The sequence below is a fragment of the Vigna unguiculata genome, chromosome 11, assembly GCF_004118075.2.
Source record: "Vigna unguiculata cultivar IT97K-499-35 chromosome 11, ASM411807v1, whole genome shotgun sequence".
In the NCBI taxonomy this organism is placed as follows: domain Eukaryota; kingdom Viridiplantae; phylum Streptophyta; class Magnoliopsida; order Fabales; family Fabaceae; genus Vigna; species Vigna unguiculata.
The window spans coordinates 38,822,984-38,944,879 of record NC_040289.1 but is presented as its reverse complement, the minus strand read 5'-3'; the positions used below and the strand labels follow the sequence as shown (position 1 = coordinate 38,944,879).

The following is a 121,896-nucleotide window of genomic DNA, read 5'->3' as shown; positions in this document are numbered from 1 at the left end:
TACAAAATAAAATTTTAAAATATAATATCATATTGACGGAATCAATATCTAAAAATAATGCATATTTTTATATGCTTTTTACATTTAAAATACACAAACAAATAAAATCAATTATATAAAGATGTTTTTGCATAAGTTTAAAAAAAAATGTTTTCCTTATAACAATAACTTTGTTCAAATTAATAATAAGAAATACACAAATTTTAGACACTAAAAAATCTAAAAAAAAAAGGACTTATTTTCTTCACACACTAAATTTCATTAAAAGCATAATGGTTTTTCTGCAGTGTGCTAAACTACTATTGAGAAAATGTGTTCTGATTTTATATTTTTTATACATAACAAAAGTGTGAGAATAAAAAATGTAGAAGAAGAAGCTTAACCTCTCAAAAGGATGACACAGAGCAGATAGATGAGAGTCATAGTTTTGGTTCCAATCTGCAAAGTTATTGAAACATTTCACAATTCAGTGGAAAAATGATTGCTTTCATTCAAAGCTGTTAAATGAAACATTTGACGCAAATATCCACTTGTTTGGTGTGATTTAATTCATATTTTAAATAGGTTAAACTTCTCCTCTTCAGCATGATCCTGTAAAATTTTTCTTTTATCTATATTTTTACAATTTTTTAAAATCAATTTTTCAATTTATTTATATAAATTTAAAAAATTAGAAAATCCAAATTTTTTATCTAAATTATAATTAGATCTAAACAAATCATTAATAGAAAAATTCATATTTCTTACCAATTTTATTTTAATTTTTCTTTTGTAGGAAATACTTATACATTTTGTTATAAAAAAAATTTGCAGGAATTTGCTACCAATTTTTTTACAAAATATTTAGTATAAAAACATTTTTCACAATAAATTTTGTAGAAAATACTTGTGAATTTTATACGAATTTTATAAAAAATAATTATCAATAAAAAATTATTTATCAATTAAAATTTTTTAAAAAAATAGTAAAAAAAGGTATTTTCTTACAAATTTTTTTAACAAATTTACAAAAAAATTTGTCATTTAATATAAGAATTTTTAATAATAAACTTTGTTAAACAACTTAAGAGTATGATAGGCTTAAATGGTTTTTTGACATCAGTGTCAACAATCTAAATTAAATAAAGTAATTGCTATACAATCTTGAGAATAAAAATTTCGTGAAGCAATTGCTCTTAAAATTAAAATTTCAGAACAGTAACTTAATATATCTCTACGATTATTGAGATCTTATTATGACTATAGTCATATATTATCCTTATTGATAACTTTTTATTTTATTTTATTTTATTTAGAAAATATATTCTTAGTCTGAATGTAATATTATTATCTTAACTTTTGTAATATTATTTTAATTTGTATAACAATAACAATATATTACAACGTGTAATTATTTTGATAATTTCATAAATAAAGAATCATAAACTTTTATTTATTTATACTGATAATTGATGAATAAAATTTGAATTTTTGTTGTTGTACAACTTATCAATCTCAAAATTAAAGTTATAAAGGATGCGTGAACATTTTCAAAATGTTTGTAATAAGTTATTAGTTTATTTTATATAAAAAAAAAAGTTATAAACTAAAGTTATTCTCTTATATTATTTAGTTAGTTTAGCAACACTTATATAATAAGACTAAGTAAGTCTCTTTTCCTAATATCTCAATAATTATTCCTAATTCTTTTAGTGAACTTCTTTCTTGTGTCGTATAAAAATATTTTTTTTTTATACAAGTTCAAAACTTTTAATATGAGGAAATATAACAAAGTAGTAGAATACAATTTTGGCTCATTCGCTATATTAATAGTTCAAAATTTTTAAAATATAGAAAACTATTAAAACTTAAGAACACAACTTATTATTAACTCAATTGTATTAAATTTTTTGATCTGTAAAATAAGTTTTTCATAAAATATTAATTTTAAAATATGTTAAACGTATAAACAATTTAAATATTAATATAAAACGAGTTAGACACTCAAAATTTTAGTGTAGTCTAGTTAAAAAGACTATACATATTTTATTTTTAAGTTTAGAAACATAAATATATTAAAATTTTAGATATAAACAAATTTAATTTCATGTCAAATAGACTAAAAACAAAATTAACCTTAGAATTATATCTATAAAATTTTTTTTATGTTATTTTTCTTTTTTATGCATGGTCTTTAATATTTGTATTTTAACTAGTTTCTTCTCATCAAGTATGACTTAAGTCTTACCATAAAACTTTTACCATAATTATAATCATTTAATAATTTTTTTTAAAAGAAAAATTTGTTTTAAGGTTACACATAATTACAAAATTATTTCATAAAAATTAAAATTAAAATATACTATAATTGTTCGACAAATTAGAAATATATTTTAGTAGATAATAAATGGTTGAAATATATTAACCGTTTTAATATTATTCTTTAAAAAATTAAAATCCTGATTTTATTGTCATAGTGTGTTTGATGTAGAATGTGCCAGGTTGTCAGGGTTTTATTTAATGGGCCATTTGGGATTTCTTAATCTAGGTTGGGCCTTGGGTCTGTTTCTGAATTATTTCAGCCCTGATAAAATAGAAAGAAAATAAAATAGTAAATAATGATTTTATTTTAAGCGTGATGTTACACGTGCATGCCACGTAAGAGAGACAAGGAAGCTTCCTTTTGGACACCAAATAATGTAATGTATGTAATCTAAGATTTTTCTCATTAAATTATTGGACCAAGTTTATAAGCTTGATTAGATTTTTTAATCCATTTCTACTGTTTCAACATTTTTATTGGAATTTTAAATACTCCAAGAGTTTAAAAAACAATGTTTAATTATCATTAAAAGCAGCTAAAACACTGCTATCTTAAGTTAAATTGCATGAATTAACTTTAACTAATTCCTTATTAAATGTTAACTCGCCATGTTAATATCTAATTACCCAATGATGATTAGAGCATATAATATTGATACCATATGATTAGAGCATAATAGTTATTTCCTACTAATCACTTTGATAGTTTTATATCACCATTATTAATCTTACATGTATCATTACTTGTCATGATATTAACCATGCTTATTCATTGTTACAATCGTAAATACTCACTCTCACAACTCATGATATTTTACATTTTTCACTATATATATTATTTATCATTATTTTTATTTATTTTAAATGGTATTACTTAAATTTATAGCCTGAATATTTGTAATAATGATGACAACACATGAGAGTTTAAATACACTTGTTTTTAATGTAAAATATCCTAGATTTTATCATTTGTGCCGAGTGACGTGTATATCTTTAAATTCTCTAATTTTCATAAACTAATAGCAAAAAACAAATATAATGTTACAAAAAATTTAAGGTGAAAGAGACACGTTTTATTCTATTACATTCCAAAATAATAATAATAATAATAATAATAATAATAATAATAATGACGTAAAAAATGAAGATAGTGGAAGTGTTTTACTTTCATTAGATAATTATCCATTATTATCAGCAACGGATAAAGGACAAGAATATCACAACGAATCCTTCCAATCGCAGCCAATGACAGAAGAGTGAAAAAATCCCACTTTCTCAATCCGTGTAGCGTGTGAATGGAATCAGCCACGTCATCACTGGTGATGTAAGCGCGTCAGAGAGATAGAGTAGAACCAATATTTATCCGACACGTTGCATCTCGGATTAGACGTAAATATCACATCGCACGGACCAGCAGCGGGCGCATGTAAGGGCTAGTTTCTCGCGAAGCACGGGATTACTCTGCCCGGAAACTTCTGCTTAGTCAAGGACTCACTCACTCTCGATATTATTATTATTAATTAAAATTAAAGGGTCTCGCGACTTTGAAAGAGTGTTCAGCGACGCCGCGTTAAGCAAGCTTGCTCCTCTGAAAACAGAACCAACGCAACGCAGCGTTTCATCAATTTTGATCTCTCTTGTTCTCGGGGTGTGTCGTTTCTTCTTCTAGGGTGTATCGTTACGTTGAAGTGATCGGAGAGAATGACAGAGATGGGGGTTTCGGATAATTGCAAGGGGTTGATACTGGCGATGAGTTCCAGTGCATTCATCGGTTCAAGCTTCATCTTGAAGAAGAAAGGTCTCAAGCGTGCTGCTGCACGCGGTACTCGTGCAGGTCAATTTATCCTTTTTCACTGTCAATCGCTCGGCTCCGTTTAACAAGTTACTGTTTTGTGATTTTCTTCCGTGTGTAATCAAGCATCGACATTATGTAGTATATGGGGTTTTAGATCAGATCCATGTATGTTTGTTGGCTCGTGATCCAGGTTTTGATGTTTTGATTTTTGAAAATTTCAGGAGTTGGTGGTTATACTTATCTGCTAGAGCCGCTTTGGTGGGCTGGCATGGTAACGAGTAAGTGTGGCAACTTTATTTATTGCTCTGAGGTTGTACTCAGGTTATCTACTGTTTTGAAATGAATTTTGATTGGATCTTGAACTATGTGCTTGCAGTGATTATTGGGGAAATTGCTAATTTTGTGGCTTATATCTATGCTCCGGCAGTTCTGGTGACTCCCCTTGGTGCACTTAGTATTATAGTTAGGTACTCTTGGCTTTAAATGCAATTTTGATAGTTCTGGTGAATTTTGTATTAGTATGGTGGAACTAACATATGAAGTGTCGGTCGCTAGCGCTGTTTTGTCGCACTTCTTGTTGAAGGAGCGGCTTCCTAAGATGGGCGTGATGGGATGTGTGTCCTGCATTGTGGGCTCAATTGTTATTGTCATCCATGCACCACAGGAGCAGACTCCAAGTTCTGTCCAAGAAATATGGGATCTGGCTACTCAACCAGGTTGGATTTTATCCTGTTTTAATTTCTCTTTGTTACATACCTATATTCTTGTATCATATCCTAACAGATGTTCTCTGTCCCCAATTTTCTTTCCTGCAGCATTTCTGATTTACGTGATGGCAACAGTTTCAGTAGTTTTGGTCTTGATCATACACTTTGAACCTCGCTATGGACAGAATAATATGCTGGTTTACCTGGGAATTTGTTCATTAGTTGGCTCACTTACGGTAATTATGTCTCTGTGACGAAGTTTCAATATTGCAATGGTTAGCTGACTGTTTGCTACTTTGTACGTTAATTTTATTACATTTTCAGGTTGTGAGCATAAAAGCCATTGGGATTGCAATAAAGCTTACACTTGATGGAATCAGTCAAATAGCTTACCCTCAGACTTGGTTTTTTCTTAGCGTGGCAACAATCTGTGTTATTACACAGTTGAATTACCTTAATAGGGTGAGTGATGAAACTTATGACCAAGATTATAAGCTCTATTTTGCATATATGGAAGGGAAAATTTTCTTCTCTGGCCTGCATTTGATGCATGATTTATGGTCTTATTTTAATGCTGTTCCCTGGGGGCAAAGCCTCTTGGCCTGCATTTGATGCATAATTTATGGTTTCTTACTAAGGAAAACCAATTAAAAGGCTGATCTTCTAGTTTTGGTAATTAGAGCAAAAGTGGGGAGTTTTTTGAATTAGATTAAAGATATATTTAGATTAACTTCTCCATGAGCACTCTTAAAAAATGTAAATTAGAAGAAAAAATGACATGAGTTTTTCTGCATGCTAAACTTAGTTTATGCGCAAATTAAAAATCTTTGTCTAAAGATGCTGATACGATAGAACTTCTGAAAAGTAATTTATGCATAAAATAATTTCAGTTCATGGAAGAGTTTATCAATTTCTTTTCTTAGTTTCTATTTTCATAAGTACTGTCTATAACTCACACTGTCTATAAGGCGACGGCTTGCAAGTGACAACCCTTCTTTCATGCATACCATAATCAGCTGGTCATGTAGAAAGCAAAACAAGGCCCTACTTCATGTCTTGATGCATTTCAGCTATTTGTGATGTGAAGTAATTCATATTGCTAAATGATGCTTTGCAATTGTTAGGAGTCCAGGAAAGAATTGATTTAGTTGGTTTTTGGTCAAGCATTCTGAAATTCAACTTTTAGGTATGAACTGGGAAAAACTTGAAGTTTGAACTGGATACAGATCGATCTTGAAATAAGACCCACTGAAATTTTTACATATAGGTATAAAACACAATGTTGTTAACAGTTCTATCCTCTATATATGTAATTACACTTAGTCTCGCGAGCTTTTCTTTCCACATCCTGATTCAAACATTCTTTTTATGCTGACTTGCAACAGAATTCCATTAATCTTTTCTCCATGGATACGGTTTTTTAGGTTCCCATTGATATAAACTTTTCTTATCATCAATGTATGATATATCTATATAAGTATAGCGCAAATGCTTTTATCAAATCTCGAGCTTATTTCACTATTAAACCATTTCAGGCTCTGGACACATTCAATGCTACAATTGTTTCTCCTGTATATTATGTAATGTTCACAACTCTTACAATAATTGCCAGTGCAATAATGTTTAAGGTATGAGAATCGATTCATTTTTCTTTGATTCCTTTGGTTATACCTCAACTTTTCTCTTTTGTTGAACAATAGGATGTGATAAGCTTGATTATTTACTTTCAGGATTGGTCTGGTCAGGATGTCAGCAGCATAACCTCTGAGATATGCGGATTCATCACCGTTCTTTCAGGAACAATCATATTGCACATGACTAGAGAACAGGAAGATTCTAATATGCAAAGTACAAACATAATAACATATTCCTTTCATTCTTTTTCATGCCAGTTTCCATTTGTTTGTTGATGCATTGATAACTCATAGGAATTTGGCTATTGCAATTAAACTCAAGTGATGGTATGTTCTCTATTTGATGCAGAGACCTCCAGATTGTTCACTCGTGAGGATTCGATGAAGGGTGTGGAGGATGAACACCTCATTTTTGTACACGATTCAGACTATCTCGAACGTTGAGTTTTCCTACGATGTTATGTTGAAGGGGCCTATACAATGACTAGAGCTTCCCATGGCTAAATGGTGTGGTGCTTCTGCAGTGTGGATAGCTTATCCTGGAGTTTAATGGATTCAAGCATCCATGGTGCTATAGTTCTATGAACATTGCTTTCCATGCTATTGACTGGAGCCACTCACAACTTGCGACATACTATAATCGAGATTCAAGTGCTGAACCATTTCTAACTGAAATGGGTTGCTGTCTCATTACAACGAAATTTTGGAGCGATCATATGCCATTGTTCTTTGCTGCGTCTTAGCCAGTGTAATGTAATTGTTCTTCACACACACACATTGATATGTTACTAGGAAGTCAGCAATTGTTTATATAGTTCCGTCTATATTTTCTCATTTAATTAATTATTATACTTATCGTTTTATTTCTTGAATTAGGCAAAGGACAGATCTATTGGTTTGTTAATGGTGAAGATATTTATTCTTCCGAACTTCTGAAGCACAAGTTGATTATTTTCTTTTATTCTGATTTTCTTTCTCAATACTTGAGGGCTCTATCAAATATAGAAGATTCTGAATACAGTTATTCGCATCAAAGCATCTGCTACTGGTTGAGAGTTTGGGGTGCTTTTATTGCTTGGCATCTATCTTCGAAAAACTTCGTTCTATCCCCATTTCTCACTTATTGCGGGTTAGATATAATGATTCGTTAAATTGTTGCTTCAATTCGACGCCAACTTGGTGTTAATCTTAATGTTGATGATCAACTTACACCTTTTCTCCAATTTTTTTTTCTTTATTTTTTTAGAATTTCCACTTTTAATGAAATTTTGGTGAAAGAGGTGGTGCTTGAAGTAAACAGATAAGCTAGAAAAATATGCTTTCTTATAAAACACAAACTTGTGGACAAGTCTACGAATCGGAGAAAATTGGTGAGTTTTAAACAAATTATGTAAATCGACAAGCTGGATGACTTTTAGACGTAAAAGTCTTATTTTATTAGTATGACTTATTTTTTTAAACAAAAAGCAAAAGTCATGTTATAAAATATTATTTCATCGGAACCACTTTTTAAAATTACGTAGAGAAAAAAAATGTTAGAATCAACAATTTAGTTAGTTACAATATTACATAATAATAGTTAAAAAATAATAGAGCACTGCATTGGATGCAAAACTTTAGTTCATTGTGTTAAAAAAATTAGTGTAATTTTCTCACTGCCATTAAACACAATACCCATATTACACACACACACACACATGTAACTCTTTACAAATATCTCTCACCATTTAATCAAGTTTTCAATCATTTTCCTTGTTGGTAAATATGGACTATGATTGACAATTTTTTTCACATCTCCAAATTCAGTGAGTTTCTTACAGTTACGAGAGTTTTTTTGGGTAATCAAATGATAGATAGATCACGAAACCACGATCAGCATAAATGAATTATTATGGTTTAATAATAATAGTAGATGAAGATAAGGACTATTGATACCACTAAACAACACACAAAATGTATGTTACAATTTTCCATATGATAAATTTTCATACTTTTTATTATCATACTTTTTTCTTATTTCGTTTTATTTTCTATTTACCAAAAATGTATTCAAGATATTTAAATTTTAAAATGTTTATTTTACAAAAAATAAAAAAAATTAAAGAAAACTAATCACAGTTCAATAATTTTAATAAACATTTAATTTAAAAAATATGATTGTAAGCAAATACGTGATGAAAACATTTCTTTATTTTTAAATAAATCTTAAAAGATTTAGTAAATAACAAAAAGTAAATTGCATCAAAATAATAAACACTCTCGATATTATTGCGTCAATTTTCAATAATTAAATGATTTAATATCAACAAATTAGAGATTAACAATAATGCTAAAGTATATTATAAAGAAACAAAATAGTCAGAGAAAAAATAAAATAATCATTGTATAACTTACTATCAAGAAAAACTATTATCCTTATCTAATCTTAATGAAACACATGTTTTATGCATATGTATACCTTTTGTTTATTGTAAGTATTAATTGAAAAAATAGTTAAATTTTTAAATAAACTATAATTTAAAAGATGAAATAATTATTTGAATTTAAAAATTAATTAATTAAATAATTAAATTAATAATATTTATGTACTATACATGATAAATACAAAAAAGATAAAATTAGTTATTTAATTTAATAATCATGTTAAATCTGTCCAGATAGATTTAACAAATAATAGTAAAATCTTATAAAAAATCATAACGACCGAAAAAAGATAAAAAAAAAAGTTATCATATATAACATAATAACGGGATAAAGATAAAAAAAAAAAGAAATTTTGTATTATCAAATTTAATTTTAATTTGTTCAAACGTTTAAAACTACAAAGAAAAATTATTCTTATTTTCATACTTATATTTTGATCTAAATAACTCCAAATGTTTTCAAATACAACTTACCTTGTTCATGCTATTTCATAATATACTCGTTTCCGCAAATAACAAAAAGTAAATTATATTGAAATTATGAAAAAACTGAACTATTATGATAGGAATTTGCAATAATGAGAAGATTTAACTTCAACAAAATTAGAGATAATAATAGTAATAAAATATCTTACTGAAAAATAAAACAGTAAAAAGATATTAAAAAATTATCATTGTATAACATACTAAATAAAAAAGATAAACAACAATCATTATATATCATAATGAATAAATAAAAAGATAAGACTTTTTTATTTAACTTATTTACCATATTAAAGTTATCTCACTTAATAGATATAACAAATATTAGTGAAATATCTTATAAACAAAAAATATCATTATATGAGAGTAGTAAGGAAAATAATTTGGTTTGTGGATAGAGTGATGATAATACATGCACATTCAATATTTTATTCCGTACTTATTTAACATAAAAAAAACCATATTTTTATTTTAAAATATAAAATAATTCAAGAAAAACTTAATAAGAAATATAAAAAATAATATTTATTAGATAAAAAAATTAAGAGATATACATAATAGTTAGTTTTGATTAAAAGATAATAATGATATTATGAAAAGAATAAGGTAAGGAGCATGGTTTGGCGATGGTGGAGTGTGGCTATATAAATGTCCACCGTGTTACAGTGGGTGGCTGAAGAAAAACGCAAGGTGCTCACACAGAGAACAAAGAAAAGAGAGAGAAAAAAAGAAACGAAAGAAAGTGCGGTGGTGAAGCATATCAGAGAATGGCGGCTACTGTGTCTGCGTGGTCAAAGCCCGGCGCGTGGGCCATCGATTCCGAGGAACACGAGGCTGAACTCCTTCAACAGAACCCAATCCAAGAGACCACCAAACCTCTCGCCGACTTCCCCTCCCTCGCCGTCGCCGCCGCCACAAAGCCCAAGAAGAAGAAGGCCCAGACCTACTCCCTCGCAGAGTTCACTGCCAAGCCCGACACCTCCTTCGCCGACCAAGATCCCGTCGTCCTCCCCACCGGCCCGCGCCAGCGCACCGCCGAGGAGCTCGACCGCACCCGTCTAGGTGGAGGCTTCCGGTCCTACGGTGACCGCCCTAACAGGAATTCCTCGGGAGACGACTCGTCGAATTCGCGTTGGGGTTCATCTAGGGTTTCTGACGAGCCCAGGAGAAACGGTTCCTTTGGGGCTAGGGATTCCAATCGCGAGCTTCCCCCTTCTCGCGCTGACGAGACTGATAATTGGGCGGCGGCAAAGAAACCCTCGGGAGGGTTTGAGAGGAGGGAGAGGGATAAGGGAGGGTTCTTCGATTCGCAGTCGCGCGCTGACGAATCGGACAGCTGGGTTTCGAATAAGAGCTTTGTGCCGTCGGAGCGGCGATTCGGCTCCAACGGTGGAGGGTTTGAGAGAGAGAGGAGGGTTGTTGGGTTTGGCTCCAGCGGCGGCGCTGATTCAAATGACTGGAACAAGAAGAAGGGCGAAACAAACGTTGGTAGCGAGAGTGTCGGTGTCGGTGCCGGTGCTGGTGCTGGTGCTGGTGCTGGTGGAGGCAGACCAAGGCTTGTTCTGCAACCTCGGTCTCTGTCGGTGAGCAATGAAGGACAGGATGCGAATGTGGGGAAGCCAAAAGGGGTTAATCCGTTCGGAGAAGCAAGGCCAAGGGAGCAGGTTTTGGCGGAGAAAGGGCAAGATTGGAAAAAGATTGATGAACAGCTTGAGAGCATGAAGATTAAGGAGACAGGTGCAGGTGATTCCTTTGTGAAAAGGGGTTTTGGGTCTCCCAATGGTGGAGGACGAGCTGCTTTGCCTGAAAGTCGCACTGAGAGGAGTTGGAGGAAGCCCGCATCTGATGATGAACGTCCTAAAAGGTTTGTCACTGATACTGTTTCTTCTTAGTTTCTTTGTTTTTATGCTTGAGATTGTGCTGTGTCTTTTATAATATTGGTTGTTTCTTGCTGGTATTAGCTTCTTTGGATACTGATTGATTCAATGTGTGAAAAAGTAAATGAACCAAGGGCTCAGAATTTTAATTTGCCTGGTTAAGATGTGCTTAGGGATCTTAATTTGCGCTTTCAAATCTGTTCCATGAGTTTATTTTTGTGTGTATTGTGTTGTGGTACTCTGTCTAATGCGGTTGAGATGCTTGTAGCCTTCACATGTCTACTAATGCCATGTACTATTTTTTTTTTTTTTTTGTCTTTTCAAGTAAATCTTTAGTACTATCTTTTGAGTCCGTTTTAAACAGTTTTTTAATGACTCATCCTGTATCATACCTCTTAGGTAACGCTTTTTGATGCGGACTTTTCTGTATTCTCCATGCCAATATGATTTTGAAGCATATAGTGATGCTGTGTCTTCTGGATTACATGAATGCTATTAGGCTTTGAGTCATTTAGCTGGCTTAATTCTTGATTGTTGGAAGATATGCAAGCAGAAATTGTTTCATGTTCTTAACTGTTGGAATCTGTACTCATCATCTAAGCATTATTTTTATTAAAAAGATGATAAACTGGTGGTCCTCATCAGTAATAAATCAAGCTTGAAATTTCATAATATGAATGGAACTGAGATCATAATCCTGTTTAGTGCTTAGAGCATGCCAAAATTTATATTTTCTCCTATGCAGATCGTGGAGTGTGTTTGTTACATGTATATTATATTGTTCTATCTATATACTGCTACTGCTGTTGAGCTTGTTTGTTGTTGAACGCAGTGCTGAAAAAGTTGAAGATAAAGCCGTTGAAGAAAATTGAAGATCTATCAAATACTTTTGGTCTCTCCAGCAGATTGATCGACAAGAGAGTTGGATATCAAAAACTTATTTTTTTGTTTCCCATTGAAGTTTTGTCCGTCCTCCTATCTTATGTTTTATTGTGAAATTAATACTGAAACAGTGAAGTGACATTTTTGGTAGAAGTGTTGGTAGCTTAGGCAGTGTTTTTATGAAATATGTTTGCCAGAAAATGTTGCCGTAATATTCCCTCTATATCATTCGTAATCTATATAAGCTTGGTGGTGAATTTCGGTTTATGCATTGCTTTCAAACGTTTTATCAAATGATGTTATTGTTGAACTCAATTTAATATATATATATATATATATATATATATATATATATATATATATATATATATATATATATATATATATAAACGTATGCGACTTGGATATTAGAGAGGCCTTGTGTTAATTGTTACAGATGGCACCGCTCTCTGCCTGCACGTTACCTAGATTTTTATTCAACACAACAAATTCCAATAAGTTTTAACGTTTTATTCTCTGTGGAAATATCGGTGATTTTATTAGCAGCAGGGTATAGAAAGAGTGTTTTAAACGTAACATTGTAGCTTAAATCAGTGGACGAACGTACCATGGGCTATACTGTGACACTACAATTATCCTTGAACCACCTTGATTGACAAAGGGTTGTTTTCTTGCATCCCATCAACTTGGGGTGCAGGAAGAAATTTGATGAACACCAATTTACAATTATAAAAGGTAAAGTAGAAGTCGCTATTTGTCAACGTGTTTTAAAGTTCTACACATAACTTATCCATAATTTAGTTTAAGGAGGTCAACATGTTTACCAAAGTGCATCCTCGCATGATATACTTTATTAATAAATTGTAACCCTAATGATGAGCGCTAATCCAATTTCAACAAGTTTAATTGTTTTGGATAAAACTTTTAAGATGTAGTGGATTAAGCCGAATCGAATACATGAACTTTAGATTTAAAATTTTCCATGAAATTGAAATTTAGAAATATAGATTTTCGCATGCTTTAAATAAAGCATAATTATTTTGTAACTTAATTTGTGTATCTCATAATAATATATAGTAACATCATAGTTTATTTGAAGACTGAAATGGATAGTTACAAAATTGGTGCAATTCACCATAACTCAGTGATGGTCTTCAAACTTAGTTTTGATTTTAAATAATCGGACATGGATATACGATCCAAATTAAAATATTAATGTATCGTAAAGCATCCACCTAATAGTCATTCTTATTGTCAATATTTTCTTTAAAATTATAACCATTTGATAACATTTATTACCACTCTTAAAATTTCAAAACTTTAAATATATCATTTATCTAACTGATTGCTTAACGGGTTCATTTATTCACTAAACGAGTTAGTCTTGAAGGTATACTCACTCAACGACTTAAGTCTTAGAACGTGAAAAATTGCTCAATGAGGTTAAGCTCATTCACTAACCAAACCTTCTTTGTCTCTATATCTTTTTCGAAATTTACTTTGGTTCAACAACTCATTCACTCTTTCAACGACTTTGGCTCTGGGAGTTTATTTTAATCAAGCTCTCCCAACAAAATCTTGTAGAGCTCTCAATAATTCTATTTTTAACTCTCGCTCGACAGATGTTTGACTCGTCTAATGAGTTTACACAAAATCATAAATAAAATACATATCAATTTGTATAATTGGCTCTAATGGGTTATTGTATCCCTTATCTAAGTCACAATCAATACCAAATCAAATTAGAATGGATCATTAGAAGCCAGTTATACAAAATGATATACTCACTCCCAATATTCCACAAGTCAAATATCAATTTAACTCATCCTCTATATTTTTCAACACTTCATAATCAATTTCATTCAATAATGTTCAACACAATTTGAACTAAATCAAGCAATTTAAAATCAAATAATCAAATAATTTCATCAAATATAAAAAACTTGCATGTTAGCAAGTTTAATCAAATGTAAAAATATTACTAGCTTCCCTTACATGGTATAAATGACTCTTAACTCTAAGAACTTTATTTCTCACAAGAAGGTCTAATTATATAAAGAAAATTTCAATTAAAAATCTAAGTGCATTTCTATGACTATAAATAAACAAATATCCACTTTAACCTATTTTGTGTCATATGTGTTGAACCATAAGTCACATGCAACTCAAAATACTAATTAGCCTAAAAAAGAAACAGATAATTAATTTACTTTGTCTTTAACTTTGATTCAATGGATATGTAAAATTCTTTGTGAAAACCACTTCTACAATTTCCAGTCTTCCAAACAATAAAAATTGAAAGAATAGGAAAGTTTTAGAAAGAATTTATAGAAGAAAATATTTTATAAAATGATCTCGATTAATAGAGATTATATATAGTCTAATATTTTAAATAATAAAATAATTGAGTGTCATATTTAAAAAAAGAAAAACACTTTTACTTTTAAATTTTCTTTAAGTCTTCCCAGTAATATATTATTTTAATTATATTAGTGAATGTAAGATATTTTTCAAACTTTCCCCACATTGAGATGAGGTTGCATATATGTGTCAATGACATCTTTGACATACTTTTCTCACACCAAAACTGTACGTGTTAAAGCATACAGTTTGTGCTAATTTGTAGTTGCGGTGAGATAACGTGTGACTTCATAGATAACAAAGCAATCATTAAAATATCTTAAAAGTTGGATCTAAACCTAAGTTACCATCTTAAAATTGAAGTTTAACTTTAATTCAACAACAAAAATTTGTTCGTAAAATAACTCTTGTATATATATATATATATATATATATATATATATATATATATATATATATATATATATATACACTATTTTAATGTCGTTAATGATAAATATGCAACTACGGATACCTTTGAACTTGTTTAAATTAATAACGTGTAAATGTCATATTAATATGTATTTTTGCACAGGCCAATATTCAGGATGGTTTCAGATGCGGTTAATGTGGTAGATGTGATAGTTGGGTTCGACCCAAATGATATACTTGGTAGTGGGCTTCAAAGAGAAGGGCCCAAGGAAAAATAGTTAGGTAATGCGACGCCAAGAATCCATTTTTTAACATTTTTAAATTGGATAGTTTGTTCCTGCACCCTATCAAATTTCTTTCTACACTCTTTCATTCTGGATTTCATTTTTCTAAACGCACTAAATCAATTTCGAAAATATTTTTCTGGAAAACACTCACCATACACTCAATACTTTTATTTCGGACAAAATTGACCAAAACTAGTTTAGTTCGTTTCAGAAAATAAAATAAAAATAATGGGGTGCAGGGAGAAACTTGATAGGTGCAGAAACGGCCTTTAAATTGTTATATTGGATCCAAAGCCATTCCCATCTTTGAGGCCCATCTTTGAACCTTACCTCCACTTCGTCTCTTATTTACGTCACTTCACATTGGCCAATTATACAACAAATTTATTCATTAAAAAGAGGTAAGTAATGAATTGCGTAACCTACGTTTATTCTTTCTTTCAATGAACTTTGTTTTCGGGTCAAACACGTTTCTTAGTTGAAATTTGCCCTATACCCCAATTTATTTTTTGGATTCCTTATTAGTTACAGCTATAACCTGTTTATTAGTTTACTTTTAATAATTTTCTATTGATGCAATTACGTCCTCAAGTATCACTTCTACATGAATTAGTTTCTAGACATTCTCATCGAATCAAATGTAAAAAAGTTTCAAGCAATTTATCTGTGTACTAAACAAGTTTATGACGCATTAAAATTACTAAGTAACAATTGGATCGCATACCATCGCCATTATCAGCTACAGTGTCACCCTCGTTCATTATCAACCGCTCTTTCTTTAAAATAAATCTTCAATGTTATTAAATTTGTTCATTATCACTATATTATATATAGGTGTAGTTAATTGTCATCGTCTTCGTGTGCTTTTTCTGTACTCACACAGTGGCACCATCGCCGTATATTAACATATGTAGTTGGTTAACTTAAGAACATAAATATAATTATAAAATAAACCCATCCATTTCATTCCAAGTTTTAGCCAAAATGTTTTCTTTTTCTACCCAACGAATACAATATCGTGCCATTCCACTATCCTGGGTTGTCTGTATTTGAAGTACCCATGGCTTTTTTATTTATTTTTTCGAATCAAATAAAACCCATTTGCTAAATGTGCGTGCCTGGTCTCTGGAAACGACAGTGTATAAATGTCTATACTTTGTGTCGTTTAACCTGAAAAATTCCAAAGGCTATAACAATAGAGAGGGAAAGGTGTTTTGATAAAGCTTCGCAGGGGATTGAAATTTCACATCGACATGTTTCACAAATCCCATGCCATATGTGGAGTTGATGAGTAAAATTAAAAGGGTACAACTTACTTTTTCCCCAAAGTGCTATCACTACATGAGCTTTATTAATCAAGATTTGCATGCTATGCTACATGAATATTTAGAAAATAATAAAATTAAAACATTACCTGACTTGGCCTCTGCCCCTGCCCATGTTTAGTTTGCTTGAATATACTTAAATGGTGGAAAAGTGAGCAGTTCAAAAATCAATGGAGTTGCCCTTTGTCGTCTAGGGCTTTTTGCTGTCCAACTTGTCATGTAGTTCTTGTATCACAGTTTTCAAAGTTTCAACTATTTTGCAGCAAGAACAGCCACAAAAGGCCGAGAAAAAAAAATGGCCCAACACAATCAATAATTCATGAAAATAGAAACATAGCTAAAGCATTATATCATGGAAGGGGCAAAAAGGTATGACCTCTTTCGGAACTTGGTTGGCAGAGTCCCAATGACACTATCTAATAATTTAAATAGCAGTTATGTTGATTTAGATGGATGATAGACACGTACTTGAAAAGGTACTGCAACGGGGCAAAGACCAACAAGAAAAATTTAAATGAATAGCACCGAGAGCACAAACTGCTATCTGCTATTAGAGTATGGAGAAACCGGAAAGTACAAGTGACTAACATTCTAAGAAAGAAATAAGAGAAGAATTTACAAGGCATCAAGTATATCCGCAGAAGACAAGAATAAAAATGATGTAATTCTTGGAGTTCAGCAGCATAATTTAACAAAAACACCGAAAGAGAATAGCTAAGGAAGAAAAGTACTATATGATTAAATAAGACAAACTTGAGTATGAAAAAACATAGCGAAATTCAGTATCACTCATTTCATGAAAGATGCCAACTTGAAGTCATTCCCTGTTACCATGCAGGTGTTGCAGCTGAAGTAAGCTAACACTATCATCGTTAATACTGTCCATACTGCAATTGTTGAGGATAACCAACTAGCTTCTTTACGAGAGGGATGAGAGCAACCAAAGCAATTTGAAGCTGTTCTGAACTGTTTAATCGAATACTTATTTGTCCTGCCCCTCGATTGTTCAAATTTGCCCGGGCAACTAGGTTCGTATGTCGTCCAACTGGGATTTGAGATTGCACATTGCACCCAACAGCAAGATCTCCATGCCAATCCATAACAGAGAGCCCGAGAGTAGATAAGAAACGACCCAAAGGATAATCTTTATCTCTCAACTGGGCCTCCAAACTGCCACCATAAGCAATGTCGTTGCGCCCTGCCATTGCACCACCACTGATAACCACCTTGAACCGCTTACTGGCAACCAATTTGTCTTCAATCTTAACTCCGCCTGATAAGGCATCACCAAGCAAAGTAAATGAGAGACCAGCGGTTGCCTTATTTCTTCTAAAATTAGTAAATCTTGTCTCACTGCGTAATGTATAAGCCAAGTCCTTGCCCACGGTCTGCATGTCAAAACCTAATGAAGTTGCTTTCCCTTCCCCGTGCTTAACTGAGCCGGCTACTTCCATCTGAACATTAGCATCCTTTTTATCTTTAGTAACCTGACCCGTGAAAGACAAAGGTATCCTGTCCTTGACAACGAACAATCTTTCTACATTCAGGCCTTCATAACCCACATCATGATCCCATCCATGAGTTTCTAGAACAGGTCTAACAAGCCACTGGTTTGACGAATCGAGATAACGATATCTGTGAGTGGGGTTATCAGAATCAAAAGATGCAGGAAGGGCCAAATCTGGCATCGGAACAGGAACAGAAGCTGCACCACCACCTTCTTCCTCCGCATTTTCACTGTAATCACTAGGTAGATCTTTTGCTGCTTCTGCCATTTTCTTCATCAATTTCCGTCGCTTTTTTTCTTCCTTCAATTGTTTCTTCATTAAAAGCTTCTCCCTGTACTCTAACTCATCAAAATATGCGTTTCTATGAGCTTTAGACAGCTTTTCCACCTGGGCCTTTGTTAAAGGTTTAAACGGCGGCAGGTCATCATGTTCATTCTCATCATCAGACTCTGATGCCTCATCAAGGTCATCATCAAGACTGTCCTCATCACCAAACTGCTCCTCTGGCAACTTTAACTGTGGTCGTGATTGGAGAAGGGTTGACAAAAGAAAAGGTAATGGAGGCGCTCGTGATCGAGCTATATAAGGCTTCCCAGGTGGACTATCTTGTAACTTAAGAAGAGCATTTGCTTCGGCCAGAATTTTAGAGGCAAAAGATAGAAGTAACAAATGAGGCTTCCAAACCTGGCCATTTGGCAATACTCTCTGGCCAGCCCTGTTTGTTCGGCAAGCAGAATGGTTCTCTACCAAGGATACAGGATTCATGAGACGCATGTCACCAGCTGCTTGGCGAATGGCTTGCTGCACAACATGAGAACGCTGAGTAACAAACATGTCATAACTGGAAGCAGTGCCATTGGGGCCTTCAGGAGGGGCAGATGCTGCATGAGTCAGAACCACAATGGCATTGAACCAAATGGATGGCCCAAAAATTTCCGTAATTGTGCGTAAGAGTGGCATGTCACTAAAATCCCTGCTTTGCATATCTAACCTATCAAGATACAACACAATATCAGGAGGAGTTTTCTTAATGAAGTTCTTAACAGAGAGGAGGATCTTCTCGTTGCTTCGCTGGTCTGACCAGGAAGGTAGAAGTCCTGGTGTATCAATGACCCGTACCTTAATACCCTGTACTGTTCCCACGACATCCTGAACCTTCTTGGTTCCCATACTAAAAGCACTGGTATTAAACTTAACCTCGTCAAAAATAGAATTGATGGTAGCACTTTTACCAACTCCAGTCTTTCCAAGGACCATTATTGTACAAGAGAAATCAAGTGGCTCCTGACCTGCAGCTTCAAGCTGCTCAGCCATTGCACTTGCACGGTCAAAGCTAAAAGCACCAACGCGGCCCCCATTCCTTCCTCTTAGTTGCTCAGCGAGTCCTAATCTATATAAAACTTGAGCTACAACAACATTATGGGGAGTTTGCCCAAGCCTATGAGCCAACCGTAAAAACTTCACCCTGATCATCTGAAGTTTCTCACGTGTCTCGTCATACTCCTCAGCCTCCCCACTCGAGGAATCCTCCATTTGCTGGGCTTGAGCGTTAGACACAGTACCATTAGCACGAGGCTGCTGCACCACCCGAGATGCAGGTTCCAGCAATGGAGCTGCACGACCAAGGCCGGCTGGACGGACAGGAGTGGGCCCAGCACCAGCAGAATTTTCAGGTGAAGGACGAAGAGGAGGAGGCCCAGGATCAGCCGAAGAAATATCTGCGGAAGGTTGATCAGGTTGCTCTCCAGTCTCCTCTGTGGTTCCTGTCTCTTTAATAATCTTCTCCTGTATCCTTTCAGGTTCTTCAACAACATAAGAGTTCTCATCATCTCTATGATTTTCATCTGAAATCTGAGCTTGATCATCTTTATAAGTTCCTTCTTTTGGATCAGTTGCACTACCCCCCTGAATAGGCAATGTCTCCTTAGTTGAGGGATCATGCTTATTACTTCCTTCGTTCGGATCAGCTGCACTACCCCCCTGTATAGGCAATGTCTCCTTAGTTGAGGGATCATGCTTATTACTTCCTTCGTTCGGATCAGCTGCACTACCCTCCTGTATAGGCAATGTCTCCTTAGTTGAGGGATTTTCCAAAGAGGATGAGCTTTCATCTTCGGCATCACCATTTCCATAACCAGTTAATTCAGCATTCTGAATGCTAGGGGCACTGGTTTCTTCGCCATTTCTATCCTCATGGCTCATATCAGTGCCCAGAGTAGCATCCTTCACATCCCTAGTAACTTCATCCTGTTGTGCTGAAGTCGTGTGAGCTGAAGTGGCATGTACTTCTTCACATGTATCATCTTGAATCTCACCAGAAGAATCCGCTGAACCATTTAACTTTACCTCTGTATTGCCATCTCCCAGTTCAGGATCTGCGTCCTTCAAATCCCCATCATCAGTACCTTCAGCTGGAATCACCGCATCGGATTCAGATTTGGTAATAACTTCAGTATCCAAACCGTCCTCCTTGTCAATGCTTATATCCTCCAATGTTATACCACCATTTTCTCTAGGAGTCATGAAATCAGAATCATCAAATTCAGCCTTATCACTCGTCAAACCAGAGTTTTCATCCACCACAACACCATTTTCCTTATCTGACACCTCTACGTCAGAATTTAACCCAGACTCTTCCTTTCCACCAATCCCATCATTACGCTCCAAATTATCATCCCCCACACCATTAGAACCATAAAAAAAATCTTCATCTCTAGACACTCCAGAATCAACAACATCCGGATGAACACTATCAGTTCCCGGCCCATCCCTTTCCAAATCCTGATTAGCAATTACATCAGTTCCACCCAGCTTCCCAGACTCAGAATCATCCCCAACGGCCTCCTTAGAGGAATCAGGCTCCTGAACGACATCTGGACTTTTTTCATCCACCAAAGCTGAAGCCAATGAACTACCAACGTTGGCATCATCCTGTTTATCAACTACAGCCTCCTCCGGATGGAGTTCGGATCCTTGATCATGAACCTGCTCCCGCGGCTCCATTGCCTCCTGAAAATCCTCCTCTACATCTAAACTCTTCAAACTATCGGACCCCACCACAATCTCCTCAGAAACGCCTTCACCCACTCTCTTGCTCTCTCCCTCGCCATTGGCACCAAAACCATCAGCCTCATAATCCATTACAAATCCTCCGCGTCACTCGGAAACCCTAGATTCATCAAAAAAACGGGGGAATCAGAAAGCCACATATAGAGGCGGCGGGGGAACCAACCAAGCACGAACAGACGCACCCACGCACGCACCGAAACATTAACATTTCTAATTCAAGTTACAATTTACAGGTTTCATCAACAATAATAACGAATTAAAAGTAAAACGTTAGAATAAAAAAAAAGAAGAATGCGGAGAATGGAGAGTGATGGAATAAGAGATCAAATGAAGTAATGAGAAGCATTGGATTAGGGTTTAAAATAAAATAACAAAGCAAAGAGATGAAACAGCGAATAGAAAAAGGAGAAACGCTAACCTGCGTGTGAGGGGTGGATTAGAGAAAGAGGGAGAGAGTGAGTGAGTTTGCGACGAGTTGGGGTAAAACGAAACGGAGAGAAGAAAGTGTTGAGTGTTTCATAAAAATGAGATGAGAGCGTTGTGTTGCGTTGTGTTGCGTTGTTTAGTTTTGGGTTAGCGATGTAGCAATTGCAATTGCAATAGTAGTAAAGAGGTGGAGTGAAATGTAGAGATAAGGATAGATGAACGGTGGGAGATTGGAGTGAGGGATATGGATCGAAGGGTGGAGAAGGACGCATAGGAATCGTCGTCAAATACGAAAATCACGGTGACGTGGATGAAAAGTGGAATAAGGGTTTCCTGTTATAGATTTGATTTGATCATGTGGCTTGCGTTTCACGTGGGTGACCGCGGACCTTTACCGTCCCTCGATGTCGACGCTCGCAACTTTGATTTTGGACACTCAACATCCCAACGCACAATTATTATTATTATTTAATCATTTCGATTAATCTCTTATTTTTAACTACTACTAGTGTGTTTTTTTTCTCACTAAGTTCAATATATTTTATATAATAATACTTATTAAATATACTTACTAATAATGTAATTAGAGTAGGCATTGTTTGCAATTATCATGTACAATAACTTTTCGATAAATGTACCCATTGAAGGTCACTGAAGTTTTTCTATTTTTAGTGGTAAAAATGTATAATTATTTTCGTTATTAAATTTTTCACTGATATACATATTGTGATTTGGATTAAATGAGGTTATTACACACTCATTCTACAAGAAAAGGTGATTAAATTATTTTAAGTTGTATAACGAAAGTAAATGGTATGATTGACATTTATATGGAGTTAAAGTAAACTAGTTGGTGGATCAATACAGTATGCGATTTTTTTTAATAATTTTAAAAATGAATAATGATATTCTAGTTATTTTTTTATCTATTTTTAACCAATCACTTCTATTATCATTAGATTTAAAAATTGTTTAATCATGATGACGAATTATAAAATAAATTATTTTTAATAAATATTTGATTGAGCTGATTTTACATGTATATACATTTGAAAACTTCTATGTAGATCTATCTTGTGTATTTATATGAATATATATATATATATATATATATATATAAAAATTCGATGCATGTGTTTTTATGCATTTGTTTGGAAGGTATAAAAGAAAGTGAGAGGATACCAAATGGGAAAAAAATTACTAAAACACATGTATTGGTTGGATTAAGGGAGATAAAGTGAGAAAAAAAGTTAATTATTGTGTTGTTTATATTTTATCGGCTATTTATAAGTATATTTGTTATTTTTTAATTGTTTATTATTGTTATAGTTGTTAAAACTGGTTTAGTTGTTAAAGATATTAATTGTTAAAATGAGACGAAGAATGAATATTTTATTATTTAAGTTAAAAATGATAAACAGAAAAAAAAATGAATTATTTAAACATTATTCCATAAAAAATATTATCTCTTTAAGATATTTATCTTTTTGTGTTTCTCTGAGTTAATTAATTTTCCTTTTTAATATTTAAATTAGTCTTAGTGAAGTTAATCAAGCGGAGAATAAAAAATATTGATTGAAATGTTGTTTAATTATTTTTTTTAGTTTCATGAAAGATAATTTGCATGTTTGAATTATGTGTTCGATCGTATGCATAATTGAATAGGAAAAGATTCGTATGCATAATTGAATAGGAAAAGATTCGTATGCATAATTGAATAGGAAAAGATTAATTTGTATTTGTTTAAAGTTGTAATATTACCTTTAGTTTGGTGAAGTTTTTTTATGTTTGAACTTCGTGTTAAGATAAGATTCTTTAAGTTCTGTGGCATAGCTAGATTTATATGAAAGTTATCCTTGTTAACCTTTTCAATTTATTTGTTTGTTTTTTTCCGGACAGGAAAAGATGGCAAGGAAAAGAATGCTCTAAAAGTGTGAGAAATTAAAAAATATTAAAATACAAAAAACCATAATATTTTCACCCTTTGAACTTTTCTTCGGGTGATAAGAGACTTAAAGGGAAAGTATTGTTAAAAAAAATAAATTTAGTTACGAAGATTTTAAATTATAAATATTTATAGATGGATCACAGTTAAGTATTTAAGTTGATGTATATACTAATATATTAGAGGAGATATTAGAGGGCAAAGAAGAAAAAATAAAAGTTTATTTCACATTTACAACATCAGGAGTTTAATATTTTAAACCTACTTTCAAATCCTATGTAGTTCAAGTATAATCAAACAGTAAATGAGTTATTCTTTTGACAACAGATTCTAGATACAAATATCTAAAAAGGTGTTAATAAATATTTATTGACGAATATCCTTGATATTATAAATAACTTTTGGTTTACTAAACTTACAACAAATTTATTGTTCTGATGAATCTTGACGAACTTGTTTTATTATGATAAATTCAGTTAAAACTACATAAAATTAATTTAATGACATATATTTTATAAATAAAAAATAAATAATCATTACATAACTAAGTTAACATTATTTTATAAATAAAACATTATTAACATATGAAATAATTGTCACTCTTAATAAAAAAATATAATTAATTTATAAATTGGAGTTTAAATTGATTTTTAATAAATTTATATTATTAATCATAGATTAATTGAAAACCAATTAACAACAAGTAGTTACGTTGATAAGCAATAACAAAAACAATAAGTTATAGTTAAAATATTAATAATTAATTTTAAAGAATAATTTAGAATTTGATTCACAGATTAATTATAATTCTTTTATTAATAATAAAGATTATTTTAAGTATTAACAAATTTTATCTTGTAAATAATGTCTAACTTAGACAATGGCTAATTATACTTTTGTCTTTAAATTAGTTTTTATTTAATATTTTATTTTTTGTAAATTTTATTATTTATTGTTCATGTTTTACATAGTGCAAGGGTTATACTGTGATAATACATATTTAATTACGAATTTAAACAATACTTCAGAATATCCTATCAATATAATTATTTCCGACCTTTAATACTAGATATTTAATAATATATATGTATATTTGTATTAGCCATTTCCTTGTCAACACTGTGAGGTGTAAAATTTTGAAAAAAAAATAAAAATAAACATATTACATAACATTTTCATTATTTTTTGTTACAATATGTCAATGATTAATTTCATTGAAGATCTTGACAAACAATCTTTATTGATATTTTTTTTTCAGCCATGTTTTTCCATTTATAAGATTTAATCTAAAATCTTACATAAGGAGGCTCATTTCAATACAAGTTTTATTACTTTCACCCTCTTCTGCCACTAATAATTGTCATATCTTAATATAATACTTGAACAGTTTAATTAAATTGAATACATTAGTGATGTAAATGAAGTTATGTATGGAAATTTGGTAGGGAAAATAAATTTTAGATCGTTGCTCACTTATATTTAATAAAGGTATAATTATTGTAAAATCTCATTTAGTAGTTTTTTACTACTAAATAAAATATTATATCATGATAACCCAAAACAGAGAGTAGGAAAATAGTAGGAAGGAGACTGATATATATATATATATATATATATATATATATATATATATATATATATATATATATATATATATTACCCATACAGTCATCCAAATAACTATAAATGAACTGGTTATATTTACCGCCGATGCTAGAAAGGGTTAACAAAAACACTCAAGGTTTAAACGAAACATGAAATAGAAACTACTACTAGATATCCACTGTCACATTTCAACTCCTATCGAGTAGGGGAGTATCTTCGTCTGTACTTGTATCTGCTCACACCAAAATAGGCGATTATTGCAAAAAGAGGAAAACACACAGAGGAAACAAACATAGACAAGAAGGGTAAGCTAACTTAATTAAGAAAAATCATACAATTCGATAATAAGTATAAATCAGAACTTATCACATCCGTCATAATTAATCAAGCTCCCATAACACAGTATAATACACATGATTATAAACTCAATATCCAGATCATGTAAGGAACATTGGAGCTCTTGGTGGCTTGCACTTGTGACGGTTCCCAAACTTTGCAGAGTTTTGACACATGGGGTTATCACCCGACCGCTCACAGGGTAAGTCCCCTTCACGTCTAAGATTTGATCAAGTCCAAAAACTAAGACCTCCTGTTACTCCTCACGACATAATCCATTATGCTCTACCTAAGCGTGAATGATCATTGGAGTTTCAGGATACCAACCAAATTAGGAGTCCTCATGTCCTTACACGTACACTAACTTATTCTCTAGAATTTCCCTTGAAATTCTAGCGCAACCACACCTTCTGATGATCTGATTTCATACAATCCTACCACATGTACTACCAGTCGCGATAATTCATGCATAGTATAAACAAACATCACATTATATCATTTATTATAGCTTCCAATAATTAAAACAGAGGAATAATCAACAATTCTGCAGAGAAACTCGCTCAAGCTAGAAGGTCTTGCCTGGGCGAGAAGGTCACTCTCGCCTGAGCGAGACTCAAATAGTGGGCAACTCTAAAACTGAGCGAATTCTCGCTCAGGCTAAGTTGTTTCGCTTAGACGAGAGCGTCTCTCGCTCAGGCGAAACCAGCTCGCCTAGGCGAGACCTCATGCAGTTTCAGGGATGAGTTCCTGGTGTTTTCACTCAGGCGATAGCTACTCGCTTGGGCGAAAATACCAGGTTCCTAATCTGTTTCAACATGCAACAACACAAAGATTTTGCACAATCCACTCATACAGTGGCGGATCTTGACCAATAATTATGGGGGAACCAAATTAATATATTTATAATTTTGAAGTTATATTTAATATGAACATCATTTTAGATATGAACACTATTTTAGATGCGCTATCCTAAATTCATCCTTTTTACTTATTGAATATTCTCATATTTGAATATGTTTTCCTGTATAATATTGTTCCAAAGAATTAATATCAAATTCATCATCACCTATAATTTTTTTAACCTTAAAAAATGACTCCTCCAATTGAACAATTGGATTATAAGTACTCAATGGATCACAAAAATTTATCACGACTCAATTAAAATTCTCAGGTTTATCAAGAACCTAAAACATAATTAAACAAAAAAAAATACATAATTTAATTTTTAATAATTTTTAATATATACATTTAATTTAAAATTTTATAAAAATATTAAAAAATTCAATATAAAAAAAATGGGAGGTTTGTGGCCCTTGCATGTCCTATAAAAGCTCCACCACTGCACTCATACATTCAATCACACCATTCAAGCCCTCATACAACACTCAATCATGAACTTTAAAACCATTAGAAAGACTTCTATGCAAAAATTAAAGAAAATTGGCTAGCTTCCCTTACCTTTTAAATCACCAAGAAGCAAAAATGTTTTCAGCAAAGGAACCCCTCAAATGCACAACCTATATGAACTTAAAGTGAGAATAGGGCTCCGGTTAGGTTTTAAATAAGGAGATGCTCCAACATTCGAATTTGCAGAGAAAAGATAAAGAATTAAAGTGGACTTACGAGGATGGGAAGGAAGAACAACTTGAGGGAGAAGTTCTGTTCTAATTTTAGTGTTGCTGGTTGCAACAAGAAGAGAGGGTGGATCAGAACGAGAAATTCATTTTTCTGGTTGGAGAGGAGTGGAAATTAAGAAGGTGGATGCAGAGTGTGAGTATTTAGGAGAGTGTGGTTCCTGTGTGTGGGCAGTGGAGAGAAGAATGGGAAATAAATGGGTTTCACAATTATCATTAATATTAATTACTAAATTTAAACATTAATGTAACTGTTAATTATAATTCATGTAAATTCAAATTATAAAAATGTCGAATAAATAAATTAAAATATAATATCGATAAATTCAAAGTAAAAAACAATCCTTAAAATCGAAAACATTTTTAATCAATATTTATTAATTTTAATCGAATGTACCTTTATATTTACTTCAACGATAAATGAGAACATTAAACTAGAACCATAAAAGAAATAATTTTTTTTACTAATATAAATATTATTTTTTAAATATCTATATATTTTTATTTTATTTTATGAATATATATATATATATATATATATATATATATATATATATATTGTTCTCAACCTATTTTAAAAATACGTGTTTCACCTTTATTGCGAAGTGTTTTTCATGTAATAAATAAAATTCTACATTTTGCTACAATGGAGAATGTTTTATATATATACATAACATATGTATATATTGGATTTATAAATGAAACACAATTGTTTATAATACCTTAAGGATGAAAAAAAAATTATTTTGTTTATATGTAATATTTTATCATATCATATTTTTAATGTTTTCTTATATATATATATATATATTACTTTTGTTCATATACACACACATTTTGTCAAATTTAAATAATAGTTTTACTTTCTATAATAATATACAAGAGTTATATCAAATTGCAAACATTGCATCTTGATATGATTCTGTTCTCAATATTCTATTTAAGTTAAGTTTTGGAATTCTTAATCATAAGAATATATTTATGAAAGTTATTTGTGATTATTTATTATAAATATTTGTCAACATGTATTTTAAAAAACAAGGAATGCTAAAATGGGTAAATAAATCTTACTTTTTTTTTATTTCAAGTATTTATATTTTTTGTTTAATTTATATTTTAGTTTTTTATATTTTATTTGTGGTTAAGTTTTTGAATTATCAATCACAACAATGTATTTATTAAACATATTTTGGATTATTTGCTAAATAATTTTTTAGATTTGTTTATATTGTTAAATTGTTCTTTAATAAATTATGATATATTAGAAGAATATTAATATTGAACAACGATAGACATTTTAAAATATTTATATTCTGTGATCACTAATTAAATTTATTAACGTAATCAATGCCATATATAATAAAAAAAACACTTCTCTAAATTTACATTTTTAATTAAGCCATTTATTCACACTTTAAAATTTGACATTTTTGAAAATTAATTTATTTTATTTTTAATCTGAAAATAACTTTTAAGTTTCAAATATAACAATATATTTATGAAAACGTTTAATTTACACCCAAATATTTAAAAATAATAAATAAAGTGATAATTGTGTGATTAAATGAGAAAAAGCGAAAATCAAAGTAGAAAGTGTTAATACGGTTTTGTTAAAACAGGGTTCGGGCCAATGTGCTGCTGAGCCACATTGGTTTGGACAAGATCCGCCGTCCATGGTGGCCGGAGCTAGTTCAACGAATCCACCATCGAAGTCTTCCTCAAATCTCTTCTCATATTTCCATTCATCGTCGTTGACATAGATGATGAAGTTGTTCAACTCAAACTTTCACCCTTCAAATTCACATGGTCTTTCTCTACAATGCCAATGCCAATGCCATCTCCTTCGTTCCCAACCCGCAAATCCCCCCACAACCTCTGCATCGTTAAACCCCTTAACTCCAACTCTTCCCTCTCCGACGCCGTTTCTTCTCTCGACCTATTGCGCCTCAAGGGCATTCGCTTACCCTCGCACATTCTCGCCACCCTCTTGCGCCGCTGCTCCAAAACCAGGTCTTTCCGAGAGGGCAAGTTGATTCACCTCCACTTGAAGCTCACCGGTTTCAAACGCCCCCCAACGCTTCTAGCAAACCACTTGATCACTATGTACTTCAGCTGCGGCGATTTCGTTCAGGCACGCCAGGTGTTCGACAAAATGGACGATAGAAATTTGTTTACTTGGAACAATATGCTTTCTGGGTATGCTAAATTGGGTATGATGAAGCAGGCTAGGAGCTTCTTCTACCGAATGCCTCACAAGGATTATGTGTCCTGGAATTCAATGGTGTCTGGGTATGCGAATCGTGGCAGATTTGACGAGGCTTTGAGATTTTATCGACGGTTTAGAAGATTGGCTGTGGGGTATAACGAGTTTAGTTTTGCCAGTGTCTTGATTGTTTCTGTAAAGTTGAAGGAATTTGAACTTTGCAGGCAGATCCATGGGCAGGTTTCGGTTGTTGGGTTTTTGTCCAATGTGGTTATATCCAGCTTGATTATTGATGCTTATGCAAAATGTGGAAAGATGGAAGATGCAAGGAGATTATTTGATGATATGCCTGTGAGGGATGTTCGTGCGTGGACAACACTAGTTTCGGCTTATGCCGCATGGGGCGACATGGAATCAAGCGCTGAGTTGTTTAGTCAGATGCCTAAAAGCAATTCCTGTTCGTGGACATCTTTGATTAGAGGTTACTCTAGGAAGTGTATGGGTCATGAAGCACTTGGAGTGTTTAGAGAGATGATCAAGCATCGAGTTAGACCTGATCAATTTACGTTCAGTACTTGCCTATTAGCTTGTGCCACTATTGCTTCACTGAAGCATGGTAAGCAAATACATGCGTTTTTGGTGCGAAATAGCATCAAACCTAATACTGTTGTAATCAGTGCTATTGTTGACATGTATTTGAAGTGTGGAAGGTTGGAAACTGCCAGACGAGTCTTTAATTTCGCTGGAAATAAGCAGGATGTAGAGTTGTGGAACACGATTTTATCAACACTGGCTCACCATGGCTATTTCACAGAAGCAATTACGATGCTTTATAATATGCTAAGATCAGGAGTGAAGCCAAATAGGACCACTTTTGCCGTCATTTTGAATGCTTCTAGTCATTCAGGTCTTGTACAGGAAGGGCTTCAGTTATTCAAGTCCATGCCTAGTGAGCATGGTATCGTCCCTGACCAACAGCACTACGCGGGCTTAACTAATCTTTTTGATGAAGCTGGGTGTTTAAATGACTCCGGGAAGGATCTGCAGATGATGGATTCTAAGCCAGATGACCATGTTGTATGTCGAATGCGTGGGAATATAGATCATGGGAGAGAAGTAGCTGTACTCCTTATCAAATTGCAGCCACAATCCTCTGCTGCCTATGAATTACTTTCAAGTATTTATGCTGCACTTGGGAAATGGGAACTGGTTGAGAAAACAAGACATATTTTGGATGAGAGACAGGGGAGAAAAGAGCAAGCCATTAGTTGAATTGACATTGATAATTAGGCTCACACTTCACTGTATTGGATGTGTCACACCCTCTGAACGAATCAATGTGCTCACCTTTGTGGCACTTAATTAAGTAACAACATTGGAAGACCATGTCCCAGTGCCTAACTTTAGAATGTGAAAGTTAGGGATTTTTGCCGGTGGATCAATTTTTGTAGAGACCAGGAATATATATTCCATTGACTAAGTCACTATTCTTTTTTCATTTTCACTTTCTTTCTTGATGACACCGGATTTTGCCGAGTTGAACTTCCACGGTGTTATACTTCCATAAATGCGGAGGAGGAATGAGAACACTGGTAAGAAATTTTTATGAAATTCACCCATTGTTTTATTTGTATTTTACCCCCAGCTGAATAAAACAAGAAAACAAAATTACCCCGTCATTGAAGTTCCTTACTTATGCAATGCTCAGGGAAATTATGTGGATAGATTTACAAGATGAGAATTTTATATCCATAGGAATAGAAGCTTAACAAGCATCACTGCTAATGTTCTACAAAAGAAAGATTGGATCGTATCTTGTCAATAATATGCACGATTTTAAATACATAGTGTGTTTTACAGTTGCATTTATTTTATTTTGTGTTATAAACTTTCAATTTGATTAATGTAGGTAGACGACTGAAGACTATTTGCTTTATGTGTAACTAATGGAAATATGTGTGTTCACTTTCTTTTTAATATAGTAAATCTTTTATTAAACTATAAGATAATTTTTAATTATTAAATTATAAAATATTGCTAAATTATAAAATATTTTTTATAAAACAAATAATTAAAGGAATAAATATTTTTATAATTTAATATATATGATTTTTTTATTGTAAATAATTATTTAAATTAAAAATATTATTAAAAGGGTAAAATTATTTTTTTATTGTGAATGATTATTTGAATTCAGAAAAGTAAAAATCAAAAACAAAATTATATACAAAAAAAATAAAATAGTCATGAAACTCGGAGAAATTAAGTACACAAAAAAGGTGAATATCTTTGTTAATAATATAAAATATATTTTCTTATGAAACATAGGAAACATGAGAGGAGACAAGCATAAGCAGAAAACAAAACTTAGCAACTAGACTGTTGGATTTCATGACAAGTTTCATCATCACAGCAAAACCAGGGAGAAAAGTTCAACAATGAATTTCTGGCTCTGATCGAGGTAGTGAATTACGAGCAAAACTGGAAGAGATTATCATTCTCTTCTCTATAGCCTATTACTACTACCCATGAGAGCCTGGTTATAAAAAAAGTCTGAATCATTTGTTTATCAATGGCTGATCAAGAATTAAAATTGGTCATTCTTCTTTTCTACTCGTGATCGTTTGTTCCCTATTAGAATCGGTCGTACCAAGCGAATAAAAATGCTTCTTCTAAATAAATAATAAAGCAAATACTTATTAGTCAGAGAAGCTTCATCAGCCACCCAAGTGGACCCACCCACAGGTCCAGAACACATCTCGATCATAACTCCTTACCAATAATTAGAGCGAAGGTTCCCACCACGTTAAACACAACAACAGGCCAATACTAATAGAGGAGTCCTTCCTAATCCAAAGCCAAATTTCTTCGAGATAACCAAAAACAATAGAGTGAAGAAAGCACAAAAGAATCATTTCATATTTCTCAACCTTTGTCCAATTCAGCAACTACATTCACATTGATTAAAAAAACAATCCACTCCAACGCCAGCATGCCTTATTATATTAAATTCCACTACCACCAACAAAGTCATAACCTGCAACAGCAACAGCTGACTCCAGCAACAGCAAAAGAAACAGGAACAACAATCTTTGATGTTGTCGTCGTTGTTGTTGTTGTCCCTCTCCTAATCTTTGATGGGTTCCCAGGTCTCCAAACAGATTGAGAAAAGAAAAGCAATCAAAAGAGAGGGAAAAACTCTGTCTGATCTCAGAAACTCTGGGGAAGATTACCCTGGCTCAGATTACCATCCATCAGACAGAAAAAATTGGATGTCGGAACTCAACCCAGAGAATCTTGCGATAAAACAAATTGTTTGGCCTGGAACACATGATTCTGCAACGAACAAGATCGGCATCCCTTGCATCACTCGCCCTTTTGCTCAATGCCAATCCTTGTCCATCTACCATCAGCTTTTGATGGGGACAAGGGTCGTTGACATTCGGGTGCAAGAGGATCGCAAAGTCTGCCACGGAATCCTCCTTACATACAGCATCGACGTTGTCATCAAAGATGTCAAGAAGTTCTTATCAGAAACACAATCCGAAATCATCATCCTTGAGGTTAGAACCGAAATCATATATGTATTATAATTTATATACATCATACACGTTGACGTTGTATCTGACATGCATGTCGTGTCTTTGCGTAGGTTAGAACCGAGTATGGGCACGAGGATCCTCCCGAATTCGACAAGTACCTTGAGGAACAACTGGGGGATTACCTAGTTCCTCAGGACGATAATGTTTTTGAAAAGACCATAGCCGAGGTTTTACCAAAGAGAGTTATCTGCGTTTGGAAGCCAAGAAAATCGCCACAGCCTCCAGCAGGAAGTTCTCTGTGGAGTGAAGGGTATCTGAGGGATAACTGGATCAACACTGATTTGCCATCAACGAAGTTCGAGAGCAACATGAAGCATCTCAGCGAACAGCAATCTGTGACGTTCAGAAAATACTTCTACAGAGTGGAGAACACCGTCACTCCTGTGGCGGATAACCCCGTCGTGTGTGTGAGGCCTGTCACGGAACGCATTCATGGCTTTGCAAGACTCTTCATTAGTCAGTGCTTTTCCAAAGGGTATGCAGATAGATTGCAGGTATTTTCCACGGATTTCATCGACCATGATTTCGTTGATGCATGCGTTGGACTCACTAATGCGAGGGTGGAGGGGAAAACATGAAAAGATGAAATTATCAACCTCGTTGTTATAACTCGATTTGCTGTTTCCTTTTCTTGTTCATGGTTTGATGGGGTCGCGTAAAGTTCGAATTTTTTTGCTTTTCTTGAAGTGGGTGTTTGATGGAAATTTCTGATATGGAAAGAAGCATTGGCTTGGGCTGTGGTGTCATGTGCTGCAAACCGAATTGTTTTGAATCTGTACCTCGTTTTCTGTGGTTCTACAAACCGAAACCGAAACTGAGGTAACAGTGAAGGCAATTACAATGAAATTACAAGATCAAAAGTTTGTTCCATTGGATTTTGTCCTTCAAAAAATTCTAGACGTGCACTCAAATCCTTTGCGACCTCTGTCTCTTGTTTCGTTCGTTTTGGTCCACGAATGCAATGCCTTGTTCCACAAGGCAAATTAAGCTGCGACAAATCAAGAAGTTACATAAAATTTAGGAATAATTATCAATAGTTGTTTTTTTTTTGGGTGAAATTATATGAATTGTTTCTGATTCACTTTTATATGTTTTTGTTTGCATTGAGGAAAAAAATTTAGAAATGATAGAAATTAAGAAAAATAATATATATATATATATATATATATATATATATATATATATATATATATATATATGGATGTATGTATCAATATTGTTAGAATTAAGAAAAATGATGGTTTTTAAATAATAAATAGATGTTAATGTGTCATTGCTCTAAAAACAAATGTTCAATGATGATGTTTTTCCTTGACGACTGATTAAAAACTCTGCCAGTAATATAAATAACAACAGAACTTATGAAATAAAAAGATCACATATTAGAACGATACCATAGAATTATGAGTGCAATAATTCGACGGTAATGAATCTTGAATGATTTATTTTTTGCGCGAGAAGAAACATCGATATAAAATATTCTCATAATATTTTTGAAACGAATATCCAATAATTAATAAAACGGATAATAAAATGAATATTTGCTGCGATGGATCACAGAAAAACCCAACAAAAGCAAGTATTGGGCTACCTTTGTAATGGGCCAACAGTTAAATAAATAGTTGGTAAGTGATTATTTTTACAATAATTTGATTCAACAAAAACAAAGTTAACAGAGTTGCTAAAATTTATGCTGTTAACATTGAGTTAGTCCAGTAGATTTTTTAAGTGTTGTGTTACCTTTTTATTCTCTATTTTATTATTTTCATTTTTATATTTGAATAAATTTGTACATGTAAATGAATTAAAAATTATATATCAATAATAAAATAATTAACATTATCTTAAAATTTTAAATATTTCGACAGTTTAAAAAGAGACAGTAATTAATAAAGAAAATATGAAGAGTAGCATGCTAAAGGGATAAGGATAAACGTTGATTTGCTGACTCGTTCAATTACAAAAAAACATGGAATTAAACCTAATGGATGAGTCCAGGAATGTGTTTCAAGATTCACTTCCTCAAAAGTGAAGTTATAATTATTGTGATGAGTTGATGACATAAGCAATAAGTTAACAAATTAATCGATTTAAATATATATAGAGAGATAGAAAGGATTACAAAGACAAATTCAATAAACAAATTATGTTACAAACAATTAATTAAATGATAAGTTGTATTCAACATGATATAAGGGAAACATATGGCTGTATTTTATATTAATAATGGTTTACTTCATCTGGATTCATTTTTAGCTTTACTATGACTTTCATGGAATAATTCTGTTACCTAATTCAACTAAAAAGGACCAAAATATTATTACTTTATTTTTATTCGGTCAAATATTATCAATTCAGTATCTTAAAGTTAATCGGAGTTTTATATCTAGCTAAATAAATTTTACTATCTATTCATATGTAAATTCCTTGCTACTATACACACAGTGATGCAAGAAAGACAATTTAATAATAGACAGGTATACTGAAAAATGATGCATGTTAGTTCTACAAGATAGGAATCCTTAATCCTTATTAAGGACATGATTAAGCTAAAGACACATGAAAATAGTCTAATTAAATAAAAGACGAAGAAATATATAAACTCTTTGAGAACATTAATATAAATATGTTAGTATAAATATGACACACATATATTATTTTTTTTCTAATAATAATAATAGTGTGATTTTAGAAAAATAGTTGTGATGATGGATTTTGTGGTGTGGGAATCTTTTAATTTTCTGTTAAATCATTATCTCTGTTTGTCCGTTACTGTGACCCATTTAAATGCAGCAATGTAGCATAAGTGTCATCTGACTGTTCTCTCGGGAGACGAAAATAATGATGCATCAATTTGACCATCTAGTAAATATAAACTACATAATTCTTATCTTTATCTGCTATATTATTTTTTATATACAAATTAAAACATATATTTTTTTATTTTTATATTTAATAGACACGTGTTATCCTCAGTTTACGTGTCATCCTCAACTTATGAATCTGTATATGGAACTAATTAAAAGTTGGGATGATATTAGGCAGATTAAAGAAATTGGGGTTGGCAACATTGATTCTAGGTTTTGGTCCGGATTCAAGAACAGCATAAATAATGCAGAGAGGAACACGGCAGAAAACGTGAATCAAAAGATATTTTTCATTTTTTCTGATTTTGACGTGAAATTTGAATGAATGCGAAGCGAATACGTTACTGTTTGTTTCTTATATGTATTTATTTTCTCTTATTGTTGTTATTACTCATTAAAAAAACAGATAAAGTTTATTACTACTTAAAATTAAACTAAAAATGAAAATGTCCCACATACTTTATGAATTTTTATGTCAAATTAAGTTATTTCAAATTTTCAATCAATACCAGCCATAATAATTTATAAATTACACTGAACACAAACACAAATCCTAATTACGCAATGGGTTGAAAAGGAAAATAAGCGCACGTTTTAATAATTTTTGGACTGAAATTTGAAGGTGATGTCACTGGTTTTGTAAGGCGTTCATCATAATATATAAATATATAAACAGGTAACAAATTCTAAATTAAAATTATACTGTATTTATTATAATATTAATTTATTTAAGTATTAATCGACTTTATCGAATAAACACGATCAAATATTGATTTAAACATCGAAACCTAAAACCTTATTAACATGTATCAAACAAATAAGCCATGTGAAAATTTAAAAACCATACAAATTATTTTAAGGAGACGTTCAATAATAAAATAATAACTTTTTAATCAAGTGATATAAGATTTAAAATCTTATGGTGACGGTTTGAACCCGAAAACAATCTATATTAAAAAGTTAAATTCGACAACCTCTTTAGACAGTGTAGCTGAAAATTATGTATGTGTATATCTATATTTGAGATACTTAAGTTTATCCATAACATTGAATGTCATTGAAGACTTACCATCTCCATTCTCCACTAAATGTTTAACAAATATACACCACTTTTTCCCTCTATAGGTTCCAATGGCTTTCCTCACTTTGGTATCAAGGCAAGTTTGAAGCCTAGTGTGACCTCATCAACTGCAAATATTCAACACCAAGTTAAAAACAATGTAAAATCAATCGCATATAGTTAGGACCACATAACAAAAGGGTAAGTTTATCCCTTTGAACAGTTTGATGAGTCAGCAGAGAACAGGATCCGAGGTATAAACAATCTTTTCACAACATTGACTCCTACAACCTCGTTCACAGGTATACATAACATACGTACACTCTTGTTATCACATAAATTTTCCTTTTTCATTTGGATACAAAAACTGCTGCTCTTTATGTGTTCTATATAAGCACACTCACCATATCAGTCTTCTTAACTCAACCCTTAACTCGCTTCTATCTTTTTCCTACCCAACAGTTCCACATTTTTTCTGTCGAAACCTTAATCCAGCCCCTGTTTTTGTCCACTCGTATCTGATCCTCCAAAAGTGAAAGTTCCAATTTTTGTTGCTGAAAACAGAGGACCCTGTTCTTGTGGTGCAAAAATGGCTTCCCTCTATGATGTGCTTGGAATTTCAATTGGCGCAAGCTGCGTGGAGATAAAAGCTGCTTACAGAAAGCTTGCTAGAACTTACCATCCTGATGTTGTGGCCATGAATCAGAAGGAAAGTTCAGCTCACCAATTCATGGTAATCCAATCAGCTTATTCAACTTTGTCTGATCCAGAAAAGAGAGCTCAATATGACAGAGATAACAGATACAGAAGATCATTAACTATGGCTTCCATGGCAGGAAGAAATCACACATTTTCATGTGCTGCAGGAAGTGGAAGGAAATGGGAAACCGATCAATGTTGGTAGTCTTGTAAAATTTATTATTGAACATTCTCTTCTTCTTCTTCTTCTTCTTTAAGCAGTAACATTTCCTTTTCTGCAGAGTTAGATGATCTTGTACTCTGTTAGTTCATCCATTTGTTTATAATAGTTTGTTTTCGTCTATGAAATATGTAACTTTTTGTTAGCACATTATAAGGAAAAAAAAAATTGTAAAAAGAAGTGTCTGTGTCTGGTCTAATCAACTCATTCTTATGAAAAGATAAGAAGCAACAACATCTTTTCCAGCTGTCACAAAGAGATATGAAAAGATATGCTTTATTTGCAAGTGTTAATATTTGGTATTTTTAAATATAAATATTTAAAAAATACATGTCCAATAAATATTATAGTTCTATACCTGTATGACCTGCAAATTTTTAAGTCAAAATGAAAATGATCTTGCTGTGTTCAAACAAAAACACTTGCTGCTATGATCTTGCCTAAGAAAACAGAGGAATTGGAATTTGTGAAAGGTGAGAATTGAAGCAAAGTTTTGAATTATAAAATGATAACGACACACACAGTGGTACAATTTTCTTTTTGAGTGAGTGGGACATGATCATCATCATCATCATGCACTGTTTTCTGAAAAACTAAAATTAAGGTGAGACTCTCCACCAAAAAGAAGACAAAAACATGAACAGTTTTGTAGGCCAAGCTAAAACTGTTGTGGCAAGTGTTCGTTTCATATAACACTTCCTCACGTAACTCGTACATACTTTTTATATCATCACCATCATTTTTTTTTATTCTCTCTTTGTTTTTATATGTTTTCTAGGAATGGTTTATTTGATACTTGTTTATTCCTCAGTGGTATAGTTATCTTAGTCGTACATATAAGTAGGGTTGCTCTTAATTGCATTAGGCAAAGCTGAAATCATTATCGTTGGGACAAAAATTGCACATACTTTAAGTACAATTGTCGTTGTTTTCAATTAAATTTGAAGTTTTACTTTTGCAATTTCATGTTTAGGGTTAAGAATTTGTAATTAAACTTGTGATCCTTACTATGGATAGATGATGTTTGGAGTCATTAGTTATGGGATGGAATTATTGGATGGGTTTTCCATCACGGGCCCAAATGTACAAGGCCCACTTAGAAGGATTTATGCTTCACACATTTCAAAATAATTATGCAGTTGGTTGGAGAAGGCTTCCTTTCAGTATTAAATGTCTTATATCAAATAAATTAAAAAAATAAAAAACATTAACACATTAATTTTGAATAGGTTATTTTCTATCAATTGGTTTTATAAATCTTTATTTGTAAATTGTCATTCAACAATATTTAAATGGGTCATTTTTACTTTGTTTGAAATTTTGTAAATGTTATGTATTGTATTTTTATTTCAATTTATGGTTAAAAATTGTTATTAAATATTATGATAACTTAAGACAAAAATCAAAGTTTTGATATCGTAAAATGACATCAAGAAAGTACTGATTTTTTATGCTCTTTTCATTTTTTCTGAAGATGGAGAAAACTTGTATTTCTCATAAAAAAGGTGTAAACTTTGAAACACTTGTTGGTATTTTAGAACACTTTGAAGCATAAAAAATTGAATTCCACCTTATAGTAACATCTATACACAAATCACTTGAATCATCAATACTCCTTATTTGCTCAATACATTGCCTAAATTTCATTATTCTACACTCGTATCCTCTAACAGACTTATGCTCTTCCTAATTTGATCTACACCGTCACAGATTACCTTCAACCATTATTGCACAATTAAGTTTAAAATGTGTGCAAAATAAGGTACATGGAAGAACTCACCATCTCAGAGTAACAGATTTTGCAAAGCAAGATTCAAAGATTTTTACCAAAACATCGTTACTATAAGCATTATTTAAAGTGATAGAAAATATTTTTTTTCAAGCCCCCAGTCTATAAAAATCTACTTATCTTCTTATACAACTCAAATCTATTATGAGGAGGAGGCAAATGGAAAAAGTTTAGATTTTTGCTACACAACATCCAATGACAATCAACATAATGGGTTGTCAAACATATATAATTCTTTATAGTACATGAAGTCGTATGTGAATTGAACAACTTGGGATAAAAAGTTGTAATTCTCATTGACAACTTCCTATATAAATCGTAATTTTGGTATACGACTCTTTTGGAATGAAGTCTATACATTAAATATTTTATCTTTTTTAATTTTTAGTTGAAATAATAGATTTAAAAATAATATCATCATTTATAATATATTTTATCATTTTTGCTAATAATATTTCTTTTCTTTCTCTCTAATAATATGTTTTCCTTATTTCTTCAATTTTAATAATACATCTTCCATTATTTATTTTGTTATTTTAATACAACTTATTAAATATAAAACTAAATTTATTGTTTCAACTAAAAAATAAAAAATAAAAATGTAGATTTCACTCCAAAGGAGTTGTACACGACAATCATAATTTATATAAGAAGTTGTTAATGAGAATTAAAAATTCTTGTCCCAAGTTATCAAACTCACGTACAATTTTGTTTCTTTAATAAAAAATTAAAATATTACACTTTATTAATATTAATATCACACTAAAATCGTATTTATTTTATACTGCTTAAAAAAAATCGTACTAATAACATAAAACTTACTCAAGTGAAATTGAATAATTGTAAACAAGTGCCCATTTTAATAATTTTAAAAAATTATCCATTTCAGTAATTATCAAATATAAATTACAATAATAATAAAAGAACCCACATATAATATAAAATGCTATGATTAAGATAATATTTAATACTGTTGTTATTTTATTTATTAGTAAAGTTTTCACCATTTTGAAAATAGTATATACATTTAATAAACCGATTTGAAATAATTATTTTTTCCAATTTTAATTTATGTTTTTTGTAAAAACTGGTTGTAAGATCCTAAAAAATGGTGTTTTAAAAGTGATAGTGGTTTAAAAATAGTGAAACTCGATTATTTTAATGTTAAAAGGTTTTGGTATAATAGAATTGTTATAAATGAGTTTCATTATTTTAAAACGCATCATCTCTCTAGAAACCACTTTTTTAGAGTTCTCTAACTTCTCTCTAGAGGTTCTGCCTCTCTGGTCGTCTAATTGAAGAACCGAGACCGTAGGATTGATCATCTCGGCGAGCTCTTCAAATTGGACCGATCAGTTTCTCCGTTCACGTAAGTTGAGTTTCCGTTCTTTTTTTTAGTCTTTTTCTGTTTTTTGTTGCATGCAAGCCCTCTTCCGCTTGCATGTGACGTTTTAATCACCAGGATGAGTCTCTGCTGATCAATGATCTTAACGGTATGTCCTGATCGTTCTTGTGATGTTTCTATGTGTAGATAGAGCATCATGTGGAGTTAGAGGTGTTAACGTTTTTAATGCGTTGACATTTATAAAGTTGTTTAAACATGATAACAGGTAAGGGAAGCTAACTGTTTTACTTGAATTTCATCTAGAAATCATTTTGATGACTTTGAATTGCATGATTGATTGTTGTATGAGTGCTTGAATTGCGTAATTGAGTGTATGCTTGGATTGTGCTAGATTTCTTTAATGTTGCATGTGAGAACAGATTGAGAATCTGGTATTTTTGCCTAAGCGAGCAGCTCTCGCCTGAGCGAAAACACCAGAAACTCATCCCCTGTTTCTGCGCGAGATCTCGCCTAGGCGAGCCAGTCTCGCTTGAGCGAGAGTCACTCTCGTCTAAGCGAGAAAGCTTAGCCTGAGCGAGAATTCGCCCAGAGTTTGGGTTGTTCTCTATTTTGAGCCTCGTTCAGGAGAGAATGACTCGCCTAAGCGAGAGAGCCTTTTTGCCTAGACGAGACCTTCTAGCTTGGGCGAGAACCCCTACAATTGAGTGTTATTTCTTTGTTTCTAATGGATGAAACTATGTTTGAATGTTAAAATATGAACTTAGTTATGATATGCATGAATTGTTATGACTGATAATATGTGTGGTGAAATTGCATGAAGTTGGAATATGAGAAGAAGTGGTTGAACTAGGATTTCAAGGAAAATTCTAAGAGGAATGTTTTAGTGTATGTAAAGACATAAGGACTCAGTTTTGGTTGGTATCCTGACGCTCCTAGTAACCATTAAGACTCATGTAGAGTATGATGGATTACGTCGGGGGGAGTAGCAGGAGGTCCTGGTCTATGGACCCGATCCGTCATAGAGGTGATGGGACTTACCTTGGGAGTGGTTGGGTGATAACCCCTTGTGTCCAAACTCTGCAAAGTTTGGGAACCGCCACAGGTGTAAGTCACCAAGAGATCTGATGTCGCTTAGATAATCCGGATATTGAGTCTAAAGTCATGTAAATGTATTATGGTGGTCTATATGATTCTGGTGATAATGAGAAAGATTGCATGGTTTCTATTTATAATTGAACTGCATGATTCCTTAATCAGATTCGTTTACCCTTGCTTTTTGTGTTCTTGTCTTGTGTTGTATGTTTCCTTTTGCGATGATCACCTATTCGGTGGGAGCATATATGGTTGCAGTGTCAAAGGCACTTTTGGAGGATGAAGAGCCATCGTGTTAGTGTTAAAAAGGAGGTTTCCAGTGGGAGCTTTAGCAGTGGTCAGTAGTACAGAGTTTATTAGTTTAGTTTAAGTGTATAAATGATATATGTTTATAGTCATACCTTTTGTAAGACTGTATTAATATATTGGGTACACTCGATTATCTGTTTTGGAACTATGATGAAACTCCCTATTTTTATTAGTTTTAAACAGCTGAAATTAGGATATTACACGAGTTATTTAAAAAACATAATTGTTACTTTCATCATCTAAAATATTTAAAACCAATTTCAGTTCTCAAAAGAAATATAACACATAGCAACCTAACCTATTAATAGAGAAGATGGTAATTTGCACCCTCTTACTCTCAGCTAAATATAAATTTATCTTTTACAAGAAACAAAATTTTAGGCAATTTCCTCATTATCATTAGGATATAATAAGAAATTACAAAAGTAAATTAAATATAAAAAATTGATACATTCAATTATAAAAAGATAATTTTTCTATGGATTCACTGGTTAAAGGCTACTTGTAGTTAATCTAAAAAATAGTCTTATGAATGCCAATTAAAACAACTTTAACTGATATATAGGAAATTTAGATCTACATTTTGATTGAAGTTACTCAAAATTTGGTTGGATAACAAACTAAAATAATATTTATTAATGTCAGTAAAAAATTATGTTTAACTTTATTTAAAACGTATTATTTAATGTCAAAATAAATCATAAAAAAACATAATGATAATATAAAATATTACGATAAAGAAACTTTTATTGACATAATTTGGAAAAAAAAAATTATATTGGATGAATGATATCTCAACATATTATTAAAAATTGAATTAAAAACATTATAGATAAAAGATGAATTTAGAGGATAAAATATATGTTTTTTTTTTTTAATTTATGTAATTGAATTACTTTTATAAATTATCATCATTTATATTTATTTCAAAAAACTTAATCATAAAGCAACTCAAAATACATAGAAAAAAATTGTGTAACATCTCATTTGAATAAAATAATACTACTAAAATTAGAATCACAAAATTAATAATAAAAATAAGATAATTCAACATCTAAAGAAAAAAATAATACTGTTATCCCAAGTATAATTATAATATCAAAATCATAAATAAAATGTTCTTTACAACTCATAGAGTTGTTTCAAGTTAACTTAAATAAAATGAGATCATCAAAGTTTGTCAAAAAAGTTATATGCAACCAAACCTAAGAGTTATATGCAATCAAACCTAACACGTGAAAAAGAGATTCATATATAATGAAAAAAAATTAATATTACATATTACTCATTCATAAAAACAAACATACCACATACCAAAACTTAATTATCTAGACAGATACATTTATATCAAATTATACTTTGCAGCATAATTTGGAAAAAAAAAATTATATTAGATGAATGATATCTCAACATATTACTAAAAATTGAATTAAAAACAATATAGATAAAAGATGAATTTAGAGGATAAAATATATGTATTTTTTTTGTAATTTATGTAATTGAATTACTTTTATAAATTATCATCATTTATATTTATTTCAAAAAACTTAATCATAAAGCAACTCAAAATGCATAGAAAAAATTTGTGTAACATCTCATTTTAATAAAATAATACTACTAAAATAAGGATCACAAAATTAATAATAAAAATCAGGCAATTCAACATCTAAACAAAAAATAATATTGTTATCTCAAGTACAATTATAATATCAAAATCATAAATAAAATGTTCTTTACAACTCATAGTTGTTTCAACTTAACTTAAATAAAATGAGATCATCAAAGTTTGTCAAAAGAGTTATATGCAACCAAACCTAACGTGAAGAAGAGATTCATATATAATGGAAAAAAATTAATACTACATATTACTCATTCATAAAAACAAACATACCACATACCAAAACTTAATTATCTAGACATATGCATTTATATCAAATTATACTTTGCAGAGTCATTATCAATGAGTTTCAACTTATCACACACAAAGTTAATCAATTATCATCTTTGACCAAGGTAAAACCCTTATGCTAGTATCTTTTGCTTCTATCACGTTATACTCCATGTTTTTACACAAGATTGAATGGTTATTAGTATGTTTTGATGACTTCTAATACTAAACCCTTATACCAATGCATACATAATGTCACTCAATCCAAATCTTCCTTTGGATCAGTACTAACCATATTCATATAAATCACATACACAAATAATTCTCTTAACCAGATATTAATTTACATTAAACACCTAAAACAGTAAACACGTGACATAGTTACAAACTCTGATAATTTCGTCCAACGAGAGCATCCACTCGCTTAACGAGTAGTGTTTGAAGGCCCACTTTTCCAACAACTAGGTGTCTCGCCCAACAACAATAACACTGGAACTCACAAAGCTTAAATCACCTATAATTCACCCAACAAGGACTTGTAGTGCGAGTGACAACTGAGTCAGTGAACTCTCTGACTTTAGAATCATTCAGCAAGAATATCCTCGTCCCAACAACTACAAGTTAGTGGCTTCCTTGTCTTTGGAGTTATAAAGCGACACAACCCTTTGTCTATCGAGTCTGCATAATTGCAAAAAGCAAAATTATGCTATTATGCGATTCAAACATAATATCAACATACCATTTCAACATTTAGCATTTGAGCTCTATCCAAACCATTACATTTGCAGTATCAACCCTAATTTTTCTTAAAAAAACAATCATAATTCAAAATCATGCAATTTTAGAAACTTTACTCCAATTCCACATGTCATACTCATCATGCATTTCAACAAATCATGCGGTCATAGCACAATCACTCAAATCAATAATCAATAATTTAAACATATTTAACTCAGTAACCTAGAGACGATGAAATTAATATCTCTTACCTTTGACTTACTATGGATAAAATTATTATTATGATTATTTTTAATTTTATAATTATGAATTAAATATAAATAAGTTTTATAAATTTATTGCAAATAATTTTTATTTATTTTATAAGTAGTTTTATTACTAAAAAACAGCTTAGAAAATATCAAACTTAAAAGATTCAATTAAATTTAGGAAAATGACCAAATTGATAAAATAATTATTTTGATTTTAAATAAATTATTTAAAGCATGATTTTTGAAAGTAAACGTGAACAAAACAATCCATTACAATTAAATTTAAAGAGAGAAGGATAGATATTAAGTTGGATGGTTAAAGTCATTTAAGATTTTTTTATTGATTTTATATATTTATTAGAATAAAAACAAAATAATCTTATTTAATTTTTTTATTTTTATAGTTAAAATTTTTATTTATTTTATCAAATATTATTATAAAAATAATAATAAATAAAATAAATATTTAAACTTCATTCAACAACAATAAAGTGTTTACAAAAATTAAATTGTCAACCTGTAGCAGAAAAACAAAAAACTGATTAAAAAACCAATAGATGGTTAATATTTGTGGCTTATTTATCAATCCATTTACCTTCCATCTGATCCAAATTCACTTATTCTCTAAGGCTCTGTTCATATCAAATGATTGATTTAATACGCTGATTCACGACGATGGATTATAAAAAAAAGTTGTGTGCGTTTTAGAGGATTTGCACAGATGGATGAAGATGAATTTGTGGGATTCCATTCAAAATACATCCTTCGGTTTAGTGAAGATTTGAGAAAACGAGGAATAAATTTACTTTTATATCCTCACCTCTTAACAGCTAAATATGATTCTTTTATATATATATATATATATATATATAATTAATAATAATTTTAAATAATAGTAGTTATTATAAAAATAATAATAATAATTTAATATATATTTTTTAAAATTTAATATTTTTAACTAATTTATTATTTCATATATTTTTATCATCAAGGTATTTTAGTAATTTTCAAATTTTATCTATTATAACTTTTTATTTTATCTTTCACATCACTCAAATCACTCATTAACTTTCACAAAATTCATCTTCAAATCCATTCATTTCACCCTCTAAATCCATTCAAAGAAACACACATATTCATCCACAAAAATCAACACAAATTCATTTTCACACTTTCCTCCAAATTCATCTCCTCAAGTGAACAGAGCCTAAATTAAGTGGATCCAATTCAATTGATCATGTTAAAAAAAATAAATTCTTTTTTAGCCCATCCATCGAACCGTTTCAACTTACATATTAAAACTCATTTTAACGTCTTTAACAAAAATTAATTAATTATTAATTAATTGTTAAATAACACCGGTGATATTTCCAAAGAATAATACAGCAAAAAAACAATTATAGTCAAGCATGAGAGAAATTACATTAAAAAAGAATTTATTATTTTTCAGAAGTCTTAAAGGGCATTTATTATTTTATGAAAGAATTAAAAAATTAATTAATTAGTTTCAATTTGTTGTAACTATTACTATAAGTATATGTTTTGAATACCCTAATGAGGTCTGTTTTTTATCATTACCCAATACAATGATTTTAGTTGAACTTTTATACATCTATAATTTATAGATTCCTCTTTTTATATTTGTTTTTAAATTTTAATTTTTAAATTAAGATAATTATATTATCAATATTATGTTTTAAGTAATTATTAATTTAAATTTGAATTTTTAATTTAACAACTTTTAAATTAAATTATTTTTTAATTAAAAAATTGCATACAAAATAAGTAAATATTATATACAATAAGATTATAAAATTTTACATTTAATTTTATAATTATAATAATAATAATTTTTTTATCATAAAAAATGAACAAATATGCATAAATATTTTCACTGATTTTAATAACAACAATTAAATTAACATCTTTTCATATATCATTTCTATTGATATACTTCTTCCCCTGTATAAAAATCACAACTTAAAATGATTACATATTTTTTAAAAATATTAATAAATATAGTATTTTTATGGAGACAATTTATGAAAAGAGTGACATTTTTTCTACAAAAGCATTATTTTGGATGAGAAAAACGAATAATTGAAAGACACATAGGAAAGAAGAAAGCTAATGTTTGATAAAAAAAAAAAGTATTCAAATTTTAAAATAAACTTGTAACGGTAACAATTACAGAATAGAGAAAGTTTAATGGGAAGTAAATGAAGGGTTTTTGAGTTTTAAGAATTGATTTGACTGACCAGTAAAATGGACACTCCATTCTCATTTTCAAGAATTTTGCACTGGTCAGTGTAACGGCATGGAAGATATTTTAGGGAAAGGTGAAAAAAAAAAGGAGAGACCAATAAATGAATAAAAATAAAAAAATAGTCATACAAAATGAAAGAGAGAAAAGATGTTGACCAGTCCACTTACAGTGAAGGGTGATCCAACGGTGGATAGTGAGAATAAGGAAAGGCAGCGTCCCCCAACCACACGATGAGCAGAAATTGTAATTGTGAGAGTTATTGTGTTTGGTCAATGGAATTGTAATAGTGAGTCTGAAATAATTAAAAGGGTAGAAAAGGCGTGGCCCACAATGAGAAAAGCCCAATAAAAAAGTAATTATATAAGGGACTCTTTCCCTGAAGTGAAACCCTGAATAGAGTGTGTTTGTGTGCTGAGGGTTTGTGACGACGGAACACAAGATGAGTGGAAAAGTGAGTGGAAAGGTGAAATGGTTCAACGATCAGAAGGGGTTTGGGTTCATAACCCCCGATGATGGCTCTGAGGATCTTTTCGTTCATCAATCGCAGATCAAATCTGACGGATTCCGAAGCCTAGCTGAGGGAGAATCCGTTGAGTTTGCTATTGAATCTGACGCTGATGGACGCGCCAAGGCTGTTGATGTCACCGGTCCTGACGGTGCCAGTGTCCAGGGAACCCGTCGTGGCGGTGATGGTGGTCGCGGATATGGCGGTGGACGTGGTGGCGGCGGCGGTGGATATGGTGGTGGTGGTGGATATGGTGGAGGCGGTGGATACGGCGGTGGTGGACGTGGTGGAGGCGGTGGTGGCGGTGCATGCTACAACTGCGGCGAATCTGGACACCTGGCTAGGGATTGCTTCCAGGGAGGCGGTGGTGGAGACAGGTACGGAGGAGGCGGTGGTGGTGGCAGGTACGGTGGAGGAGGAGGTGGTGGTGGAAGGTATGGAGGAGGTGGCGGCGGCGGTGGCGGCGGTGGAAGCTGCTACAACTGTGGAGAGTCAGGGCACTTTGCCAGAGAATGCCCAACTAATGCTCGTTGAAGTTTGTTTTAGGGTTTTATGTTTATGATTTGCTTTTAAGTTTACTCGAAGATGTTTAGGGTTTCAGTGGCATGTGTCAAACTATGAGTTTTCATTAGTAGAATAGGTGTGTGGGGTTTTGTTTCTCTTTTGGCAATCAGATGTTCATGATGTTCATGTGGTCTTATTACAAATCTGCAAGCAAGATCAGATCTGGCTGGGTTTACATTTTGTTATGGAATTAAATTTTGTTGTGTTGCATGTTGAATTATTGCTGGTTTTATATGATTCTTTTCAGAGTCTTATGAAGATTGAATGATTGTATATTTGTTTGCATGTATGTTTGCAACAGTTTTATGTTTTTTATTGTGATAGACCATGTTTTTATGGTAGAGTGTTTAATGATTTTGGATGAACATTTAATGTTCATCTTATTTAACAAGAAAAACACAACTATGAATCCTGACAATATGACTGATTTCTCTTTGGAAATGTTTGTAGCAGTGGTAATGGTCTGATATATTAATCTTTTTAGCTTTTTAGTTTTCTTAAACATTTTTTTTTATTCTTTATTGAGAGTCATGTACAATAAATAATCAAGTAACTGTTTTGCGGCAAATGTTGTGTAGCAGGTTTTATATTGTTCTGTTCAAAGCATAATTTAAGTGAACTTTATGAAATGTTGTGTAGCAGGTCTTATATTGTTATGTTCAAAGCATAATTTAGGTGAACTTTAATGAAATTGGGGTAATCAAAATTCCCAAATCCTTCTTTTCAAATGCTAATTGTGGCTTGGACCATTGTAATGATGGAATAACAAATTAAGTGTTATTCTTTGCTAACCTAAGTTATGAATGGTAGTATAATATTTGAAAAATGTTGTGATGATGGGATAACAAATTGAGTGTTATTTATTATGAATGAAATTATAATATTTGAAAAATGTTGTTATCCTGTTATTTATCTGTTCTGTTTTTTTGTTTTATTTTACAGTGAAAAATCAGCTCTCAAATATTTCATTAAACATCTTCTGTGCATTACCTATGATTAGTCTTTACTTGAGTTATTCGAACATGCATTCATACTTCTGTTGGTTGTGATCCAAATAAACATCTTTTGAATACTAGGAAAATGTAAAGAGTTCAAAAGTAGTTGAGGTCAGGGCTACGAATGAAAAGGTGGGAGAATCAGAAAAGCTTTGATTTTTTTATCATATTATTTATTTATTTTCTCAAATTTGGTTTCTTTATCATCTTAGGGTATAATCAAATATCTTAAAATTTTAAATGCTGACATTTTAAGGATTCATTTAAGTTCTTTTAAAATGTATAGTTATGATTTGTTTTTTGTTAAGATTACTGTAGTCAGTCAGTTTTTTAAATTGTCCCCTTTCTTATACAGAAACTTTTAATATTTATTTACTAACAATTTTTCTTAAAATTGGACAAAACTTTATCATATTTGAAGGTTTTTAAATGTTGAGAATCTTAATATGTTAAAATTCAAAGAAATATTGAAGATTTAAGTACAAAGTATTGTGTGATTACTTCATGTTTGTGCAGATCTTAATTTATTTAATTTTGTTTCTGTTATTCCATATAATTTTTAGTATCTTATATCTAACTTAATTAAATGATATTTTGAAACTGGGACATAAAATTTTATATTTATATTTTAATACAAATATGTTTTTGTAGAGACATGTTATTTTTTATTTTTTTTACTTTTGTAATTTAGCATTTTAAATTTAAATGTTTTTTATACCACACTATTATATCTCAAGTGGGCCTAATTCAAAATTGAAAATAAAAAATGAACTTTTTACTGCCACAAATCTCAAAACTATTATATTGTGAAATCTGGACCATTAATTAAATATTACTGTGCTAATTAATAAAGACACAGACACAGTATTATGATTAGTGGTTGAAATATGTTCTGCCAAGAAAACTAGTGGAGAGCTTGCAGACCTAGACAAATTTATCTTGGGAGGCGAAATGCATACAGTTGAATAATGATATTATATGTGTATTACATTAAATTATTATACTATAATAAATAAAATTTATTTATATAATTATGATAGTAAAATTATACTATACTAATTAGTTAAAAAATAAAAATAATTATATAAAAAATATCAAAATATCAAATGAAAATAATTTGATAATAAAAAATAAATGTATATTTCAAATATCATCTTAGTCGAACTGAGAAATAACAAAAATTGTTTTAACAATAAAAGAATTATTTAAATGAAACAAAAAATAATAATAATAAAATAAAAAGTAAATTTTTTATATTACCTAATAAATGAACGGTTTATCTATTAAACATTTAAATTGATATGTTTAACATTCTTATGTGAAAAAAAACATACAATAAATAAAATAAAAAAGTAAAAATATTCAAATATAAAATATAAAAAAATATTTAATTGAAGTACACCACTTAATCATAATTAAACAAAGATTGTGATAAAAATAATATATCTTAGATATGTGAGGACTTGTTTCACATTTGAGATTATTTTGAAGATGCGAACAGTCCGACCTAACTCGTATTTGGCATATCAGTGATGAGTCGGACTAAAACAGGTTAGAGAAACTTATTTTGCCATCTACAAGGGAGCGAAAGTGAGGGGTGAAGGAAGTAGATGAGTTGTCAAGGAGAAATTGCAGTGCAAAGTGAGGGATAAAGGTAAAAAATAGGGTTTTTACCTTAGTCAATCTCAATGAATAATTTTTTCATTTTAAAGAATTTAGGGATGCGGAAAGAAAACAATGAGTTGCATAAAGAAATCAATTAAGAAATAAGGTGGATACTGAAGACTTACACATGGGCCATTTGTACTCCATGGTTAGAGCATTTCTGTCTCCACCCCATGTTTTCTTTCTCCATCCACAAATCTTTATTGAAATGATCTCGTTATCTTTGATGAAAAAAATTTATTAAAAAGAATCTGAAATCACTTCATCGTCCACTTCTTATTGTGTTCCTCTACACAACACCATTGCACCACTATCAATGGTGATATATCTACAATTTGGTGTAATAAGATAATTTTGTGTTACCGAACATAATTTATAATTTATATTTGATTGTATTTCATATCCAAAATGCGTAAAATTAATATTTTTGAATTTTGAATTTTTCATCCGAATATTAACGAATTTTCCGGTGCAAAACTATAATTAAAATACTAAAAGAATCTTCCACCAATTTTTTTCATTAATTTTAATAGGGGTACAATTAGAATTTTAGAAAGTATGGGGTGCAGGAAACAAACATGGCGGTGAAGGAAGAAATCCCCCGTATTACAGTGCTTCAAAGTTGGGTGTGACTTTGTGAGCCCACTTTGATGGCCCACTTGATTTATCCATCAAGCCAATTTTCTCGAGTTACAATGGTTTTAAATAAAAAATTAAGAAAGTGAAAATAAGGTAATGTGCTAAAAAATAAAATAAAGTAACAAAGGAGAAAAAAAGGTGGTAATAGTGATTAATCATTAATTCTAAAGAAAATAACTGACGAAAAATATATAAGTACGTCACCCATGTATTGAATTCGTTTGGACATATGAAGTTTCAACATTTCAGTGTTTTTAAAAGAAAAAATAAAGTTTATTTGTACTTCAATTGAAATTTCTCAACTTTTTTGAAAAATAATTTTCATGAATTTTAAAATTTGTACTTTATGATTATCTTTTGTAAAATATCTTTTCTTACCCATCAACCATTCCAAAAACCACTTGTCAAGAGTAATAAAATTATTACAAGGAAGTGAAAAAAAAAAAAGAATCAAGAAAAAAACATTGAATATAAGGTAGTGGAAAAATTGATAAAGTGTATAGTCACATTTATTATCATAATCCAGAAACAATCCAATTCCAAATCTCAGAAAAAAGCATGTCGAAGCAATGCAGTTTACAATTATTTTTTTAATAATTAACCCAACATCAATTTCTTTTCATCTTTGTGTTTATCATCTAGTTATCATAAAAATATTATTATTTTCACAAATTTTTAATATATAAATATTAAAAATAATGAACAAGCAAAATTCAAGAAGATTTTGTTTAACCAATAGCAAATGATTTTTTGACTAACAAATTTTGATAACTTTTTTTTATAATCTTAGTTGTCATTTTTTGAGTGATTTTTTATTTTATCTTTTTCTCATTTTCGATATTCAAAAATCATTTAGAATATAACATCTCATATTATAAAAAAAGTTGTCAAAGTTTACTAGTGAAAATATTATTATACTTAACCAACACTTTGATTTCTCGTTAAGCATGCATGTTAACGAAAACAGAGGTAGGTATAGGAATGAAAAGCTGTGAGAATTTTGCAAGCATGCAAATAATGGTTGCATTGAATCTAAATAGAACAAAAGGTTCCGAGTTCCAAGAAGAATGAAATGCTTGGTTTTGGTTACTCTTGTCTTATTCCATTCAATGAAAAGTAGATAAAGTTCACTTTTTCTTTTGAAGAAGAAAGGCGAAATTCACATGGATCAAGGAGAAAAGAAGCAGGAAAATGTGCTAAAAGGAAACTAAAAACGAATGAAGCAGCATGTCTCCAAAGTTGACAGCATCATCATCTTGTTCTGTTTGGGAGAAAAAAGGAGAGGCATTAGAGAGGATGATGACCTTTAACTGAAAAGACTCATCGCTTTGTGATTATGGTGGTAACCCTTGTTCTTCTCTTTTGGTTCTTTGCAAGGTTTTTTGCATGCCTGGTGTTTGTATAAATGAAAAGCTGCAACTCATCTCAGAACTCAAATGAAAGGTCTGTTTACTTTAGATAGATTATAGATTGCACAGTCACTGTTTATTCCACTAGCATTTCGAGGGAAGGAGATACACAATTATTAGATTCCCCACCCAAATCCATTTCTGCATGCATATATTTATAATTATATATGTGTTACATTATGTTACATGAATACATGTGTGTGTTGTGCCAATTACTACAGAGTGTAGCAGCCTTATTTTTTGGCAAAGTTGTTCAGTATAATGTTAATGTACGTGTAACAGCAGATACGCCAGCTAGCGTATACTGCTTGGTTTGCTTTTGTTTGATTTGGGGTTCTGTTTTTCTTTCATGAACTCATGTCTGCAATTTTCTCTGCTGCTCATTGAAAACGTCTGGGAAACTAGGTGGAAAGGAAAAGATAGATGCTGTGGATTTTGGAACTATTCTTCTCTTCTCTTATCTTCTCCCATCAAAGTACCTTTATTTCATCTCTAATCATTTTCAACCCTGCTCACTCATTGTTGTACAAGAAAAAGTGTGCTGGTTTTCATTCTGAGTTTGCATTTCCGAGGACATGGAACATGAGAGTTTCCTTTGCTTTTGTCACTTCAATTCTGGAAACGTTTCAGTCTAGGAAAATTCAGTTTTATTATCAGAAAAAAAAAATGTGCTTGAATTTCATGTCAGGAAAAATTTATAGGCTAAGTGTAGTGATGAAGAGAAATGTGTGTTTTGGAGCAAAAAGATGCTCATTTATCATTCTTAGTTGCGTTATATGTATGAAGTGTGTGTGTTCTTGTTTGATAAAAAGCCCCATCAGTTTTTTAGAAGGACAGTTATTATTTAAGTAACATAATGACATTACTGTCATCTGAATTACTTTTATGCTCTTTAGTTGCTTTCTTCCTTTCAGAAGATTGATTTTGCTACTTCTTCTTTTTTTCTTTCGAGTTAAATGTAAACAATAGAGAAAAGATGTATCGAAAAGCGTGCTTTCTCTATTCTAAATCATTTCCTGGCAAGTTTTGTGCTTCCAAATAGACCCTACAGAAAAAAGAATTACGAGTTGACATGAACCATGATTGGTTGATGAAAATTATGTCATGTTAGGTTTTTTCCCCTAATAAACCATTTAAAAAATTCTGCAAATGAACATATATCAATATTATTTACTGCAATATATATATATATATATATATATATATATATATATATATATATATATGTATATATATCTCGTCATGTTAGCACATTTTTCATTCAGAAAATTCAATATTCGGAGAACTAGATTTGGAAGGTGAAATAGTATTGTTAGTTTGAAAAATTGGCTAAAATTTGTTCTCTAGGAAAATTTTGATGAGATATATTTTTATTTTGTATCTCTATTTTCATTAATTTTTGAAAAAAAAATGTCTTAAGAGTTATATACATTTTGGGCCTATATCCAAAATTTAAGGAGTGATCAATAAGAATATTTAAATTTGTAGAAAATCAGTTTATAAGGGTGATATTTACATAAGATATTATTTCTGGTCGAGTTGACACTTCTAAAAATTTAAAATTTGGCTTTTCAAAAATTAAATTTCGAGTAAAATTTTCGTTTCTCACAATTCATTAAAAATTTGAATCAAATTTTTTTACATGATGTTTTTTCACATTAAAAATTTAATTCTTTAATAACTAAATACTCATCATGAATAATAAACAAATCCTTTCTAATAAATAATTTTATCAAAATTTCATGTAAGATTTTTTTTAAATGTGTTTTATTGCAAAAGAAAAAAAAAAGCCATTTAGTGGAGTCTTTTTTCTTCCTCTTATTCTTCTTTTTTGTCTTTTCTTTTCTTCTTAATTAATATGATAATGTAATGTTTTTCTTCTTCTTAATTAATATGATAATGTAATGTTAGTGATGTACTAATTGTGTTAATTATTGAAATTGTTTTAAATGTTTTAAATAGACGATGATAGGATTTATAAACATTTTGTTTGGATAACTTTATTTTTTGAAAATATATTTGGATATAGCACAAAAATTAAAATTATGGACTTGATGATTTTTCAAGTTACAAGTATGACTAGCTACAGAAACAAACAAACAAAAAAATAACTTAGTTTATTTTATATTATTTCTTGTATATGTACTTATTAAAATGCAACTTAATAATTGAAGTTTTTAATTGGGATCATTTAATCCACACCCGGAAGACATGAATTTGAAGAAGAAAAAAGAACAATTAAAAAGGAAGAAGGGAAAAAAAATATGAATGTGGCAAATTTAGAGCTTTTATCAAAATTTGTCTTACATAATTTTTGAACCAAAAAAAAAAGTACAAAGAAGAAAAACAAATAAAAAGAGGCAATAATGGAAAGCCATGTAAACTAATTTTTTGAACAGCGAGTATGGTAATTGGTACTACTATAAGTCTACTTTTGCCAGACTATTTAACTAGTATTTAATTTTTCTTTTACCAGTTTGTAAATTTTCTTTAACCTTATAAATATTGATTTCAAAGAAATTATTTCAATAGTTAAAGATCAGTTTCTATTGTTTTATATTTACTCATTTGTTGTCTTTATAATACTTATTCGACCAGTGCTTTACCCTCTTTAAATAAGAACAATTGTATCATAATTTAAGACACATGAATCAACCTAATGAAAATAAGACACTTAATAATGGATTTTTCATTTCTCGTTTTTGCAAACATTTCATCCTATCCAAATCTAAATTTTTTCAAAACGATTTTCATTTAAGGTTATGGTCGATGGAATCTGAAATTCTGTTTCCCTGTTTAGAGGGTATGATTTAAACAGCATATTTTTCTCATGAAAATTCACAAACCTTTTCGTTTTATTTTATGTTTTTGTTCTTATGACAATTGTTGGTGACAAAGTGCTGAAAACTACATTAATGGCTACGAAGTGAAGCAAAATGGAAGAAGAATACATTATATCGTTATGGCATGGCAAGTACATTACTAAATTCAGAATGTGATCCAACTCTATAATTCTTCACATCAACAATCACAGTTAATCATTTCAGCGTGGCTTCGAGTTTCAACTTGAAGAGTGCAACGCAAAGCTCAGTGGCCGTGATGAGGGTGGCGAAGCGGCGAAGGCGCGGTGGCGTTGAGCTGTTGCGGCGGCAGAGGTGGCAGAAGCGGTGGAGGGCATTGGTAACACTTAGTGAAGAGTCCAAAGGTGTCAATCTGGTGTATGAAGTTAACCATGCTGGCCCACCCACCAAATCCAAACCCTACCACAAGCACCCACACAACCACAAATGAGTTTATGATAAAGCTTCCAACCCATCTTCCAACAAACTTGGGAGGTTGTTCCACCGCATTCTGCAGCAGCATCGTCAAAAAATTAATCACTGTTAGTAACACAATATTCTCTGCGCACTCCAATATTTATGCACTTGTCTTTACGTTAATATATGAAGATAGTAGTTCATAAAAAAATAATGGCGATAAAGAATATAGAAAAGTGTTTGGTTATCGAGAAAATCCCGGGTTCTGTCTGCTAGACGGTGACCATACGCTAACTCTTCACATCACAATCATAATTTTCCTTTCCTTTCCTCATCCCTATTCTTTGTGTTTGTTTTAGACACAGTGAAAGCAAACAGTAAGTAACAAATTACTTAGAACAAAAACAATGAATGGAATAAATTCCAACACTGTCACAAAGTCAAAACCGAACAGTGATGTTTCAGAGATTGGATGACCGACCCACATGACTATCTTTCTCTCTTACCCTTCTTATGTTTTCTATAACCATAAAAATAAAAACTTTTTCTTGTTTAGTTTAACTATGAACTATGATATGAAGATGAAAAATATTGTACCTGTCTGGCAGAGGATGATTTGAAGGTGAAGATGTGAGCGAGAGCAGGGATGATGTAAACGGTGAAGCTGACAAGGAGAGATCCAACGGTTGAGTTGATGGGACCAAAGAAAGGGAATATGATGGCCAAAAACCATATAGGTATCACCACTGGTAATCTCACCAAAGCACGTTTGCATAAGCTCTTGCACTCATGCATTCCTATTGCTTTCTCCCACACAAAGTATAATGGGGTGCATGCAAACCCGAATGTTATAAACTGAAAGTCACAGTATTTATTTAACGTTCAATTCAATTGCAATGGTACATAATAGCATAAGTATTTATTTACTGATAGAGATGAAGAATGAAAAACCTGGTGGATGAGCATTAAGATGACAGCCATGTCACGGAAGGGTGATTTTGGAAGAAGAGCAAAAGCATTGGAGTGATTGAGAAGCATGTCTCCGAATGCCCAATACACTGCTGCTGCAGATGGAAGCGTCAGTGTCAGCACATACAGGGTTGCCAATAAATATATAGCCTTGAACTTTTGAGGTTTCCACATCGCGTGCATTATCTCCCTGTATCAGTAGTACAACTTTCATTAATACACTCTGTCATTAACAGTACTATATATCATATCATCCTCATCACAGCTACTACAATTCTGCAATCAAAGTTACATTATTTCTTGTTTTTGTTTTATCTCATGCATTCTCTGCATTCACTTTTGTGAGCCACAATTGATGTCTCTCTCGAATGTTGAAAAGTACATACATACATAGTGATTGATTAACTGAGGGTGAAATGAGGTATGAAAAGAATGTACCAAAATGTGAATGAAGAACAATGAGGAAAAATTCTTCGTATAAGGAATAAAGGTGCTGATAATTTTTCCCAAGGTAAAAAGAAAAGGGAATATTTTGTTGGCGCAAGGTTTGATTTTGCTGAGTTGTGAGAAGAGACCTGAAAGCTAAGAAGTAGCGTTCTCTGAGGAAAGCTGGATCTATAAGGGAGGGCCCTTTTCATGATATAAAGCAATAAAGCATCCAAACATTTAAGAGAAAGAGTCTAGGCTTTCTCCAAAACTCAAGGATAACAAAGAAACAAGGCACTTTTTTTTTGCCTCCCACGCCTTCCAATGGAAAAAAGTGCATTTTTTTTGTTTTTTTAAACAACATAAAGCCCTTTATTTTCCACACTTTCCTTCACCCAAAAACTTGTGTACAGAATAAATATAGTTTGTATTACAATGTATATTCCTGTCACAGGAAAGATCAAATTTTTATTTTGAAAAACAATTAAGTGTAGATAAGTTGAAAATAAAGCTTCTGGGTATTCTGAAATGAAAATAGAAAAGAAAGAGACCTTAAGATGGGTCATTAATTAGATCTATGTTCAGATTATGTCGACAGAAGTGAAGGTTGAGTCACTACTAGCAAATGACGTTAAGGCTGAGTTGTTGCATTGTTATTTCGCTTTCCAATTTGGAATCATCTTAATTAGACAGTAGTAGCTAGTGATTCGTCCAAAGGCAAGGCCAAGTGGAAGAAAAAAGCATGGGCAAATTTGCGAAAACGTAAAAGACACGAATATATATCCGAGATTGTCTTACACAGTAACAGCATGTCCCCCGAATGTGTAGAGAATGTTTGTGGCCCCCGTAAAATATAGAACCAATCTGGTCGGACCCGAATGCTTAACTCCCTCCATCTGTAATCAGAGAAGCAAACCATTATAACTATAACAGTTTAATGTCATAAAAAACAGTAATCTTGGATTTTAATAATTAACGGTAACTTTGTGAACATGTTTTACCTGACCGTTAAGGAGAGATGCAACAGTGAGGTACCAAGCAGTGTAAGTGGTCATGAGGAGGCCCAAAAAGGACCAGATTCTGTAGTTGTGAAAGGAGGGAATAAAGACAGTGGTGGCACAGCAAGCTCCGAAGATGTAAGTCCAAGTCCTCTTGTCCAGGTTGTCATTTATGTAATATATGTTGCTGAACAACATTAAAACAAGGTTATTCAGACCCCAATGAGGTTGCAGCAGGTAAGGTTATTATGGGACATGCATGTGATGCTGGTTCCTTGGCTTAATCTAGATAAAAAATATATTACTATAATAAAGAATTTATGTGTTTAGCCAGAACTAATAAACAATGAAGAAAGAGTTAAAGGAAGGGTCAGAGACTCAGATTAAGTTGGAGTAGGTACCTTGCACAAGCTATCAGTTGTATCACAGATCCAAACAGAAGAAATGTGCAGTTAAAGGCCAAACCCACGTTTCTCCAGTGCTTCCCGAGGAGCCCGTCAAGAACTTCAAACCACTGCATAATTTATGCCATTAAAACGACAATCAAATTTAAAACTTGATTAAGAGAATGTACTTTGAACTTGTATTAAAATTAAAATAAACTGTGTCAATGTTGGTGAGTTGAACCTGGATGACATGGTTTCTGAAGTTAACTTTTTCTCTCTCTTTTCTTGTTCTGTATTCAACGTAGAGTATGCTAATGAGGTAAGCCGTCCAGCTACCGAGTAAACCGTAGAAGAGTTGAAAAAGAATGCCTGAAAGCATTCCCAGCTGGGAAAATGAGTATGGCAGCGTGAGCAGCACTTGAGCAACCTGACATATTAAGGACATAACATAACGTAAGCATGGTTCTCGTAGAAGCACAACATTAACGTTAACAACAACATACAAACAAGGAAGCACATGATGTTGGAACATGGAAAGGTTTATGTTCTTAAAACCAAGCACCAACCTGGTTGGAAGCACAGCTGAACCAAGCATCATAAACAGAACCACCGTGCCACAAGAAGCTAGACAACCGTGATTTTACGTCCTTCGGTTGTCCTTCGGTTTCCATTTCCACGTAGTTCCCTGCTATTACAGTTTCCACCACCTTATCCGATGCCATTTTTTTGGCTTCTGGATCACTTCCACTCTCTCAAGCCTGAGACTTTACTGTATTCAGTGACTCTACCTCCTTGATGTGATGAGTTGTTAATGTTTGCGGTGATGGGGTTTGAGACTTGGAACAAAAGTAGGTGTGGGGTGAGTTGAGGTTGGAAAATGGAAGAGAAGATGGAAGGAGAAGAGTGTTGAGGTGGTGGTATATATACAGGACAGAACACAAAAGGGTTCTCGAAGGTTGAGAGAGAGAGAGAGTGTGTGTGTATGAAAGTTATTGTAGAGAGTGGTTTTGGGAAGCGAGTGAATCCACTTTTTGAAGAACAAAAAGTAAAAGCTCCCGAGGTGCTTTGACGAAAAATCCCTTGGTTCTGTTCTGGAGGAGACCCTTTTTGTAATTACAACTTTTGTTATTTACCTTAATGCTCACGTCTTGGTTTGGATTGGAGCATGAGTTGTGAAAAAATCTGATATAAAAATGAGTAAATTGCTCTGAAATGACATATTTTACTACCTATTTAGGAAGCGTGATGGCTTGTCCGCACGAGCGGGCCTCTCGCTTCCCGAGCTAATGATAATTGCAATTTTCCTTTACCCAACTTCACTGATCTTTGAATTTTCATCAATTTGCCAATTTATGATCATTTTTTAATTGAGATCAGAGAGAGCACAGAGTTGTGCAGTTATTTGTAATTTTACTCCAATGTTCATGAATCAAAGTTTTGACCCTTTAATCTGAACGTTTTTACATTGGCCAAAGTTGAATCTAGCACAGTTGATGGTTTTATAGCAGACACAAATGGAAGTGTGACCAACCTTGTCCACACCTCTCTCTGCCTTAACCTTAATCTTTGGCTCACATATTTATCCCTTTGGTTATGGTGTTGGCAAAAGCACGTTTGTTGGAGAAGAAGGTCAATTTTGGAGGATGAAAAAAGAAATAAGCAAAGGAAGGAGTGTGGGAAATAATAGCATTGTAGACCACATGATTGCAGCCAAACGGGCGTGGTCGCTTTGCAAGTCGAAGAAAGCTGCTTTTTTCACATGGCCAACTCTTTGTAGACTCGAGAATCCCTTCCACCAAATTCCATGCTCAAACCCCGATTAGAACATATTCCACATGCAGTTTATTTTTGCTTATTTTTCCAAATGCACAATAATATAATGCCATAGGAGATAAATACATAGACAAAACATTGGTAGAACTATTAGATCATGTGCCCTTGCCCAGCTGCAACTCTAATATTCATTTTCTGTAGTACTCTAATATTCTCATGTGTCTCCCTGAAACAAAAAACAATTATTCTCTATATGTTATCTTCATCCTATAGATTCTCTTTGTTTTTTACCCTCCTCCGAAAGATGGAATTTTTTTTTTCTTTCTAACTGCTATCATTAAGATTTTCTCATTCTTTTTTAGTACACCAGCACTTTTTACCTTGTAGTAAAACAAACAAATAGAGACAAGATTTCTTCAGTTCTGTCAAATATTTACTCAACAATGTTGAACCTTTATGAAATACATTAGGGTGGGGGTAAAATGGTTCATTTGTTGTTTCACCCGTTTTCACTGTGATGAAATTTTCTGACAGTGGTCCAAACAGTGCAGGGAAAAGTCACCAGCCTTCATATTTGTCTTTTTAAAAATTTGAATGCGTTGGCCAAAGAGCTCACTGATTATTCTCCTTCCGCTCATGATGATAAACCATGATGAGTTTGTCTTTTTTATGAATTAAGATAGGAACATGATTTACCCAATGGTGCTGCTGATCATGCTGAGGGTAGAAATTAAAATAAAAAGTGAAGCATGCAGGACTTGAGGGGCAACCAAACATATTCATGAAGAGTGTTGGAAACCCACTTCCCACTCCTTGTTTAGTCACACTTTCAAGCCACTGGGACCAGAAACATTCTCTGTGGCTAGTGTCTCCTTGACCACCTTCATTCTATTGCCTACTACATTCTAGTTTCTTCAAATATATTCTTAGCATAATCAACACCTTTGCACCCCCCATTTATTACTATCACCTCTTCATTCAATTAAATTTTACCCATGCGGGGAAATGTCCTTGTTGTGTTGTTTCCAACGTTGGATCAACTAAGGTTTCTTTCTAGTGACCTTCATTGTCAGATCAATTGGTGGTTAACGTGGGTGTATGCATAATTAGCACATTCAGCCTGTTCTGCACGTTTTGAACCAATTTCGAAGCAAAATGATGTTTAGGAACGATTCCATTTTCTGCTTCAATTATGATTCTTCTCTAGCAGCCGGTTTCCAACAGTTGTATTTTTCATGAAATTTTTGCTTCATTTTTACGCCACCACTGCCTCTTGAACTTTATTGGCCATGTGACGAATTGTGATGCTAATTCTAGAGACATTTTTGTTTGAAGTTGATTCTGCATAAATCAGTCAAAGTGAACGAATACAGTTTTTATGAAGCTTGGATTATAACATGGAAGACAGGGTATGTCATGCTAGAGACAGTTCTTTTAGTTGAATCATATCACGGTCCACAATCGTGGTTGGGGACCATGGATGAAAAGTTACATTTTTTATTCCAATGATAATGTTGAAACAGAAACAGAATTTGAAGTTTTAACTGAATGTTTGTACTGTCGGACTCAACAAAAAACTAACAGTATCTAGTGTGCCTGCTAAAGTTGGTAGCATGTTACACCATTTAGTGGTGAACTTGCTCGAGATTTTGGGAAGTCAAACCAATAAAGAGCAATCAAAATCAAAATCCATAGCTGAATTTGGTTTGTCTGAAAAAGAGTATATGCTGATGTTTAACCACTTAGCTTACTTACATTAGAGTAGAACAACATGATCATACCATAATCATGTATGAATTTCAAGCAAGCAGCTATACCTAGCCATTAATGGAGGCTATGAAATCTGATGTTATACTTAATTTATCTTAACATAGCGAGAAAAAAGATGATTAGGCACTGCAATGATTAAAACTCCTCATGTGGGTCAATGCTTGATCCTTTTTGGCATCTATATCTCCTTTCTTGGTGTGGTATTTTTGATCATGGAAGATTGACGTTAGCACTTTTTGAAGGCATGGGGCAGCAAAACCAGCATTGACTTGTGATTCCACTGCATAACGTGGCCACTTACTATTGCAACATTAGTGCATGAGTAATTGTTGATGCAATGGTGGTCAACCTTGTTAGCAAAGATGCATGTCTGTGTTTGCATATGCAATATAATTGGTGTGATGTAATTTATCCACAAACACCATCATGGTTGGTCATCTTTTTTGCATCCATGCTGGAACTGGGCCTCTTCTGTCACCAAAAGAATCCCATCATAAATGGAGCTTTTTGCTTCACTTTTGTGCCTTCTTTTGCACTGTGAAGATCGAACAAATATTCTGCTACGTTTGCCAGCTAAATTGTCATAGTAATTGATACATTTTTGCAACTTTGTTGAATACATGTTACAAGGCCTTGTCCTTGGACATTATTTCCTAATTAAAGTTTTGCTTTTTACGGCTGAATGAGAATAGTATTCGTTTTAAAAGAACACAGTTTTGAGTTCACTGTTGAAATGGCCCATCTCTGAATTTCGTAACCAGTTTTCTTTAGGAGCATGACTACGCGTGTGTGACAGCATTCTTTTATGAGATTACATGACAGCACAACTAATAACAATCATCTAAATAAAAATAACTTTTTTAAAACCAATTTAGTAGCATCAATTGTACAAGGTCACAGTAATCTGGTAGGATCCATTGTTAAAATGATATTTGCTTTGGCTAAATATATGAGAAAACGATTCAAAAAACGAAATTGCATTTGATGCTTGTTCATAAGCTCTTTAATTGAAAATCATATTAGTTTTGTTTAATTATTTGAGTTGTTCAATGTGGAAAAATGAGAAAATGAAAATATCAACATTTGAGTACAAAAATGAAACTAGGCTTTGGACAAATGTTAGGGTGCTTCTTTCTGCACCCCATCAATTTTCTTCATTCACCCCACCAGACTGGATTTTGATTTCCTGAACACACTAAATCAGTCAGGGAATTTTTTTTTTTTCTGGAAGACACTCATCCCACCTTTATTCTGGATAAAATTTTCCAGAAACTTGTAATGGAGTGTAGGAAGAAATTTGATGGGGTGCAGGAAGAAACACCCCAAATGTTATCGGGTGTTATTTCCTCCTGGGCTTTCACCACTCTGACACTTCTCTGTCCAATATACTTATAAGCCCAATTCAATTTTGCAGAACAAAAGCCCAAACTTTCCATTAATTCATAAAAGTTATCAGAATGAGACAATGTGACCCACTGAGGTTTACTCACCTTCCTTAAAAGTGAGTAAACTCAACTTCAGTTACTTTTTGATGACTCAAAAAATCAGCTTAACCAACTCAAATGAGTTCATTTACGAAAAATATAATCATTTGGTTTATAATTGTATAGGATAATTATCAAATAATTAAGAAAAAATAGTAATAATACAGTGAATTTGATTTTTCTAAGGAACCTCCAAACTAGCAACTCTACCTGACTTTCGCCACCTAAAAGAGAATACCTTAATACAATGATACATGTTGTCTGGCTGAGATTTTCCTTTAGTTACTTGTTTTTGCCTAATGTGATGTTATATGAGCTATGATGCTCCCACACTTTTAATAAATGGTGTGTTTATGTATTAAACACCGACATTCGTACAATATTTATAGGATATACTATATTTAATTTAAAAGATTTCTTTTTTGACATAATTTTGACAATTAAAAATAATAACAAATTTTATACTATCACTAATTTTCATATATCGAATATTATATAAATAAATTAAATTCATTTTTGTGTTAATTGATAATTTTAAACTTTTATATATATATATATAGCCGTGTCCAGTATTTTATATTTTTTAGTTTAATTATATTTTCATATCTATATCCGCATTGTATATGTATCGTATTCATATCCGTTTCTGTATCTGGAAGGCAAGATAGGATATGAGTACAGTGGAATAGTGGAAGCATGTTTCACATGAGTTGTATTCCACAAGTGTATGAATTCCTGCTATGTCCTAAAGTTGAGAGGGAAACTATATATTAAAAAAGAAAAAGGAAAGGAAAGTTTTTTTCTGTGGTAAGGGAAATTGTTGGCTTAAGAAATAGTGAAGTGAAAGAGGTGGCGAAGAAAAAGAAAAGCAAAGCAAAAGAAGAACCCAAAAAGAACACAATCACGCACTCAGCTTCACAACAAAACTAAACCTATTTGATGTTTTTTTGAAACCGAATCAATCTCTGTTCTTTGGTTATTCATAGTCATCCACATGGGTCGCTGGCTTCTCTTTCTCATCATTCTCAGCCTTGTCGCATTATCTTTCCTCTCAGGTAATTTCCAAAATCACAGATTTGTAGAAAAAAATAAAATTTTAAATATAAATTTGTTTGAGCACTTTTTGTGGTTGCTGAAACTTGCAGAGGTACAATCGGCATCGTTCCAGATTGTGAACAAGTGTCGCCACACGATATGGCCGGGATTACTCTCCGGCGCCACCTCGCCGCCGCTTCCCACCACCGGATTTACTCTCCAGAGTGGAGACTCGAAGACGTTGAAATTCCCGAAATCCTGGTCGGGTCGGATATGGGCACGGACCCTCTGCGGTCAAGACGCGGACGGAAAGTTCTCCTGCGGCACCGCCGACTGCGGCTCCGGCAAAGTAGAGTGCGTCGGCGGGGCCAAGCCGCCGGCGACATTGGCAGAGTTCACTCTGAACGGCGCCGACGGGTTGGACTTCTACGACGTGAGTTTGGTCGACGGTTACAACCTTCCGATGCTGATCGTGGCGAAGGACGGCACCAGGGGCGGGTGCAGCGCCACGGGGTGTCTCGTCGACCTCAACGGCGGGTGTCCGGCGGAGCTGAGGGTGGCGCGCGTGAACGGCAGCCGCAGGAGCGTGGCGTGCCGGAGCGCGTGCGAGGCCTTCGGTGATCCTCGGTTTTGCTGCAGCGACGCGTACTCGACGCCTGACACGTGTGGTCCTTCTCCCTATTCGCTGTTCTTCAAGCACGCTTGCCCACGCGCGTATAGCTACGCGTATGATGACAAGACGAGCACCTACACATGTGCCTCCGCTAACTATTTGATCATTTTCTGCCCTTTGCCCTACACCAGGTACAGTTACTATTTCACCATCACCCATTAACATTACTTTCAGCTTCTTTTCATGCTAAAGTAAGGGTAATTATGACTTTTCGTTATATCGCATGATTTGAATGGAAATTTTTTATGTAGAGTGGGATTAAGTAATGGATAGTCACAGACATGTTCTTATGTAGAAACCATTGCTTTATTTATCCATTTTCTGTCTTCTTCTTTTTGCTCTTGAGCTGTCCAATTTATATTATTGTTATTAAATGTTATGTGGTCCATATTATTTGCATGAGTTTCTATCATACCCTATTAAATAAAGAAAATATTTTTACGTTTTGAAGACAATTTTTTAACTGTTCTAAGAAGTTGTTGGTGAAATCTAACCAGACCTGTAGAAAATAGTGATCACTGTTATAAGACAAATTCTTGTATATATTATCTTTCCTTGTTCCAATGAACACACTATTTATGTAAAAGTGAGCGTGCTTCCTTACTTTAAACTTTTCTTGTGTGAGTTTCTTAATTCCCACAAAACCCTCGCTTTTCCTTTTTGAGTTTGGATTTTCCTTTGTGTTTTTTCATTCATGCCGACATCTCACCCTTAAATCCCGTAACAGGACAGAAACAGATGAACGATGTAGATTTTTTCATCTTTTAGACATTCTTTTATCGGCACATGTTGTCGTCTTCTAGGTCTTTTTAGTAGGGGTGGAGTTTGTAGTGTTTTTGAGTATATATAATTGTTAATAACATGTGCATGGTGTTGAACAGCCAAAAAGTTTTGGGAGCACGTAAAGATGGGGCACAACTTCCTCTGGTAAACAAAACTATGATGTACTTGTCAAGGCTTCAGTCAAGTGGTTCTTCTCCATTCGTTGTGGTTCATATGCAGAGCATAGCTTATGTTGCCTCTGTTTTAGTGACTCTGTTCCTGTTCTGCCCTCTCTAACACCATTTTTGGACACATAGTTTCACCAAAATAGCTGTGTAAACTACTCATGAATCATGATTCTCATCATCATATAGGAAAACACTGTAAATCCTTGTTCTTTTTGTTTATATTGTCTCTTTTTTTTTTTCACTTTTAATACATCAACACTTCAGTAGTTGTTCTCTGGCGATCCTTCACTTCTCTGCAGTTAATGTTATTTTACTTGTTCTGAGAGAGATAGATTGTAATGAGAATAGGCTTATGAAATGATCACTATGAAGCTTCGTGCACAATTTTGGTTTTGTTCTGTCCAACTCAATTATTTAAGTTTTGTTTTTTTGTTGTGTTTGTGCGGAAATAATAATAGAATATCAGGAAACATAAATCACATCTTATCCCAATTACTGACTTTTCTGACTGGTTATTTCTTGGTTTAGACGTGCCTTCTCCTAATGTTGGCGGTTTGGACCTCTAAAGGGTTACATGCAGAAAGTACTTCGACGATCAAAATAGCAAAAACTCTCAAAAGTCAAATCACATATTAGTAAATGAATGAAAATGTACCTTTAATTGTTGGGGTTTACATGTATTTATAGAATTATTAATTATGTTTTTTCCTTCTTATGGGTTGTGCTTTCTTTATTGCGTTAGGCTAATGTTCAGGTTCTAAATGGGCCTAGGCTAAACCCAAGTCCTATATTAGTAGTTTTTTCTTATGCGCTATTCTTTGAGATAAATGGCTTTAGCCGTTATGTTTCGTTATGTTTTGATGTCTTGTGCAGTTAATTATCCATCTATCTTTTTTTATGATAGGACTAGTCGTAACTAGTTTGGATCGAGTAGTTAGCCAAATCGCTACATTTTGATTGTGGAATTCAATTCTCTTACTAAATTACAGGAATGGGCTCATTCGTAAGTGGAGTGGGCTTGCCAAACTTTGCCTTTCTATTTGTTTATATTTTCTACTTCTGTGAAGAAACTTAAAAAGTACTAATAATGTGAAGATAAAGTTTTGGTAAATGTAGTTATAAGAAGAAAAGGTAAAAACAGAGACTCTTTTATGAGTTAAAAACTTGAAATTAATTTATTTATAATGAATGAAAATTCTTTATTCTCATTAATTTTCTCTAAGATTGCAGTTGAATCAGGGCAAAGAAAGAAGAAGAAGAGATAGGACAAGTTTGCTACCTGATATCTGTGAAGAAAGAAGAACAAAATAATTGCATGGGACCGTCACTATTACTCAACACAAATATGAGAAGAAAAGGAACAAAACAAAAACACCACTCCTAATTGTTGATATCCCACACATAATAATTATATAGATAAAATAAGAAAAAAAATTCAGTATTTTTTGTAATTATTGTCGATTACATGACACTTGTATTCAATTATGTGTGCTTTTTATGATAATAATTGAAAAACAATATTATTGTTGTTATAATATAAAAAAAAAAAACTATTTTCATCCTTTTTTTTTTATAATCAGACATTTCTTTTAATTAGCTTTCGGTAAAGTAGCAATCATAAACGTACCTTTATTCAAAATATGTTTAAAAATAATATTTGATAGACAAAGATGAAAAATGTTTATGAGTTGTAACTTAACCAAATAGAATAAGGTTGCAGCATTAGTAATGACTTTAGATATGTAACAAATCGTATTACTAAGAAAGTACTGATGTCGTAACGGTCAAACAGATGTTGAAAATAACTATTTACATGGTTTGGATAAAATTTATCATAACCATTAAATTATTTGTTTACTTTATTTATGATTTTCTAAAATGTATTTGAAAATTCAACCCATCACTTGTCAGCTTAAGTAAAAAAAAACATTTAACCATCTTTTATCAAATTATTCAAATAATTTATTCGTTGTATTGTCCGAGAGATATTAAAATGTTATATTTTTAATAATTATATATTATTGTCCGTGGATAATAGAGATGGGAAAGAGGTGAACTAAAAAAACAATATTTAATAATTAGAATAGTTATTCCACCCATTTCACATATTAATAATATAATAAACAAAGAAAACGTTTAATAAAAAATTTAAAAATTGAATTTAAAAATTTTATTATTAAACTACAAAGTTTATAAAAAATATTCTTCGGTCAAAATTCATATTAAATTCTAAAAACATATTTTTCTCATTGATAAATTAAAATTAAGTATGAATTTAAGGTTTAAATTCTAAATAAATGAATTTGTTTTAGTAAAGAGATGTGATAACCCTCTTAAATTCTCGGAATCTTATTATTCTCCAAACCTTATCTATCACTACAATTTTAATCCTGAACCGTTGCAACCTTATCTTTCGTTAAGTAATTATTGCTTCTTGAATTATATTCTTGGCTAAATAATTCTTTATTTAAAAAAAAAAAAGTTAACTTTACACAGCTTAAAATTGTGAACAAAGTGGGGACTCTTTCTATATCTTGAACGTGAAAACTTATAACCATCAAGTAACTTTTTATTTTTTATAATTATTCTGCCTATTTTTCCATTTTAGCCAAATGGGCCATAAATCCATCATGCTTTGTCTGGAAAGATTGCTTAAATGCCCCCATTAAAAATCATGTGTTTTAGAGTTTCCAATGTTTCAATTCCTTTTATGTTCCTGTCATTGTAGCCAAATATAACCCACAAATCTCAATCTCAACTTTCTAATCTCTGATTTTTAGTTATCTATACTTTGATGGTTTGGTGGAGAAGGGTTTTTACGTTAATCATTTAATCCGGTATGTTTTGAAAAACTTAATAAGTTTTTTTTAAAATATACAATTGATATTATGATTCTCATTCTTTTATTTTTGTCTTTTATTATTTAATTTAGTATAAATTGTTAATTAATATATCAATATTTTTCTGTTTGAAAAAATTAATTACTCACATAAAATTATGTCAAAGATTAAAAAATAAAGTTAAAATATAATTTTTCTTTAAAATTATACTTTTATATATATATATATATATATATATATATATATATATATATATATATATATATATTTCCCGCCTTTTCCTTCATTGAGTTTATGAAGGTTTGAAAGTCAATATTTGCAGTTTACAGTGTGTTGCATAAAAAGAAGAGAGAAGACAATGGAATCCAATGTTTCTAACATAATTGCTACTGCCACTCCGGTAAGAACCGTAGACAATAACAACCAAGTTTTAAACACTTAATTATTTTTCATCTTACCTTAATTTATCATTAAAATAGAATGGTAAAGATTGAATAGATTCAGCTTATAGGAATAAAATAAAAATTATCACATATAATTTTTTTTTAACTTATATTTAATGTTAAAAATAATCTAAGTGTAAGTCAAAAGTCTTACATTAAATAAAATAAATAAAGTTAAACAATTCAAGATCTATAATATCATTATTTTAAGATTTTGAAATAAAAATAATGTGAAATAAGATTTATTATATTATAAAATATAATCTTTATATAACTATAATCATATATAAAATATATATAAACCCAACTGTGAAGTAATTTTCTAACTGAAATGAAAACACACACTCGTAATCCTGTCATTAACCTTAACTTCGATGGAAGATGCAATTAATTATTGATTAGTTGTCATGGGACATGTGCATGTAGAAGGTGGTTGGGTGAATGGTTTTGACCGAATGAACTCATATATTGTGCAAATTTCAAAGAATTTGAAATAAGAACGATACCATTTGAATTCTCGTGTCGCAATAGTAATGGTAGAAAATTAGTTTCCTAAACAGCTTTTACGTATTTCTGAAAAAGTTTAAGTTTTAATATTTTTAGAAACTATATTATGAAACAATGAATACAAGCACGAGTATCAAAATAACGATAAGTTTTCGAAAAAAAAAAAAAGAGGAGACGGTTAAAAGAAACGAAAAAAAAAAGAAAAGTAATCGTCAGAAAAGATACTTTGTATATTTTTTCTATATTACAGGAATTTAATCTTTGAAATTAACCTTATCATTAAATATCTGATCAGTTGCTGCGGCTGAGATATTAAGTGTGCATGGAGCCATTAATGCTTAAATTGTATACTCAGATGTTCTAATTTCTAAAAGAGGAAAATTAAGTTTGATAAGTCATGTTGATTATCAACATCTTCCTTTAAGAAAATATTACATTAAATCTTGCATGAAAAACATTCATTTATTGGAACCCTCATTATATATGACATATCATATGTAAGTTGATTAATGAAAAACTTATCAAAACTCACAATGACTATACACATATTTTTGCAACAACTATATGTTAAGACCTTTATTAATATAAGATATATAACTTAAGAAAAAAGCTTTATAATTTTCATTTTATGCTCATGAAATATATGACAGATAAAACAAAATCAAGTGAAAAATATTATAATATAATTTGTTAATAAAGAACTATGATGTTTTTTAGTAATTTAAAGAAGTGAACCAAAACTTTATATTAATCTCAAGATAATGTATGATTTTTGAATAACTTGTTTCGTAATAAAGTATTTTAGTCTCGATAGCAATATAATTATTCCCAAAAATATTTATTATACTGATAAAAATTATTAAGGAATACTCGTTACTTTAACTATATGTGAGTTATTTCAAACAATACTCTTGTATAGTCAAAGGATAATGAGATAATAAAAATCATCTAAATTTTGTAATATTATTATATTTGGTAAATTTTGATAATTTGATAAAAGGTGTGTTTGGTTTAGGTTGGAGAATTGATTCCAACTTGATCAATCCTTTAACGCAAAAGCAAAAATTAGTTGTTTCTTATTCAATATTATCTTTTCATCCATTTAAAAACCAAACACATATTAATTTTGCGTTAGAAAATCGATTCTATATCAATTTGACGCAAAATCAAACATATACAATATTAATCGAGAATCACATTTGATCTCCATCATAAACAAATGAGTATACAAATTTGAATGATAAATATTTCTTTCCTTTACATTATTTTAAATTACATATAAACAAACTATTTTTCAATATAATAAAAATAAATTTATATTTTTAAGTTATATTTAACAAAATATCTCGATAGAAAGTTTCTCAACTACACAGAATGCAACATTATTTTCCTTTTGCATATTTCACTTTAATTTCACATGACTGGATATTCTTTAATTAGCTTTCCTTAAAACATCGTTGAGTTAGCTTTAACTAAGACATATTTTAATCAACCTATATTAGAATGTTTGTTGTCAATATAGAATAAGACATTTTTGTGAAACATCTTTTAACTTAATCTACACACTTAGTTACGATTAAAAACTGATTTTAAACTCCATCTTAAAATCAAAATTCGACTTTAAAAAAATATAATGAATTTCATCCAATTAAATAAAGATAAACTGAAAATATAATAGAGGATCACTGAGACATGAATGAATGCAGATAAATATGTGTGTTATGATTGAATAGAATTCAGAGAATGCGAATGGTTGGTTAAATAAATGGAAGTGCAATTGGCAGCAAAAGAGAGGTCCATGACCGTTGTTAAATCAACCCGATTAATTAGGGATGAATTGTCACTAAAACACACTATATTTTATTTATTTATTTAGGCACTCCCTAAAAGACTGTGTTTTTGACCCACAATGTCCTTAGTAAAACTCATCCTTCCACTTTTACCCCTAAATCGCTTTCGTCGTTTTCTGCCTCCTCAATACAAACAAACACTACTCCTCCTCTTCCCAGACCCCGCTCTTCTGCTACTCGTTCACTAACACTGTAGCGGAGGAAGTGTTGCTGATCATAACATAACAAACACCATACCCAACCAACAAAAAACCCAACTTTAACTTATGGATCTCACACCACTGTCGTGTCTCACTCTCATTGTTCTTCTGTTCTTCACTCCCCCAGGTAAAAACGCTATCTTTATATCATCACATTATGTTTTTCACTGTTAAACTTCAGAAAGAACACTTTTTTTTAACTTCTTCTTGTTCACGTTGTTCAGAGGTTCTGGGTGCCACGTTCACATTCGTTAACCGATGCGATTACACGGTGTGGCCTGGCATTCTCGCAAATGCCGGTAGCCCACCACTCAAGAGCACCGGCTTCGAGCTTCCCAAGGACACTTCTCGCACCTTCCAAGCTTCCACCGGCTGGTCCGGTCGTTTCTGGGCCCGAACCGGTTGCACCTTCGACGGATCCGGATCCGGTTCCTGCCTCACGGGCGACTGCGGCTCCGGCCAAGTCGAATGCAACGGCGCCGGAGCCGCCCCGCCGGCCACTCTCGCCGAGTTCACGCTGGGCACCGGAGGCCAAGACTTCTACGACGTCAGCCTCGTCGACGGCTACAACCTTCCCATGATCGTGGAGGGCACTGGCGGGTCGGGTCTATGCGCCACTACGGGCTGCACGTCGGATCTGAACCAGCAATGCCCCGCGGAGCTGAGAGCCTCCGAGGGAAGCGCGTGCAAGAGCGCGTGTGAGGCTTTTGGTAGCCCCGAGTACTGCTGCAGCGGCGCGTATGGCTCACCCGCCACCTGTCGGCCCTCCATTTACTCGGAGATGTTCAAGGCTGCTTGCCCCAGATCGTATAGCTACGCATACGATGACGCTACCAGTACGTTTACGTGTACCGGCGCTGATTACACCGTTACCTTCTGTCCATCCTCTCCAAGGTTAACATTATTCTTCCCTGTTCTCTCTCTTTTCTTAAGCCCTTCCGTTCATTCTTGCTCACCCATGTTTCTGTTTCATGCTTATTCACTCCATTTCAATTTACCACCTAACTTTTTTTTTTTATTATGCTGTATTTTCCTGATTCCAATTGTTTCATTTGTCTTTTTTCTCTGCCCTTAAAATCGCATCTTTGAAACTGGAACCTGCTACTATTTTTATGCAGATGGTTTAGTTGATATTCCTATTAACTTATTTTGAGGAACGGTAAATAATATTATAGCATTTTCCTGAAAGAAATAGTTAACCCTAATTTAGTCGAGTGTGAAAGTCTGATGCAAGACTTTTGTATAGTTTAATGTCACATAAACATCATATTTAGCCTTTTTTTTGTTAATATCAAACAAATCTGTCTCTGCTGATTTACTTTTTGTTTTAGTTTAATGTCACAAACAACATGCCATATATTCGTACTATGCTTATTTTATTCTGACCTGAGAATTTCTGCAGTATAATTCTATGATATTCTTATATTCTGTTGTAGGTTAAGGTTAAATTTATTTTGACATTCTTAAGTTTTTTTATTTAACACTTTCTTGTTATAGCAGCAAGATTTTACTATTTCCAGCATGAGTGCGTTAGGTGGGTTTTGTTATGGCCAAAGGAGAACTTTTTAATGCTCATGTTATTACTAATAAATAAATGGTAGATGGTTTAAGTGAGCATTGATGATGGTTGGTGCTTGGTGCCAATAAATAACTTCACTCCAGAATATTAGCATTTAACAAGAATCTGACTAGAAACTGATAAAACACTGGTTGCTTGAGAAATTGATGAGGGTCTCAATGTGTGCATGATTTGATTTTGCAGTCAGAAATCTTCACGAGATACCACCACCAACCCCATGCCTTCAACATCATCATCATCACAAGGGTCAGGGACAGTGACAGGAACAGAAGCAGGAACAGGAACAGGAACGGGAATGGGATCCGAAGGAGGAGCAGTGGTGTACAGTGGTGCAGACAACGGAGTTGTGTATAACTCCGTTACAGATTCCGGGTCAAGTACAGGATCCGGAGGAGAAACAATGCTGGCAGATGGGTCATATTTAGCAGGATTGGCCATGGGAGAGGCCTCACCCAGAAGAACAGTTTCCATGGCGTTTGTGTCCTCAGCTAGCTTTTTGCTTATTTTCACCTTCTTGCTTTAGCTGAACCAGCACTGTGTCTTCTGTTTGTTTGTTAAATGTAAATGGGTCTTAGAATTCGGGGTTTTTCGTGGTGGGTTCAAGAATTTTGGCTTTGCCAGTAAAGCTGGCAGATTCTCCTTGATATTAAAACCACCCACCAAAAGATTCGGCAAAAAAAATATTCCGTGTTTCATTCGTTAAAGTGCTGGTTATTTTATTATATTGTTAATTAATCTCGGGAGCATTTATCTCCCTCATCCAAGCTTTTCTGAGCTTCTATCATTGCTGTGCTTTAAAAAGCTTACACATTTCTGCAATTTTGGGCTGGCTTTCTTGGTTTCACATGCGTGGTAATGTTAATTACATAAATATCAGTATGATATAAGAGAAAAAAAACAGATCTTTCATCATAATAAGGTTCACTTTGCGGCTATTACAAGTAATTTATTTGGCTTTTGATGTTTTTGTTTGTCTGGTACGACGGATTTCTGATATGCGTTTTTCTGGTTTTATCAAAGGTTAATTCATGGAACATAGCGGAAGACTAGGTTCAATTCTGAAGTGTCGTTTCCTGATTTTTTTTTTTTATTTATCTGTCATCAAGAACGAGAATAATGTTCTACAAGAAGATCATATCTTATGGAAAGTGCATTAAGTGGCATGCTTTTTAATTGGTGTTAAAACTAATCTAATGAGCTTTTTGTTGGGCATTTTTCAAAAAGATGGATCATATCGTCCAAATGGTGCCGTTTTGGGGTCCTACCACAAAGACAGTTTCGAACATATAGTGACTTCAACAATAATTTAAGTTTTTGTGGTATTTGATTACCATTTCAGCATGTGATAGTTGGGAACTTGGTGTTAGTATTTTACCTTTTTGTTAATTGTGATAATGTTGTTTTTTTATTCTTTTGGTAGATTCAATAATTCTAATCAACTAACCAAGTATTGATGACCCTATTTTCAAGAATTTTAGGTGGGAACACTTAATTGATAAGAATTTTATTTTCGAAAGACAAGCTGGGAAATTGTAAAAGAAGTTCTCTATTTTCTGTCAAAAAATTCGCTTTTCTCAATTTTCAATCAATTTGAAAATAAGTAACTTTTTCTTCATACCAAACCACTTTCTTCAATCCTTATTGCACTCTCCACCTGGGAAGGCAAGTTAATTTATTTGCTTTGTTACCTTGTGTGAATGCGTTGTTGCCCCGTTTACGATCACCATTTTGGAACCCAAAAAAAAAATCAGTTTTACATTTGATGTTTGAACTTTTCAATTATATTTTGATACGTAAGAAATAAAATTCTTTTAACTTAGAAATGAATATTTAACTTCATATTCATCTGAAAAATGACACCAGTATTTCATTATGTTTTGATTAATTTAATTAAACTTTAAAGCATGAAATCCGTTGTAGTCTAGTTGGTCAGGATATTCGGCTCTCACCCGAAAGACCCGGGTTCAAGTCCCGGCAACGGAAATATCTTATATTTTTTTTATTTTTTTATTTTTTTCTCTATCGCTAAACAAATACAATGTTAATATACTTGAAATATAAATTTTTTAACTTTAAGGTGAAAGTTTATTTTCCTTTTACTTTTTTTAAGAATTATGTCAAACCATTATTCCTTTTCTCATAAATTATTACTCATTATTCCGTTCATATAATTAATGGTACATCTTAACTTTTTTTTTATATTACATTCACTATTTAAAAATTAATATTGTATAAATGTATATTAAGCATTAATCTGTCTTTGAAATTTTAATATATTGAGCAATTTTTTTGTTATTTTTATTTCTTTTTTTAAATAAATGTACGAATGATTTTTTTGTCATGCTTGTGAAATAATTGTATATTTTTCTCAATGAACATTATTATGATGCTTTCCTTGACTTAAAATATTTTGTCAGATATTGACTTAAATTATTTTGTCAGATGTTTTCAGAGACGAACATATCTAAAAAGGACACATTATTTTGGAACGAAGAGAAATTAATTTGTTTATCTCTCTTTCCTGTTTTTTAGTAGGGAGAGTTACTTTATTTACTATCATCAAAATTCCGTTGTAATCTAGTTGGTTAGGATACTCGGCTCTCACCCGAGAGACCTGGGTTCAAGTCCTGGCAACGGAAATAAATTTTTACAATTTCAAAATTAAAGCCTTTTTAAAGGTTAAGTTTATTTTCCTTTTAATTTCTTTAAGAATTATATCAAACCATTCTTCTTTTTCACATAAATTCTGACTCATCCTTCTTTTTCATATAATTAATGATACATCTTAACTTATTTTCATTAATTTTTTTATTAATTTCACTATTTAATATGGTATGGATGCGCATTTAGTCTTGGTTTTAATTTAAACTTTGTTGTTATGCTTATTTCTTTTTCTTAATAAATGTATGCATGAGAGAGTCATATGATGTTCTTTATTATGCTTGTGAAATAATTACAATTTTTTATTTATTTAACATTAAAATTATTATAACAAATCTTAAAGTTGTATATTAGGGGTATCTAATTAAAAAAATTTCATCATATATTTGTTCGTTGAACTATTAAATTAATTTTGAAGTAACTAAATATAGTGGTAGTATTAACTAAAATCATCAAGACATCACCGATCTTATTTTCATGTAAACAAACTGTTGAATTTTGATGAAAGCAAAAGTTTTAAAAAAAAATCTTGGCTGAAGTTCTCAAAAGGGCCAACTGTTTTCTGTAAACAGCAAAAAACATTTGATAATGCATCAATGGAACCTCCTTCATTGAACAAACATGCTGCCAATGCAATACAAAAGAACAAGATATAACACATGATGCAATGCCAAGAATTGCAACCTTAATACAGTCACTTTCATACTTTTAGTAACCAAACAACACTGGTATAAAGAATATGATAAAAACAACATATATATATATATATATATATATAGTGTTTTAATCTACCAAAAAACCCATCACATCGATACTAAACAGTTCTTACTAATCCTTCCAAACACATTTATAAAGGAAATAAAAGCACACCACGGAGGCAAAAATGGAATAAAAACAATGAGCCTCCTTTTTCTTAAAAAAAATGAGTTAATTGATAGGATATTGAGATATCATTTGAGCATATAGAGTTCATCAATCCCAGGAATGTGATTCAGTGGCCCCATAATGAATCAACGGCTACTTGATGATGCTGATAAGGATTTGTTGGGTTTCTTGCTCATGGAAATCTTTGTGTAAACAGTTTTGGTTCTGAAGGACAAGAGAATGTCTAAGAAGAAGCCAACAACACATGCTCCTGTCATGACTACAAAGACGAGTCTGTAACAGTGACCTCCGACACAGGTGTTGCCTCCTCCCTCAGTTGTCGTTGCTTCCATGTCATACAGTATGCCAGCAAGCAAACCAGAGAAAAGGAAAGAGCCCAGAGGAAGGTTAAGGATGAGAATGTTGTAGATGAGACCATAGTATTTCAGACCAAATAACTCCGAGGCTGTTGGAACTGTGATTGCAAGCCTAACCCCATAACATATCCCAACTAAAATTGATCCAATGTATAGAGAACCTGGCATAGCCATGGCCATCAGTATGTAACCAACAGCCATTAGAAGCTGAGATGCTGCATTCCAAAGAGGTCTTGGTGTTGCTGCTTTTCTGCAGATCAATTTTGGAATTAGAAATGAAGCTACACAGTTCAAACTTCATGAAATAATCTATCAAAGTCCTAACAACACCAACATTTAACACTGCTTTTCTGGTTGCAAATATACCCCCTAAAATAGATGATTAAACTTTAAAGACAAATTGATTCTTACTATAATAGACAAAACATGCACGAAATCAAGTCTCTGATAAATTAGTACCTAACTTACTGTAATAGACTAATCATGCTCCAAATCAAATTAATCTAACTTTCTTCTGCCTTGAGGCACAAAAAAAGTTCGTTAAGACTAAGATCTGTCCAAAAACTACTTTAATTCGGGCAATAATTTATTGTCTCGTCACCGATATGTATTATAATATTGACAATCAACAAGTTATGGTATAAGAAAAGTGCAAACTAAAAATTGAAAAAATAAATGTGAGTGAACATCAAGCATATGTACTATAATATTTTGACAATCCAACAAGCAAAAGTAAAATGTATGATTAGACAAATGATCCACAAGATTGCGACTAGGATATCCCACTTGCTATTCATTTTACTTTATTTGTTTCGTGTTAATTCCAATTCCAAGTGCTATATGTTTCTTCAGCCGTCATGTTCTATATTAAATTTGATTATTCACAATTGAAGATAAAACAAAATGCTTTTGTTTCGGTCACACATAGTATGAAAACATAATAAAAATCTACGAAAACATAACAGAAACGCAAGTTGGTTTGGTTGAGGTGGAATGATAAGACTTACTTGATGGTGAACTCGGAAACGGTACCCGAGATGATCCGTCCAAAGAATCCGAAAATACTCGTCAAAGAGACGAAAAGTGAGACATCCGGGTACCCGAGAGCCAACCCGATTTGACCCATATTGTTCATCACAGCCAAACCGGTTCCAACCCCGCAGAGAAACGACACGAACAAGATCCAAAAATCCACGCTCTTCAGCACCTCCATTATCGTGTGCTCTTCACCCACCTCCGGCGCTCTCTTCTCCACGAAAGCCTCCTCTTCCACCGCCGCCACCGCCGCCACGCTTTCGTTTTCCTTTTCCCCACTCCGAAGCAACGGTTCACTCGCTCTCTGCCCCTCCACGTCATTCCCCGCTCCGAGCCGTCCCTTGAAGTACGTGTACACCGGAATCCCCACCGGCGAAGCCAGTATAACGAGCAAAACGGCGACGAACACCCGCGACACCAGGACCCCAGGGCTGGGGACGAAGCCATACACCAAAAGGAAGAGAGCGACGACGACGGCAACGACGTTGAAGACGCCGAAATACCTGACCTCCTCGGCGCTTCCGGCGGCGGCGACGGCGGGAGGAAGCTCTCGGAGGAAAAAGATACCGGTGAGACAAACGACGAGGGGAACGAGAGAGAGCATGACGAGGAAGGAGGCAGGGTCGTCGGCGAAAAGCGCAGAACAGAGCGTAGTGAATATCGCAGTGCTCAACCCTACAAAGCCTTTCAAAATCCCCGAAACGGGTCCTCTGTTTGTCCGGAAGTTGCGTATGCACGTTACCAAAACGGCAGTGTTCATCCACGTCGAGCTGTTCCCTCCCATGCACAGAAACACACACATCTGCGTCGTTTTACCATTACTAAATCAATTACAAGAACTTTGAATTCCAAGTACCAAACACAAATCTGAAAAACCTCTTTTTTATTATACCTGCCAATACGGAAGGGGCTGGATTCTCTGGCTGACAACGAGCCATTGGACTCCGTACCCTATCAGGCCTTCCACGGAGCCTATCAGGAGAATGGCCCAAGTCGGAAAGCGGTCGGAGGCGAGGCCCGCGAGAAGCCCAAAGGCTTTTCCGATGTCTTTAGCGACGGAGAGGTTGTTGAGTTGCACCTGCGTGAGATGCATGAGTGATTTCAGCGCGTCGGAGTAATTGGAGAAGGTGTAGTTGTTGCCGGAGATGCACTGAATCCAGACGGCGGCCACGAAGCCCAGCCATTTACCGGTGGTTGAAACAGTGGGAGACGAAAAGACGGTTGCGGTGCCCATCGGATTGACCACAATCAAAATAGAATTAACGGTGCTGAGTATTTGGACATGGAGAAACCGAAAACGTTTGTGATGTATTTATAGTAGTGTTGTGTTCCCGAGTTTGAACACGTTAACGTTGAAGAGGGTGCAATCACTGTAGCTGCAATTGGACGGGAACTGTAGAGGTTTTCTTACCTTTTTTTTACTATTAAATTGATATTATATAGGATAGAAAAGTGTGAAATAAAAAAAGAAATGTACTCTCTATGGTCCTTACCAGATTTAGATCGTACACATTATTTTTTAATATTCACTGTTTTCAATGGAGATCCACCATGGGACCAACTCGTCCACTTGATCACACATTCAGTAGTTGTTGATATTTTCAAACTCAGAATTGAAGAACATGATTCATCTATCATCAACACAGAGTCAGTCACCTAACTTTTTTTTTCTTATTTTCCTGTTGTAAAATCTATTTTTTAATTAATAAATTGTATACAAACGTAAATTTAATATTTTTAAAATAGAGCATACCCAATCTGAAAAAAATAAAATTTAAAAGAATAAAATATTCCACTTTCCTTCTTCCTTTATGCTCAAGCATGCTTCAATCAAGTGTAGTCTGCACCCTTGTTTTCAGCTCCACTCATCCTCCATAAAAGATAATCAGGCTTTATTTGGTTAAATTTAAATAGATAGGTTTCTTTCTTTTGCTTTCAACGTCATTTATGGCTGATGTTGAACATGAATAGACTATAAAGGCTGTTTTTTTTTATATTATTATTATTATTAAAGTTGTTTTTTTTATTCATCACTGTTGACGTCATGACCTTTAAGAATGGAAAACACAATTTAAATATAATAACTCGTTGTTAGCAACAGTAAATAAAAACATCATAATAAATTTGTCTAGATGTTTTCAAACATGTTTTTCGGCAATAAAACATGATACACGTCTAAGAATATAGATCACTTGAGTAAATCAACTTAGAATTGAAAATTAAAAAACAGTATATATATTATAATAAGCTCAAACTTTATATCTTGACATCTTTTTTTATATGTGATAATTCTTGTATAATTAACATGTGAATCAGGCAATAATAATTTTATAAATAGTTAATTAAGTGATTATCACATTTTCTCTAAAATTGTCGTGGAAGTATATGATTAGATTTACCCATAAGTTACAATTGGTATTTTAATAAGCAATCTCATTCTCCAAAAATGGTAGGTAAATGTTGAATGATCGTTGTTTCTTTACAGCATATGGTCACTTAAATAGATAAAAAAAAAAAGGAATACACTTTGTGGTGACTTAATATTTAAATTAAAAGTATTCAAATAAAGGTTTTGATTCATCTGCAGTCGGCAACTTGGAGCAAACTTTTCAATTTTATATAATATTCTATGATCAATTTAACTCATCTCATGTTTAAAATGAAAACAATTATTGCTAATAATAAAATACTAAAAAGAAACTTTTTTACTCTATTGCAAATATATTTACTATATTCTTGTGTGGGATACACTAGAGTTTATAGTTTATAGAAACAATTTTCACAATGTTCATCGTAGTGGCCATATTTGACATTTCACATGTGTAAGGTACGACCACCTTGGTCGGTGTGTAGGTCCAACGTAATTCATTGTCTAATCTACCGTATAAGTATTTATCTACGTATGTACTGTTTAAGTGGCGCATGTGCTGTACAAGTACATGTAAGGAACCGGTATAAATTTTAAATCTTTGATTATCTATATTCTCTTTCTTTAATTAATACTCTAAAAATTAATGATTAATCTTAATAAACCCAGGATAAAAGTAAATAATAATTTTCCATCTTTATCAACAATTAAGTCCAAGTATTTGGTAAGAAGTGATGCGGAAATTGGTGGAGAAAAGAGGTGAGAGTGAGTGAGTTTTTCTTTTTTTTCTTCCTACTTATGTCCCACTTTTTTGTGGAAATTAGGGTTTCCATTTTCAAATCTATCAATGTTAACTTTTTCTTCGATGGGAATTTAATTCCTAAACGATAAAACTTTCAACGACGTGCACCTTCGCATTTATTTACGAAGTCGACTTATTCATATTCATAAAAAACAATTGCAATATTAATGAGTTTTTCTTTAATTCATCCCAAGCCAAATTGAATTTTAGAAAAAAAAATTATATTCACTAATTAGAAAATTAAATTTTAGGTTTAACCATAAAAACACGTATAGTTTAGAAATTTTGGTTTAAGTAGCAATGAAATAATCGTTCAATCAAAAAAAGATGTTTTTCAGAGTACAAGCAACGGTTTTTTTTTTTTCTTTCTTTCTTCCTTTGTTGACAGAAGTGCAAGCAAGAATTTCTTTGTTGCCTCCCCTAAGATTTTATCATATCTTTGTCACAATCTTAAAAAAAATACCCGTCGTGACCTAGAATGTTATGTGAGAGAGACATGTTTCGTGGAAACATTGATCTATGCTTTGCTTAACGTAAACCTGTTCAACATAATTCTTGGTCTAAATTTTCTCCATGAGAGATTCTTAAATTTAAAAGGAAAAATAATAGAAAATTTAACAACCTGGTGAAGAAATTAAAGTAATTAACCTTTCTTTCAGCAAGATTTGAACTTCGTTTTTCTAAATAAATAAAAAAATTATTTATTAACATTACATGGACCATTATTCCCCCTTAACTTGCAGATATTTTTTTGTGGTATTTATGAATGAGTTAGAAATCTGGGTGTGTGAACAGTTGGCACCATAAGTGTCTGAAAAAATTGAATTTCAACTTTAATTCTCTTCCTCTATCTCCCTCAGCGCATAAGTGTGTGGGGTAAGTTCTCAATTGTCTTTTTTTTCCTTTCTCTCGTTTCGTTTCTAATTATATTCGTATTTTGTGAACCTGTTTTAGCAAAAATTCCGTTGTAGTCTAGTTGGTCAGGATATTCGGCTCTCACCCGAAAGACCCGGGTTCAAGTCCCGGCAACGGAAATATCATGTTTTTATTTATTTTTATTATTTTTCTCTATTGCTAAACAAATATAATGTTAGTAATACATGTCGTATACCAATGTTCTGTTTTGTTTTTTTTTTCTTTTTAATAAAAACGAATCTAAAAACTTTTAATGAGATTCAATAAATTTTCTGGCATGTTCATTGTAAAATAAAATTATAATTTTTAAACTGTAAATCAAATCCCGGTCCTAAATTTAAGGATCCAAGTCACAAGTATTTATTCCTTTTTGAAGATTCGTGATCTGTGGTTTGTTTGTTTGACTTTTGAAATAGTGGTTATCTTATTTTTATAATATTTTAAGATATTTGTTACTATTTATTACTATACATTTTATTTTTTAAAATATTTTATATATAAATAGAAACACAGTATTAACACGGGTCAACTGTCGACACGTGTCACTCTCTTTAAAATATGTTAAATAATTATGTATCCACCTAAAAGGAACGGGTGTTGTTTTATATATAACTTTTTAGAAACCATGGTGGAAAGCATAAGAAATTAAAAACTATTATGTTTTATGAATATTTTATTAAATATTATATACTACTTTTTGTTTTATTAAAAATATTGGACTTGCACTTTTCCTACCTGATATGATATTGAAAAATGACGTAGTTGAATATATACGAGAGAGAAAAAAATTAAAAACAAAAACAAAAAAAGCCAAAAAACAGCTGTCTTGGTACCGTACGGGTGTGAAGACAGCGCATGTTGTGTCGGATTGTGTCCTGTCTGATAGAGCCAAAAAACAATCACCACAACCCTACTGTTTAATAATTTGATTTTTCTAAAATAATAATAATAGAATTTATGTAATTAGAGTGATATTAAAATTAGGGTTAAGCACGAATTTAATATCTGAAGTTTGATTCAAAATTTGAATTTATTTTTGTTTGAAATTTTGATATATTTTAATTTTTAAATTTTATAAATAAATGAATATAGTCTTTTTAATTCACTTATGTTAACATTTTTTTACGTCTCAAATATTTTTCATATTAGTATTAGAGTTTTTTATATTATTTGACACATTCTTTGTTTAATATCTACCGAGAAATATGTTCGACACTTCAAAAAAAGTTAACGTAATTGAGTTAAAAAAACTATATTCATTCATTTTTAAAATTTAATGACCAAAATATATTAAAGTTTCTGACAATAACGAATTTCGATTTTGGGTCAAAATAAATAGATTAAAATCATACTTAACCCTTAAAACTATTTTTAAAATATATCATTCAATTCTAAAAAAGTTTATTTAATAGTGTGAAACCTAATAATATATTTGGTATTAATAACACTGACCCTTTGGGAAGTAAATGAAATAAAGTATGTAAATACATTTTTGAATGGAGAGTTTTATGACATAACAATACTGTAAGGTTTAAATTTGATCTTTAAAACTCATCTGTACCTAATCCAATTCAATTACTGTCATTTTAGCAACTTTTATTAAAATATAGTAAGAAAATTTGTTTATGTCTTTATTTTTTTTTTTCATATGATAACTTTTTGTTAAAATTTAATAATAAACTACATAAAATCATTATCTATTATAAAAGTAATTATTGAAATTACAAGTTTTATTTTATGAATAATGTAATTTATTTATTTAAAATAAGAACAAAAATAATTATTTTTTTCAAAAAATAATCCAACATAAATGAACCTTCAACTTTAATAAGATATGGTTAATTCAATTTTTTAACAGAATTATAAAATAAATTATTTATTTATTTATATAGTAAAAATTAATTTTATCTCTGATTATCATAAAACTTTTACTGAGACACGTCCAAACAAAGTTAAAATATTAAATTCAAATGAAATTGGATTTGTGAAGTTGAAATCAAAGTTAATAATTAAAAAAAATAAATACGCCTAACTTTATCGATCATTGACTGTGTTTTTCTCATCGCTTTTGATAACTGATAGGATAAGATGTCGTACCTATAAAACCAACAATGTCATATTCAACACATAATCATCACAAAGCTGCAATTTATTTTTAATCACCAATTCATGATAACGAGTGTGTCCATTGTTTGGAACAGTAATTATTATGTTAACCTTCATTAATGAATATTTAAATTCATTTTTCTCTACCCAACTATATGGTCATTAAATAATATCTCAAAATATGGATTGAACCAAAAATAACAAACAAGAGAGAAGAAAAAAACATTTAACTTCATAAGTAAAATAATGAGAAAATAGAGTGAAAGTATGATAACAGAAAAAAAAAGAAGATAATTTATACATTAAAAAAATAGTGAAATTTGAATGAAGATAAGATGAGAGTTTGTATGGTTCACATATCTTACATTAGTGCCTTGTCCTATCAACAATCAAACGACAACGTTAAAGATAAGACGAAACTCGGTTCATTGTGTTTGTTACGGCAAAAACGAAAAAGAAAGGAAAGATGATCAGAGAGAAAACAAAAATAATTATTAAACTGTGCAAAAAATTAAATAATATAAATTACTATGTTCTTTATTTTTTTTAACCCAATAAACCAGAGAAAATATTTTAGTATTATTATTGTTATTAATTTTTCTCTTCTATACAAATATGGCAACTAATTAATAATACGTGCATTAAAATCTTTTTTACGTTAATATATTAAAAATAAGTAAGAGTGAGGGAGGGAAGGACATCATTGTTTTTTTTTACATCGTTTAGTTTGGTCTTGTATTTAATGATATGAGAAGATAAAGGAAGGAAATGACGATTATTTTAAAATGAAATTATTAAAAATTATGTTATATTGACAAATTGAATATGATTAAGAGAAGAGGGTAGACATTATCATAGGAGTAAATATTTAAGGAGCTTGAGTTTAAAATCAACATTAAAATTTAAACAAAAATTGTACACACAAAAATAAATAAAAAACCAATTGTATTTTTCTTAGAAAATCCAAAATTTAAATAGGTATTTTAAAAAATAATAATGTAATATGAAATTTGAATCCTAATTCAAAATCATCTACGATAACCGGCAACGAAGTCTTGAATTTTAATAATAATAACAATTAGCGAACACACATGTCGCGTCTATGTATTCGCATTTTTTAATTTTTATAAGATCAATAATATTTATTTTTAATATATATATATAATAAATTTTAAAATAGTTGTTAAATAAAATAATTGTTAAAAAGGTTTTTAAAATAACGGTCAAAATAAAAAAGATTTAAAAAAAACGGTTAAAAATAAACTAATTATAAAATAATTAATTTTTAAAATATTAATTAAGAGTAAAATTGAAAATTAAAAAGTGGACAAAAAAAATTCCATTTATATATTGTTATAGATAAATAAATTGTTTCAACTAAAAATAGATAAAACGTTTTGGTAATTTTTTTTATAAGCCATTGATAAAGATTTGATATTTAAATACATTAAAATAATTTAAATATCAAAGAAATTTAATTTTATAATATATATTTTTAAGGGATATATTTAATATTTACAGTGCATTGAAACATTATTTTTTTACTTTATATTGAAATAAATCTTAAATATGTGATTATAGTGAAGAATTAAAAAAAAGCATAGTTAAAATATCTAAAATTTAAAATTTGTTAAATAAAAGTTTAATAATTTGTTTTCATTAATTAATATATAAACACCAAACTACAAATCAATACAATATTTTAAACCAAAATGTTACTTCACAAATACTTTTATAAATGTTCTATACATTTTGCAATTAATATTTGTTCTTATGTCACATCAACACTATCTTATAAAAATGAGTACAAGTCATTTTGTATCAATAACTCTCCCATGCTCACTTTGTTAACTACATAAATCAATGTTTTATAAAGTTTGTCATACGCATGGAAGATATTCTCATGTTGAAACTTCTCAATGACCATGAAAGAATCAATAACGGGATTTGTAATAAGATCAGTAATTTTGTAGTATTTTTTATCAATATGCTGAAATGTTATTGTTAGAAATAAGTTTTAAACTTAATTCAATTTCATAAAATCGATTTGTAAAATAATATTATATTCACTTATTATGAATTGATTTTATCTTTAGATATAGTACTTCCAACAACTATTAATTTATTTTAAAATATTGGAAACTATATAACAACATGATTATTTTCATTAGCAAACTATAAGACAAGAATTAAACTTTGTAAACATTAAAAGACATTACACGTGAACAATCTTATAATCTTTTAAATCACATCTTAGATGATTTTGTTTGACCTACGAATGTTTATGTGTTAAACAATACTTAAAATTTTATTTAAAATTAATAAAAGTTAAGTAAAACATGACAGGTTACTTAGAATTAACCAATATTTATATAAGTGATTTAAGAGCGATTATTAGTAAAAAGTACTCATGTTGTAATTTACAACATTAATTTACACAATAAAACTCGAGATTGAGATTTTGAAGTATACCAAACAAGTATATAAACATAAACAGTTCCATTTTTTTCTTATCTATTTAAATTAAAATTACATGTTATTATATTCGCATAAATGTATAAGAAGAATAAATTTTCAAACTTGACTTTTTATTAAAGTTTGGGACATATCGTTATACGACTTTTGACAAACTGTTTTTTCTAAGTCCTAAAACAATCGTAAGATTACATATCAATGATATTTATGAAAATTATAGAATTTTTTTAAAACGCAGTTCAACTTTATTTTTTATGTTTCACCTATTTTCAGCAAATTGTTTTTAAAAAATTAAATGAAAAATATAATACATAAAAGTAAAAAAAAAGACAGAAAAAAATTGAAAATTAAAAATAATTGGAAAAGTTAAACGAACAAAATATATAATAAAAAAATAATTTGCCAATAATCAAACAAAAATGACAAATTCTGGATATCTCATCTCAATTGATAGCTCTTTCATAGGTATTGGGCCCTTCTTAAAGTCCGTCGGCAAGAATAACATAAATAATGATATATATATATATATATATATATATATATATATATATTTTTTTTTTTTTTTTCATTATTATATTTAATCTTTATAATATAATTTCTTCGTAATACTCCCGTCTCGCTTTCAAAGTCACAAATAAAATTCGTATTTGATAAATTATATTGAATCAATCAGCTATTTCTCATAACTATATAATACTCTGGTTATACTAATCTAATAATCATTTAACATTTGTAAAATAAATATTTATTAAGCGATTTCAATTTTCCACGTCTTGTTCAACATTTCGTTTTAAACAAAAACTGGAAAGCACTTTTTATTTCTTCTTTGAATTTATCTAAAAACAATCCCTTTCATGTGCAACTCTTATCTCTATGTATGGACTTTCACGGAAAATCATTTCTCCCATCATATTATAAACATATTTGAAAATATTTAATTTACAACACACTAGAACTATAAATGGTTATTCTAACCATAACCTCATGCTATTCTCCACTCATAATTAATTTTCTTTTATGAGTTTGAATCATTAGTAAAATTTCAGAATAAATTTTCAAATTTTGACTTTCTACATCAATATACACCAAAACAAGTATACTTTAACATGATTTTTCCTTTAAAATATATTCATCATCCTCAATTCACAGTTTAATAAGTATCGTCCATTAAATCATCAATATACAACACACATATCCATTGACAAGGTCATCATCGTCACAATTTCATACATAATTATATTATAAAAGTTCATCCGCAAATATTCACATAATCACCAAGTATATTACATAATAACTTAACAACACACATGCAAAATTAGTTAGGTATTTTTTAAAAATAAAACTGCAGCTTGTACAAAATTCCAAAAGTTATATTCTTACGTTCACATTAAAGATAACTTATTCAAGAACTCAATACAAAAAGAATCAACACAGTTGAATAATTATATAAAAAAGTTATGTACTAAACAAGTGACAGATGTCAAAGTTGTCAATAACCTAATATATGAGAAATTGTCCATTTTAGACTTTCAAACAAAGATTCCAACAGTCAAAACAAAACATCATATGTCTAGAACCTGTTGTAAAACTTTCAGCTCGATCTCATGGTTAATGAAGTAAGAATTCAATTTTTTTCGAGATGACTAAGAGCATAAAAACTCAACTCGTCCAACGAGAATGCTCGCCCAACGAGAGAAACTCTATGTTAAAATTAATTTTGGCACTTACTGAGCAAGTCGTCACCCAGCAAGTTTGCACGATAGAGAAGCTTAGAATCTGCAGTTTCGTCACTGCCCAACATACTACAAGAGCCAAAGTCAATTATACCATGTCAGAAACAATCTTTAACTAGTTGCAACCCCTTAATAATACAAACGTATTTCAATTAACATGCATTTAACAAAACTCTAAAATTTTTCCATAACACATACACATCAAGACACGTAAAAATTAGGTATTTCTCCTTTCTAAATAAAATCAATAACTCATGGAACAAAAAAGTCATTATGCATCATAACAACGGTACCCGTAACACAAATTCAACAAGCAACAACAAATTTGACAAAAAAATCATCATGCAATTTTTTAAATCCCAGCTTCAGTCATCTTGTTGTGTTGGACAAATTTCTACTATTTCTTCAAGGTGTTCAAAGATCTAGAAACTCTAAAATGGCTCTAGAAACATAAATACAACTTAAGAGAACATACACAAGAAAGAAAACAACGGAGTGGAAAAACTCTCTTCCCATGATTATGTTGTTAACTCTAACGAAAAGAAAGAAAAATATTAAATTTTAAAAAAGGAGAAAATAAAAAAAAAGAAAGATGATTCTAGAACATTTGATTACGAAGTAATCTTATATATTTTAAAGAAAAAAAAATAGAATTTTACATTTTCTATTCATGAATCAATTTTTTTTTATATAATATATGAATATAACGTGAAATAAGAGAATTATATAAATAACTAAAAGATATTTCTAATAAACAGGTAAGATATATTTTCATATATTAAACTTGTAGGTATAAAAGAAAACTGGTGAAATTTTTTTTTCAAAAATGAATTGAATTTTAAATTCTTTAACCTGTTATCTTATCTCAATAAAACGTTACTAACATTGTTTTTCCCTTCAGAAATTATTTTATCCACTAACTCTGATTTTTGTCGGTTTGTGACCATGAGACTTTTCGAGTGTAAAATTTAGTAATATTTGTTTAAGGTAGTGTAAAATAATACTTTTACACTACCTTAAACAAATATTACTAAATTTTACCAATTTTTTATTATTATATGAAATTGTATCTCTTAAATAATTTAAAAATATTAAAAACAAAAAAATAAAAAAATATTTAAAAAATAATATCTAAAATTATAAAAAAAAATTATCAAAATTAATAATAAAAAATCATTTTCTTAAATAATTACATTCTTAAAATATGATAATTTATATTAAAAAAAGTTAAATATAATTAAAAAATATTGTTTAAATGGTTACTTAAACATTATTTATTCAATGAATTCAAAATATTAGCACTTGTTCAAAAATTTGGGAACCACGACCTCCTCATCTTTAAAATAGAATAATGATATTTTAATATTTATTAAATAAAAATTCCATTTAATGATACAAAATAATAATATATCAATTATATTTATTTTATTTTTAATTAAAAATTCCAATATACCATATTATATTCATAAATACAGGGTGAGAGTAATTTTTAAGGCTGTAAAAGTATTATTTTTTTTAAAAAATAAATAATTAATATTTTTTTTTACTGTGGCTCACGTTGCGCACCGCCCTCTGTTGCGAGCTTGAATCATCTTCAGCTCCAGCTACAGTTACTTTCGGTTTTTCCAACGTTTCGTTTACACTACGAGGTCTGAAACGAACCCAGTATGTCATCTGCCATGGGGGATAAGAAAGTTTCGCTTTTTCTTTGATTGGGCATCAGTGAGCAAAGAGGGTATCGAAGCAATGCGTAAAGCGATCGCGTTTCTCGTTCACCCACGATTTCTCCTTCTTTTCCTTGTTCTCTCAATTTTCCTCATTTTCGCATATACTGGTTCTACTACTACTTATGGCTCTACTACTTCAAAACTGGTAAGCAATTTAACTCTTTCTTCCTATACTGTTGTTATTTGGATCTGTTTTGGGCAATTGGGCCTGGTTTCAGGCGTAATGATGGTATTAGTGTGAGTATGATGGTGTTTGGTACTTTTTGTTTTCAGTTTGTTTGCACTGATCTGAACCTTCCATTGCAATCGTTTGCCGCGTTGTTTGAATCTATACTTTCTTTTTTCTGATAGAATGAAATTAAAATGCGCGTTTTTGTCTTTTTAATTTTGCTTACATTATCTGTAATGTCCACCGAGGAAGTGCGCCTCTTAAGCAAAACTATTTAATGTAATATAATGGTTTTGCTTTCGGATGCATTTTAAAATTTTCCATTTTAATTACTTTTGTTCTTGTTGGCTTCTTCTATACAAGTTGATTGGTGATGAACTCTCATGGCTCGATTCTGTGGATTGTGCTGGAGCTGTGTAACATGCTTATGTATTATGATCTGTTCCTTCTTCATTTTTTGAGTATAAGTTGCTTAAGGATTTTTTTGGATGGGTTAGTGTATGCGGTACTAGCAGGTGTATGAACCAAGGTAAGGTATTTCAAGTTCCATCCGCAGACTAGAAAAACTAAGTAGCTTCATGAGAAAAATGGGGTTTAGCTGCCAAATTGCATCAAGGGTGGGACATGCAAATATTAGCTAGTTTGAAAAGGCATCCATCTCTGTAGATCGATTTTGTTTACTCGTGCCTTGTTTGGTTTTAGAAAGAACAAGATAATGGACATTCAAATGGAGGGTCGAGACACGGAGGTTGTTATTTCACATGATTCCTTTAATTATTAGTGAAATGTATCTATGGTGTAGGTCCAAATCACGAGATGCATTTAGAGCTCATTGATGGCTGTGATCAGTAGAAATATGATTGAAATTGATGAAGACAGGGTACTAGGTTAGGATAGCATATGGGTGGAAGAATGTGACATAAATAGAAAGAGGACGGTCTTTTGATGAGAAAAGCAATATGAAAAATGTTGTAGCCCCAAGGCCAGCAATACTGCTAGAGTTAACTTTATCCTTTGATTTCAGTTTGAGTTTTCAGCTGAAATCAAACCATCATGTCTGTGTTCAAACTTCCTCGTTCGCAGCTTATTATGAGCATTCCCTGCTTTTGGGGTGTTACCCTCATTTATATTTGAATGAATTTCAGTTTAGACTCGTGTCTTTTTAAAACTGGAACTTGCTTCTTTATTTGTGGTGGTAGCTCTCTATTTGGTATAGGTTCATTGGTTAAAGTTGTATCTCGAGTCACATCACATTCTGAATATATGAGGCTTTTTTTATCCACTTTATCATGTGTGAACCTGTATTGAGAGCATTATTTATTGACACTAAATACCCATGAAAATTAAACAATGACTCATGTATTAATGAGAATAATGTCAAAAACTATCTCATTTAAGAGTAAATCCTAAAAACGTTCTAATGTAGGAATAGTATCTAAGAATATTTTCATTCAAGACAGTGATTTAGATTTATAATACCGCGGTAGATTAGGAGTCTATTAATTTGTATGAATACAAGTTACTTCTTTAGTCTTTGAATAAGATCATCGTATCAAATTTTTATACTCATATTTCAAGGTTATTTTCGTTTTCTCAACTCTCTTTCTCTGTAAAACCTTGTAATTTCAACATAAGGTCATCTGTAAATTTTTCCAACTTATGATTTCCATCTTAACTGATAAACCTTTCCCTTTTCTAATGTAGGTTGTTGAGGAGAAAATTGAACCGGTTCCTGAAATTACACACAGAGTGTTCTTGGACATTGATATTGACAAACAGCATTTAGGTTGTCTAGCAATATTTCTAGAAATTTTACCCAATGCAATCATTTGAATCAATTTGACTTACAAAATAGCTCCTGCAGGTAGGATAGTGATTGGATTATACGGCCAAGTTGTACCGAAAACTGTGGGTATGTCAATGTCCTTCTATTTCAAGTTCTCCCTTCTGCAGCTTAATTGTTAAAAAAAATATGAATTTTCATTCTTCCTGAACCACGAGTTAGCTTCTTTGTTAAAAATGTCATGTTTGTGGATAGTCATTTTCTTTCACACTTTTGTACAGGGTGTCTAGACCTCAGTTATTTCTGTACACTCAGACTTAAATGTGCTTGATGAAGTTTTCTTGTTGGATATATAGCTATTTACATGCTGTAATGTTTACTCATACTTTACAGCAGTGCAATTTCTAATGACTGAATTTTCTTTCTGCAGAAAATTTTAGAGCTTTGTGTACAGGTAGCTGTAGTCTCTTCATCTTGTGTATTAATTTGATCCCGACTGGTCCTTGCACTGATTAGGAGTGTTCCATGTTGTGTAGGGCAGAAAGGAAAGAGTGAAAATGGCTTAAAGCTTCATTACAAAGGAACACCATTTCATCGGATAGTATCTGGTTTTGTGATTCAGGGAGGAGACATTGTTCATCGTGATGGTAAAGGATCTGAATCTATTTATGGTGGCACCTTTCCTGACGAGAATTTCAAGATTAAACATTCTCATGCTGGTGTGTACAATTTTTATTATAGATATTTTAGAACTTGATTTTTTCTGTCATTTGTAAGACTTGTTTGACTTTTTTTATATGAAATCATACTCCCATGATATCAGGCGTTGTCTCTATGGCAAATTCAGGACCTGATTCCAATGGCTCACAGTTTTTCATTACGACGGTGAAGGCCAGTTGGTAAGTTATTTTTGTCCTGATAGTGCATGGTTTGGACAATTTCTAGACTGGGGAACAGATGCAGTTGGATAAAGTTCTCATAGGTTAAGCACAGTCTTTTTCAGGTTTGCACACACACCGAAAAAGAGTAGTCTATTAAGAAGGAGAGTCTCAAGACTTAATGCGAGATTCATAGCATTGTCACCCTTTTAAGGGGTCACGTTCACGACAACTTTTTTACACTATCAAGACTTATTCAAATATCAATATTTGGTTTGCACCTTAATCCAGGTCATAAATGACTATCTATAGCTCAACTCTTAATGGAAACACTAATTGTTAGGATTTAAGCACAACAGCAGAGCCTAACTTAAAACACTAATCCATTTGGTGGGAGAATCATGAAGCCTAACTAGTGGATCAATTAGTTGATTTTACCTAATGTGAGACTCCAACAAATAGACTCTACCTTTGAATTTGTTTTTATAAAGGAAAAATATATGCTCATTGGGTCATTATCAATAGTTAGTACTTATTAGTTATGTTATGATGTCAATTTAGATGTAAACATTGCAGGTTGGATGGAGAGCATGTTGTATTTGGCAAAGTTGTACAAGGCATGGATATTGTGTATGCAATTGAAGGGGGAGCTGGAACCTACAGTGGAAAACCCAGAAAGAAGGTAGTGATAGCAGATTCTGGGGAGATAGATAAGAGCCACTGGGATGATGAAACTTGAACTTTCTCCCTTTTGGTAACTAACACTACCACATCATGCTTCGATTATGGTATTGTAAAACTATTATTTGGCTTCATTCAGGGTCTAAACCATGCTTTACAAAACATAGTTCAAACATGCCAACTTGACTTAAAAGAGAATTGGTAGATTGTTACTGTTAAAAATATACTGAAATCCAGTTTCTTTTATATGTGACGATCTTAGCAACATGCTGTATTTGGTATTTTTTTAGTCTGTTTTATGTTTTCTGTTTATTATATTTTTTAAAGGCCATTCTTGTGTATTTATATTTAACACTTCATATTAATACAGCCGTCTGCTGTAGAACAAGGGGAAGAGTTATTTTATTAATTTTTTTTTTTGCCACAGTTTTTATAACTATCTCATAGCTGATTTGATTCCATCCTTCTATTTCTCTTTCACTGTAAGAGAAAAATGTTCGAAAGTAACACACAATTATAAGTTATCTATCTTGGAAGTAGCTTTCACGACAGTTAATTTTCACTAGATGCCAAGTTGTTGATGCTGTCAGAGGCTAATGTTTGCTCTTAACATTTTATTTGACTAAAGAGTTAAATTCACATGCTGAGCATATTGTTTTAAAATTGGGGAAATGTTTTCAGAAGTATGATTTAATTTGGAAGTTTATTTAATGCTATATGTCACGATGAAAAATACCTACATCTAAATAAATGAATAAACTTAACCACTAAGCAGTTCATTAGAATCAGATCACATATAATTTTGTGTAATTTTAGAATTGAAAGCCAACAAATGATTTGTATTATTGGAAGGGGTGATATCCGACAACCACAAGAAAAGCCACAAGCCCCACATGCTTTTTCTGTAGGATTCTGCACATATATTATTATTTATTAAGATTTCAAGATTTTATCAGTATAGCACACAATTTAACAGTTGTCGGAGAGATAATTCTCCTTTTTTGAATAAACAGACATAATTTGAGATATAATATTTCTTATTTTTTAAATATTAATGCAAGAGAAAAAGTGTGATTTTAGTTTTGCAAGTGCTGAACAGAATCGAAGTAAAAAGGTAGAGACTGAAAACATGTGGATTGCAGCTCAGGTTTTTGAACAGAGCACGCAGTGTCTCCGAATCGAAGGTACTTTTGTCGTAACGCAAAACACAACACAACGATCAACCATGTGCTGCACGTGGCATCCTTTGATTTGCTGTCTCATTTTCTATTGGGCTTGGCCTGTCCAATTTGCATCCATGTCCTTTCCATAATAATAATAATGATAAAAAAAAAACAGCGTTATTTCACATTAACTAACATTCAGCATCTCAATAAACGTATATGAGAATATCCTCACAATCAATTAATACTAATAATAATAATTACAATGATGCAAGGAACATTTCATTTCACCCACTTGCAAGAAAAGAAAACATAAAATATGATGTTTTAATTTATTGTGCATGCTAAAAATTCGATTAAAATCCAGTTAGATTAATACGTAAGTGAAACTACAAAATTCAAAACTTTATTGCACCATCAGATCCACTGGCCTTTCCTAAATCACAAAAACAAAATCTGCAGTATATTATTGGAGAGGAGAATTTCACTTCATACAAAATTTCTTTTTCTGTATATTTGGATTGAACATAACAAATTAAGAATCTACACATGGAAATTATGAGTTGAAAGAGTCCTGTTCTGAGAGTGCCACCAAACACCTCAGAATTGAGTCCAAAAAAACAGAACATCACCTTAGCCAGCCACCATTCAAACGTGAGACTCTCACTCTGTTTTTGTGTTCTCTGTTCCGTTTGTGTGTGTGTGTGTTGTTGGGGTGCATTATCATGATGGGTGGCAGCGAGGATCCGAACAACAAAGGCGATTCTCCATTCGAATCCTCGGCAACGCAACCCTTTCTGTCGAAACCCTCGTACCCTTCATCGGCATCTTCGGCGGTGGAAGAAGAATCGGAGTCAAACCAGCAATACCTTCACATCACTTACAATTCAGGTCCTCGCTCCTTCAAGGACCTCCCTTTCCTCATCCTCTTCCTTCTCTTCGTCATCTCCACCTTCGCCTTCGGCATCTTCGCCGTCTTCCACCGCAACGACAACTACCCTTCTCTCTCATCTTTCTCCTACGACCCCACCTCCTCCTCCTGCGTCCTAAACCCTTCTTCCACTTCTTCCTCCCTTTCCTCGTGGCTTTCCCTCGATTCTTCCTCGCACTTGGTCAAGGGTCTCATATGGACCCTCGTCATCACCTTCGTTCTCAGCATTCCCTTGTGCTGGGCTCTGCTTCTCTTACTCAAGCATTACACCAAACAAATTGTCTACGCTGCGATTCCCTTCTTCATCGCCATCCCTATTTTCCTCAACGTCTATTGGTTCGTCGCATGCACCCTCGGCTCGTCTTGCAGCACCGCTTTCCCCCTCGCGTATCGGGTTATCGTCATGGTCTTCGTCTTCTTGGTGATTGGGGTCGTCGTGTGGATCTTGGTTGTGAATTGGCATCGCGTGGAGCTCACTGTCAGCATAATCGGGGTCGCTTCCCACGCACTTTCCAGGAATTTGAACTTGTTCGGGGTGCTGCCTTGTTTGATCGTCGGGCTTCTCGCGTATTACGTGCCAATAGTGGTTTTCATGGTGTTTTCGAAGTTTAATGGGAAGATTGCGGTGAAGAATTTGGAGAGCGGATATGCTTGTGTGTGGAAGGAAGATTCGTGGGTTCCTGCTTATTTTGCTTTGGCTATTCTCACCATGTTGTGGTCTGCGGCAGCTATGATTGAAGCTCAAGTTTATGTCATCAGTGGCACTATAGCTAATTGGTATTTCACTAAGGATCATGAAACTCCTAAGCGGAGTATTCGAACTTCTCTCAGGTCAACATTGTTGTTGTTACCTTACATTTGTTTGCTTATATCATGCTTCATCTGGACTTCACTGTTAGATTGGATTAAATTGCGTGCTTTGATTTGCTTACAATACATCTTTTGTTTTTTATATATAAATTTTCACTTCAGAAATTCTTACTCCGGAAGCCCATTGTTAAAGTGCTTGGTTTGAAATGTTTTCTTTGATTCCATTTTCAGTAATTGTTTAGCTCTTGCTGGTTGCTTTGAAAATTTCTCAGTTCAAGATTGCTCTTACCTGTTGTGCGTCTTTTAGCTTCTGAATATATATTATAGGGGTTCCCTCTGGTGTGTACTCGTTGATTGGCTGATAGGATTACTGATGGAAAGAAGTGTTCAACTGTGTTGAATGGTTGGTTGCTTTTCATTTAGGAAGACATTGACTGTGGGAATTTGGCTTGCAGAAATGCTTTTGGTCCTTCTTCTGGCACCATATGTTTGTCGGGGTTGCTTATCTTTGTTGTTCGAATGGTGCGTTCTGCGGTTGACAGTGCAAGACAAGAGGATATTACCGGGATAGTGAACCTTGTTCTGCGGTGCTGTGTAAACGCCTTAATGACAGCAGTTGATTTTCTCAACAAGTTCACCATAAACTTTGCTGCAATAACTGGTGAAGCCTATTGCTCTTCTGCAAGGATGACATATGAACTACTGAGACGCAATCTTCTCTCTGCTGTTTTCGTGGAGACCATCTCATCTCGTATTCTGGCGGGCATTGTTTTTGTCTTTTCTGCAACATACACAATAGTGGTACGTGATGATGATATCGTATTTTGTATTAGAAATGTCCACTGATATATATGTTCTTAGCATGAAATAATTTCTATAGTAGTAACGAAAGTTAGGTTTTGGTATAAAAATTTTACGAAATTGAAACTTTCTATCATGCCAATAGTAGATAGTTAGTAGAGTTAATGCTCCTATAAAGACTGTGATAAGTGCTAATTAATACCAATGTAAACTATTTCAGCCAGTAATTTATTAAGATGGAAATAATTGAAGACAAAGAATTCTTGCTAGTGTTTAGAAAAAAAATGAAAGAAACAGGGTACAAAATCCCATTCTCTTCATCCTACAAATTTGTGTTCAATCCATCCATGCGAGCCAAATGATGAAATTATAGTTTGAACCAACGACATTAGATTAAGCTCAGCTCCTTGACGCAAGACAATGACTCAAATTAATAGTTATAACTCTCCCTAACAATGTCTAATTCGATTAGGACTCAATCCCATTCTTTTCATCCTACAAATTTGAGTTCAATTCATGCAAGCCAAATGATGAAATTATGGTTTGAACCTACGAAATTAAATTAAAGCTCAGTTCCTTGACTGAAGACCATGACTCATTAATATTTATAATTCCCTAGACAATGACTAACTTGATTAGGACTTAAGCACAAGAGAAGAGTCTAATCAAAGAAACTAGTTCATTAGGTGGGAGAGTCTCAAGATTTAAGTACTGTATCAAGTAGTTTATTTTACTCAATATGGGACTCCATGAAATTTCACAAATCCTAATACCTAGACTCACCCATACATTTGGCAAACAATTTCAGTTCTAGTCTATGCCCAATGTTCCAGTTGCCACAACCTACGATCAATTTGCTATACCCAAAAACTAAAGAAATACTAAAAGTAACAAGAAAGATGCACAAATTTCACGGACTAAACTTGTATAAACAGTTTCGGATAACATAAAGATTCAATTTAAGCTCATTAACCTTATTTAGCCTAGAGTGGGTTACACAAGGAAAAAATGGATTATGGAAAGGGTAGAATGAATGTATTTTTGCTCCAAGATCCTTTCCCAAGAACTCTAGAGCTTGAAGAATGTTTTGGAACTCTTTGGGATCTTATTACCTCTGTTCCCTCAGGTAAAATCTAACCCATTGAGTTGGAACATACCAAACCCTATTGTATACACTCTTCTCCTTATCAACTTGAAACTGAGAAGTTGTTTACTTTCGGGTAAAATCCAACCCATTGAGTTGGAACATACCAACCCACGTTGTATATCATCCTCGGCTCCAGACAGAGGATTGTATCTTCATAGGAATTAGGCCAACCAGTAGGAACCTGAGCTTTTACAAAACTACCACACTTACGAATAGAATGCCACTCAAATATAAATTGTTGACATATTGGATCAAGTCTTTGATAAATCGGTCATGATACTGGATAGCTTGGAAACCAAATGTGTGACAATTTGTTTGACAACTTGCAAGTTACAACATTTTTGTCCATTAACATCTCTACACTTTTACTAGGTAGCCATAACTTGATGTCAATTTATACTTCATTTCTTCGTAATTGTTTTGAGGTCAAAAGGAGGTTGCGGAGGATACAAGTCAGTTTGATTGAAACTTCATTTTCTGATAAAACTCCAGGCTCCCGGAAATAATGTCCTAAAAATTAATATGAACCGTTCTTTTCCGTTTTGAGATAAAAAGCTCGTCGGTTAATTAATGGATTTGGTTATTCTCTCCATTTAATGCATTGTTACTAGTTTGTTTAACTGTTCTATCATTATTTTATGTTTCCCATATCAATGTTTGTCTTGATTGTTTATGTATAACCAGGCCTGTGTTATCTTAAAAGCTGGTACCAATCTTGGGAGTGATTCATATTTTGTGGCTGCAATGGCATGGGTGCTACTGATAGTAGTGTTGGGTTACCTGGTGCATGTGCTAGACAATGTAATCGACACAATTTACATCTGCTATGCGATTGACCGTGATAGAGGAGAGGTTTGTAAACAAGATGTTCATGAGGTTTACGTTCACCTACCCATTAGTAGAAGTCTCAGACAATCTGTTACCCCAAGAACTCTAGGTGTGTAAATAGTTATTGAGATTCAAATGTTTTTTATTCCTGAGATTGCTATTCTATGGACAGTGTGGAGTTAGAAGTATCTGTGGCTTCTCAGCCTATTGTGCATTCTCCTGAATGCTTCTATTAATTTTTGTTTTTAATTTTTTCTAATTTAGTTAATCTGAAACTTGACTTCAGTTTTGTGTAACCTGAATCTTGTATATTTTATTTTTGGAAAGTGACACTCACACTGTTAATCAGAAAGATTGTTCGGAGGAGAACTAAGCAAAATTTGTATTGCTTTTGTGGCGCATTCACTCTCGTTTGTTTGGTTCATTGATTTGCTTTGATCCTCTTTAGGCGTTTGTATAAGCTTCAAGTATTTATGTGTTAAAAAGAACTCCTCAACTTAATGCTTTTTGCAAATTGATTGTTGATTAGGTTGTTTCACAAATGAATAGGAAATTGAAATGAATTTTGAGGTGTCTCATCTACAACAACAAATCATTTAGTATACGGGTTATATTCATCAAAACGATATGATTATGTGTTAATGTAATTTTGAATTTTCTTTATAATATAGGAAATAATAATTAAGGGAGATTAAATGTAACATTAATAGATATTAAATATTAGTTATTGAGAGTTAATATAGCATGTAGATGATGTTGTGTAATTCATTCTAAGAAAGGAAATTAATAGATATTATTTACAATTTGTATAAATAATAAAATCTATTTAGTTATTTTCACTGTTCCTATACGTTTTTTGAAAACATAACAAATAAAAAAATGTGATATTTTATATTAATTTGCGAAACTAAAACTTTTATAAAATAAAAACAAACTTGACAAAATCACCTTGTGGAGAGTTGTGATTCACTGTACATGTTAATTGATCCAACAATCTCGCTGGAGAGCGCATACTTTTTTTTTTTAAGTAACAATAAAAATATATTTTTTCTGTGCTTTTGGACTGTGCTTTTTTTTTTTTTTCTCGCGCTTAAAATCTGTGAATGTGCATTGTAAGTGTAACAATAATTCGATATTCTCCAACAATAATTGGTGAAATATGATCCATGAAACTGAATGAGTGAATGCATAATAATTGGTGATTTTTGGGCAAGATTTTAGAAGGAGAAGGTTGAGGAAATCATTCTACAGTACAGTAAACATTTCTTTCCTTAAATCCACATTTTGATACAAGTTTGACGTAAATTTAATTGGAATCCAAATTTATAAAATTTTAAGAATTATATTATTAAAAATATATAATTACATATAAGTGTTAAGAATTTCTAAGCGAATGTTTAGTGTAATCTAACATTCCAAATACTTTTACTAATTTTCTAAATAAAAATATAATTATGCGTGGTAGATTTTTTTTTATTCTAAAATGTCATTGATTGAAACTATACAATTTTAAACTATGACATTTTCTTGTAAGAGATGAAACATTATCCGATCTCCTCTTACTAATTTTTTTCTTTTTTTTTTGCATATATCTTCTTGAATCATGTTTTATTTTTATAATTTTTATAAAATATTTAATTAAGTAATTTCTTTCAACTATTATTCTTATTCTTTCTTGCAGCAATTAATGCATTTTATTTTATTTAAAAAAAACATTTGATTAATACAATAAATGCTTTTAATTCTTAATTAAAAATTGAATTCATCGTATATCTTAAACTTTAATATATTTTTTTCTCAAAATTTAATAAATAATTTCTTTTTATTTCACGACAAAGGAGTTTCACGTACTCAAATTTAAAAAATTATATTTATTTATTTTTAAAATTTAAAAACTAAATTATATTCTACTAAACCAAAAATAATTTCAATTTCACCTTAAAAAAACTAGAAATATATTTAACTCACATTCTCAATAACAAAATTACAACATCATTCTTTTCAAAAACTCATTACCAACTCTTATCCAAAAACAAAACAACAATTAACACTGGCTAGATATGTATAAGGTGAATTTAACTTCATGGTAAATAACATAGTTAAAAAGGTGAGTTAAAAAAGGCCACATTCCTTAAGCACTTCATCTAGGTATTGTCATACTCTTCTTTCCTTTATCTTCAAAATGAAATCATAAAGAATGAAGAAAAAGAAGAAATTTATGAGTTTCAGAGAGAAATTTAAAAACAAAGTTGTTTGATTCTTGGATCCCATCACGTGAAAGCTGGCACCGGCAAAGTGGCAGTGTCAATTATTTTATTTATGTCTCTTGCTGGTCCTTCCTCTCTAAAGAAATAAGCCACATCATTCAAAATCTCGAATTCATGTATAAACTGCTTTTTCTCAACCATGGCTTCTCTGCATAAAGTTTGATATATTACAGAGGTTGTGGCAATTCCATAACTACATTTTTTACTCACAAAGTTTCATATTTTCAGAACCAAAAGCTTCTCTTTGCTTGGCATGCTGGTAAAGGAAAATGATAAGCTGATAAAACAATCATAACTACGTACCCAGATGAGATTCCTCACCAAACTGAACACTGCAGATTCACCAGTGAGGTCCAACGTAATATGTTGAACATATATATCAAGCATGCATAACACAGGTCAGAATTCAGCTAAATGGGTTTCACTTTTCAGGACCATTTTTGTGAACACATAATTTCTTTGTGTTGTTGTATTCTCTTTAAATACCATTTCCATTGGAAGCATCGCAAATTATATATATATATATATATATATATATATATATATATATATATATATATATATATATATTTGCATACTAGGATAACTACACGGCCAAAACTGCCTAAGTATAGTCCCACAAATAGCAACAGTACATGAGTAACCGGTTAAACATATCACATAGCGGTCCAGGCCGCCTACTTCAAAGAATAATATATAATGATGAGTCGCTAACTCCAAACTTAAGATATGGAAAACAAAGCCTCTAGTACCGACACGCTAACAAAGAATTTGGGCTTGACCCAGGCCCATATAGAATCTGAATGTTGGCCCAACGTAGGTAAGGGGGCTCGGCCCATGAGGATGACATACATAATTAATAACTCTATAAATACGCATGGACCTCAACAATTAAGGGGTACACTTTCATTAATTTCCTAATCTGAGATTTGACTTTGGAAAACCTTCTTGCTGACTTGATCGTCGGAGCCCTTTCTACAAGTAATCCTCTTAGGGTCCAAACCGTCCACGCTAGAAGATGACATGTGCAAGTTGAGAAGGAGCCTGCTCGAGAGGCCAAGGATCGAGGTAAAACATTGTTTGTGTTCCCTAATATCTCTTATTTATTTCCGCAGGAACATATATATTAATGTGGGTGAGAATACTAGTGAGTCTAAATCTCACATTGAGTAGAAATGAGAAAATTGAATACCATAAGTGACTGAACTATAAATTTATTGTCTTAACCTTTTAAGTTAAGAGAGTTATTATTGATTTAAAATGGAATTCGTATATTTTTCTTAAATAAGAGATACAAATAAAAGAAAAAGGTATGATATGAAAAGTAACAACTGTGTGTAAAAATTAGAATTTTTTTAGTCCGTGTATTATATCTATTTCTACATTTCATTTAGGTAAAGGTAATATTATATGCAAAAACTAGAATGTAACTCAATTATGATCTAAAACGTTCATTGAGATTGATTTTAAATTTGATTTCATTTCATGTTATTTGTAAGATCATGGCTGCACCAACTCTGCAGGTGGTTTATGGTGCAGAAAAACTAATAATACTCCATTCATGTAATTTTCATGTATCCTTTCGATCATAGTTTCAAAACCATTCCTTATTTCTTCATGCAATTGACTATCATTTGTTGGTGGCAGAACCTTATTATTAGTAACACCACCGACACATAACTCATTGTTCCACCATTTCTTTTGATACGTGATCAATTTTTGTTAGAATTCTTTTTCAATCTCACTTTTTCGCCGTTACAATTGTTGTTTTATAAGGCTATTATTAGGATCATTTTCCTTTGCAAATCCTTCAAACTAATCTCCTAAATGTCAATGAAAGAGTTGAACCTATAATCACTCTCATCCTCTCTTCAAAACTTTACTACTAGTTCAACCTTATAGCTTCAATGTTAGATTTAGTAATTTTGTTATGAAAATGATGTTTTGATGAGATTCCAGAATTCCCAAATCTAACTTTTTCAGTTTCTTGGTGTGAACAAAGATAATAAACTGAGTCTAGAGTTAGAATGGAATGAGATGAGTGTTGCCTAATGTTGACAAGTGAGATAAACATTTAATCAGAAGATATACATGCATAAGGTCCAACAAGATAAAGTTAGCGTATATTATTTGGTGTTGTTTTGTGAAATTGAGGATCATGATGCACCACAAGACCGAGTAGTTCCATGCAGAAGAAGCTTGATCAATATTAAAGGTGTTGTAAGTCTACTTAACATTGTGCTGGTAGGAACAAATCAATGATGCCACCTAAACCTGTGGGGCTAATAGGGTGTTTATGAATTCAAGGGAAGGGCCCTTCGTTCGATATACATGCTTCCCTATTTAGCTGCACAACTTATCTTGCTGGCTATGTCACTGGATTTTAGTGTTTGTAAAATCTCCATTATCCTCTCTCTATCTCTCTCTCTCTCTGAGCTAAAGCAATGCATGTGGGAAAATGTAACATAGTGACATAGAGAACTGAAATGTGTGACTGTGATATTGAATTATGGAAATATAATGTGAAAACAAGATTTGAGTCACTGCATATGTCAGAATTTTTATCGCTGTCTCAATATCAACTAAATGATATGACATTGGTGGCGATGTTAACTCCCTTGGCTTCTTTTTCTTAGACAAATGCATGGGAAAACTTGTGTCTTGGGCTGCCAAATCTCGATCCTCAAAGAAGCATGAGGTGTATCAGAAGAAAGGGATGATTGCCAACTTCAAGTTGCCAAGGGAACTGAATGCTGATTGGGAGAGATGTGGGAAAGATCTACTTACAATACTGAGAGGATTCTCCTGACTAAATTTTGACAACTTTTCTTTATAATTTGAGGTGACATATTCTAAGTGGTTTTGAAATATAGAGAAATAAAAAATGGAATGAAAGATCATTTAGAAGATGTCATCTCAGATTTCAAGAGAAAATTGTCAAAATTTAATTATTAAAAAATCATTTTTCATGTGAGCATGGAAATCTCGTCTTACTAGTCTGATTTTATAAAATTGAGTTAGACTTAAAATTAAGGGTTAAATATGTTTTTGGTCTCTTAACTTTCAGTAAATTTTGGAATTAGTTCATTTTGAAACTTTGGACCAATTTAATCATTCATATTTGGAGATACGTGGATTTAGTCCTTTTAATCAAATTTTGTTAAGTTTATGTGACATTTCAAGCGTGTTTCATAATAGTATTTGACTTAACAAGCAAAAATGTATCAAACAGTGTAAAAGATTCAAATACAATCTTGAAATGCATACGAAACATCAAATAAAGCTAACAAAATTTGATTAAAAGGATTAAATCCAAATATATCCAAAAAATAAGGACTAAATTTGTTCAAAATTTTAAAATGGACTAATTCCAAAAATTATTAAAAGTTAAGGACCAAAAATATATTTAACCCTAAAATTAATTATATACTTAGACTTAAGGAAGTATTTTAGAATTGTCATCTCATTGAATAAAAATAAAATCCATTTATAATATATATGTAGAAATAAACTTCACCTCTTACTTAAACTGAAATCTAAATTCTGAACACAGGTAAACACATGTTTATGATCAAAACTTTTTATATGTATTTTTTTCAGCACCTTATCTGCTTTGCTTTCACGCAAAGACTATTTTCAGAAACAAAAAAGTGTGGGGAGGATTATGTGGGTGTGATCCGAGGTAAATAGTAGGCAGGTTATAGTCAACACTGCAAAACATATTTATGGGCTAAAATACATTGAATTGAATGGTGGGTGTTTTTGTTTGTAGTGAAAACTATATTTAATGCACCTCTTGCCAAGTAGCCTTCCATCAATAACATACATTAATAACTTTCACTTCTTTCATTCTGTGGTCCATTACAACCCAGATACCAATACAACTCTTAATACTTTGCTACAATTATTCACTTCAATTATAAGTTTTTTTTCTCTTCTATTTCATTCATTTTACCACAATTTTTTTTCTAATTGTTTTTTATTTCACCATTTATCTTTTTTTTTCCTTTCAATTACACACATAATAATATTATTTGTCTATATGGTAAAAGTATGCCTTGCATCAGATAATATAAAAATCAATCTAATTGAATTGAACTTATATAATAGGTTTAATTTAATATATAATAGACACAACACATCACATCTTTATGAGGGAAATCAATTAATTTTTATTTTTATTTTTATTTATTTTTTATTGTGTTGTCACTTTGTGTTACAACCTTTGCGTTCGTCCTTCCAACCATGTGTCTCACCATGAAATAAATGTCAGCATCCAATGTATGTATGTGATAATAGTTTCTCTTCTCACGCAAAAATAATGTGATTTTCAAATATATATATATTTTTAGAGGGGATGACGGGACGAGATGTAAATTTGATTATATTCTTTTTATTGTTTGTGTGATAATTTAATTTTATATTTTTTATATTTAACGAGTATGAAATTTTTATTTTATCTTTCATGAGAAATAAATATACTTGTATAAATATTTACTCATTTCTTTATTATTTTAAATATTATTTAAATATTTTTATATGAAAAATAAAAATGATAAAAGAAATGATATAGTTAAATATTTAACGTTAGGAGAATATATATATATATATATATATATATATATATATATATATATATATTATATATATATTATTTTTTTCAATATTAAATATATATTAACATTTTAAATTTGATGAAATTATAAAACTGGTTATGGTAACAAGGAAATACTAACAAATAACTGGTTTTTTCCAATTAATTTAGTAAGAAACAAAACTAATAAAAAAGAGTACGTTTTCCTGTAAAAATATATTTCCATATTCCTTAACGGAAATAACTGCTAAATGGATTTAGTTTTTTATATTTAAGATGTTAAAACTTTTAATTTTTTGTTTTCACATTTAATGATTTATATTTACGTTACTTTAGAAGGATTGGAAAGTTTTTATTAAAGGTATGTATAGCTTTTATTAAATTAAAATCAGATTTCCTCAATGAATTAGTTTATTATATTTCTATTGAATTAAAGAAAATCTGAAATAATATTTTTGTTGACAAAATATCCAAGATTTATTACTCATAATATTTTAAAAAATTAAAAAAAATAATTATACGTAATTAATTACTTTATATAAAATACTAAGCACATTTCTTGATTCAATTATGTATTTAATATTGCTTATGCTTTTAATTGACAAGAGTTAATGACAAAGAATGAATATTACAAAAATATTAGAGAATTAAAAATAATTATTTTGTGTTTCTTTAAAACCTATTAACATGTCTGTATGTGAATGGAAATTTAATATATATATATATATATATATATATATATATATATATATATATATATATATAATAAATATGTGTGTCAAAAAAATTTCTATTAATAAATACCCTTTTTGGAGATATATTTTTTCATTTTAGTTACACGAATCTCAGAAAGTTATTATAATATTAAAATGCTTTTTTCTTTCTAATAATGATATTAGTTAACGTATTAATAAAACAATGTTGAAATATATGTTAAGTTACATTGATAATGAAGGGTATGTATGATATTGCATTGAAAGTATAAACACATAATTTTATTGTTGAGATTGAACTTAGTTTTATCCTGGAACGACAATACATGTGCATTTATAAGAAAATATAATTAAAAAACTTATATTTTTTGCAAATTCAATTACGATTGAATTGTAAGCAATATTTTTTTGTTCTAAATATTTAACCTAATTGTTAAGGAGCTGTAACTTAATTAGTTAAATAGTATGACGGTAAACTCTAATATATTTTTTCAATTCTTATTAATAAAACGAATATTTAACCTCTCGAATTTGAGATATTAATTAAGTTAAAATAACTGTGTGTACTAAGTAATTTCATGCTCAAAAGATAACAAATCTCAGTTAGTAACATTAAATAAAAAGTTTTACTTGAAATTTCATTATTTGAAAATTAAAGTGTCCTTGTTATAGTTGACATTTATGCTTATACACAATTAATTTGTATAAAAAAATCATGAGTTCTTTATTACATTTTAAAATATTAAAATAGCACACAGATTAAGAATTTAAATACAAATCCACTAATGTTACTGTTTCTATATTAAATATTTGCATTAATTTCGTAAATATATTAGTTTTTATATCAATAACTGAACCATTTTATTTATTTATTTATTTTATTTAAAGTATATTTTTATCAAAAAATATTGTTTATGTAAATAATTAATGATGTTTACGTATTTACTTAAATTTAAAATTTTGTTGTGGTCACAAAAGTAAATAGGAAAATCTGCTAAGTAAATAACCTTTGTAAACAATAAAGGCAAGTTAGTCATAATATTGTTTAGTTAAAAATTTCATTAACTTCACGATTGAATATGTTAATCAATGTGAAATTATTTTTGTTTATTTATTAGTTATTAAATATCTCTATACAAAGGTGTTTATGTTATACGAAAAAAATGGTTAAATATATTTTTGTTCTTTTAATTTTCACGAATTATAATTTGTCTTTTTTTTTGAAAATTTAGACAAATTTAGTTCTTTATTTATAGAAATATGTAAATTTAATTTTTTTAACCGAATTCTGTTAAATTTATTTTACATTTTAAACATATTTCGTAGTTCATATTGAGGTGAAAATGTGCAAAATTGTGTAAACAACTCAAATCCTATCATGAAAAATTCTTGAAACATTAAATAAACTTAATAAAATTTGGTTAAAATGACTAAATTTATACAATCTCAAAAATTTGGAGACTAAATTGAATTAAAATTTTATAAAAAAGCTAATTCTAATTCTCAATGAAAATTAGGGGACAAAAAACATTTTAATAAAATATATATATTATATATAGGATATTAAGGAAATTTTTATGCAAGTTGAAAAAGAAATTAGTTTGCTCAACTATTTTTGAACAAGATGTAAGTTCTTAACTTGATCTACTAGAGTTTGGTGGTTTGTAAGTATGTTTTATTTTATATTTATTAAACACAATTAAAATGAATTGATTCGATTATTTATATAACATTACTCTCAAAATGTTCATTTATTTCATCAAATGTTATTATAAATATACTACTTGAAAATTAAAGTCAACTTACAACCAATAAATAACATTATCGAATAACATTCTGATATTTAAAAATAATAAATAATTATAACAAAAATTTATAACATATTATAAAAACTTAATAAAAAATTATTGTACGGTTGAATACACTTTCAACCAAATCGAATCCACGGATTAAGTAATTAGTATTTAATTTGATACCTATTTAAAAAATTAATTTTTTTCCAATCTAATTTTATTCAATCAAATCCTTATGAACTAGATTGATTCATAAACCGAAATATTTCTTTCCTTCTTTATATATATATATATATATATATATATATATATATATATAATTCCTTCAAAATACTAACAAATGAAGGTATTTTTAATTTATGATGACCATTCCATGTCATTTAATTAGGAAATGTCTATAATTCAATTTTTCACCTTCAATTAATTCAATATTTTCTATCATCTGAAGTACTGAAAAAAGGTTTTAATACTTATATATTATTGGTATGAAAAATGTAGCTAACATATTATTATATTATTATAAAAATAAATAAACTCTTTATATATGAATCTACGACAGAATTAACAGCAAAAAAAGTTATTTTTCACTGTTTAATGCAACTAACCCATTTTCACTTAAGAAAATTGATAATTATAGGTAAAACACGTTTAAATATAAAATAAATAATACGTTAAATTAATTTATTAAATTATGAATGGTAATTAAATTTATAAATTTTTAATTTTTTGTAAAATTACTAAACAGGCATTAATTCAATATTTGAATTAATTTGTATAGGCTGAGATCAAATTAATGAATAATTAATTATTTTGACGATTTATTAAATATAAAAGAGGACACATATGTAAATAAGAGGAAATAGCAATGGCAAACTCGGGGAGACGGTGCTTATATATAGACCCAAGTCTCACTCTTCCTTCAGATTCTTGTCAACTTTCAACGCTCAATAAGAAAAAAGAAAAAGTAAGGGAAACTTTGTTCTGCTTCTCACCTCATAACAATGGCGATGGCGTTCAAAATGGTACCGCTCCGCTGCATCTGTAACCTTTTCTCATTCAATTTCTTCCGATTTAGATAGGAATAGTATGCAAAAGTGTGTGCGGTTCGATTATGCAGATTTCGATGTGTATGTATAGTGTTATAGTGATGAATTGGTTGTGATTTGTGAATTAACAGGCGACTACTGGGATGTGGGTGACGGATGAGTGCAAGAACTCATTCATGGAAATGAAATGGAAGAAGGTGCATAGATACATAGTGTTTAAGATCGATGAAAAGTCAAGGCTTGTGACCGTTGATAAGGTTGGTGGTCCCGGCGAAAGCTACGGTGATCTTGCAGCATCCTTGCCCGACGACGATTGTAGATACGCCGTGTTCGATTTTGATTTTGTCACCGTCGATAACTGCCGGAAGAGCAAGATCTTCTTCATTGCATGGTATCTATATTACTCAAACATTTCCTCAATTAATTAACCTTCTGTTGTTCGTATGTCACGACAATCACCACCACAACCATGGTTATTTGCAACTCACCCTGCACCATTCTTGTATACATTTTGACTCTTTAGGGCGAATAGTGTAATAGGAAAATGGTTTGGGTAATTTAGGTTTTTTTTTTTAGGTACAAATGCAATTATGGTGGGAATTAAATAATAAGATGATTGATGGGAAAAATTTCAGGTCTCCAACAGCATCAAGGATAAGAGCAAAGATGCTGTATGCAACATCAAAGGATGGGCTGAGAAGAGCTCTGGATGGAATAAGCTATGAAGTTCAGGCCACTGACCCAACTGAGATGGGATTCGATGTAATTCAAGACAGAGCCAAATAAATGCCCTTTTTTAAGTGGGAATCCTGCTCCTAAATTATCTGCTCATCCACCTAGCTAATCAATCAATTAATCCCTCAATCTTACTCTCTTATTTCCAATAATATAATACTTAAATAACTATATCTATATCTATATATATATATATATGGTCCATCCAATGACTCTGTATGACATGTGCTCTTCTTATTTCTTGTTTTTATGCTAGTTTAATTGTGTTGGTTTCGGCACCACTGTGATGTAAGTGGGGCATCTAATCTTCAATCCTTAGTCATGATAATAAGTTATGTGTAATATATGACTGTCGGGTGTATGATAAGTTAAGGGCAACAAACTTTGGTTGCAATCTCTTTAATGATGAAAATTATTGAAAACAATGGATTAGCTCAACTTTTTCACACGGAAAGTTGATACCTTACCATGTTTAACTCACGCTTTTTCATTCATTCTATACATTCTTAACATCCAACTTCTTAATTAACCATTGCAGTTTACTAACAGTGCTCGCTCCTGGATTTCTACAAAACCAGAAACAGTGTCTGAGAAGACCATCAGAATAAATTAACCTTTTACATATCAAAAGTATTTCTCTACTTTTCCAACACCCTGCACTTCTTTTGGGTACAGATAAAGAGAGAGAATATAGCAAGTGCACCACCAATATTTTAGATTAAAAGTAAATCTAATGGTTAAAAAAATCATATTTTACACAAATAAGTGTCTGCAATATTACTTGGACGCTAAACTATCTCTGCTGTCACGTTTTGTTTGTATGACGGGGATTTTCTTTTGACTTTTTCCTTTCGTCTTTATCTTTTAGACAGCCAACAAAATTGAAAAGATGTTGATTGCATGGAATTGTAGTATTTGGTTAATACTTGGGTAAATAATGCACCATCGTTTCTTGACAACACGTTCAAAGGGCTTTTCTATGCTATTAACCCAAATTTCTTGTGCAAAGTACACCAGAAAGATTACAAACAAGTTAGCTAGCCTATCAAGATGGCGATGTGCGTGATTGTCACAGATTGAAAATATCTCTAAGTTAAATTATATATTCCAACATTCATAGCTATCATTCTCAATGCTCTAATGCAAGCAAATGAGTATACATGGCAAGATGCGAAAATATTTAGTACTGTGAATGAATAACTCAGAAAGTACAACCTATCGTAGTGTGTGTCATATATATATATATATATATATATATATATATATATATATATATATATATATATATATATATATTATATTATCTGACTCAAAATGAAAATTGAACCCTAATTTCCTGAAAAAAACAGCAATATGGAAACAGAGGTTGTGTAGTGTTTGTCGGTTAAGGTAATGCAGAGATCTAAATTTCGTAGATGAATTGAGTTGACCGAATTGGGCAATGGTAGTGGGTAGATGGAGCTGGGCCGGGCCGGGCCTCACTGTTTTGATTCTTGGCGGGGCATAACTGAACCTTTTCGATTTCCGTGTCGTTTTCGTGCTGCTGTGGACGCATTAACTTCACCATTCAACCTTATCACCAATTCGTCTTTTTCTACAACCCCACCTCAACTACTCTCCCTTTTTTTTTCTTTGCTAATTGTTCTTACTCAATAATGCTATCATCACATGCCTTTTTAATCATTTGTTGAGCAATAAAACTATATTATTATCATCTAATACTTATTATATATGTGTTAAAAAAAGTATGAAACCTAGGGATCCTACCCTCTATGTATAAAAGCTGAGGAGGAAAAGTGGTGGTGGTTACTGGAATCAAATCGAAGCACCATTGCATGCTAAAACCAGAAATTTTTTTGATAGGGTTTATAGTTCTAGGTATCCGGAAACATTGCTCTTACAAGGAACTCCAAAAACCAATTTATAGCATGATATAAAACAAATCTTACAAGGAGTATTCTAATCATATTACTAACCAACGTCACACATTTAAACTCACTTCCCAACTATCACCATTCCTCGCACTTATGTGGCTGTGTCTCATTCCTTGAAGCTAAATACCAATAAATGCACACTACACTCTGAACTTTAAATATTAATATATATTGAGTATCAAAATAATATTAATTAATTAATTAATAACTTACTTTAATGCAACGGGTTTTGCATTTTAAGAATGTTTTATCCATTTCACAAATATTAACCGGTGGATTTTCTGAGAGAATTTTCAAACATCCTGGTTCTGGATGTGTTTTGTTACATAGTTAAAATTTTTTGGTTAAATTACTCTTTTAGTCTCTTTATTTGTCATAAAATTTCAATTTGGTCCTCATTTTTTAAAAAATGACTCAATTTGGTCATACCGTTAGTTTGACCAGACGGTGTTAAAGTCAACGCCACGTGTCAATTTTTGAGTTTTTAAAATTTTTTTTACACGTGTCACTTCACAGTTGTGCCACGTGTCAAAGTGTAACACGTGGCACAATTGTGAAGTAACATGTGTAAAAATAAAAAATTCAAAAAATTCAAAAAAACTAAAAATTGACATGTAGCGTTAACACCGTCTGGTCAAAGTTAACTGTGAGGACCAAATTGAGTCATTTTTACGAAAATGAGAACCAAATTGAGACAACAAAAAACTTGAAGATCAAACTGAAATTTCATGACAAATACAATGATAAAAAAGTAATTTAATCAAATTTTTTTGGTAAATATATTGTGGTCGTTTGCCATCATAACCAAAACCAAATAACAGCCACTACTTGTACAAGTTGCCTGGTTTATGATGATCATTGTTGAAATGGACCACAACCCGAAGCCTTTATCAGGGCCTAGTTACTTCCAAATTATTACTGGCCCAGAATGCTGGCCATGCTAATATTGGGCCTCGCTCATATTCAGTTTAGATCTCTTTCAATTTGGACTACAAATTATATATTTATATATCGAGTGTTTCTAGTTTAAATCTCTTTTCAACTTAAGATATAAATAATTTTGAACTCGTTTTTTAATAAATTTTTTAAGCATAATTTATGTTTAATAGCTTGACTTCCCTACTTATATGACTCAAATTGCGGAAGCATGTTTTTTTTTAATGTAATTTATTAATTTAATCTGAATGTAAAAATTAAAATATAGTTGTGTGTGGGGACATATATTCCGTTGAAGCGTGTTGCTTTGTTATCTCTATCCATGGAGTGATTCCGTGGATGGATATAGATTGATTTTGAGGTGCATCAATGGCATATATTCCGAGTTGACTCACCATCTAAACTCGTCGTCAAAGGGTATTAACCACCTTCTGACAAAAACCACTTTCCAGCGCAACCCAAAATAAAGAAAGGCAAAGAAAAAGAATAAGACATGTGTCGGACCAGACCACTCTCGGGGCCGTCAATCACTCAAATCATCACATGTCCTCCCACGCACAAATCTTTCTCCCACGCAATCTCCACCCTTCGTCTCTCTCCATCATGGCCCACACAATCATCTCCCACCGTCCGATTCATGCTCGTGGGACATTGTCTTACTATGTCCCTTGCCTAGTTAAACAGGAGACACACATAAACATTTTCCAATGAAATAAAGTTTATTGCTTTCCACGCGCGACTCTCAAGCGCGTCGATCAACTTTCTTTCCCTGCACTGCTCTAATCAGTTCTGCAATTTGAAAGCATGCGTGCAAGGTTGCTTACTATGTACATACATGGTTGTTACCAAGCCGAGAAAAACAAAATAATTTCACATTTAATTTTATTTATAGTATTCATTACAAATAAATAATAAGCAAAAGTGTAATGATGGTAGAAGTATTGCAATTGGTCTTCGCTTAAATCGGCATTAACTATGATTATCTTCTGATCATTTTCTTTTTCTTTTTCTTTTTCACTTGCTTTACCTTTTTTTTTCTATCTGACTATCTTTTACTCTATATATTATGATAAATTCTCGTGAATATAAATAATAAAGTATCAAATAAACAGTACCAATATTTTGTCGGTTGATGGAAAAATAATATTAAAAAAACATTTCTGTCGGTAGTGTTGGACTTTTTTTTGGGGTTAAAGTCCCTACCAGTTTCCTGTATTGCAAGTAACTTTTGTATACAATTTGTCACCACTTTAGTTATTTTTCATTTTTTTATGTTAAAATTTGAAGATAAGAAAAACGTTTAAGTAACATTAAATAAAAATAAATTATTGGATTAAATTTTAATGTGTAAGTGTAGAATAGTTATTATTATTGGGAATGGTTTAGTTTGAAATACAATAGTACATAGAAGCAGTGTTTAGAATTCCATGACAAACCTTACACTTCCATGAATAGATAAAATATTTATTGGTGAGTCTCCCAATTGGCATGCATGCATGGAAATAAGTGCATGAATTCTCTTAAATGCTCTGGGAAGGTAACTCATGACACTTATGTGATGCTACTGTTATTTTTATTTATATCTCACTTCAAAAGTACATTTTTTAATAATAGTTTTTTATACTATAAATTTTTTTATTCTAACATCTCATTTTTATCATTTCTCTCAAAATGTAAACTTTTTAATATTTGATATTTAGTTTAGTTTTTTGATATCATTAAATTTGTTTTCCTAACTCTATGAATCATACCATCAAATAAATAAATCAATATAGTTACGTTGAAAATTAAAATAAAACAAATAAATTTAATAAGAAACCGGACGGAAACAAACAAACAAAAAATTTAAAAGTCCAGAACAAAAATATTAATGTATTAAGTAGTTAAAAAGTTTGGTGCGTATAAATTGACATTGTTTTGTCATACTTTCAAAAATGTATTTACACATATTTACCATATACAAATAAGTAATGGTATTAATTGTGACTTAATGTTAATTATATACAGTTTTTAAATAAAATTCGTAAAAAAATTAACTGCATTTTCTCAGTAAATATTTAATATAAATTTGAATATTTCAATACATCAAAAAATAAATTCAATATGAATAGAACATTAATTATATTTTAATCATAGATGGTTATATTGTGGTGTATATAATAAATGCAGCTTAGATACAATAATATAATATATTTTTGTTGTCACTGTCTAAAATTTTTTTCAACATGAAGAAAATAAGAAGAAAAATTTGGGTGATTGAATGAGACTGATGGGATGGGCCATGGTCTTAGGTGTCATGGGTGTCCACGTTTCATTTTACATTAATTATTTATTTATTTGTGATTTAACCCTAAAATATTGAAACTTACTTTTTTCATCTAATGGCTACATTTTACTTCAAGTTTATTTAAAATTAATATTGATTGCTAATATTTTATATAGTGAAAAATTTAATCATTTTTATGATTTTATTACTTTTTAAACAGTTAAGGGAGTCTAACTTTTATTTTATTAGATAAGCTCTATTCAATACTAAAATTTGATTTAATTACAACAATGTAATGAAATGTTTTATTATTATTCAACAACAAATTCTTATGATAATTATTGACTGGACCGTTGCCTGAAATGAATATGACAATTTTCATTAAGTTTTGAGGTTTATCATAAAACGTTTAATGGCGCATCTTGAAAAAAAAAATCCTTCGTTAAACTGCTTTTTTAATTATTAATTATGAGCGTCTATTAGTAGGTTCGATATAGATTTCAATAATTAAATCAATGTAAAATAGATTTTCTTTAAATTATACTAAATACATAACATAAATAATTGAATTAATTATTGTATAATTTGTAATATTTAAAAATACTTAAAAATAATAGGAGAGCAAGCAAATAATAACTCAAACAATTTAAATGATTTGAAACAAGACAAGTCTAGTTTATTTGAATTTGATCTGACTTAAAAGATAGCACACAGTGTAGTTAGTTCACTTAATTTAGTCTTATAATACTTTAAGTAGTTTAATTAAATCTAATTCATTTAAATTGTAGTGTATTTAATGTAATTTATTTTACTTATTATATATTTTATTTTATTTCTATCTAAACTATTTTTAAAGTTCAATTTAATTATATAGTAATTCAACTAATTTTTTGTCACTTTTATAAACAATAGAAAATATTGTTTACACACTAATAATATAAAGAGTATTTATAGATATATGTTTTATATGACCAGATTCATCACCGGGGGCTAATGTATCTTTATGTAACTAAGAATCGTTGTATTTATTAACGTCAAAGCCAGATAAAAACTGTAATGTTGATGTCATTTGTAATTTTCAATTCATCCTAATTACTTTTTACCCTTTCTTTCAGACTTTGTAGTGAAAGAAAGAATTACAACTATATTAAACTGAAGTCCTTTTCATGCCAGCATTTAAATCCAAAACTGGAAATAGAAGGGTACATCTTTGTTTGGTGTTTCTCAATTAAAGGAATAATTCACTTTTTTTTATGTGTTTAATAACAAAATGCATCTTTTAAAAAAAAATGATATATATATATATATATATATATATATATATATATATATTTATTTAAATTATGCGGTCTAAAAATTTAGTAAGATTTTGAGCTGACTCATGCGATCTTAGAAAGTACAAACAAAAATGTTATGCAGTAGCAGGGATTAGTTATTAGGTTAAATTATTCAATTGGTACCAAATTTTGTATGAAAATTTGAAATTGGTCCCTCAATTTGAAAAAGTGTTAAATAGGTCCCTAATTTTGATAAGTTGTCTCAATGAAGCCCCTTCCGTTAAAATGGCAGAAACGGCGTTAAGAGCACAGTGACGTGGAAATGGTAGACGGAACTGAACAGTGAAGTGGCATATTAAATGTGGTACACATGGAATTTTGAAATGCTTTAATAAATAAATATTTTGTGAAGACTGTGTGGAAAGTTATTAAATGCTGTAATAAATAAATTTTTTACAAAAATGCTGTGATTAAATGTTGTAATTAAGCTGTAATAAAACAGAAAGGGCATTGGCGAAATTGGGGCTTCAGGGTTCGTCTAGGGTTTTCCTGTTCAATCATCTCAACAACAAAACCCACAACCACTGCCTTCTGCTCAATCATCTCAACAACACCTACCATCATCTCAACTACCAAACACAACACTACTGTCCTCTGCACAATCATCTGTCCAACCAAATAGACCATCACAAGCACCACGTCATACAGCACCCATCAGGCCCAAGCTCAATGCAAGGAGGGGACGCATATGGAAATCATGACATGGATCAAGATTTGATGTAGTTTTTTTGTTTTGAACTCCTTCTTTGAACGATATTTGTAAACACTTAAAAGCAGCTGCTGTTTTTGTTTTGTGGATCATCAAATCCATTTATGAACCATTTATTTTGTGCTGTAACAGGGTTACATGGTGGACCATATTTATTTTGTGATGTTGAATGTTTAAGTATGGAGCACTACATGTTTATCAATATAACCAGGTGTCATTATTTGTTTATCAAGATTAAGTGTTCAACCTTATTTCTCTTCTCCTTATTTTGTTACTTATAAATTTATAAAAGAGGTGCGAATAATGAAACTAGAAGTTCGGAAACTTTTCATTCATAATAAAACATTACAATAATAACACAAACCAAGTACCTGAACTAAAAAAAGACTCATGCTTTTGTAACCAACACATACACTACAATGATATTCAATACACACAAAACACCAACTACCATTGTCAACATAGTTAGCCTAATTTCAATTGACTTCATACATTTCTCCATTTCTTCTGCCACCACAGACCTCACTGCAGCAGTCTTTTCTGCATTCTTATTCCCACCACAACCCATTTCTTCAACATTCTTTATACTCAGCTTCCCATCACAACCCATTTCTTCAATTTTCAGCTTCCCACCACCCATTTCTTCAATTTTTTGACTGCTCCAACCCTTTTCCTCAATCTCATTATCAATAAACCATTTGAAATAATTGCACCCACCAAATTGATCACTTCCACTTTGTTCCAAATTCACAAAATAATGTTAGCTTCAATAAACAAACGTCAAACCATCAACTTCTTCATAGCAAAGTTTCCATGTAACTCACCTTATACTTAGGGCAGCCCCAAAATTTTTTGCCCTTATTCTTCAATGTTCTTGCAGTTCTCAATGCTGCTTTCTCTCCACAATAACACATCACTGACACGCCCAAATTTATAGACCCACTTCCACCACAAAAGGACGCACTTGGGTTTTGATTTCTCCCAACATTGCAGAATGAACACTGTCCACAAGACATTTCTCCCAGACGCAGCAAGATGAACACTGGGGTTTATGGATGATTCATTGCACTTATATATAGTAATTCTGAACTGTTTTTCAATGCATTTAAATATAAATGACACGTTTCAGTCTGCCATTTCAATGTCACTCTGCTCTTAACGCCGTTTCTGCCATTTTAACGGAAGGGGCTTCATTAAGACAACTTATCAAAATTAGGGACCTATTTAACACTTTTTCAAATTGAAAGACCAAATTCAAATTTTCATACGAAATTTGGGACCAATTAAATAATTTATCCTAGTAATTAATGTTGAATTAAGGAAAATCAATTATTAGACAGAGTTATATTATTTTAAAACTTCCATCCTTTTTGGGTTCTATGTTTTTTTTTTTAAGAAAAACGGATTTTTAATAAAAAAAAAAAAAAAAAAGCGTTGGTGAGTGTTGAGTGCCCCCATAGTGGATGCTGTTATAACACTGGCCTCTCACTCGCCACTTATCAGTAACTGAGTTCTCACTTCCCACTGTCTGAAATGGGCAAGCAAGTTTTGAAATTGACTCTTCCCCAATTATCTTTCTCCGTCCTTTTCTTCTTCATTTTCTTTTCCTCTGTTTGCTCCGATCAACCCTCCAAAACTTTCATCTTCCGTGTGGATTCTCACTCCAAGCCATCGGTGTTTACCACCCACTACCACTGGTACACCTCCGAGTTCGCCCAACAAGACACCATCCTCCACGTATACGACACCGTTTTTCACGGCTTCTCCGCCTTTCTCACGCCCCAACAGGTAGCCTCCATAAGCACCCACCCTTCCGTCCTCGCTGTCTTCGAAGACCGTCGCCGCCACCTCCACACCACGCGCTCGCCGCAGTTCCTCGGCCTCCGCAACCAGCGAGGCCTCTGGTCCGAATCCGACTATGGCTCTGACGTCATCATCGGGGTCTTTGATACCGGCGTCTGGCCGGAGCACCGCAGCTTTTCTGATTTAAACCTCGGCCCCATTCCCCGTCGCTGGAAAGGCGCATGCGAAACCGGCGCCAGATTCTCTCCCAAAAACTGCAACCGTAAGCTCATCGGTGCCAGATTCTTCTCCAAGGGTCACGAAGCTGGCGCGGCTTCCGGTCCTCTCAATCCAATCAACGACACTGTTGAATTCCGTTCCCCTCGCGACGCGGATGGCCATGGCACCCACACCGCTTCAACCGCTGCGGGCCGCTACGCCTTCCAAGCTAACATGTCAGGGTACGCTTCGGGGATCGCTAAGGGAGTGGCTCCGAAAGCGCGATTGGCGGTCTACAAAGTTTGCTGGAAAAACGCTGGCTGCTTCGATTCTGACATCCTCGCTGCATTCGACAACGCCGTCGCTGACGGCGTCGATGTCATTTCGATATCCATAGGCGGTGGTGACGGTATTGCCTCCCCTTATTACCTCGATCCTATCGCAATTGGGTCCTACGGTGCGGTTTCTAGAGGAGTGTTCGTGTCTTCTTCCGCCGGCAACGATGGGCCAAGCGGAATGTCAGTGACCAACCTCGCTCCGTGGTTAACAACAGTGGGAGCAGGCACCATTGACCGTGACTTCCCGGCACAGGTGATTCTAGGCAACGGGAGGAAGCTCTCTGGCGTGTCGCTCTACTCCGGAGCTGCGTTGAGTGGGAAAATGTATCAACTGGTTTACCCTGGGAAATCAGGGATTCTCGGGGACTCCCTTTGCATGGAGAATTCCTTGGATCCGAACCTGGTGAAGGGTAAAATAGTAGTATGCGACAGAGGAAGTAGCCCAAGGGTTGCGAAAGGGTTGGTGGTGAAGAAAGCCGGCGGCGTGGGAATGATTCTGGCGAACGGAATCTCCAACGGCGAAGGACTGGTGGGAGATGCTCATCTTCTTCCTGCATGTGCTGTTGGCGCCAACGAAGGAGATGCAATCAAGAAATACATCTCAACTTCAGCAAACCCAACGGCCACGCTTGATTTCAAAGGCACCATTCTTGGAATCAAACCGGCACCGGTCATTGCTTCTTTCTCGGCCAGAGGACCCAACGGTTTGAACCCTCAG

General features: G+C 31.7%; 15 protein-coding genes and 3 non-coding genes across 19 annotated transcripts in view; 15 read left to right on the top strand and 3 right to left on the bottom strand.

Moving 5' to 3' along the window:
- Positions 1 to 3,814: 3,814 nt before the first annotated feature.
- LOC114169681 (probable magnesium transporter NIPA6) lies at positions 3,815 to 7,453 on the top strand. The gene is made up of 9 exons (XM_028054943.1): positions 3,815 to 4,135; positions 4,318 to 4,374; positions 4,473 to 4,563; positions 4,652 to 4,812; positions 4,912 to 5,039; positions 5,128 to 5,265; positions 6,339 to 6,431; positions 6,534 to 6,651; positions 6,787 to 7,453. The coding sequence occupies exons 1-9, from the start codon at positions 4,003 to 4,005 to the stop codon at positions 6,879 to 6,881; spliced, it is 1,014 nt and encodes a 337-aa protein (XP_027910744.1). The 5' UTR covers positions 3,815 to 4,002; the 3' UTR covers positions 6,882 to 7,453.
- A 2,540-nt stretch (positions 7,454 to 9,993) lies between these two features.
- Positions 9,994 to 12,369, top strand: LOC114169618 (eukaryotic translation initiation factor 4B3). Its single transcript, XM_028054855.1, has 2 exons — positions 9,994 to 11,207; positions 12,053 to 12,369. Exons 1-2 carry the CDS (start codon positions 10,111 to 10,113, stop codon positions 12,090 to 12,092), a joined length of 1,137 nt encoding a protein of 378 aa, XP_027910656.1. The 5' UTR covers positions 9,994 to 10,110; the 3' UTR covers positions 12,093 to 12,369.
- A 4,609-nt stretch (positions 12,370 to 16,978) lies between these two features.
- LOC114169908 (translocase of chloroplast 120, chloroplastic-like) lies at positions 16,979 to 21,672 on the bottom strand. Its single transcript, XM_028055298.1, has 2 exons — positions 21,482 to 21,672; positions 16,979 to 21,163 (listed from the first exon to the last, which is right to left on the bottom strand). The coding sequence occupies exon 2, from the start codon at positions 21,133 to 21,135 to the stop codon at positions 17,359 to 17,361; it is 3,777 nt and encodes a 1,258-aa protein (XP_027911099.1). The 5' UTR covers positions 21,136 to 21,163; positions 21,482 to 21,672; the 3' UTR covers positions 16,979 to 17,358.
- Positions 21,673 to 28,618: 6,946 nt separating this feature from the next.
- LOC114168828 (pentatricopeptide repeat-containing protein At2g21090) lies at positions 28,619 to 31,036 on the top strand. The gene has a single exon (XM_028053791.1). It carries the CDS (start codon positions 28,829 to 28,831, stop codon positions 30,482 to 30,484), a length of 1,656 nt encoding a protein of 551 aa, XP_027909592.1. The 5' UTR covers positions 28,619 to 28,828; the 3' UTR covers positions 30,485 to 31,036.
- A 932-nt stretch (positions 31,037 to 31,968) lies between these two features.
- Positions 31,969 to 33,899, top strand: LOC114170745 (PI-PLC X-box domain-containing protein DDB_G0293730). Its single transcript, XM_028056296.1, has 2 exons — positions 31,969 to 32,775; positions 32,865 to 33,899. The coding sequence occupies exons 1-2, from the start codon at positions 32,350 to 32,352 to the stop codon at positions 33,390 to 33,392; spliced, it is 954 nt and encodes a 317-aa protein (XP_027912097.1). The 5' UTR covers positions 31,969 to 32,349; the 3' UTR covers positions 33,393 to 33,899.
- A 3,137-nt stretch (positions 33,900 to 37,036) lies between these two features.
- On the top strand, positions 37,037 to 37,818 carry LOC114170746 (chaperone protein dnaJ 11, chloroplastic-like). Its single transcript, XM_028056298.1, has one exon. The coding sequence runs from the start codon at positions 37,331 to 37,333 to the stop codon at positions 37,643 to 37,645; it is 315 nt and encodes a 104-aa protein (XP_027912099.1). The 5' UTR covers positions 37,037 to 37,330; the 3' UTR covers positions 37,646 to 37,818.
- Positions 37,819 to 47,711: 9,893 nt separating this feature from the next.
- On the top strand, positions 47,712 to 48,644 carry LOC114168223 (cold shock protein 2). Its single transcript, XM_028052968.1, has one exon. It carries the CDS (start codon positions 47,778 to 47,780, stop codon positions 48,375 to 48,377), a length of 600 nt encoding a protein of 199 aa, XP_027908769.1. The 5' UTR covers positions 47,712 to 47,777; the 3' UTR covers positions 48,378 to 48,644.
- A 7,398-nt stretch (positions 48,645 to 56,042) lies between these two features.
- LOC114168547 (auxin transporter-like protein 5) lies at positions 56,043 to 60,168 on the bottom strand. The gene is made up of 8 exons (XM_028053420.1): positions 59,718 to 60,168; positions 59,393 to 59,578; positions 59,167 to 59,279; positions 58,769 to 58,952; positions 58,566 to 58,663; positions 57,324 to 57,531; positions 56,970 to 57,227; positions 56,043 to 56,466 (listed from the first exon to the last, which is right to left on the bottom strand). The coding sequence occupies exons 1-8, from the start codon at positions 59,871 to 59,873 to the stop codon at positions 56,203 to 56,205; spliced, it is 1,467 nt and encodes a 488-aa protein (XP_027909221.1). The 5' UTR covers positions 59,874 to 60,168; the 3' UTR covers positions 56,043 to 56,202.
- Positions 60,169 to 64,838: 4,670 nt separating this feature from the next.
- On the top strand, positions 64,839 to 67,229 carry LOC114168253 (thaumatin-like protein 1b). The gene is made up of 3 exons (XM_028053005.1): positions 64,839 to 65,233; positions 65,324 to 66,017; positions 66,768 to 67,229. The coding sequence occupies exons 1-3, from the start codon at positions 65,173 to 65,175 to the stop codon at positions 66,943 to 66,945; spliced, it is 933 nt and encodes a 310-aa protein (XP_027908806.1). The 5' UTR covers positions 64,839 to 65,172; the 3' UTR covers positions 66,946 to 67,229.
- Positions 67,230 to 72,556: 5,327 nt separating this feature from the next.
- LOC114168261 (thaumatin-like protein 1) lies at positions 72,557 to 75,039 on the top strand. Its single transcript, XM_028053015.1, has 3 exons — positions 72,557 to 72,803; positions 72,901 to 73,570; positions 74,439 to 75,039. Exons 1-3 carry the CDS (start codon positions 72,743 to 72,745, stop codon positions 74,776 to 74,778), a joined length of 1,071 nt encoding a protein of 356 aa, XP_027908816.1. The 5' UTR covers positions 72,557 to 72,742; the 3' UTR covers positions 74,779 to 75,039.
- Positions 75,040 to 76,165: 1,126 nt separating this feature from the next.
- On the top strand, positions 76,166 to 76,238 carry TRNAE-CUC. The gene has a single exon. It is a non-coding gene; the product is annotated as a tRNA-Glu (tRNA).
- A 583-nt stretch (positions 76,239 to 76,821) lies between these two features.
- On the top strand, positions 76,822 to 76,894 carry TRNAE-CUC. The gene has a single exon. It is a non-coding gene; the product is annotated as a tRNA-Glu (tRNA).
- Positions 76,895 to 77,523: 629 nt separating this feature from the next.
- Positions 77,524 to 80,583, bottom strand: LOC114169477 (protein NUCLEAR FUSION DEFECTIVE 4-like). Of its 2 annotated transcripts, none has more exons than XM_028054639.1 (3): positions 80,085 to 80,574; positions 79,165 to 79,994; positions 77,524 to 78,407 (listed from the first exon to the last, which is right to left on the bottom strand). In XM_028054639.1, the coding sequence occupies exons 1-3, from the start codon at positions 80,424 to 80,426 to the stop codon at positions 77,927 to 77,929; spliced, it is 1,653 nt and encodes a 550-aa protein (XP_027910440.1). In that variant the 5' UTR covers positions 80,427 to 80,574; the 3' UTR covers positions 77,524 to 77,926. The 2 variants fall into 2 exon arrangements, with proteins under 2 accessions (XP_027910440.1, XP_027910441.1); XM_028054640.1 differs by having other exon boundaries at positions 78,139 to 78,407; positions 79,161 to 79,994; positions 80,085 to 80,583.
- Positions 80,584 to 83,323: 2,740 nt separating this feature from the next.
- Positions 83,324 to 83,396, top strand: TRNAE-CUC. The gene has a single exon. It is a non-coding gene; the product is annotated as a tRNA-Glu (tRNA).
- A 7,768-nt stretch (positions 83,397 to 91,164) lies between these two features.
- Positions 91,165 to 95,110, top strand: LOC114168630 (peptidyl-prolyl cis-trans isomerase CYP21-1-like). The gene is made up of 7 exons (XM_028053518.1): positions 91,165 to 91,463; positions 93,192 to 93,273; positions 93,352 to 93,399; positions 93,701 to 93,724; positions 93,807 to 93,989; positions 94,094 to 94,169; positions 94,725 to 95,110. The coding sequence occupies exons 1-7, from the start codon at positions 91,338 to 91,340 to the stop codon at positions 94,885 to 94,887; spliced, it is 702 nt and encodes a 233-aa protein (XP_027909319.1). The 5' UTR covers positions 91,165 to 91,337; the 3' UTR covers positions 94,888 to 95,110.
- Positions 95,111 to 96,418: 1,308 nt separating this feature from the next.
- On the top strand, positions 96,419 to 100,861 carry LOC114169687 (CTL-like protein DDB_G0288717). The gene is made up of 3 exons (XM_028054950.1): positions 96,419 to 97,754; positions 98,189 to 98,534; positions 100,366 to 100,861. Exons 1-3 carry the CDS (start codon positions 96,718 to 96,720, stop codon positions 100,624 to 100,626), a joined length of 1,644 nt encoding a protein of 547 aa, XP_027910751.1. The 5' UTR covers positions 96,419 to 96,717; the 3' UTR covers positions 100,627 to 100,861.
- A 9,918-nt stretch (positions 100,862 to 110,779) lies between these two features.
- Positions 110,780 to 112,111, top strand: LOC114168644 (actin-depolymerizing factor 5). Its single transcript, XM_028053538.1, has 3 exons — positions 110,780 to 110,898; positions 111,054 to 111,313; positions 111,558 to 112,111. Exons 1-3 carry the CDS (start codon positions 110,878 to 110,880, stop codon positions 111,706 to 111,708), a joined length of 432 nt encoding a protein of 143 aa, XP_027909339.1. The 5' UTR covers positions 110,780 to 110,877; the 3' UTR covers positions 111,709 to 112,111.
- An 8,214-nt stretch (positions 112,112 to 120,325) lies between these two features.
- Positions 120,326 to 121,896, top strand: part of LOC114169343 (subtilisin-like protease SBT1.6) — a 2,679-nt gene continuing 1,108 nt past the window's right edge. The window contains exon 1 of the mRNA XM_028054459.1: positions 120,326 to 121,896. This exon is cut by the window's right edge and continues 1,108 nt beyond it. Within this exon, the coding sequence (XP_027910260.1) occupies positions 120,373 to 121,896 (1,524 nt within the window). The 5' untranslated portion in view covers positions 120,326 to 120,372.

Excerpts from the sequence above, each read along its gene's own strand:
- LOC114168253 (XM_028053005.1), top strand. The coding sequence starts at position 65,173 with ATGGGTCGCTGGCTTCTCTTTCTCATCATTCTCAGCCTTGTCGCATTA. Across the intron at positions 65,234-65,323 it reads CGCATTATCTTTCCTCTCAG|AGGTACAATCGGCATCGTTC; the intron begins GTAATTTCCAAA and ends TGAAACTTGCAG. Across the intron at positions 66,018-66,767 it reads TGCCCTTTGCCCTACACCAG|CCAAAAAGTTTTGGGAGCAC; the intron begins GTACAGTTACTA and ends GGTGTTGAACAG.
- LOC114169687 (XM_028054950.1), top strand. The coding sequence starts at position 96,718 with ATGATGGGTGGCAGCGAGGATCCGAACAACAAAGGCGATTCTCCATTC. Across the intron at positions 97,755-98,188 it reads AGTATTCGAACTTCTCTCAG|AAATGCTTTTGGTCCTTCTT; the intron begins GTCAACATTGTT and ends TTTGGCTTGCAG. Across the intron at positions 98,535-100,365 it reads CTGCAACATACACAATAGTG|GCCTGTGTTATCTTAAAAGC; the intron begins GTACGTGATGAT and ends ATGTATAACCAG.
- LOC114168261 (XM_028053015.1), top strand. The coding sequence starts at position 72,743 with ATGGATCTCACACCACTGTCGTGTCTCACTCTCATTGTTCTTCTGTTC. Across the intron at positions 72,804-72,900 it reads TCTGTTCTTCACTCCCCCAG|AGGTTCTGGGTGCCACGTTC; the intron begins GTAAAAACGCTA and ends CACGTTGTTCAG. Across the intron at positions 73,571-74,438 it reads TTCTGTCCATCCTCTCCAAG|TCAGAAATCTTCACGAGATA; the intron begins GTTAACATTATT and ends TTGATTTTGCAG.
- LOC114168644 (XM_028053538.1), top strand. The coding sequence starts at position 110,878 with ATGGCGATGGCGTTCAAAATG. Across the intron at positions 110,899-111,053 it reads TGGCGATGGCGTTCAAAATG|GCGACTACTGGGATGTGGGT; the intron begins GTACCGCTCCGC and ends GTGAATTAACAG. Across the intron at positions 111,314-111,557 it reads AAGATCTTCTTCATTGCATG|GTCTCCAACAGCATCAAGGA; the intron begins GTATCTATATTA and ends GAAAAATTTCAG.
- LOC114168828 (XM_028053791.1), top strand. The coding sequence starts at position 28,829 with ATGCCAATGCCAATGCCATCTCCTTCGTTCCCAACCCGCAAATCCCCC.
- LOC114169618 (XM_028054855.1), top strand. The coding sequence starts at position 10,111 with ATGGCGGCTACTGTGTCTGCGTGGTCAAAGCCCGGCGCGTGGGCCATC. Across the intron at positions 11,208-12,052 it reads GATGATGAACGTCCTAAAAG|TGCTGAAAAAGTTGAAGATA; the intron begins GTTTGTCACTGA and ends TGTTGAACGCAG.
- LOC114169681 (XM_028054943.1), top strand. The coding sequence starts at position 4,003 with ATGACAGAGATGGGGGTTTCGGATAATTGCAAGGGGTTGATACTGGCG. Across the intron at positions 4,375-4,472 it reads GTGGGCTGGCATGGTAACGA|TGATTATTGGGGAAATTGCT; the intron begins GTAAGTGTGGCA and ends ATGTGCTTGCAG. Across the intron at positions 4,564-4,651 it reads GCACTTAGTATTATAGTTAG|CGCTGTTTTGTCGCACTTCT; the intron begins GTACTCTTGGCT and ends GTCGGTCGCTAG.
- LOC114168223 (XM_028052968.1), top strand. The coding sequence starts at position 47,778 with ATGAGTGGAAAAGTGAGTGGAAAGGTGAAATGGTTCAACGATCAGAAG.
- LOC114170746 (XM_028056298.1), top strand. The coding sequence starts at position 37,331 with ATGGCTTCCCTCTATGATGTGCTTGGAATTTCAATTGGCGCAAGCTGC.
- LOC114169908 (XM_028055298.1), bottom strand. The coding sequence starts at position 21,135 with ATGGATTATGAGGCTGATGGTTTTGGTGCCAATGGCGAGGGAGAGAGC.
- LOC114168547 (XM_028053420.1), bottom strand. The coding sequence starts at position 59,873 with ATGGCATCGGATAAGGTGGTGGAAACTGTAATAGCAGGGAACTACGTG. Across the intron at positions 59,280-59,392 it reads TCAGAAACCATGTCATCCAG|TGGTTTGAAGTTCTTGACGG; the intron begins GTTCAACTCACC and ends TAAATTATGCAG. Across the intron at positions 57,228-57,323 it reads TCTTAATGCTCATCCACCAG|TTTATAACATTCGGGTTTGC; the intron begins GTTTTTCATTCT and ends TGTGACTTTCAG.
- LOC114170745 (XM_028056296.1), top strand. The coding sequence starts at position 32,350 with ATGGGTTCCCAGGTCTCCAAACAGATTGAGAAAAGAAAAGCAATCAAA. Across the intron at positions 32,776-32,864 it reads CCGAAATCATCATCCTTGAG|GTTAGAACCGAGTATGGGCA; the intron begins GTTAGAACCGAA and ends GTCTTTGCGTAG.
- LOC114169477 (XM_028054639.1), bottom strand. The coding sequence starts at position 80,426 with ATGGGCACCGCAACCGTCTTTTCGTCTCCCACTGTTTCAACCACCGGT. Across the intron at positions 79,995-80,084 it reads AGCCCCTTCCGTATTGGCAG|ATGTGTGTGTTTCTGTGCAT; the intron begins GTATAATAAAAA and ends AAAACGACGCAG. Across the intron at positions 78,408-79,164 it reads GTTTCCGAGTTCACCATCAA|AAAAGCAGCAACACCAAGAC; the intron begins GTAAGTCTTATC and ends ATTGATCTGCAG.
- LOC114168630 (XM_028053518.1), top strand. The coding sequence starts at position 91,338 with ATGCGTAAAGCGATCGCGTTTCTCGTTCACCCACGATTTCTCCTTCTT. Across the intron at positions 91,464-93,191 it reads GCTCTACTACTTCAAAACTG|GTTGTTGAGGAGAAAATTGA; the intron begins GTAAGCAATTTA and ends TTTCTAATGTAG. Across the intron at positions 93,400-93,700 it reads AGTTGTACCGAAAACTGTGG|AAAATTTTAGAGCTTTGTGT; the intron begins GTATGTCAATGT and ends TTCTTTCTGCAG.